Below are 118,246 nucleotides of genomic sequence, written 5' to 3' on the forward strand. Positions count from 1 at the left end.
AAAACAATCAGAAACCTTGCCAAAGTCTGCATGCAAATACGTTTGTACTTGAGTCGATCCTAGAACTGCTCTGCTCCTGGCCTCATGGATCATTTCCTTCATCCCGGCTGCTGTGCACGAGAAGCAAGGCGGTGCTTTCAGTATTACTGTCACAGCCAGACCTGAAATGTAGATAAAGTCTCATCTGGCCTTGAAAGGCTCTCTGTCGTTCAGGTTGTGTGGAGTTTAGCTGGAACAATAAACCAGGCACTTAATGAAGGGCTAGACAGCCACGGATGGCAAATAATTTGCTGTTAAATTTACAAATAATGATGAAAACTATTATAATTTTGAAGTTAACATTTCAGAAGTTTGGTTTGGAATGTTTAGAAAAGAATTAAAGGCAGACAAAAGACTCAAACTTGAAATATTGCATATATTTGTACTAGTTGGACAGTCTAAGGATGTGCCATACTGATATCATTATCCTATCAGCCTTACATGTTAATTGAATGTTAAATTTGTCTATTTTTATTGTGCTTTTTTAAATGAAAAGTTCAGTTTGGGAAAGTAATGGATTAAAAAGGAGATCTTCATTGTTTAAATGCTACATATCAAGCTAACGCTATCACTAGCTGTTTTATGGAGATGCAGACAAAACCAGCAAACTACCAAATCCCCTGAAATATTTGACAAATAATAATGAAACGACTTAAGTCTTCCAGGCTAAATGCTGGCAACAGCAATAAAAATAAATAAATTTCCAGTCACATAATGTAAAACCTTTTTATGGACCTTTGCTCATTTTCAGCTGTACTCCGCCTAGCTAGCTAGCACAAGGTATTAGCTTCATGTGTAGCTTGTCGATGTTGATCTTCAGATTAAAACCCCAGCAACATGTTGAAACATTTCTCTCCTAATTGCAAAATATATTTTTAAAGCAGTAACGGGTTGAGAGAACGTAACTAAACCGTGTTAAACACGAGCTGCGCTAATCGCTACGCTCACGTGTTATCTGCTGTTTAGAAATTTTGGATGCCTTTTAATAAATTGTGAAATGAGATGAACTGCAAATGAGAATGAAATTTTTGTAATTGTGCCTTTTGGGATTATTCTCTTGGTGCCTTGTCTTCGGGTCGGCCCAGTTGCACCTCCCACCGTTCTGCCGCTACGTGTCGTGAACACCTCCAGCCAAAGTGGACAACGCTTATAGATCCTTTGTGGATCTCAGTACGTGAACACATAGATATTTCAAATGAAATAGTGTATTATGTGCATGTTTTTGGACTACAAACATGATCTTTTTTGGACATTTGTAAATGCTCTGTAAATAATCTTTATTTTATGGTACACTGACAGTCGCCGCCTAGGGGGGATTGTACTTCACTTGTACTTGAGTAGTCTTCTACAATCAAGTGTTTCTTTTAGTATGTATATTATATATAATTGTGTATGTGTATTAGACTGTTTTGCTGTTTGACCGTAGTTTTATTTGATGCTTGTATATTTGTAGAAATTTTGTTCCTTATTCCTATTTTCATGTTTAAACTTTGACTTCATAACAGGATGCATTTATCCGAGAGCCTTCCCCTGAGAGGGGCTGTCCAACCCTGGTCCTGAAGGGACACCATCCAGCATGTTTTAGTTGTTTTCCTGCTCCAGCACACCTGATTGAATGGTTATATCACCTGTTCGAGCTCTACAACGGCTGATTAAAATCAGGTGTGTTGAAGCAGAATAAACCTCTAACACCTGCCGGATGGTGGCCCTTGAGAACCATGGTTAAACACCCCCGCTCTAAGGCAATATATTTCTGCAACTTGCTGGCTTCTGCTTACCAACACTGGGTTTAAAATAAGCTACAAGTAAGCTGTATTACAGAAGCAAGCTGAGAACATTTAAAGTTTTCACCTCAGGATAACAAATTGCACAAAGATCTTTCTGGATAATCGGCACATCTGCCTGAGACTTTGATTCGTATCGCTGCCGTCACACACTCGGTTGGTGAAGTTCTTATGTTCATGCCTTTGCCTAAAGGTACTGATACTGTTCAATAATGGATTGTTATCTGGTAATAAATCCGCTCAGTTAAGAAAATGTTTTGCTGAAACTTTATAAACTCCCCACTAATTCAATAGCCTCATCTCCTCTTCAATTGGGTCAGCTTACAGAAAGATAACACCTATATGGTGACCCACTGGGTTACTCAGGTTCAGGGCCTGGATTCACACTTCATAAAACTCAGTGTCAGCCATGCTGTTGAATCATTGTGCGGGCGCAGATGAGGAGCCTGTTTTTGTGGATCTGTAAAGTCGACACCAGCTAATGCTACTTTAGGGGAGGGTGTCCCTCAGGCATGCCTCAGTGTTTCTGCTGTTCACAGCATCCGTGCTTCCTGTGGATCAGGCCCAGCATTTACATTTGTAATCTACACAAACAAAAAGGATGTTTGTTTTTTGTATTGGTGATGCTGTTTTCTTACAATGAACAATAAAAATGTGGCAGAAATAATATTGCTTTGGTGCATTTTGTACAACAAACACACACACACACACAGGTTTCTACATTAAATTAGAAATGTAGAAACTAAGTCCCCTTGAGTTGGAAAGGGTGGAGTGCCTTCACCGGGTCAGGGATGAGGTCCTGCCCCAAGTGGAGGAGTTTTAAGTATCTTGGGGTCTTGTTCACGAGTGAAGGAAAGATATAGCGTGAGATCGATGGATTGGTGCTGCGTCTGCAGGTCGTGGTGAGGAGAGAGCTGAGCCGGAAGGCAAAACTCTCGATTTACCAACCAGTCTACGTTCCTACCCCCAACTATGGTCACGAGCTTTGGGTAGTGACCGAAAGAACGAGATTGCGGATACAAGTGGCCGAAAAGAGTTTTCTCCGCAGGGTGTCTGGGCTCTCACTTAGAGATAGGGTGAGAAGTTTGGTTATCAGGGAGGGGCTAGGGGTAGATCTGCTGCTCCTCCACATCGAGAGGAGTCAGTTGAGGTGACTTGGGCATCTGGTCAGGATGCCTTCTGGATGCCTCCCTGGTGAGGTTCTCTGGGCACGTCCATCCAGGAGGAGACCCATAGGAAGACCCAGGACACGCTGGAATGATATGTCTCTCGGCTGGTTAGGGAACACCTTGGGGTTTCCCCAGATTAGCTGGCATGATGACTGGGGAGAGGGAAGTCTGGGCCTCTCAACTTAGGCTGCTGCCCCCGTGACCCAACTGGATGAATGGAGGAAAGACTTACTGTTTTTTTGAGTAAAAGTCTGTCATGAGCTGGGGTGAGTACTCCTCTCAACAACCTATCTTGAGTGTGTTGCAGGAGAGGGAGTCTTCCAGCTGCACCTGGTCAGCAACTAGCGGGTCTCCTACATAAAGCGGATGGAGAACACAGCTCGACACCAGATGACTGCTACAGCTTGGTGTCATGAGCCGGGGTGAGTACTCTTCTCACTTTTCACCATCTCTGAGTGTTTGGTTGCAGGAGAGGGAGCGACAGCTGTTCCTCGTCAGCTAATCAGCAGGTCTGCTTCATAAGGAGGATGGTGAACGTGACTCGACGCCGGAAGATTACTACTGACTGGTAGTCTCTAGCCTTCGAAAACTCGTCTCTAGATTTTGTACCCTTGTATGTGTATTTGTAACCTCGACTAACCACTGATGTTTATTTGGATGGTTCACCTCAGGTTGGCTTCACCTCAGGATTTCCATCCAACTATGTAAGGATCTCACACCGGCTCGCTTCCTGGTTCACCATCCACCCGCTTGGACCGACCCGCTCTCCCCCGCGCCCCGCTCCCTCTCTAACCCCACACCGGCCTCTCGGAAACATCCCCCCTCACCATGTCGGACCGCTCACAATTCATCTCCTGGACTATTACCCCGGCTCATCCCCTCCCTAGCTCTTCTGATCTTCCCAAACCGTAAGTCCCTCCTTCAGTTTCCCTCAATTGTACTACAAATCCCAGTACTCACCTCTGTTGCTCTTCCCTCTAGACGCTGCTTCCCGTTTTCCTCACCCGCTGGACTTCCATTGCACCCTTAATTCCTCGTTTGATAAAATATTTATTTTTTCCCTTCAATTTGTGTCTGTCTCCTGATTCTGCATGTCAGGTTAGACATTTGCCGCAGAACATGACACTTGGTAGTTTCTCGCCCTCTAAGTGTTTCTAGGTTTTAAGACTCTAGTGTTTTTGAACTCTTGTGATTTTGGATTTTTGTGATTACCTACCTTCAAGTTTTTTCCCGACGTCGCAGGATATTGCAACGCCCCAGGATTATTCACTCGTGCTCCATAGGATTCCCGGACTCCGCTCTGACACGCTCTCCATTCACCCTGACCGACCCGCTCTCCAGCTCACCTCATGCTCCCTCTCCTGGAGCCCCCACTTGGATACACCCCGGCTCTCAATCTGCCCCCCTCACACCAGTTCTTCCCCCCAATTCCCAGTAAGTCTTTTCTCTGCACCTTCCTAATTAGGACTTACCTCCCAGGACTCACCTGTGTTTGCTCTCCCCTCTCCAGATGCTGCACTCCCGTTCCAAATCCCACTGGATTTTCCAGTGCGCCTTCAGTTCCCCTTTTACAATAAATATAAATTATTTTCTCCATCCTTCTGTGTTCGAGTTGTGATTCTGCCTGTCTTGGGTTAGACACATTCCCCCAACCATGACAAAGTCCTGAAACCAAACCCTTTCTCCTAGTGTTGCAATTACACATCTAGCTTATGAAATTAGCACTTTTGTCCTCTTGTGTAACATCTGCTGCAGATATCCCACTAAAAATGGAAAAGTTGGCAGAAACTGGGTCACAAAAGCAGGAATCAAAACACCTTTGCTGAACTTGTTTAATTCTTCAATCATGAACAATGTTCAGAAAAATTTAGAACTAGTTTATATTAAATTTGGGTAATTTATTCAAACATCAGGCAGAGAACTCGATAAACATCATGTTTTCACTCTAAACAACATATTTATTTTCAATTTTGCTGAATTTATTGTAATGGTGACAAGGAAATTAAGAGTTTGTGAGCGACGGTGGCACAGGAGCTAAGTGCTCGCCCCGTAACCGGAAGGTTGCAGGTTTGAGCCCCGCTCAGTTTGTCACTGTCGTTGTGTCCTTGGACAAGACACTTAACCCCCCTTGCCTGCTGGAAGGACCGGTGGCACCTGTGTACAACAGCCTCGCCTCTGTCAGTACACCCCAGGGCAGCTGTGGCTATGATGTAGCTCATCACCACCAGCGTGTGAATGGGTGAATGACTGTTTGTGTTGTAAAGCACCTTGAGGGGTTCCAGGACTCTAGAAGGCGCTATATCAAATACAGGCCATTTACCATTTTACCCATCAGGACATAAAAAATGATTTAATTTTTACAGTATTTCTAAATGATTCAAATCTAACACACAGAGAACAATACATGGTACACATCCCGTCCTGTGTTCAGATTTATTAAACCAAAACAAAAACCTGAAAGATGAGTGCATTCGTGCTGCTTCTGCAGGATCTGACAGCTTCATCATCTGTAATGACCTCAGAGAAGCAACTGTTGCTGCTCATCAGTAAAGGGTTAAAGGTCATTTTAAAACAGTTCAGAGTTCATCAGTCTACACAGAGAGTTTATTCACCAGCAGCAAATGCTGATGATGGACATCTCTGCAAGTTCACATCAAGGTCAGAGGTCGGTACTCAGAGAAATGTCAAAAAAATCCTACAGGCCTCATTTAGGTCAGAGGTTAAAGTTCAGGAGAGGACAGTCTTGCTTGGCTGGAAGGGCTCCCACTGAAGACAACATGGCAGCATGACCTAGGTTTGTAAAATTCTATTTAAGTGACACAAGAACGCTGCTCCTCATCAAAGTAAGAGATTAAACAAACAGAATATTAACTGATCACAATTAGCTCCTTACAGTATTAAATATGAGATAAAAAACATTTTACGAGCCACTCTTTTCACCACCTTCACTTAAGAAATTTCAATCTCATGTCTAAATTTGTTTTAAAGGTGTGGGTTACTTGTTTAATCAACCCATTTGCAGTGGTCTCTAGTCAGAATAAATGCCTCATACACAAGTTGCTCACTCTGCATTGACCCTGGGCTTTTCTACAATCTACTTTGGAGAGTGAGACCCATCCAATATGGCGGCGATGCTGTTACACTATCCAGCGCCTGATGGGGCATTTACATATTCATGTCTACAGGGTCTACTTCTATGTGATACTGGTGCTGTAACATGCAGTCAGTACTTCCGCTGGCGGACCGTATAGACCTTTAAACAGACATGGGACCCCATAACACTGTCACAACTTTGAAAACGAACATAATGGATGATAGTATGCCACCAGAACTTTTCCAAAATAAATTTTTAAGGTGTAAAAGTTGCAGAATGGGGCTTTAAAACAAAAAAAGCCTTCCATGTCTTGAGTCAAGATCGGTGAGTTCATGAATGCTAATTCACAGTGTGATGTAGATAAATGAGGATTTTCAAATCCTAGAGTTTCATCATCTATTTTCTATCAGAAGATAGGTGTAGGAGACTATTTTCATGTTCAGCCTGCATGAAAAACTCAGAGTGACAGATTTTTATCAGAAAAAAACATTAAAAATGTGAAAAAATATATATTTTATATTTTTTAATGAGTTTAAAGTAAATATATAGTCAAACTATTTTTTTTCTGATTCCCTTATTTTCTACCATAATTTACCCCATAGTAATCAGCTCCCTTTCTTTCCCTTGGCCTCTCTGACTGTCATGGTAACACCCCTCACACTCCACTAACCCTCCCTTTATGGGGATTAGATATAGCGTTCGTTATAGTGGGGTGAATTCCAGGAACAAGTCACCGTTAATAACCTACTGTCTGCGTGGGAAAAATTGCCAGCAGCACTAATTCTCCCAAGAACGGCTAGGATATTAGATGCATGGGGTACCCAGAGTATGCATGGCAATCAGAAACATGAAACATGCAATCAGCCGTTCTGAGTATCTTTGATGTTTGATCATTTTTTAATTAACTCTGAGTCAGTAAAATCCTAAAGGAAACTGCAGTCAGTCAAAATTAAAAACTGAACTTTGTGTTTTTATAGAGAAATGTATGAAATCTTATGTTACGACTTAAAGGTGTGATTTACTGAAATAAGCAGTTTTCAAATATTCTGATTATAATCAGTCACTTATTGGCTTCGTCATGCAGGTTGAACATGAAAACAGTCTCCTACATCTATCTCCTGCATTAACTTCTGATAATAGATGGTGAAACTCTAGGATTAGAAAGTCTGACAGATCTGCGTCACATTGTCACTTCACGTTCATGGACTCATCCATCTTGACTCGCAACAGGGAAGGCTGTTGTTGGATTAGTGTCCAGGAAATAGCAGAGAGCATCTCAGCTAGAAGCTAACCATTAGCATTAGCAACTCCACAACACAGCAGAACTCCTCCAGGTTGTGCTATTTGTGGCAATAGAACATCCATGTTGTAGAGCAAATGGAGTCAGTGGTAGAGTTGCGTTTCTGTGAGCCAATCTGAGGTGAGATGCCAAAATATCAGGAAATAAGACTCCAAATCCTGTCGTCTGAAGCTCTCGTTACAGTGGGGTGAATTCCAGGAACAGATCTGATCTGACGATTTTCTAGATCCTGAAACAGGCACACCTGCTTTTTGTACCCAGAGTATGACTTACAAGGCATTCATTCCTACTAGTGACCACTGCAAATGTATTGATTAAATGAATGAACCACACCTTTAAAAAGAAGATGTTTCTGGATTTAAATCTAAAACTACATTTGAACTGGACTGCTCTACGGATCCATTTGCATTTGTTCACATCCGTGAATCAATACAAATTCAACTCAAATGCAAACAAGTCAAGTCCCTGTCTGTGTTGTGTGTAGGAGGAAGTGTATACCTTCTGTTTGTCAATGATGGCACCAATGGTTTTTCATGGAATTTGCTGTAGTTTGATGCTCGTGTCTGATTCAAATGACCTTTTGTGGCAAATAGTCTCAATGTGTCCAACATCAAGACATGCATCTTTACATTTACATGTAAAAAATACCTGTCCAGCTGTATTAATCTGCCAGTGTCTGCCTATGACAAATGATACTTGGTCTGCACTGAGTGTGGGAGGGAGGCAGTTCACCTACTTTTGGATGTTCCGCATCTTCAAACACTTCAAAGTGTCAGAGATCAGAGTTGGTCCTTTGCTGTCCTCCGTCTAGCTGGAAGGCACTGGCTGAAACACTCAGAGGTAAAGATGATGACACGGTGAGAGAAACAACATACAGGTGTAACCGTGCAGCCAGCCACTACGAGCCGAGGACGTGCAGTCCGACACCAACACCAAGAGCCTAGTCCTCCTACGTTGCAAAGCCGTATGTCACTGACCTCAACAGACGTTGAGAATCTGCTGATTTTTGATCAACACTTTATGGTTTGTTTCCAATAATTATTTATTCAATAGTGATGGAAGCTGAAGGCCCTTTTGTTTTGGTTTTAAGTAAAATCTTTGACATTTTCTTTGTGCACAGACACAAAACTTCACCTCAACATCTTCACCATGTCCCAATCAAACTGTATTCTTACAACGTTCGCGCCTGAGCTGCCAGAAGGGTAACAAGTTACCCAAGTGTTTTAGGATCTTTTTTACTGAAGTTTTTATGGTTACATCCATTACAACCACAAGCTTTTCATTGCAAAAGTGTTTATTGACAGTTACAAAATGTTCATCCAAAATTTCTCTTTTCAGCACTTCTGCAAGTCTGTATTCTGGCTGGTTTAATAAACCTCTGGATTAAATGCTCATTCTTTATAACTCAATTCAATTCAATTTTATTTATATAGCGCGAAATCATGACGAGTCATTTCAAGGCACTTCACATAATAAACATTCCAATCCAGGTCAGTTCATTAAGCCAATCAGAAATAAATGTTTCCTATATAAGGAACCCAGCAAACACACACACACACACACACACACACACACACACACACACACACACACACACACACACACACACACACCAAGCAATGTGTCTATGGTTACACTGTGATTTCTTAGTAAATATTCTATTTAGTGAGAGATCAACTTTATTGTATTTATCCTAGTGAATCTATAATTAAACAGGTAAACTAGTAGCACATCCAACGTCAAGGAAAGCAAAAAGTTATTATGAGGAGAGAGAGAATGTTTAAGTGGTTAGCATCAGTGTGCTAGACGATGGCCCCCTCCATGAGGCCACCACAGCTCAGCAGAACATCATTGTAGCTTCTTCTGGGGGGAAAAAATTTAGAGAAAAAATAAAGTTAACAGCAGAAATTGCAGAACATTATACAGTTAAAGAGTAGATTGTAGAAGAAAGCAGTAGAGTGTGAAAAGAGGTCAGTGTATCCTCCAGCAGTCTAAGCCTATAGCAGCGTAACTACAGAGATAACTCTGGATAACCTAGCCTTTTTAGATGGAGGCATGTTGGAGGCAGGGCAAGGGAGAGCCATCTTTACTGACTGTACACTCCACCTCCCTCTACTCCCCCACTTGTCCAGATCTGGGTTAACATCAGATTTTAACCATAGGCCCTATTGAATAAAAATGTTTTAAGCCTAGTCTTAAAAGTAGACAAGGTGTCTGCCTCACGGACTAAAGCTGGGAGCTGGTTCCAAAGAAGAGGAGCCTGAAAACTAAAAGATCTGCCTCCCATCTTATTTTTAGATATTCTGGGAACCACCAGTAACCCTGCAGTCTGAGAGCAAAGTGCTCGGTTAGGAACGTATGTGTCATGTTCTGTGTCCCTCTCCTCCTGTTCTCACTCTAGGTTCTCCTCTTGTGTCCCATTATTATCCCCCAGCCCTCTCTAGACTTCCCTCAGGTGTCCTCCGAATCACTCCCTATTCCTAGTCAATCTTATTTTAGTCCTCCTCGTCCATCTAGTTATTAGTTGTTTATTTTTGGCCCTCAGTCTTTAGGTTTAGTTTTATCCTTGTTTTATAGGTTAAGGTTTAGCTGCCATCCTGCTTGTTTCTTTCCCCCATTTAGATTATTGTATGCACCTGCCTTCCCTCCAGCTCTCACTACTCCCACCTGTCACCTGTTTCCCTGATTGTTTCCCTCTGTGTGTATAACCCCGGCTTTCCACAGCAGCCGTCAGCAGCACGTTACTGCAGCAGCACGTCATAGCTGCTGATAGGAACCGCTGTGGTCAACAGAACCTTTTCCACTGGAGCCGTCAGCAGCGCGAGTCGGCCGCGTCTCAGGAGCAGCATGTCGCGGCCTTATGGGCTCGACACACGGGAGGCGACATCGCCTCTCCTCCATTCATTTTCAATGAGACATGCGCGACAAAGCGATAATCGCGGGTTTCTCTCCTACTAAGCGAAACGCGAAAAACGTGCGTGTGAAAGTTTGCACTCGTGCACGTGTCGTGCACGGACGACCCAGCGACGCGATCCCAGAAAGTTGAAACATGTTCAACTTTTCATCGCTGTCGCTCGGACGATGACCAATCAACGGAGGTTTCATTCACTGACCAATGAGCGGACATAATGCTCCGCACATCTCCGAGCAAACATGGAGAAGTTTATTATTATGTTTTATAAAGTAAAATCAGAAGTAAGATTTCACATAACTCTAGCAGCACCTTGTGAAACATCATATCTACCACTTTATTAACTCTGAACCGCTTAAATAACCTTAATTCCCTCCAACCTGACACAGCCAAACAAAACAACAGAAGTTTCGATTTCGCCATGGAACAGAACGCGTAGACGGCTTTGCCGCTGGCCGCTGCCACGGATCGCCTCCCGTGTGACAGGTAATAAAAGCGACAGCGACAAATTTCGCTGATCGCGGTCGTTTGTCGCCTCCCGTGTGTCGAGCCCATTACGCGCCGGTTCTATTTTCTACGCGCGACGCCTCTGAAACAGGTCAAGTTCGAGATTGTTGGGGAAGGAAAGACAGGAAATCAGACGCGGAAATGGAGAGAAGCTACCGAGATTTTCAGAATAAAGAACGTACTGCCTTCCGGTTGCTTTACTTTTAAAAAAGGTTACTAACTGTGCGGCTCCGTGAGAAGTTATCACCTAGCTAGCGGTATCCTTTGTTTTTCAGGTCCGTAATGGCGATTATAAAACGGACAGAACATAAAACACAAACCATGTTATAGTTTTCTCCTGCTTGTTGTTGTGTTTACTGACGAAGTCACTCGTGTGACTTCGTGCCCCATCGGTGACAGCTGCTCCCCTGCTGCTTCGCGTCTCGTGGGAAGGGCCAAGCAGCAGCTTACGCGAGCATGACGTGCTGCTGCAATAACGTGCTGCTGACGGCTCCCGTGGAAACCCGGGGTAACCCTGTCTGTGTCTTTCAGTGCCGTTGGTTCATTGAAATTGTCAGCGTGTTCTGTCCTCCTCTAGTTACCCTAGTTCGTGCTCATGAGTGAGCTTCTGTTTGTTTGTTTGTTCGTTCGTTCTGTGAGTTTGATATTAAGTCGGGTTTGTTTTGTGCCTCTGGACTTTGGCGCATCCAATTTTAAAATAAAGGAAGTATTCTCTCAAACAAAGGATCTTTCATGGCGGTTAAAACGAAGAGTCGGAGTACCCGGCCCGGAGGGTTACCGGGGTCCCACCCTGGAGCCAGGCCTGGGGTTGGGGACCGTGAGCGAGCGCCTGGTGGCCGGGCTTTCGCCCATGGGGCCCGGCCGGGCCCAGCCCGAACCGGATACATGGGCTCGTCCAACTGTGGACCCACCACCCGCAGGAGGAACATGAAGGGTCCGGTGCAATGCGAATCGGGTGGCAGACCAAGGCGGGAGCCTTGGCGGTCCAATCCCCGGACAAGAAAACTAGTTTTTGGGACAAGGAACGTCACCTCGCTGGCGGGGAAGGAGCCGGAGCTTGTGGCAGAGGTTGAGCGGTACCGGCTAGATATAGTCGGACTCACCTCGACACATTGCATTGGCTCTGGAACCCGAGACCTGGAGAGGGGTTGGACACTCTACTTTGCTGGAGTTGCTCCGGGTGAGAGGCGGAGGGCTGGGGTTGGCTTTTTGTTAGCCCCGAGACTCTCTGCCTGTGTGTTGGGGTTTACCCCGGGGGACAAGAGGGTAGCTTCCTTGCGCCTTCGGGTCGGGGAACGGGTCCTGACTGTTGTTTGTGCTTATGGGCCAAATATCAGTTCAGAGTACCCACCCTTTTTGGAGTCCCTGGGACGAGTGCTAGATAGTGCTCCATCAGGGGACTCCATTGTCCTGCTGGGGGACTTCAATGCTCACGTGGGCAATGACAGCTTGACCTGGAGGGGTGTGATTGGGAGGAACGGCCCACCTAATCTGAACTCGAGCAGTGTTTTGTTATTGGACTTCTGTGCAAGCTGCAGTTTGGCCATAACGAACACCATGTTCGAACATAAGGATGCCCATCGGTACACTTGGTACCAGGGCAGCCTAGGTCACAGGTCGATGATAGATTTTGTAGTCGTATCATCTGACCTGCGGCTGTATGTTTTGGACACCCGAGTGAAGAGAGGGGCGGAGCTGTCAACTGATCACCACCTGGTGGTGAGTTGGATCAGATGGCAAGGGAACATGCCGCGTAGACCTGGCAGACCCAAACACATAGTGAGGGTCTGCTGGGAACGCCTGGCAGAAGAACCTGTCAAGACGGTCTTCAACTCCCACCTCCGGCAGAGCTTTGACCACGTCCCGAGAGCAGTGGGGGACATTGAGTCCGAGTGGGCCTTGTTCCACTCTGCGATTGTCGAGGCGGCTGTTGCTAGCTGTGGTCGTAAGGTGGCCGGTGCCAGTCGTGGTGGCAACCCCCGTACCCGCTGGTGGACACCAGAGGTTCGGGGAGCAGTCAGGCTGAAGAAGGAGGCCTACAGGGCGTGGCTGGTCTGTGGGTCTCCGGAGGCAGCAGACAGGTACCGGATAGCCAAGCGGGGTGCAGCAGTGGCAGTTGCCGAGGCAAAATCTCGGGCGTGGGAGGAGTTTGGTGAGGCCATGGAGAAAGACTATTGATCGGCTCCAAAGAGGTTCTGGCAAACTGTCCGGCGCCTCAGGAGAGGAAGGCAGCAACTCGCTCACACTGTTTACAGTGGGGATGGGGAGCTGCTGACATCAACTGAGGCTATAGTCGGACGGTGGAAGGAATACTTTGAGGAGCTCCTCAATCCCACCAATGCGCATTCCGAGGAGGAACCAGAGCTGGGAGGCCTGGGGATGGACTGTCCGATCTCGGGGGCAGAAGTTGCTGAGGAAGTCAAACAACTACACAGAGGCGGAGCCCCGGGGGCGGATGAGGTTCGTCCTGGGTATCTCAAGGCTATGGATGTTGTAGGGCTGTCATGGTTGACACGTCTCTACAACATTGCGTGGTCATCGGGGGCAGTTCCTAGGGAGTGGCAGACCGGGGTGGTGGTCCCCATCTTTAAGAAGGGTGACCTGAGGGTGTGTTCCAACTATAGGGGGATCACACTCCTCAGCCTCCCTGGAAAGGTCTACGCCAAGGTACTGGAGAGGAGGGTCCGATCGATAGTTGAATCTCAGATAGAGGAGGAGCAATGTGGTTTTCGTCCTGGCCGTGGAACTGTGGACCAGCTCTATACCCTTGCAAGGGTGATGGAGGGGGCATGGGAGTTTGCCCAAGCAATCCACATGTGCTTTGTGGATTTGGAGAAGGCTTATGACCGTGTCCCCAGGGGCTTCCTGTGGGGGACGCTCCAGGAGTATGGGGTGGGTGGCTTTCTGTTAAGGGCCATTCAGTCCCTTTACCAGAGGAGCGTGAGTTTGGTCCGCATAGCCGGTAGTAAGTCGGACCTGTTCCCAGTGAGGGTTGGACTCCGCCAGGGCTGCCCTTTGTCACCGGTTCTGTTCATCACTTTTATGGACAGAATTTCTAGACGCAGCCGTGGTGTGGAGTGTGTCGAGTTTGGTGGCAGGAGAATCTTGTCTCTGCTTTTTGCGGATGATGTGGTCCTCCTAGCTTCATCCAGCTCTGACCTTCAGCTCTTGCTGGGTAGGTTCGCGGCCGAATGTGAAGCGGCTGGGATGAGGATCAGCACCTCCAAATCTGAGACCATGGTTCTCGACCGGAAAAGGGTGGCTTGCCACCTCCGGGTCGGGGGAGAGGTCCTACCTCAAGTGGAGGAGTTTAAGTATCTCGGGGTCTTGTTCACGAGTGAGGGTAGGAGGGATCGGGAGATCGACAGGCGGATTGGTTCGGCGTCTGCAGTGATGCGGACGCTGAGCCGATCTGTCGTGGGGAAGAGGGAGCTGAGCCAGAAAGCCAGGCTCTCGATTTACCGGTCGATCTACGTCCCAATCCTCACCTATGGTCATGAGCTTTGGGTAATGACCGAAAGAACGAGATCGCAGATACAAGCGGCCGAAATGAGTTTCCTCCGTAGGGTGGCCGGGCTCAGCCTTAGAGATAGGGTGAGGAGCTCGGACATTCGGGAGGGACTCGGAGTAGAACCGCTGCTCCTCCGGATCGAAAGGAGCCACTTGAGGTGGTTTGGGCATCTGGTCAGGATGCCTCCTGGACACCTCCCCGGGGAGGTGTTTCGGGCATGTCCTGCCGGCAGAAGGCCCCCGGGTCGACCCAGGACACGTTGGAGAGGTTACATCTCCAATCTGGTCCGGGAACGCCTTGGGGTCCTGCCGGAGGAGCTGGTGGACAAGGCCGGGGAGAGGACGGCCTGGAGGTCCCTAATTGGGATGCTGCCCCCGCGACCCGGACCCGGATAAGCGGAGGAAGACGAAGACGAAGACGAAGATTCTCTCAAACATCTCCTGCCTTGAGTCGTTCTGGGGATTCTGCATCTTGGGTCCTAACCTCCTGCTCTCACCGTGACAGTATGGAACAATCAGATAACTGATGTATGGTGGAAATTGATTATTAAGAGTTTTATATGTGAGAAGAAGGATCTTAATTAAGTAATGAATTACATTAATCCAGTCTTGATGTAATAAATGCATGAACTAGTTTTTCAGCATCACTCCTGGAAAAGATGCTTCTAATCTTAGCAATATTCCGAAGGTGGAAAAAGGACATCCTACAAACCTGTTTAACCTGGGATTTGAATGACATGTCCTGGTCGAAGATAACACCAAGGTTCCTTACTTTGTTCTCGGAGATTAATGTAATGCCATTCAGGTCAGGTGATTGACGCAAAGCAATTTCCTTTTCTGGATTTCTGTTCCAAAGATGAGAACTTCCGTCTTGTCTTGATTTAAAAGCAAAAAGTTTAGAGTCATCCAATTTTTTATGTCCTCAAGACAAGCCTGTAATCTACCCAACCGACTGGGTTCATCAGGGTTAATGGATAATTATAGCAGTATCGTCAGCATAACAGTGGAATTTTATCCCATGCTGTCTAATGATTTTACCAATTGGGAGCATATATATATAGTAAAAAGAATTGGTCCAAGCACTGAACCCTGTGGTACTCCACAAGTAACCTTGGAGTCTGAAGAAGATTTGTCATGTACATATACAAAATGAAATCTGTCAGACAGGTAGGATTTAAACCAGCCTAACGCTGTTCCTTTGATCCCTACAACATGTTCAAGTCTTTCTAAATGAACATTGTGATCAACTGTGTCAAAGGCAGCACTGAGATCTAACAAGACTAGAACAGACACAAGATTCTTATCTGAGGCCATGAGAATATCATTTGTAACTCTCACTAATGCAGTTTCAGTGCTGTGATACTCTCTAAAACCAGACTGAAATTCCTCAAACAGAGCATTAGTGTTTAAATGCTCACATACTTGGATGGCCACTATTTTCTCCAGGACTTTGGGTAAAAATGGAAGGTTAGATATTGGTCTATAATTCATTGGGTCATCTGGATCCAGAGAAGGCTTCTTAAGTGAAGGTTTGATTACAGCAACCTTAAAATCCTGTGGTACATATCCATTTACTAAGGATAGATTGAGTATATCTAGAATGGGGGCAGTAACCAAAGGAAATGCTTCTTTAAATAATTTGGTTGGGATTTGATCCAAAATGCAAGTTGAAGGTTTAGATGAAGCTAATATTTGTCATGTTAGGATCGAGTCTTTTGACCCACGACATGCAGAATCACGAAGAGACAAGGTGAGTAAACAATATATTATTTATTGAGTTTGACAAGGCTGGGGAGACGTCGGAGGAGGGCGGTTCTGGCAGCGTTCTGAGACAGAGAACAAGAATGAGTAAAGTAAAGCAGACGGGGAAGGTGTGATTAGAATGGAGGCTTATGGTTTCCAGTAAGGTAGTGGAGCGCTGAGAGGAGGGCATGTCAGGTCTGAGTGGTAGCTGTTGGAGGAGGCTGGGAGCTGAGCACCGGTTCCAGGAGCGGGCAGGTGAGCGTAGGAGAGCAGACGGCCAAAGGGAGAAACGCTGTGGCGGGTGGACAGGAGATCCGGAGGCGCCTTGTTGTAACAGGTGAGAGTGCAGGTTGACAAGCTGGTAACAGGCAGATGATGAGAGTACCTGGGCGGGAGAATGGAGGAACGGGACAGGTGATGACGAGGCTTTAACAGGCAGAGCAGGATGCAAACAACTAGAAACAGGTCTGGAGCTGGTGTATACTACCCAATGTGAGTAATCATCCGGCACTGGTGAGTTGTCACACCGCTCCTTAAATCCCCTGCAAGGTGATGAGAGAATTTGCAGCAGCTGCTCTCCGGGCGCGCCCACCTGCAAACAGGAAAACTCATGGAGAGGTTAGCTACACCCATTGTGACAATATTTTTGATAACTCTGAAAGCTCAACTGGATCAAAACGGTTCAAACACAGATGAGGTTCTACAGTTACCTCTGATGCTAGATGCTTAGAGTTTGTCAGAACGTGTTTGTCCACCTGTCTTTTAAGGATGAACTACAAGTTTTCAGTGTGATCAGGATCTAGAGATTTTCCCAGTTATGGAGCCAAAATGTAGACGTTTTCTTACATTGACCACTTCGTTCTGATTTCATCATTATGACAATGTGTTGTAATGCTGTAAAAGTCATTAGCTACGTTTACATGCACCAAATTTCCCCTACAAAAATATATAAGAGCACTGGTGTTAATTTGGTTTCTGGTCAAAATTTGCTATAAGGAAGTTGTGCAGCTGGTTTGGTACAAACAAATGTCTCTGAAATAATCCTGACGTCATATCTTCAGTGTTTATATTCTACCAGCTGTATCCTTTATGGCTTTTTATAACGCTCACTGGCGATTACTAAATGTTTGTTGTTGGATATAGTATTTGTTTTGTTTCCTCAGGACAATAAAAAAAACTTGACATTGACATTCCACATCATCATTGAAACAATGGTCATGTCCTGGAAATGATTCACATATCAGCACATAGTTCAGTTCAAAAGTCCAAACACAAAACAACACAGTAGTCAGCAGCAAAGTCTGTGGTCTTTGTTTATTCAACAGCCTGTCGCTGATTAATTCACATGTAAGAAATTCATCGGAGTCCTGTTGGATTTTGTCAGGGTGTGTTTTTAACATGAAAGGACATTAAATTTGGAGTCGGTGAAAGTAAACAGCTTTTACAGTTGTGGTTCACTTGTTTGATCAACACATTTGTAGAAGTCTCATGTAGGAATGAATGCCTTGTAAGTCTAACTCTGGAAAACAGAGATCTGACCCACCGTTTTCAAGAACTCGAACGATGAACGACCTGTACTTGTACAGTATCATTCAGAGTCAGAGGACTCCAAAGCGCTTTACAGTGTGTCATTCATTAATTCACACACACATTCACACACTGATGCGATGAGCTACAGTGTAGCCACAGCACGCTGACAGAGGCAAGGCAGCTGAGCCCAGGAGACCCCGGTCCCTCTGACCACAACCAGCAGGCAGATAGGGTGAAGTGTCTTGCCCAAGGACACAACAGCAGCATCCTCTGCTGGGAGCCGGGATCGATCCTGCAACCTTTTGATTACTGGACAACCCGCTCAACCTCCTGAGCTACTGCTGTCCCAAGAAGTGAGCCACATCAGGGTTAAACTTCAGGATTTAGAGCCTTATTTCCTGATATTTGGACATCTCACCTCTGATTGGATAACAGCTACATGACTCTACCACTGACTCAGTTTGTTTTATCTCCACAAATAACACAGACCTAAAGGAGTTCTGCTGTGTGGTGAAGTTGCTAATGCTAACAGTTAGTTTCTGTTAACCAAGATGTTCTCTTCTGTTTTCTGAACACTAAACCAACAACAGCCTTCCCTGTCATGACTCAAGATGGGTGAGTCCATGAACATTAGGTGAAAGTGTGATGTAGATCTGTCAGGCTTTTCAAATCCTAGATCTTCACTATCTATTTTCTATCAGAAGCTAATCCAGGACAATGTTATAGGAGACTATTTTCATGTTCAGCCTGCATAAAAAACTCAGAGTGACTGATCATACTCAGAAATAATATTTTAAAAATGGTTCATGGGTTTGGGTTAGGGTTGGAGTTAAGGTCTACCTGGAGGTAGCTTTTATGTGGTTCTGCCATGACTTGGTTAAATTCAGTAGTTTCCTTCCTGATCTTCTTGAAATTTGTCTTGAGTTTCTCTTTAGTGCATTTTTCTGTTTGACTTTCTCACTTAGGGAATCCCCCACACTAAAGTCTCTTGATCACAGTGTGGGCTTTGTGGTACCACACATCGTTTCTGATGAATGCAGAACTCACACCTTTCGGCTGTTGTTGTTTTTTGCAGCTTGTATGAGGCGTTCAGAATACGCACAGCAACAATCAGGGAAAAGTCTACAAAACGGAGCCCAGTTGGCCACTTATTTATGTGAATAACAAAAGTAGCCAACATAAATGAAACCAAGGTAAGGAGATTCCCTGTGTGATGTCTAAGAGTTGTTTTGATGGTAAGAATGTGTTAATCTGTTTAACTACAGTAGGTCTGAAGACAGGAACATGGCAAACAGCAACAAGTCTTTCCTCGCTCTCAGATGTTATAAAGGGTATCTCTGCATCTTAGCTTTATTTTAGTTGGTTACTTCAATTATGTTGTGGACTAAATGTGAATGTTAGCTACACATTCATATTTAGATATCTGCATTTACATGCAACTCAGAGGTTTGTCTTTGTTCAGTGGAAAAGTAAATTTGTAAAATGGCAAAAAGCCAAGAAAAAGTAACCAACCAAAGCAGGAAGCGTGTGCTTAGGTATTAATTTGGATACATAAAAAAATGTTGAATAAAGTGACTCCTTTGGTACAGTAACGAATCAAAAGATCATTTACTCCAGAAGACCATAGAAAAGTGTCACATATATCAACTGGCCAATCAGCTGCTTCCTCTGATGAATAAATCTCCTTCAGAAAACTACTTTAATTTGCTTTTGGCTGCTTACAGGAAAACATTGCTCCACCTCAAATATATTGGATCAATGTTATATTTGCTGTCTGTCCTTCACATGCTGCTGTTTCAAGGTCTGACTGACTGATGTGGCCTTGGTGTTTATTGATGTTTGTCCTATTCTGTATCTGAGAAACTCCATGATTGCACATGAAAAAGCAGCAAAATTACAATAAACAACCAGCTGCTGTGATTAGACATGGTTTTATTCATCCTCAAGATGAGTTTCTGAGTAATGAGTCATTCTTTCGATCGTCTGTGATCATCATAGACGCGCCATGAATTCATCTTCTATTTTGTTTCTGTTCACGGAGCGCTGGACCAGAGCCAACCGTGCGATCCAAGCTAAGCACCTCTAGCAAAGTTTTTCTGATCCTGGTGAAAACTCGGAGGAAAAGGGGGAAACGAGCAGGAATCCAGGTGAGAATAAGGCTTTCCTTAAGGCGAGGTTTAGCTTATAAACATCGGTGTGATCTCTTAGCTAAGTCCCCTAAGTTTGTAGGCATGAGCTTCACTTCAACTTTCCGCTGCGTCGTTTCTCAGTCCATGTTTCCTCAGGTCTGTTTACCATCATTCTCCATGAGTAGACTACAAACACGATGGATCTAAGCCTTCCTATAGCCAAACTCCAACTGTTTCTGTAGTTTCTGATTCCTCCAGCTCCATTAACAGTAAGTCCTTCCTGTTTAGCGATCAAATTCTCACTAAAAACTGAAGTTGACTCATTGACTGAAGTTTGGCAGCAAACATCTGATTATTCTGGTCTGACTTAACTCTGCCCAAGTGGTTATTCCTTCCTTAGCCAGCCCCGGGATTCTGGTCGAGGTGGAGGGCTGGATATAGGAGACCAGCTCATTGACCTCGTGGTATGAGTGTCTACCCTGAGACTGGGAGATCGTGGGTTCAAATCCACGATAGGGTCATATCAATGACTTTAAAAATGGGACCCAATGCCTCCCCGCTTGGCGCTCAGCATTAAGGGGTTTGATAGGCGGTGAAACCACCAAAAGGTTCCCAAGTGCAGCTGTGTCTGCAGCTCACCGCTCCCCCAGGTGATGGGTCAAATGCGGAAAACAAATTTCACACACTAGTGTGACAACTAATGGGACTTTAAGCTTTTGACTGTCTTATAGCTCTACAACCTCTGGTTGCTTTTCTTACTTTTGTGGCAAGGTGGAAAAATGAGGGCCCGGGCGGGATTTGACCCCAGACTCCCAGGTGAGAGTCACACACACTAACCATTCAGCCAAAGGGACATTCCCTTGGCCAAGTAGCCAGGGTGCATGATCAATCGGGATACAGTGACAGAAAGCTCACACTGTCACACCTTGAACTGCAGCTTATTAAAGTTGGGCATAAGGACATATTTTACTGTGTTGTGGTTTATCATCCACCTGGTCCAAACAGTTCTTTACTTCAGAAATAACTTTAGATCATCCACTGTGAAGCTCCAGACTGGTGATTGTTGGGGATTTTAACATCCACATTGATCATGACTCAAATCACTTTGCCATGAGCTTTTTCAGACTCTTTGACTTTTACTCAGCATGTTTCTGGCCCCACACACACCAGGAAGTTTATATTTCAGATCACCATTGCATTTTCTTTAACTTGTTAGTAACCTCCTAATCGCCATTTGGTTAGTTTTCCTTTTTTTAATGAGCAAATTTTCTGCTGCTTTAAATCCACCCTGATCTTCTGATACTGACCCAGATTCCTTGACTACTGTTTAACGAGCATTGCAGAAAATAGTGAAATTTATCACAATATGCAAATTTTTTGAGAAGGACCTGTATGTGTCAGGTATTTATTTTATTTATTCTTTATTTAACCAGGAAGGTTCCACTGAGATTAAAACCTCATTTTTAGGGCAGTCCTGGCCAAGAGGCCGCAAAAGTTACAGTTACAATATTTTTCATTTACACAGACATGTTATGCACAAAGTTACAGAAAGCAGTAACAACACAGGGAATCCGCCTCAAGGGTTCTAATTCTGGTTTTAAATGTGTTCAAGGAGATAAACTCGGTTAATTTCCAGTTTTCCTGCAGCCTTTTCCATGCAGAAGGAGCAGAGTGAACAAAAGCCCTTTTGCACAGTTCGATGGGAGCAAATGGAACACAAAGTAATAACTGATCATTTGCGCACGCAGACTGTGAGAAGTTACACTTCTCCATGAGATTAAGTTGCAGATGTAGGTGGGTAATAATCCAAGCATGGCCTTATAAATGAAGGTGTTCCAATGTCCCAACCTCCTGGTGGACAAAGAAGGCCATCCCACTCAAGAATACAATTCACTATGAAGGGTCAGTGGTCTACAGGTAGTAATGAGCCTCAGCAAGGCACGATAAACCACATCAATCTTACCAAGACACTGTGCTGAGGCATTCATATACAAAAGGTCTCAATAATCCAAAATAGGCAGAAATGTAGCAGTAACTAGTCTTTTTTTTTTTTTTGTCTCAAAAGGAAAACAGTCCATTTTGACAAAAGAAACCCAGTCTGAGTTTGAGTTTCTTCACAAGATTATCTTTATGGGGCTTAAAGGAGAGGGAGTCATCGAGCCAGACACCAAGGTATTTGTATGTGTGGACCACCTCTATGATATTTCCCTCAAGAGTGGTCACTGAGGGCATACTTAGAGCTCTTCTTTAGAGTTTGAAAACAACATTAGCTTAGTCTTGTCAGCACTGAGCACCAATTTTAACTGCAGAAGTGTTTGTTGGACCTCATTAAAAGCTTTCTGTAAGAATTCAACATCTTTAGTGGGGGATGTACCAAAACAGTAAATGATTGTGTCATCAGTGTAAAAGTGCATATTAGCATCTGACCCATTTTGTCCTATGTCCTTGATATACATAATGAACAACAGGTGTCCCAAAACTGAACCCTGTGGTAGTCCCTTGTGATTACTCAAAAATTCAGAGGACAACCCATCACATTTAACACATTGAGTTCTGTCCTTCAATAGTCTGTGAACTACGAGATTGCATGTCCAGACAATCCCAAACAAATAAGCTTTTGTTTTAAAACAGCATGATCTACAGTGTCAAAGGCTTTTGGCAGATCAATAAAAAGTGAAGCGCAGTACTGCTTTTATCAAGACCAGCATGTCATGGATAGCATGTGTAGCTGCAGTGATGGTGCTGTTTTTTTCTGAAACCTGATTGCAGACTTGAGAAGGTCATTTAAATATAAAAAGTCTTTCAATTGTTCACTTACTAGGGTCTCTAGAAGTTTGCCAGGACAAACAAATTAGATAATGGTTTGTAATTTGTTAAAACAGCTGGGTCACCACCTAACACATTTTTTATTATAATGCCAGCTCTGACAAAGAGGAAACATTAAATGTTTACAGTTATACTCATGATGGACCAAAACCATAAAGTTATGGGTTTGCTGCACGCCCCAGAGGGCAGAGACAAACCAGAGGGAGAAACGATCGGCCAAAGCAGAGAGATTAAAGGTTGGTTTATGCTTGACGCGTCCGCGAGGTCTGCACGGCTCCGCGCGGAAAAGTTGCGTCATTTTGCATCATTTTAACAACCACACCCCTCCACCGCGCCTCCGCACGGCCCAGAATTTCCGCAACGTGCACCTCGGAAATTTTCTAACCACACGGACGGACGGACGTGGAAAAACATGGCAGACCGGCAAGAACTAGTATGGCAGAGGTTTGTAAATACAGACATTTGTATGATTCAGCTCTCAAAGATCACCGTGATCAACATGTTGTAAATAATTCTTGGAGAGAAATAGCTCGCACTGTCGGAAAAGACGAGAACGCTGTTAAAAATGCTGAAATGCCATGTTGTAAACAACAGTCATTTTTACTTCTACTATGGTGTAGTGTTGGATGCATGCTGTAGAGCTCCATGCTGCCCCGTTCAGTTTGGGAGAATATTGGCTCACCGCAGAGACGAGCTGCACGAACCATAAATGCTGCAAGTTGTGAAGCGCGTTCCAGCCGCGAGCCGCATCACCAAGCAAGTGAATGCGTCAAACATAAACCAAGCTTTAGGAGGAGCAGCAGCGGGGGAGCAGCAGGTGTCTGGTGAGTTAACCATGTTAGCTTAAACTGTGTGCTAACATCACAATATCGTACTGATTACTATCGTGTACCAGACAATTAAAATAGTATTGGTCAGTTAATATAATATTAATACTTATGAGCGTCTGTCAGCGGTCTCATACTCATTAATATCCCTTCACGTATCGTAGTTTAGCGCTTAGAGAGAGGGAGAGAGAAGCCTGTCATCCGGTTCTGGAGCTCATGCGGGCTTCTGTGTGCTTCACCATGTTTAGATCTGAATATTAGCCGCATGATGGGACTCATGCTAATTAAGGGGGGAGGGTGTAACCCATACACTGTGTTTGGTTACTAATAGACTAATAGTGTAAGAGCTGCGGTTCTTGACCCTCGGCAGTGCCTGTAGGGGGGCGGGCTCAACTCTCCGGTTAAGTGTGCGCGCTCGTTGATTAAGCGCAAGGAATAAAAGAAAAAGGAGAGCTGATCCATGTGAGCAGTAAGAGACGGAGAACGGTTATAATTTAAAAATAAAAATAAAAAATCTGAAACCCGAGAAGATAAAGTGTGTGAGAACTGCTGTTTGGTGTGATAACGCCGATTGAACCACGGCCATTGGATAGCTGTTTATTTACTGTGGAAACGCCGACTGCTTTTTATCTCCTGGTGAGAACCTTCTGAGACCTTCGATTCAGTGGATAAAGTTAAACGAAGTAAAACATAAGCCTTCAGTTAGAACAAAAGAAAGCACAGCCTCCTGCATTCTCTGAACTGTTGTTATGGCTAAGAACAGAGGGGGACAAACAGGCTGCAAAATCTAGCCGCATGAAGCAGCATCTGGAAATTAAAGGTGCAGTCTCAGTGTGTACTCCGATACTGACATGACAGATAAAACTGATGACACAACAGACACCGTGACTACAAGAAAACTACAGAAGCAGATAGCTCAACTTCAGAATCAGCTCACCTCCCTTAAAGCTTCCATAGGTAAGCCTATGCCTGAAAAGTATCAGACAAAACAATCACAACCAAAGAAAGGTAAACTAAAGGAAACATCAGCAGCTAGCTACACACCAGTGGGTAAAAAACCAGGTAAAAGTGATGGAAGGCCACGCCCATGGTACTGCTTTACCTGGGGCGAAGATGGCCATATTGCCACTGCATGCCCCAACGAACCTAATCCTGATCTAGCTGAGTCCAAAAAGAAAGAACTGAAATCAAAGCAAATGGCCTGGGATGAGCAAAATAAAGTTGACTTAAACTAATGACTGTTCCAGTTGAGGGACAGACTGGATACTACTACTACTAATACTATTGGAAGTCCACACCTAAAGCATTTCTGAGAACTTCATCATAAAACCCCGACTCACAGCTAGCCAAACTCCCAAGGGGGTTAATTGGTGAAAAATGCACAGCTAATGTTATGATAGAGGGAGTTAAATGCAACTCTTTGTTAGATACAGGGTCACAAGTGACCACAATATCAGTCTCCTTTTACAAGGAAAACTAGGCAGCCCAACCTATACAGCCAATCAGTGATCTTGATGTTGAGGGTGCGAATGGACAAGCAGTCCCATATCTGGGTTATGTGGAGGTCAGTATTGAGTTCCCCAAAGAGTTTGTTGACCCACGTCTTCAGATCTCCACACTGGCATTGGTCGTTCCTGATTTGCGCTCCAACACTCACTTACTGTTATTGATAGGCACCAATGTACTTGATGTCCTGTACAGTGAACATTGCAAGGAGAGAGCTACATCTGACATATCCTCTGTCTATAGTTTTGGACAGATATTGAGAAACCTAAAACTTAGACATGATGCAACCGCCACAGGAAAGCTTGGCTTTGTGACATTAAAAGACAACAAACAACGTGTAATTCCAGCACGTGATAGGGTTTGCCTTGAAAGTTCCCTCAAAACTAGAAATCCTACCTGTGAGAAGTGGGCAATAATGGAGCAGCCAGGTTCATCTACTTTACCTGGGGGAATCTTTGTCAACTGCTGCTTATTAACATTGCCCAATCATGGTTCTTATTCTTTTCCTATATGGGTGAGAAATGAAACGATGCATGATATAACTCTTCCAACCAATTGTGTTCTTGCTGACATGCACATAGCTGACCAAGTTCTTAACCCTCAAAGCTCCTCTGGGACAGACTCTGTCACTGCTACATGTGGCAGTGCATCTGTCCAACCTTCTGGTCAGCCATACGAGGCTGAGTTAACATTTGACTTTGGCGATTCTTCGCTGCCTGAGGAATGGAAAGAGAGTGGTGCACAAACTTCACACTTACTCTGATGTGTTTTCATGCCATGACCTTGAATTTGGTCATGCCACAAGGGTCAAGCACAAAATAAAACTCAAGGATGAGGTCCCCTTCAAACAGCGATCAAGACCCATTCATCCTAATGACTATGAGGCAGTGAAGAAGCATCTTCAGATGCTCCTGGAAGCTGGGTTGATACGAGAATCAGAATCCCCCTATTCTTCACCCATAGTTGTTGTCAAGAAGAAAAACAGCGATGTTCACCTGTGTATTGACTATTGTAAACTCAATGCACTAACCATTAGGGATGCTTATGCACTCCCAAACCTTGAAGAGACTTTTTCAGCCCTTTGCGGGTCAAAATGGTTTTCTGTGATGGACTTAAAGTCTGGTTATTATCAGATTGAGATGGAGGAGGAGGACAAAGCCAAGACTGCATTTGTCTGTCCTCTCGGCTTTTATGAGTTTTCAGGCTCCTCCTTGATGACATGGGACACATGGGGTGGGAGCGTACTCATGACCTAATAAGATTCAGGTTTTATTGGCCAAGAATGGCTGCAGACATTGAAACCCAGATCAAGGCCTGTGGGCGTTGTGTGAGGAGAAAAGCTCAACCTGAAAAAGCAGCCTGCTTAGTCACTATCAGAACATCACGACCAATGGAATTGGTCTGCATGTATTTCTTATCTCTAAAGCCCGATAGCAAGAATACAAAGGACATTTTGGTCATCACTGACCATTTTACAAAATATGCTGTTGCTTTACCTACAAGAGACCAGAAAGCCACAACAGTTGCAAAATGCCTTTGGGATAACTTCTTGGTACACTATGGCTATCCTGAGCGCCTTCATAGTGACCAGGGCAGAGACTTTGAATCTCGTGTTATCAAAGAGCTCTGTGCAATAGCAGGAATCAGGAAGGTGAGAACTAGCCCATATCACCCAAGGGGCAACCCAGTGGGGCGGTTTAACCGCACCCTCCTCAATATGCTTGGCACATTAAAAGAGGAGCAGAAGGTCCATTGGTGCGACTTTGTTAAACCACTTGCTCACGCATACAATTGTACCAAAAACGAAGTCACTGGGTTCAGCCCTTATGAATTAATGTTTGGACGACAACCACGACTACCAGCTGACTTAGCCTTTGGGCTTCCAGTGAAGGATAATGAGCCAGTGCCTCATTCCCAGTATGTCAGACAACTCAAAGCTTGCTTGGAGGAGAGCTACTGTCTTGCTCAGGAGAACTCTGGAAAGCTGGCTGAGCACAACAAAAAGCATTTTGATAAGCGAATTAGAGAAGCTACTCTCCAAGTTGGTGTCAGGATTTTAGTCCCAAATTTGCGACTGCGACAAAAACATAAACTGGCTGACAATTGGGAGTCCACTGTGTACCGTGTTTTGAAACAAATGGGGAACTTGCCTGTATACACTGTTAGTCCAGAGATGGAGATGGCCCTTCGTGTACTCTTCATCATGATCTCTTGCTTCCATTTGGTCATTTGTCTGAAACTGACAGTGAAAGTGAGCCAGAAAGCGCAAAACCTCCCCGACGACCCAGAACTAGGCAGAGCTCACCACAGTTAGAGCAACCTGAATGTTCTGACTCTGAGGATGAGTGTGTTGATGTTCATGAAGACCCACCGGTTCATACAGAAACTTTCATTAAGATATATGACAAAAATGGACTCTTTGAAACCCTCACGGTACCTAGTGGGCAAGTTGTGCCAGACACCTCCAACACCCTGTTACCTATAACTGCGGATGACCCTCAGGTGATTCCAGATGAAGTTTTGGGAGCTGAAAGTGACTCTGATGATGCAGTAGATCCATCTAATGTGGAGGTTACGGGTAGTCTTGATGCAGATGTTCTGCCTATTCTAGGTGTGAGTGACATAAATGATGACCAGTCCAGGATGGAGCCGCCTGACCAACAGTCTGTAAAAGACGCGGATGGTGAGAAGCTAGACATTAGGAAATCAGACAGGATAAGACGTGTACCAGGTCGGTTTCATTGCCCACAGTTAGGAAAACCTCTGATCCTTTGCTCAGGGATTTTTGGACAGTTTTAATCAGGCACTTGAGTTTTTCAGTGACTGTCCTGATCAGCAAATTCACCATGTTTAGATCTGAATATTAGCCACATGATGGGACTCATGCTAATTAAGGGGGGAGGGTGTAACCCATACATTGTGTTTGGTTACTAATAGATTAATAGTGTAAGAGCTGCGGTTCTTGACCCTCGGCAGTGCCTGTAGGGGGGCGGACTCAACTCTCCGGTTGTGTGCGCGCTCGTTGATTAAGCGCGAGGAAAAAAGGAAAAAGGAGAGCTGATCCATGTGAGCAGTGAGAGACGTAGAACGGTTATAATTATAAAAAAAAAAATTTTTTTAAAAACCTGAAACCCGAGAAGATAAAGTGTGTGAGAACTGCTGTTTGGTGTGATAACGCCGATTGAACCACGGAGATATTGGATAGCTGTTTATTTACTGTGGAAACTCCGACTGCTTTTTATCTCCTGGTGAGAACCTTCTGAGACCTTCGATTCAGTGGATGAAGTTAAACGACGTGATGGCGAGCCAGAACCATGGACGAGACTTCAAAGATTCCTGTTAGTAAACTGGCCAGCTGCTACAGGAATCTACTGTGAACTCATCTTGGAATTTGGAACTCTCAGGATTTCCAGCTAAGGAGACACACACACACACTTGACATTGATGTCAAGTTGTGTTATTGTTGTTGTTAGCCTCAAGGGTAACATGTCGATTATCACTTGTAAGTCGCTTTGGACAAAAGCGTCTGCTAAATACATAAACACATAAACACAAACACTCAACCCTACCCAAGTAGTGTACATTAACAGCGTGAGCTGTAGAATCATACCCAGAAAAGGAGAGATCTGAACAAGAACTGAATAAGTCAACAAGGATTGAAAGCAAATCCAATTCCTTTGTAATTCTATTTGGTTTTTTGTTTTTGAAAAAGCTCTATTTTATTTGGGGGTTTGTTATGTTTGTTTGTCACTGAAAAAGAAATTTCAAATGTAAATATGTTATGCATTACTGACATAAACCTGTCAGTTTATAACTAAAGATCTTCTTTATTGCTCCACAGAACCTAGAATTTATTAGCATTTATCCACCACAATATTTGGTACTAGTGCTACATAGGATTGTAGCACCCAGTAACAGTTAGAGAAAGTGATTTGGCAATTTCCACATTTAAAGCCAAAGACTCTGTTTGTTTACAGATAGACTCAGACAAGACTATCGATGCATTCAATCTTGATCTGATATAAATAGCTACACCCACACCTTTGTTTGGCCGGTCTGTGCGATAAACATTGTATCTGGCTGTTAATATTCTCATTGGTTTTAGATTTAGTCAGCCAAGTTTCAGACATGATTACAATGTCTGCAGCTGATGATTTAATCCAGATTCTGACCACGTATATCTTTGGTAATAAGCTGCGCGTTCAGATGAATAATTTTTCGACCAGACAATTGTTGGAAATGAAATGAAAGGCAGCAGCTAATAATCATCAAACAGCACCACAACCATGGAAAATTACCCAAAACAGAGACAACTATAATAAGAATATTTAAGATTTACAATTTTACAGGCTCAAGGCATAAATTGTATGGAAGAATGAGTCAAAAACATTAATTGTTAATTATATTTTAAATCATGTGGATGGAAGTTACTTTTTCATGCACCAGTCCAATAAAAATGACATTTCCAAATGCTTGCTTGTGTTATTTTTATGAAAGAGCCAAACTCAGCCAGTGGGAGGTGTGTAAGTTATTGCACAGGAAGATTCAGCAGACTCAGACAGGGTCAGGGAGGATTCATAATGTAAGTCCACAGAGAGACAGAGCATCTAAATCTACTTTATTAAAATAAACAAGCTTAAAGAAGCACCAAACAAAGTCCTCTGGCATCGCAACAAGACAAATGAGTTCTGTACTCGATGATACCCTGTTCTGGAGTCCTATTTGTTCAGCTGAGCTAGCTGTTTAGATGATCCTGATCAAATGCTGGATTTTCTTCCTTTAGGTAATCTAATCCCTGTATAACCTGGCATGACTCGACACTTTTGAGAGTGAGCAAAGGTAACCGAGTGTAAAACCTGGAGAACAATTGACACAAACGTATATTCAAACGTTCCAGCTCTGTTTCTTTTAAACATTGACTTTTAAAAAGGGTAAAGGCATTTGCCTACGTCAAATAATTTCAAAACCATCTAAGAACTGGTCAAAATCACTAGATGTTTCATAAATGTAGAACTAAGAAGAGCTTTTATTTGACATTTCAGAATACCAGTACATTCTTTCTTACAGACTGATTCATTCAGGAATTTATTGTGAAGTACCAGTTGAGTCACATGACCCTTATACTTCCTTTGTACTTGGTTCAAGTTTCTTATGAGTGTGTGGTTTTCATGTAAAAGCATGTGAGCTTCTTTAGCAGATAAATGTTATGCAGTATTTACAAAATAAATGTTTTATAGCGTCTGAGTAAGAACTTCACTCATGCTCAGAGTGTTCAGGTCAAGGCACAACCAGAGACAAACTCAGGATTCTGATCTGAAAATGTGAAGAACATTTACCCCCAACCCCAAAGGAGGCCTTTCATCTCCAGTTCAGATGAGAGGCAAAGGTGTAGTTTTGTTTTTAGCTATTTTTGTCAGATGTTTCTATGGTTACTGGAGTAGAATTACAAGTAGGCCTGTTTCACGTTCCTTCTTTAATTGACAATGAATTACATGAAGTTTATACTGTCGGTGTTGGTCCTTCTTTTCTAGTCTTCTGCAGTTAACTGGCATGTTGTCAATCCATTTCTTGTCTAAATCCTGACTGATGGAGCTCATGCTTCTTCATCAATGCCTGGAGTTTATCAAAATTTGCAGATTTGTGTTTGTCCACTTGGTTCATAAAGAAGTTCCTCAAGTTCTCAATGGGTAAAAGATCTGGGGAGTTTCCTAGACATGGACATGAGTTTCCTAGACATGGACATGCTCCATCATGCTGGAAAAGTCATTCTTTATCACCAAACTGTGAGTTCACTCTCCTGGCTGAGAAACACCCCCACTCATGAATGGTTTGCTCATATTTTCTTTTGTGGGCAATTATTGTTGAGGTTGCCAAAACCGATCAGAAAAAGGAATAACCACAACAACCGCTAGGTCAACTTTTTGAGACAGTCAAGTGCTTGACTCTCAAGGCCTTTTTCACAAACACATTTTAAAAGTATTAGGTTCATTAAAATGGCATCAAGAAAGTTTGTAATTAGTTGTAATTTATATGGTCACAAGGGATGCACCGATACCAGTATCTGTATTGGTAAACGTTAACCGATACCAATGCAGTTGCTTGAAAGTGGCTTCTCTGTGTCTTGTCATCTCTGTTCACCTAATATTTTAGTTTTGTGATAATTTCCAATAATGTATTTTATTTTTATCTATCTTGCAGTCTTTTCCTGTTGAAAGAAGAGAAGAAAATAAAACCTGTATTACAATTCATTGTTTTTTTGTGTGATAGAAGTATCGGTATCGGTAATCAATATCAGCGAGTACTCAGATCCAAGTATCGGTATTGTATCAGTTTGGATAAAAGTGGTATCGTTGCATTCCTAATGGTCACCATTCAGAACATTTTTCATAAACATCAAAAAGACTGAGGCGGCAAACTGAAAATCTAATTTAAAGGTAAAGTCCCATTAGTCACCACTCACTGATTAAATTAATCTTCACATTTGACCCATCCTCGTGGGGAGCGGTGAGCTGCAGCCGTGGCTGCGCTCTGGAACTATTTGGTGTTTTAACCCCCAATCCCCCTTAAAGTTGAGTGTCAAGCAGGGAGGCATTGATGCCCATTTTTAGTCTTTGGTATGACCCGACCGGTATTTGAACCTGATCTCCCAGTCCCAGAGTGGACACCCTACCACTAGGCCACTGAGTGGCAATTAGGCAAATTAGGGGGTTATTAGGGTTATTCTCAAAATGTTCAGCCACAGTTGTAAAAATATGTTCCTTATTTTGAAGAAATTGTGTTTTCTGAAGATCCAATTATTGTTTTATTAAAAGAGAGCTTAAGTAGATATTTTCCCTTTAAATGTGGTTTAGAATAAATTCCTAAACCTCTGTGATTATTTCTACCTGCAGGCTTATCTGAATACAGATGAAGACTTTCACATGCACAGCTACAATTCCCATGAAATAAAAATAAATATCAGCCATGAATGAGCTGACAGATCCCCAAACTCCAAAGAATTTCTTTATTTTTACTTTAGGGCTTTCTAACAGTTTTAGACATTACATCAAACTTTACATCTGATGATAAAAACCCAATATGTTGAATTAGCTGTCAAGGATGTTTAAATCCATCAGAGGCATATAAAGCTAAGTTTAGATGTGCTAACACACCTGTGCTGTTACATAACTGGGTCCAGTAAGTGCTGTGATATTTAACACCTGCTCATTTCTCATGAAATCAGGTTTTCAGTTATTTTACTATTTGTCTTACTTATAAACAAACTTTAGAAATATATTTTCACTAGCAGAGCCCATCAGAAACATAGAACAGATGATTTGTGTTTGTAACAGACGCAAAAGGCTGCCTCTCAGCATGCACGTCCTGTGAGATCTGCAGCAGGTGCCTTTGTGAGACAGCACCACTGCTGAAACATTTGGCAACAGTTACATTTGAATGAGAACAGGTTGAATTTCACCAGGATGCCAAAAGTACACAAATGACATCATTAACAAAGAGTAACTGAACCCTGCTTCTGGATTCAGAGTGTTTTTTAGTAAAATTACAAAATAAAAGAGAAGACGGGGCTCCTGGTGGTCACCAAGAGGAGAGTTCAGATCTTTGCTGATGTTCAAAGTTTTGATTAACCTTAGTTGGAGATACAAAAATAAGATAACAGCTTATCAATTTAAAGACATTTTTGACTAATTAAAAGTCTCTAAACTCTTTATTTTCGTTGCAGTTTTTGCAAATGCTGCACTGAAAAAACTGATTTCTAAAACAGTAGAGTTTATTGTATTGTTATTTGTATAGCACATTTTAAACAAAGTCTAAAAAGAAAAGAAAATACTATCTAGAAAAATAGCATGACTTAAACTACGATATGGTATCCTTAGATATGATGCAAATTTTCTTGTTTTGAGTAAAAATACACAGCTAATGAAGTAATCAAATGTTGCTTGGCTAAAAATCTTAAAATCAGCCAATAAACCTAAAATTAAAATAAGTTACTCAAAACAAGAATATTTGGGTCATATTTAAGAATATTGACATTATTTTAAGTCAGGCTATTTTTTGTGAGATTTTTTTTCGACTAAAAATAAGATTCGATTCAATTCAGTTGATTTATATAGCGCCAAATCACAGCAAGAGTCGTCTCAAGGTACTTCACATAGTAAACATTCCAATACAGGTCAGTTCATTAAGCCAATCAGTAAAAAGTTCCCTACATAAGGAACCCAGCAAATTACATCAAGTCACTGACTGGTGTCAGAGTCTTTACAGCAATCCTCATTCTAAGCAAGCATGTAGTGACAGTGGAGAGGAAAACTCCCTTTTAACAGGAAGAAACCTCCAGAGGATCCTGCCTCAGTATAAGCAGCCATCCACCACGACTCACTGGGGATCGAGAAGACAGAGCAGACACACGAACACACACACACGCACACACACACACACACACACACACACACACACACAGATAAAATGTCTAAAATTTGGGATTTTTTTTTTACTTTCTTAGAAACCATTTTAGAAACCTATCACTGGTTATTGAAAACACACACAAACTGCAAGAAGAGGAGAGACAATGAGCTCCTTGTTCCCAAGCCAATGTCTTATTTAAATTGTTAGTCAAATTTGGTACAATGAGCAGAGTAAAAGTGAAACCACTCTGAGATTTTAAACATTTCCTCTGCATGTTTGAAAGTAGCTCCATGTCACACAGAATGGCAGACATAAATCCGTAGAAAGTAGGCAACAACTGAGATCAATGTCACTATATTGATCAGTGAAAAACTTCAAATCAGATCATGACATTCCTACTAAAAACTACCTGCATGTTTGCCATAAAGAATTTCTCCCAGTTTAAACAAAATACCTCCAGTGTTTGGTTGTTTAACATGAACTGGAAAGGGTAAGAGTGTGTTTATGACTTTTATGTTTTGACTTTATCACCCATCAAACCCAAATAACACTGATCTGAATCTTTTTTCTCCTTTTGTTTCTTATTGCTAAGCTATTTCAAGCATTCCGTTTCCTGACTTTACCTCATTTGCCATGTAGGGAGTAAATGGTTACCTATTTTATGTTTGCATGGGGAAAAAAACATTTTGTTGCATAACATTATTCCAGAGTCTGGTTAAACTGTCTCGTCTCTGCTCTATAAACACAACTGGCCTAGAGATAAAAAAGCTCAGGTTGGCGAACACACAAGAAATCAATCAGTCACATGTTCTCGTCTCACTTCTTTGCCAAATACCTGCAGTCATAGTAGCAAGCAGGCGAGATAAACGGAGGCGAGCCAGTGAGAAAGTCATTTCCAAGAATAGGCCTGGGACACTAAAATAATAACACCTTTTTGATCATGGGTTATTTACAGAAGCATGAGACTTTCTCACCAGCTCGGGTCTCTGGCTGGCTTCTTGAACAGCTTTTCATCATTACAGAGAAACTTCTTTATGAGTGGAGCAGGACTTTGGGCTAAATCCTATTTGTAGTCATGTGATGAGAACCTCTACTTTTCTGTACCTACTCTGTGTTAGGAACTGATTAGCAATCCTTTCCACAAAAAACTGTAAATCTTATTAAAAACAAAACACGTCGTCCTTTAGATATTGCAGAGCAACATTGTTGGACCAGCAGTACGACCTGCTGGTCAGATCATTTCCAGGCAACAACCACGCATCGGCCATCAGGAAGTCTATTGAATTTCTTGTGTTTAACTGGTATTACCATACTGACACAAACAAAACAAAACAGGAAGTTACTGCGCTCTAAGTAGTACTACATGAAAAACCAACGTCCACATTTAGTTAGGTACACCTTGGACCCACTTTTGTCTTCAGCTGTGCCGTCATTCTTCATGTCATGGATTTAACAAGGCGTTGAAAATATTACACAGTGGCATCACACAGCTGCTTCACAGGTCCTGGATAGGACTGAGATCTGGTGATTGTATAAGCCACGGGTATTCAATTCCAGTCCTGGAGGGCTGGTATCCAGCATATTTTAGTGGTTTCTCTGCTCCAACACACTTGATTCAGTGGTTGAATCACCCGTGCAGTAGCTCATCGGGTTTTGCAGAAGCCTGTTAATTTCCTGCCGATTGAAATCAAGTGTGTTGAAACAGAGTTAAAACTAAATCATGCTGGATACCGGCCCTCCGGGACCAGAATTGAATACCCCCGGTATAGGCTGCTGAAGTCCAGTGAACTCATCCTCAAGTTCCAGGAATCTATCTGAACAGCAAGTCTCCAACACGTCTAGACACATAAATGCTAGAGTGTGTATTGGCAAGAATCTGGTGATACGATATACATCACAATACAGGGGAGATGATACAATATTTTGTGATACTAAAAGCTAGATGATATTTGCAGTTATTAAGACAGAATGTAATAGGAAAACTCAAGCCAGACACTTCTAAGACACATCCAGCAGGGCTATCGCTAGATCTTGTTCCATCAGAATCATGGAGCAAACTTCGCCTGCCGAAAGTTAAACCAACACGGAAGTGTCACCGCTAGGTGCTGGCCCGAAAACAGAGAAAATTCCCATTGACTGTGGTGTTAAAAAAGCCTACTTCACAACAGGAATACACATGTTTACAGCTTGGTACAAAAAACAAGTTTAGGCTTAATATGCCAGGTTTACACTCATGATAACTCTGAAGGGGTGAGTGAATCTTTTGTAACTCGTCCATTTAGGTGTCATTAAGGTGACGGTGTGTATTTTCCCTGGTGATAGGTGGCAGTAGATACCTAAATCAATGCAAGCAAGTGCTATTTTTGTGTTCGAGTAAGACCTTACCAACGGATGGCCATTAGGGTCAAAAATCCCTGGGAGCACAACCTCCAGCAAAATATCAAACATATACGACTCCCTTTCATCACTGGCAATGAGTGAAGAGGTAAATGTGTACAACAGCAAAGCGGTGTGCTCTCACTCAGCAACTTCATGAGTCGATGCACGCTTCAAAGAAAGAAAGAAAGAAAGAAAGAAAGAAAGAAAGAAAGAAAGAAAGAAAGAAAGAAAGAAAGAAAGGAAGGAAGGAAGGAAGGAAGGAAGGAAGGAAGGAAGGAAGGAAGGAAAGAAAGAAAGAAAGAAAGAAAGAAAGAAAGAAAGAAAGAAAGAAAGAAAGAAAGAAAGAAAGAAAGAAAGAAAGAAAGAAAGAAAGAAAGAAAGGAAGGAAGGAAGGAAGGAAGGAAGGAAAGAAAGAAAGAAAGAAAGAAAGAAAGAAAGAAAGAAAGAAAGAAAGAAAGAAAGAAAGAAAGAAAGAAAGAAAGAAAGAAAGATGTGACAGGGTGAGTGTCAATGTATTCCGATTGATTGTGCGCCCTGGCTGCTTGGCCAAGGGGAAGTCCCTTTGGCTGATTGGTTAGCACGAGTGACTCTCAATTGGGAGTCTGAGGATTGAATCCCACCTGGGTCCTTGTTTTTCCACCTTGCCACAGAAAGTAGTGAAGTATAAAAAGATTTAACAAAATGAATAAAAATATGTTTCAAATGAAAAATATTGTGATTAAAAATATAATTATAATGTGAGGAAAGGAAAGAGAGAGAGAAAATGAATAGGAAATAGGGAAATCAGTGGCTCGGCGATGGATTTGAAAGGCGGAATAAGTAGAAAGAGCAGAATAAGGAAAGGGTGGTGACAAAGGTCACACAAAGGTCAGCTTGAACAGGTGAGCTTCTTGTGACTTGCAAAGCAGTGACTTCATCACACATCTGTTTAAAAGCTAGAGTACCTAGTAAAGCAAAAGGTCACTTTATCGCTCCCATGAATAATGTTTATATTAAGGGGAGATAAAATCATAAATCTTTAGCTAAGTTAAGCTTCTTCTGTATCATCATCAGGAGATACTTATGACCTTGTATAATTTAGTTATCATGTTTTACGTTGTTGCTCCACCTCGAACATTAGCACCAGAAGATGTTGACAGTGAATACCACCGGTGCCGATTAGCTGTGCAAATTCACTTTGGTCCGGTGTAATAAAGTTCACCAACATGGAAATCAGGGCCCGTCCGGGATTTTTAACTACATCAGATCACGAAGGAATGTACAATCCCTTGGTGGTGGTATTTTAATGGTGTTTTATTTGTTTTAAGCAACAGATGGCTGTGTGGATGACTGACGGGTGCTTCTGGAGGCCTCGCCCCCGCCGGAGGATCCACTGCTGGATGGGCTCTCAGAGCTGATCCAGCCCCACATGAGGAGAGGAGATGATGGATCCAGAGATGACTCCCGAGGGCAGGGTCAGAGGCTCTCCCTCTTTAGGGAAAGACCCGTTTGTTTTTACCTAGTGTTGCGGTGGGGATGGTAGTGCTGGTGTCCCTTTGGGCACCATCTCGAGAGCACCCCAGGGAGTCTGGGGGATGTGCTAGTCAGAGGCCTACTTCCAGGCTCTGCTGATTTTGTGCTTAATACGCCCCCCTCCAATATTCTGCATGAAGACTAGGGATTCAGATAGCGTGTTTTATTTTTATATTGGGGGCTCTCTTTGCTTTTAATATGGGATCCTTGCTTTTAATGGAATGTTTCAAAAGTTGATATTGTGTGTTTTAACTCACTTTTATCCTTTTTCTTTTATGTGTGGGGGTGTTATGGCCACCAGCCTGGTCACTTTGGATGCAGGAGCCAGGATAACTCAGCCCTGGTGATCAGCCCGACACCGCCCCTCCTCCTCCTCTTTCCCAGGCTGCTGAGGAGCACAGCTGAGCTAAATCCTTTGATGACCTACACCTGGGATAAAAAGGCTGTGCCTTCAGCAGCCTGGGAGGCAGCAGTGCAGGGGTTCTGGTGTCCTCCAGGCCTCGGTTTGGTTTTAAACCCAATTGTTTTTGATGAGTTTTAACTTTTAAAGTTTTAACTCTGAGTGATCCAAAGAGATCTTTGGGTGATGTCAACTGTTTTAAGGTTAACTCTGTGTTGGTGTTTAGACTTTTATCAACTTTGTTGTGTTTTAAAGCACCTTCAGTTCAGTGAAAATTTTAACCAGGTGTTTTAATTGTTAAGTTGTCTTTTAACCATTAACCTTTTTGAGAAGTGTTTGTTTTGCAATATTTTTATAATGCTCTCTGTTTGCTCGCTGGTTTTAAAACCTTTCATGGCAATTAAACCCATTTTTAAGCCACTGTCATGTTTCATATGTTACCCCCTCCTTCACATTTTAACAGCACTTGTCAGGTTTGTGACATGAACATCGGTTAATGTTACAACCCCGACAAGTGCTGTTAAAATGTGAAGGAGGGTGTAACATATGAAACATGACAGTGGATTAAAAATGGGTTTAACTGCCACAAAAGATTTTAAAAACAAGCGAGCAAACAGATGGAGAGCTTTATTAAAATTATTCAAAACTAAAAATTATCTAAGGTCAACAGTTAAGACAACTCATCAACTGTATAAAACACTTGGCTAAAACTTTATTAAAAGTTTCACTGAACTGAAGGTGTTTAAAAACACAACGCAGTGGACAAGTCTAGAAGCCAACACAGAGTTAACATTAAAACGGTCAACTAAGGTGACATGAACATAAGATCCTGGGATCTCAGAGTTAAACTCATCAAAAGCAAAGGGGTTGAAAACAAAATGAGGTCTGGAGGACAGCAGAACCCCTGCACTGCTGAAGGCACAGCCTTTTTATCCCAGGTGTGGGTCGTCAGAGGGAATTTGTCTCAGCTGTGCTCCTCAGCAGCCTGGAGGAGAGGAGGAGGAGGGGAGGTGTCGGGCTGATCACCAGGGCTGGTTGATCCTGGCTCCTGCCTCCAAATGGCCAGGCTGGTGCCCATAACATCGATATTGTGACTGCGTTCCCTGATAGCATGTTTTGTGAAAACAGATCAATATTATTTGTGTACTTTTTGCAGAGAGAGGGCATTAAAGGTAACATAGGACACACAGCAGAGCCGCAGCAGGTTTGGCTCTAAGCTAACATCCCACCTTATCCTTCTGTATACGTCATTAACCAGTTGAGAAGGTTCCTCTACAGCTTTAACTTCTCATTGCAACCGTGCCCTTTGTTTTTGTATTCTGTAATAGCATCCCAGAGGGAAAGCTCGGCTGAGATCTGCACAAGAAACCTTCAGCAAAGTAAAAACCAGAACTCAGTAAAAATAAATCATTCTTTGAAGGATTGCACAGCACTGGTGTTTTACACTTACATCATCTTTTGCTGAGAAATGATGGCGAACTAGTTGTTTTGGTTAAATATTGGCTAAAACAATTTTGCATGAATAATCTTGTCATGTTGTTGGGTGACTTTCAGTCACTATCAAGTGTATCTAAATATCTGTCAAACTGAGTAATAGCTTTTTTTTGTTTGTTTCCTAATATGGACTAGTTGTGGCAGACTTCCTGAACGTGGTCAACTTTAAATAACTTTTCTTAGCTTCACAGTAAAACAAAACAAATATATGGTGAAAATGAGGAAGTTGTCAAGAGGAACAAGGTTCCCTCTTTGTTCTACAAACATAACAATGGTTTTACTGACAGTTTCCTCTGAAAGCACCGAGACGCTGATCAGACAACTAAAATAATCTTGTCAAGTCTTAACACAAATGTGATTATATGTGCAAATTAAAAGCAACACGCCGACAACACAAACAGTTTCAGCTCTCCAACGGTACTTTTATCCTTGAGTGACTGTTGTGTGGAGCTGTCATAACGACTACAGTAAAAAGCTGACATCAGGACTTATCTTGCTGTTTTCCTTTATTTTCTTTACATCTAGAGACCCCCAACCTTATGCTGGGTGTCCCAAAGCTGGTACTTGTCTCCAACTTTAGGAAGCACTGTTAAACCTTCAGGTTCCTAACTGGAATTGTGTATCTGATGAGGTCTCTTCACTGGTTTGTTTTTATACATTTTCTTTAAAACATCCTGGTTGTGTTCTTTAGTACAGCTGAGAGACTTACACTTCAGCTCAGGCACATCCAACCACTGATCGATGATAGTTCCTAACACAGCTGCACCTCAGCTGTAGAGTTAACTTCACTATTTAGTCCAACAGCAGTAGAGCCCAACAGTCTCATTAAAATCCTTCTAGTGGATCTGTATATAGTGCTATATAGAGTGAAGTTTGTGTGCATTGTGTAGCACTCAGCATATGTGTTGGGGATGACTCGTGTCCCTTTTCCACTTGTGCCTGGTGAATATTCAGCACGACTCGACTCTCCGTTAGTGGAAACGAGCCTAATGTTGAACATTCTGCTTAGTTTGTGGCATTTTTGTCAGACTCCAAAAAGAAGAGACCAGAAGAAATCTGCATGCATCAATAACCATAAACTTGAGCGTGGTTTTGATGATTGCTGGGGAACGGTTTTTAGCATGGTCTGAATAAAACTATCTACCAAAAACTGATGGTGGGGACAAATCTCTCAATTATAAGTATTGGTCGGGACGTGTCCCCAGCATCCCCGGTTAAAACTACCCCTACAGTCTGTTGTCCACTTGGGTCAAATCCTGCTAGCATGCAGCCAGCTAAATGCTCCCACTGTAAATAGGAAGAGCTGAAAGTAAATGAAGGCAGGAGAAGTCTTTGGTTCTTTGAGTATTCAAGCATCTGTACAAATAGAGTTGAGTAGTGTGTCTAGATTTCAGTCCTCCTAGTCACTCCCTTTCTCTAGTTCTTGTGCTCTCTGAGTACCTTAATGTGAACCGAATCAACTCTGCATCCCCCTTTTCTTCTCTGTTCTCTCCCCGCTGGTCCTGTGAAATGTTAAGACTAGATTTATGTTTTAAGAACTCCACTATCATGGATGAATACACAAACATTCACGTACAGTAACACAAAGCCAAGCAGCAGGTAGTGCTGTGAGTATAGTGAAACTGAGAGGACTGATTACGTATTTTACACCTTCTGTCAGTACAAAAGCACATCTCACTGGGTTACATGCTAAAATAAACATGCCTATTCTGGATAAATACTGGCATTTTTATTGTAAAAGAACAAAAAAGGCTTTATACCATGTACTGGGTGGCTGGGGAGCTGGGGCCCATGTCCAGCAATAATCTCAGGAGAGGTGGGGGACACCCTGAGCAGTTCTCAAGTCCATCGCAGGGACATGTAGAAGCAACCAGTCACACACTCGCTCACACCTAGAGACAATTTAGAGTCGCCAATCAACCCGACATAAATCTTGGAGAAAACCCACACATGCAAATTCTACACACAAAAAAACCACAGTCTGGTTTTGAACCTGCAACCTTCTTTCTTCAATGCAACAGTGCAAACACCCTGAAATTAGTTATAAATTATAACTATGAATTATGAGAACCACTTACATGAAATAAATGGACGTAAATGGATGTAAATGGACGTTTTATTTTGGGAAGCTTGAGGAGACAACATATAGTTGCAGCTCGACCTTTGACACATTTCTTTTTCACCTGTCTGTCTTCTGGCATTGTTAGAAAATAAAATACACCTATATCCAACAGCGGGCTGGCAGAGGCGCTCAGGGAGTCAGTGGGTTCACCAAGGTCCATCCTGGATGGAAAGTTTTTGGAGAGTTAGACGAGCGGCCTCCCCTCTGGGCCCCCTAAGACTAATGTGATCCCCCATTTGTGAGCCTGTCATAAAGTACGAGCCCGCTAAACCACTTTCCCACCAGTAAGAGGATTACCAAGGTAATGCTTCTGATTCGAGAGATGCTTCAACACATCTAGACATCATAAAGTTTAATTTAATAACAGATATAATATTGAGAATTTGATCAGTGGATCAAACTGGTATCCTCTCTGATATGTTAGCTAAGCAGAAAGATATTTAGGATAAACATCTGAAGTGGTGGACGGGACTGGATTGGGAACCTGGACGAACTTTTTAATTCAGTCATTTTTTAAAAACCAAGACCTTTCTTCTTCAACGGTTTTTTAACTCTGTGGGATTTCCCACTGTTTCAGGGACTCATGTTTAGCTAGGGAGTGTTTACGTAGTGACCTCGATCCTGTCGCAGTCCTCATGTCCGATCAGGATCAACCATGCCTCTGTGTGTGTGTGTGTGTGTGTGTGTGTGTGTGTGTGTGTGTGTGTGTGTGTGTGTGTGTGTGTGTGTGTGTGTGTGTGTGTGTGTGTGTGAACGACATGACAAGGTTCCCAAAACATAACTCACTTCCTCTTCAGCGAACTGTTTGCTTTTCAGTCTGATGGCCACCAGCCTCCTTTGTGTTGGCAGCGTCCAACGGCGGTGGTACTGACGCACCCAATGGTCAGTGAAACAGACACACACACATACATTAAGGCACACAAAAGCAAATGGATAATATGGAATGTAAGATAAAAGGAAAGGTTTATTTTAGCAAATTGCTCTCAGTAAAGGGACCATAAAAAACAGCCATGACATGGTGCCATGGGTAAAGATGTAAACATTCTTTGCATGTGGACTCCTTGATCACCTGCCTGGCTCATTCCAGCTAATTCCCATCTAATGGAAATAGCCTGGCTACATCTCGTGCCTTGGACTTCTTCCAGTAATATTCTTTTTTCTCACACCAAAAGCAGGAGGACAGAAACCCACTGACCTCTATTTTCTTAATAAAGTTTACGGATCACTTTATCTCTTTCTTGGAAGAATAACAAAAGAGTTATCTGTCTGTATTGTAATAAAGATCCTCCTCAGTAAGCATTAGTTCCAAGAACACACAGTGGGAATAAGGTACGTACGGCTGAGGAGCAAGAAAACCCCTGATCTAATGTGAGCTAATATGAAAAGGTAATAAATAAACTTGTGAGCGGGCAGGGAGGCTGTTAGTGATCCAATCTGGAGCCGGGAGGGGGGCTTGGTGGGAGACTGGAAAGGTTAAATGTAATCAGCTCTTTCATTTGGTCAGTAGGTGACAAATTTACATAAGACCTTTGAAGGCCGCCGGGGAGGTGATTAACCCCAGGTTAATCTGGTGCAGTCTCTGTGGGGGAAGGTCACCTCTAATTAAACTCAATGTCCCAGACGACTGTGTGAAAAGTTCAATGGCACCCGTTAAGTTTTTGTAGCAAACTTTATTTGATTTGACAGAAATATTCGTATTCTGACATGTGAAGTGGTGAAGAAAGTCAAGTTAAAGTCCCGTTAATCCTCATCACACACTGGTGAAATTACATCTCCGCATTTGACCCATCCCTGTGGGGAGCAGTTGGCTGCAGCTTTGGCTGCGCTCGGGAACTATTTGGTGGTTTAACCCCCTCAATCCAACCCATTAAAGCCAAGTGTCAAGCAGGGAGGCATTGGGTCCCATTTTTAGTCTTTGGTATGACCCGACCAGAAGATTTGAACTGCTGATCTACCCGTCCCAGGGTGGACACTACCAAAAGGCCACTGAGAAGGTAACTAGGCCACTTAGAAGGAAAAACCAACCATGACAAGATCTGTGTCAGAATTTGGACCTTACACTAGTTAATGACAATGTTCTACAGCCTGTCTTTCCTTTGTCATTATCAAATATTAATCTAGAAAAGTCATTAGTTAAACATTAGTGATGGGAATTCCGGCTCTTTTTAGAGAGCCGGTTCTTTTGGCTCAGCTCACCAAAAAGAGCCGGCTCTTTCGGCTCCCAAATGGCTCCTCAGATTTTCTGTTGTGTAGTGCACATTAATAACCAAAATAATGCAAAACTATATGTAAAATGATTTACTAATGTAAAAAAAATGCTATATATAAAATATTTATCATTTCTATGGATTTAATAACTGAACACTTTCAGAAATCTCCACTTTCCGACTGCTGGCGCTCATTTTCTCACCGTCTTCGTCGCACTCTCCTCTCTCTCGCTCGCCTTTTTCCTCCTCCTCATTCCCTCTCGTCTCCCTCCGCCCGCATGTGCTCTGCTGTGTGTCTGAGTCTTATCCTCCCTCTTCCCCACCCCTACTGCTCTGTGTGTGGACAGTCTGGACACGCAGTTACACATGTTGACCAATCGCCTGTGGCTTTCACCAAAGCAAAAGGGGAGGGGGGGAGACGGCTCCCAATGACGAGCCGGCTCCGGTCGTTCACTTCAAAGAGCCGGCTCTTAGAGCCGGCTCGTTCACGACCGACACATCACTATTAAACATGGCCTGGAGTGTTTGAAACACTTCAGTTTGTCACATTTACGTCAGAATCATCCCTCTCTGTTCTTTTAACCCTTTATTTTTTTGTTGTTTTTGATAAAAACGAATTAGTAAAGTCTTAATTGGATTCAACTTCCGTTATTCCATGTTTTAGTGAGAAGGTTGTGCAATTTTTTGCCTTAGAGGCTTTATTTAAATGCTATTAAGAGTATGAATGAAGGATTTTTACTGCATTGTGGCTGGTGTGTCTAAAACCATACCTTAGATGCCCCATCCATATACTAGCCAGGCCCATTCCTGATTAGCTTCCATGTTATCAGGAATGGCCCTGCAATGGACTGGCTCTGTCCAGGGTGTATCCCGCCTGATTGCCCATTGACCGCTGGAGATAGGCACCAGCCCCCCGCGACCCTACGTGGACAAAGCTGGTTCAGACAATGGATGGATGGATGGTTATCAGGAATGTTCAGGGTGGTGTGGCCAGATCCGTCATATGCAGACATTCTCAGTGAGAGAAGAGTTTGGTGTAAAATATGTGCACTGTAAAGGTCGTATCATTAAAAGAGTAAAACCGATACAGATGATTTTTCTATATTATAACCTATTTTAATACCAATAATGGTAGGCTGATAATATCGGATACGTTGAAACATTTCTTTGAACAGAAAAATACCAACATTTTCAAACCACTTTAAAAAAATTTAATATGTTTTGTTCAATTCAAATCAGTTTTTGATATAGCGCCAAATCACGACAGGAGTCATCTCAAGGCACTTCACATAGTTAACATTCCAATAAAAGTCAGTTCATGTCAGTCATTAAAAGGTTTCCTCTATAAGGAACCCAGCAGACTGCCTTTAGTTCAAATAGATCTTATAAAAACAAATAAAGCTCAACCAGTCCATACGCAATAATTATAAAACATGTTTATTTTGACTCTTTATTACCAAATTAAAGTTTAAAAAAAGATAAAATGTAACAGGCTAACTAAATGTGAAATCCTGATGCTCTACATTATTTTTGTGGGGTTTTTACTTTTTTACTTTTGTCATTTCTGCTAATCATTTTCAAATAGTTATAATGTTTAAAAAAAACAAAGAAGCTTCCTCTCTAACGTAATGACAAAGTACAGCTGACGTACAGCAGGTGCCTGCATTCCTTCTGAGGGAGGAGGAAACATACTTCTCCATTGTTTCGGGTCTTTATCAGGGACTAATTGATTGTTTGGTCAGATTCTTTCACCTGTGTGTTTGTTATCCATCTTACATGGTAACAAGTCTGTCAAAAGAAAGTCTGCTCGGTGGGTCATTTCCGTTGAGTCTATGGTCTTTTACAGGAACCACTGCCTAGATCGTTTTCTCCTTTTACTTGCACAACTTTTCCTGGTGTGTAAGTGACCTTTTGGTGACTGTAAGGGAATTTTAAGAACACATACTGGTTGCTTAACTGGTGGATGAGTCAGTAATCATTGTATTTTAAAAGGAACTTGTAGTTTCTTCTCCAGCTCATCAGTAACAAAGACTAATTCTTGCATCATTTCCTCTCACAGAGGCAACATCTCCACTCAAACGCCTACACCCGCAGAGAAGAAGACTGCAATAATTCTGTTTTGTTTCATTATCTACAAAGGTGTGCACACATTCCTCGAGGATTTGTTCTTAGCCCAGAAACAAGCGCACACCCAATCAAGTAGGCTGAGAAGAATGGCTAAGAGCTTTAGGCAAATAATTGTTCCACTGTATGCTCCCAGTCGCCCAAATCTACACCAAGTTACAGTGAAAGCCTTGTTTCTTAAACTCCTCACAGTGGCTCTGGATGTTCTTGTGACAAAGTGGGCATTATTATAAGCAGCTGCCACAGTTTGTGACAGCTGAGTTTGTTGATGTGTTTTTAAGAGGAAGTTTTAAAATGACTAATCATAGTGGCGCTTGCAGGAGACGCTTTGATACTAACCAGTTTTTCCTCAACCTCCCTTCATTCTTCTCATAAAACTTACTGATCACGCCCTTTTTTCTGTACAGACCACAGAAAAGTTGCTCTACCAGGATTTTGACAAATGCTTTTACTTTTTTGCTTTCGTGCATTCATTTTCTTCAGCCCATCCTGGTAGTTTCCTAGAAGCTTTTGTTTTAATTTATGTTTTATTGAACATTTCAGAGCACCTTTGCCACTGCTACTGAACCTCTTTCACCCTACTCTAGTTTTGATCCAGTTAAGATGTGATAAGAGCTCAGAAAAAAGGTCTGCACAAAGTCTGACTGCAGAAATGCAAATGTGTGAAGCTGACCGACAGAGACGGAAATGTGAGAAGACAGAGAGCGAAACCATAAACATTACTCTTTTGCTTTGAACTTCTCTGATTTTATCAGAACACTTGCCACATGCACTCTGAAGGAGCATATGTACAAGTTAATGCTGAATAAATTAACCTTTCAATCCAGAGTTTTAAACTAATATCTTATGTTGAGAAATGATAAAATTATAATTGTTTTGGTCAAGTTTTTATGTCACCTTGGAAGATGGAGGGCCTTTTCTTACCTGTAAGGCTGATCTTGTGACCTTGGGTAAGGACGGAACATAAACGGACCAGTAAATTAAGAGTTTTGCCTCTTGGTTCATCTCTTTCTTGACTGTTACAAACTGGAGCAGATCCCGGTCAGTGAAGACAAAACCCTGATCCATATATCCATTTCTTGCTCCATTCGTCGCCCATGAACAAAACATCAAAACATCTGAGCTAGTTGAGGCAACTCCAGAGAATAGTTATACTTAGAGGTAGATGGTACAAAAATAGGTCATATTATAATGAACTTAAACAGATTTACAGACCAGAAGTACAGGGAAACACTCAGCGGACCAGAGAGTGAGAAACAGGAGGATGAAACTGAGAAACAAAGGACTTTTTACCTGTTAGGAATGGGTTTGTTGATTGAAGCAACTGGCCCATGTGAGTAAACATCACAAGAAGAGCTGAGGAAATAAGGAACAAAACAAACATAGCTAAAGAATGAAATGATAAAAGGGGTGAACATGAAAATTCAATTCAAGTTTATTTATATAGCGCCAAATCACAACGAGTCGTCTCAAGGCACTTCACATAATAAACATTCCAATTCAGGTCAGTTCATTAAGCCAGTCAGTAAAAAGTTTCCTATATAAGGAACCCAGCAAATTGCATCAAGTCACTGACTAGTGTCAGTGACTTTACAGCAATCCTCATACCAAGCAAGCATGCAGTGACAGTGGAGAGGAAAATTCCCTTTTAACAGGAGGAAACCTCCAGAGAATCACACACACATACACACACACACACACACACACACACACACACACTCACACAACATATATACCCAGTGTTTCTATGGTTACATTGTGATTTCTTATTAAATATTCTATTTGGTGAGAGATAAACTTTATTGTATTTATCCTAGTGAATCTATAATTAAACAGGAAAACTAGTAGTAGCACATTCAATGTCAAAGAAAGTAAAATGTTATTATCAGGAGAGGAAGAATGTTTAAGTGGGTAGCTGCAGTGAAAACCATACTTAAAAGAGTAGACCTTTCCACTAGACGCGTCAGCGTTGTGTAACGTACATGAAGCACAGTATGCAGCAGTTAGCCGCTGTTATAGTAGATGGGTGCGTTTCCACCGACCGCAAAGCAAAGTGTCCTGTTTTGTACGCGATGTGCTCCCAGAATGTGTGAAGCTCAGCAGTTCAGATCAGGTGCAGGAAATCAATCACATAAGCAGTGTAAAACATCTGGAAACTTTCAAATTAAAAGTCCCATGCAGATTTCCATTTGCTCATCTAGTAAAATAAAAGTGATTCATTTCTTGTGAAACCTTTCATAGCCGAGGTAAACAGATCAGAAGTTAAACCACAGATAATTTTGGATACACGTCATCGTCGTTTTCCTTGCTTGCTTGATGTGTCAAAATTCTGTATCATCCTGCAATCTTCAGGTCGTGTCGTGTGTGACCTGCATGGAACGCTGTCGCTGCCGTTTCACGTCTGAAACATTTCAGGTGGGAATGCAGGTAAAACGCATCAACTACTTTACGCTCTGCTGCTTACACATGCAGTGGAAAACCGTGATTGTAGTCATTTTTGTGTTGGCTAACATGCTAACATAGCTGTGGCAGCCTTATTCAGCTGCAATGATTCCAAAGGTCGATCAGTTGTAACGACTGCTTTCTGAGTTTTCATTCAGATCCATCCAGCGGTTCATGAGATATATGGCAAAAACATTATGGCCTGCTTGCTTCCCTTTTTGCAGAGGGCAGTTATAAAAGCATTTCCTGTGTTACCACAGAAACCCATAACACTGCACATGCCCCTCTTAAGTGACTCGGTTAAACTGGTTTTAAAAGTGTATTGTGTACATTATGACGAGTCATCGGTCAGCTTCTCGCCTGGCTCTGTTCTTTTCTGAGCTCACCACATGATCAGAAAGCCAAAGTGATTGTGAGGCTGTGAACATTTTGTAAAGTGGTTAAGGATTTACCGGCATAACACCATTTTGTAACATTTTGACTAAGAAAGATTTATTTATTTTCAGCCACATTTATTTTTACAACTCCTGCTGTCACATGATCTTGTCCAACGCCTTTCTGCTACACCTGTAACTGATGAAGCATGCTTCCTTGACTCGGCTGAGTCAAACTCACAAGGATGAATAATTTACAACCATTAATCTTTAATTTGGGATTACTGCAGTTAGAAAGTATTGTTTGAAAATCAAATAGGTTTAAACAACACAAACATTCATTTTTTGCAAATTTATTAACATATGATGCGATTAAGGCTGATTTTGAGGTGTTTTACTCACACATGAATGACTGGTCTCTTTGTAACGCTGGTATTAATAATACATCTGGAAACAGAGCACTTGAGGATTTGCCTTACACACAAACACATGCAAGGCAACGGGAAGACCTAGCAGCGTGAATGAGGATCAAGATGAGCCTTGTCACATGGTGTGTGTGTAATCCCACTCAAACTGCTTTTAACCTCCCTGATCTGCGCAGATACTCCATGTAAACAAGCTAGTAAGTAAAGATCGATGTAAAATGAATGTTTAAATCAAGTGGTTCAGAAACAGTAGGTAAAAAAGAATAAGGTTGAAAAGAAATACCAAGCTAAGGTACAGACAAACCACCATTTGTGAGAAGTCATTGAGCCATAACAAACACCATACCAACCCGGTAAAGCCACAGTGGTGGGGCTCAGCACAGTTGTAGCAGTAAAGGACGTGTTGCATTATCAGTCATCTTCCGAGGCAAATGATGGCACAAGGCCAAAATTCTCTCAAATGCACTCATGAACCACCATCAAATGTGCAATATGGGCACTTATTTACTTTTAACTTAATAGTAATATATTAGGGTTACAGCTACGTTCAGTGGAAGCAGTTGACAAAGTTCAACATTTTATTGCTTTTATATATATATATATATATATATATATATATATATATAATTGGCCAAAGATAAAAAAGAAAACTACTGAGTTGTATTTTCTGGGTTTGGGTTTATTAATTTGTTTGTTTATTATTGTGGTTGGGTTCTTTGTTGGGTACTCTATTAAAGTATTTAAAGTGTTTAAAGACATATTCAGACAGCGTTTTTCATGGGGTTAGGCTTAGCGTTTTTCATTTTGTGCCATGATTATACAACTTCTTAAGAGAGGTTTTCTTGGAGACCACTTTTAATAGGCTCCCGGTGGAATCCTGTGGTTTTCCAGGAGACTCCAGGCTCTGTTTGTATACAATGGACGTCACACACGCCGTGTGCGCGTATCCCGTCTCCTTCTCCTCCCCCCACTGGAGGACTCCTCCCCCTCATCTCCAACTCCCTCGATCTGATGCAATACATATAAAGGGTGAGTCTTGTCTCCTCCTTCAGCAGAACATCCTCTCCTTTCTGGTCGCTTCGCATCTGCGGAAATTAATCAGTAAATAATCCAATAATATCTCCTCAGTGACTCCTTAGAGATCCACTATTTGTGTTTTATATTTCTGTAGTGAAGTCTGATTCAGATCTTCTGATTTGTTTCTTTCATTCACTCGTTTAATATTTAAGATAACCCTTCTCAAGGATTTTTTAAAAACATTTTTGTGAAGAAATTGTCGGGATCTTTTTCTTTTCTCTCCTCATCTAAAGGGATTTTGGATTCCTCTTCTTGCTTCATAAGGTAAGAATGCCGGTATCAATGAGCGGCTGCTGGAAAATTACCAGATGGGAGGGACAGTGATTCAAATTACAGGAAGGTCTCTGAAATTTGAATTTAGTTCATATTTTCTCTGGTTTCATCTCACTGTCAGTTTAACCTTTTATTTCTGAATTATGTCGGTCATAAACAGAGAATGGTGTGGGATAAGTTAATAGAAAAAATTAGATTTCTCATGTTAAGTTAGATTTTTTAAAAACTTGTTATGAACTAAAAGAAAACTATGCCAGGTCATAATTGTTTATATGAATAAATATGTGTAAGGTGATGGTGCTTTTGTCTTTTATATTTTAAAACGCTGCCTGTTTAGATGTAACGTTGGATGAGTGAGTCAGGGAGCCAGGTCCGCGAGGGAGGAAAAAGGATTAGACATAGAAACAACACGTGTCTTTGTTTCTGTTGGAGCCGGATGTGGAAAAAATCCCATAAAATGGAACTGGTGTGGTGTGCTTTTATGTGTCAAAGAAATATATGTTTTTGTCTTTATTTAAAGTTTTTTTTTTTTTTGTATTTTAATGTAGGGCGTTTTACTGAGTCACAAACTTCATCTTATATAAGCGAAAAAGCCTCACACAAGGATAGCAAACTGCTTACTAAATATTTAGTTTATTATTATGATGGTAAATATTTAAAAAGCAGCAGCGCGCGCACTGCGGTATTTTTATTCTTTTTTTGGGGGGGGGGGGGGGTCGCTCAGTCTCCTTTACTGATGATGAGGATGCAACTCCGGTATTTTTCCACTTACCGGTGCGTCATCGCATCCTCGCAAGCCACGCCCTTCTTCTCGGAGACAAGCCACGTGATATTCTTTACGTTATGCTAATGAGCGCGCAGGTTTCTGTTGCTCAGAAACGTGACGCAGCAGGAAATACATGTAAATACAGCCAATTAATGAGCACTTTTCTGGGTTTTTCCAGCTGTAAGATGCCCGGTGAGACACGCGCCGCTTCCAAAACTGAGATGAAGTGTCTAAATGCTGCTGAAGATGATGACAGCCTCAGCTCCAATGACATCCCTTACCCAGAATTTAAAAAAGTCAATCTGAATGGGTGAGGCTCAGTTCATATATATGTGTGTGTGTGTATGTATATAATATATATATGTGTTTGTGTATGTATATAATATATATGTGTGTGTATATATATATATATATATATATATATATATATATATATATATATATATATATATATATATATATATATTCACAACAAATCATCTAAATACATTTTTTTTTCTTTTAAAGCCAATATCTGGATACAGACCCAGAGAGTCAAAACTTCCTCCATGAGAGTGCAGGAAAGAAGAAGTATGAGACAGAATATGTAAGAGCTGCTTTCATGTTTGTCAACAGTTGGTGTTTGTTTTGTTTCCATCGTCTCTGACATGCTGCGTTTCCTCCTCAGCATCAGGGCAATGCCTCCTTCGGTATGTCGGTGTTTAACCTTGGCAACGCCATCATGGGCAGTGGCATCCTGGGCCTGTCGTTCGCCATGGCCAACACTGGCATTGCCCTGTTCATGTAAGCATCACACAGAACATGAGTTCCCTGAGACCTGCGTCAGAATCAGAGCAGCCAGCTGTGGCTTTATCTTCTGCTGCTTCAAGGTCTCAGCTCTGCAGGGTTGTGTTCAGCAGCTGCTGCTCGACCTTGACAAAGGCAGGTGTTGGGTCAGAAGTTCTTAGTTTTAGCGTTTTTGATGATGTGTTATCATGTTTGCAGTATATTAAAGTATGAGGAGGGTTATTTTTTCTTGCCCCCTGTTGGCTTGCCAGTGCATAACATCTGTAGTTAAAGACAGATAATCAGTCCTAGATTATCTTATCTGCTGGTGTTGTTTTATTTTCTTTACTGCAAGGCAAAACAAAACTAAAGATTAGATAAAGCACAAGTTTAAATTGGACGTCTGACTTCAATATGTTTAATCAATTTCCCTCTGGGATTAATAAAGTATTTTTGAATCGAATTGAATCCAAACTGAGATAGAATATGTATTCTGTCAGCAGAAGTTTCCAAAGTTGGGATCCAACTCTGGATTTAAAACTCCTGATTGTTTCCAGAAGAAAGAAAAAGCATAATATAATAGTTTCAAATGAATTGGTGTAAAATTCACTGGAGCTGTTTGTCTTGTCATTAATCTACAGTTTGATTTTGAGGGTTGAGAGCCTTTTCCAGTGTTCAGTTGGACGTTGTGGGTTGTTTTACAAACACACGGTGGCAGGAGAAGCTGCTTAGCCCGGCTAATCCTGATGCACCAGCATTACGTAAACACAGAGGCACGCCAATGTAGGAGATCATGAATGGAGCCGAGGGGCTGACCAATCAGAAACCAGTGTCTACAGGAAGCTGGGATTATACAGCCCTTAATAGCTCCTTTGAGTGTGACACATTTGTCTTTTAACTAACAGGCTGCCATAAAATACCATCTGAAGTGTGAGGATCGGTGTGTTCAAAGTGATAAGGGTGAGGAATTTCTTAGAAAAACTCAGATAAAAGTGAGGCCGCTTTATCAGCTTGGGCTGAGAGAAAATCCTACACCTCGGCACGTTGAGGCTCAAATGGCACAGGAGGATTAATTTTCACCTGAACTATAAATACCACAGGACAGACTGTGCTGCCTCTGCAGCGTCCTAGACAGGTTAAGAGGATCCCATACAGGGAAACCTTTCGTCCTTTACAAACCAGCTGATGCAACTGGAGGTGCCAATTACCCTTGGTCGGCCCGATTCAGCGGTTTTCTGCTCCTGCAATTAAAAACTGCGTTCGACGTTTTTTAAAAAAACCTTCAAACAGCTCAAAATGTTTGTCGACCATCAGAAAAGCACATTAGTTCATCACTTTAGCATCGATTGTTTTATCGTTTTTTTTCTCCGACACTCACACTTTGGTGATGACTCAACAGCTAAATATCCTACTGGTGTGTTTACAGACTTCTCCTGGTGTCCGTGGCCATCTTCTCTCTGTATTCTGTCCACTTGCTGCTGAAGACGGCCAACGAAGGAGGTGAGCCTTTCCCCAGCTGCTGTGTACCTTGTTGTTTAAGCATCACAAGGTACACATGCTTCTGTTTTTCTCCGAAGGTGCTCGTGTTTATGAGGAGTTGGGCCAAAAAGCCTTTGGGATGCCAGGAAAACTAGCAGCCTCCTGCGCCATCACCATGCAGAACATTGGAGGTGAGGGACTGAAACCAAACCTCTACCGAGGAGAATACGTGTTTTTGTTTTATTATTCAGTAAATTGTACAAGCCGCTCTTAATTTTGTCTTGGCAGCCATGTCGAGCTACCTCTACATCATCAAATATGAGCTGCCCATCGTCATCGAAGCTTTTACGGGAGCAAAGGAGTGAGTATTTACCCCCTAAAAACCTTAAATAGATGTCATTTAAAACTAAAACGGCTGACTGAACTGTTCTTTTAGGCAGTGTGCCATTTTAGGGCACAGGCAGTTTTGTTTTCAAACTGGGACAGTAAACACTGCTCACAAGCACCGTCTAGTGGTGAGAGAGCAGAAATGCGTGACCTGCAGCAGTTCAGTTTACCTGGTTTGTTATTTTAGACGGCTAAACAATACATTTAAGTAAATCAAATAAAGGATATATTTTATTTGCAGCTGGTGTTTGTTGTTATTGAGGGGGGGGGGGGGCTTTGGGTGTTTACTGAAACAGCGCCAGCACTTCATAACATCGTCAAAGAGCCCCTTCAGTAGATGAGGTCGGTTCTGCGTGGAGATGGCGCAGAGTGAGCTCACTGCGACCTCACCCCAACTTTAAATATTGATGTGGAGCCCGGCTCCTCAGAGCAGCTTTGTTGTGTCTATTTCTGAGCGTGATGTCGTCATCCTGCGCAGGCTGGACTGGGTCAGCTGTTGGCTTAGATCTCCTCCCCGCCCGCAGCTGCAGATTTAGGTGTCGTTTTAGAAGCGTTCAGGTTTTGAAATAGTTCTTTGCTGGTTAACGAGTTTGTTTGAGACGGAAGTGACTGATCAGAACCTAAAATAAACCTTGATGTGTTGTTTACCTTCCAGTGAATGGTACACAAACGGAGACTATCTGGTGCTGCTGGTGTCACTCTGCATCATCCTGCCTCTCTCACTGCTCCGAAATTTAGGTAAGGTGTGTGTGTGTGTGAGTGTGTGTGTGCGTGCGTGTGTGTGTGCACGTGTGTGTACGTGCCATTTTGTTTAAGTGATTAGTTGATTGGAACAACCCACTTAGACTTGTGTTTATCCTCTCAGGTTACCTTGGTTACACCAGTGGTTTGTCCCTCCTCTGCATGGTGTTCTTCCTGATTGTGGTGAGTGTGAGCCCACTTTGGCTCCTCCCACTTAGATTTACATGTTGTTGCATAAGAGAGTTCCAGATAAATCCTACTAATAATGTAGGATAGGGAAAAATGACGCAATGCTGCCAGAGACGAGAGTCTGAAATCCTAATTTGGTTCCACTTATCTGCTAGATGACTCGTTTAATATAAATAGTGATGTCACTAGAAGCTGCTCATGTCCAGTTTTTTTTTATTAAAGCTGAAATCATAAACATGTTTATCTTTTTCCTTTAGGTGATCATAAAGAAGTTCCAGATCCCGTGCCCTCTGCCTTTCCTCGATGCTGTGAATGAAACCGCGCTAATGGCTAACAGCACCCCCAGCACCATCAACTCCACCGAGGATGTCTGCACACCAAAATACGTGGTCATCAACTCACAGGTAAACTCTTAGATTCGTGAATCTGAAAATCTGGAGTGAAATGGTGGGAATCTAATGTGATGTTTGGCTCCTTCCAGACGGTCTACGCTCTGCCCATCCTGATCTTTGCCTTTGTGTGCCACCCTACCATCCTGCCCATGTACGAGGAGCTCAAAGAGTAAGTGCAAAAGCCTCCATGTTCCCAGGAACGATAACAGTCGGGCCTTTTGTCTAACAAGACATCCTCTCTGTGCTTTCCTCAACAGCCGCTCTCGTAAGAAGATGCAGAACGTGGCCAACGTGTCCTTCACGGCCATGTTCATCATGTACCTGCTGGCTGCCCTCTTCGGATACCTCACCTTCAACAGTGAGTCTCACAGAGGAACAAAGCTCGTGTTAATCAATGTTGGGTTCATATTTAGTCGTGGTATTTGGGGCCACTTATGCAACGCTGTGAAAAAGCCACCCGATGCATGTATCTGAAATGTATCAGGAACGTCTCCCTGGTTATAAAAGAGCATATATCAGGAAAACAATACGTTTAGGTTTCTCCAGCTGTGATTAAGGTTCTCTCTGTTGTCCTTCACAGTCAACGTTGAGGCCGAGCTGCTGCACACGTACTCTAAGATCTACAAAGACGATGTTCTGCTGCTGATCGTCCGTCTGGCCGTGCTGGCTGCCGTCACACTCACTGTCCCCGTGGTTCTCTTCCCCGTAAGTTTTAGGACTCTTGAGTCACTTCTACGATCTGTCAGTAGAAGTAACACCTCCTCTGAGGTGACCCTTCTGTTCTTCTCCACAGATTCGTACCTCAATCATCCACCTCCTGGGCTCCCATAAGGACTTCAGCTGGGTTCGTCACTTCATCATCACCCTGGTTCTGCTGGGTGGCACCAACGCTCTGGTCATCTTTGTCCCCACCATCAAGGATATGTTTGGCTTCTTCGGTTAGTATCCTCATGAGTTACTGGGCAGAGGTGTCTCAACCATTCACAGCCTAAAACAGGAAATATCAGAAAATGTATTAGATAACAATAATAAAATATAGTTTTTAAAAGAATGGGTACTTTTTACCTGTAGTTAGCAGATTTCCCACTAGAGGGCAGAAGACCTGTTGGTTAAAACAAAAAATGTATTGTTAATATTGAAACAATATTAAGTTCTTGTAACTCTTACATTCCCCAGCAGAGGGCAGAAGATCTATATAGATTTTGAGGAAGTCTTTAAAATTTAGTAGTAAAATTCTCAAATGTAATTTGATTTTGTTACTAGGTTAATGTAACCTTTGTGATTTTCTTTTTGTCAGGCGCCTCTGCTGCTTCCATGCTGGTCTTCATCCTACCCTCGGCTTTCTACATCAAACTGGTCAAGAAGGAGTCGATGAAGTCTGTGCAAAAGATTGGGGTAAGAATTCATCAAAGGAGTTGTTTTTGAAGTCTGTTTAGTTTCTGATCAAATAAATCAGGAACCTTTCTAAAGCACGTTACCTGGTTTGTTAGAAAAAGTAACCCTGCTAATCGTGCTCTTTATTTCCTCCTCAGGCTCTCCTCTTCCTGGTCAGTGGAATCCTAGTGATGTTTGGCAGCATGACTCTCATCATCTATGACTGGGTCGCCAACAGCGTAGACAAAACAAAGCACTAGAGGTCGTCCTGCTGTGGGAGTGGAAGCTCTGAGAGCTGGACTCAAATGCACAACCAAGATCAAAACCGGTAATAAAGAAGCGAAACCCCACAGAAATGGACTTGATGCTCCGCTTTAACCCACTGAGCAACAGGTCTGGTCATTCCAAGAGAATGCATTTGAACTTTGTACAATAGGTTGTTGTAGACCACAGAGATGGTGATTTTACTTGCTTTTTTTCTCTTTTGTTGTATATTTTTTAATCGTTCTCATTCCTTTTCATATATATATATATATATATATATATATATATATATATATATATATAAAGTTACAGCAGAAAAACAAGTACGTGCCTCGTAGCTGTAGCTGGTTTTCTTTTTTTTACCTCTGAATTCAGCAAGAATCACCCTGAAGACTGACAGGAGGCCACGTGTAGACTTGAAAATCTTTCTCGCAGTTTTTGTTAAGTTTCTGTTTTTAACCTTGCCAAAAATGTGTGTGTGCTTGTGTGTTTGAGGCATCTTTGTATATTTAAAAGCACTTAAGAGTTCAGCACATTTTCACCAACTCTTCAGTATTTTTACTAAGACTCTGGATCTTGTTTAAATGTTGGAGGCTCACGTATACCGGTGAACACAACCAGACTGTGACGACTGCAGAGTATTATATATATATACATCTATTGGAACTCTTGTAAACGGTATTTACACTAAAGCTTCCTGAAGATCTTGGAACAACACGCGCAGCAACAACACTACTGCTTTCAGGCCGCTGAGCCTTCCGGTTCCACCTCTCCGCTCCGCAGCGGGGAGAAGGGAAACGTAGAATTTTTTTTCTGTATAGGAGAATACTTCATATTTGACCACATTCAGTGGTTGTAGTATTGTTACATTTGCAAACACCGCAGCAGAGTCGGGTACGATCTTTCACGGCCGTGATCTTGAGGTTTGAGTGTTATTGAGTGTGGTTGCACGTTTTGTGCTGTCTGAACGTTTCACCATGAAGAACACGAAATGTCACAAAACGGCCCACTGTTCATCCAACACGCATCATAAAAACTGTTCTGTCAACTATTTATGGGGGAGACCGTTAAATCAGTGTAATTTGATGTATTTTATTGTATTTATATACCGTGTGTGTGTGTATATATGTGTGTACATATAATCTATTGATCAAGTGTAAATATTTTAATTTTCACTTTTTAATAAGAGTGGTTTAGAGCTGCAAACGAGACGAAAGGTGAATTTGTGATGCGGTTTTTTTAAGCCCCTGAATACAAAGATGATGGATCAGCAAAACGTTCTTGTCGCCCAGCGCGGTTCAAGAGAACACCAGTTCCATCGCTTCTAAACTCTTGTTTCAATGAAACATTGTATATTTTGTAATAAATGTCCAAATAAAATCAACTACACTCTAGAACCTGAGCTCTTGTGCCGGCCTGTTTGTGTCTATAGAAGCATCAACAAATAAAATAAATACATTTCAATTTCAGGCAAAGAAAATACCTCCGTAAATATAAAGTGCCTTTTGAAATGATTTAATCCATTAAAGGGACAATGATAAAGTGAGCCCATAAACCTAATAACTACCCTTGGAGGCAATGAATGTATAATAAAAGGGTGCAATGCAATCGAGAGTGTCACACTCACACTATGTGCAAATGTGTTGGGTGGGTACCAGGAAGGAATAACGATAATCAGGTGTTTGTAATAACTGATGACAAGTCTGACAAAAGGATGTTACCGTAAATCCTCTAATACAGGCCGGTATTCAATTAAAGGCCGGGTCTCCAATTTTGGCCGGTGTCAGAGTCAGCGGAGGTAAATAATGGCCGGTCTCTTATTGTGGCCGGATGGCACGTGGTAACAAGCAAGTACGAGCGTCCCAGCGGCAGGGTTATAGTTCCCAAATCAACCAGCAGGAGGCAGTAGAGGTTCACGCAGACCTTTATTAGGCCTTTTCTTCAACGCTTTGTAACGCTACAGACACGATCCTCTATCACGCTCCTACCACACAGAGTCACGGTGTCAGTTAACCATGCTAATTCAACCCACTCCACAGAACACACATCACCTTCCCTGTGGCTTACATAACACTCACACAACACGCAAATCAGCACATAGGAACTAGCAGAACGATAGGAAACACATATAACACAATACCCAGAATGCACCTGGCTTACAACCCCAGCCAGGTCATTACACTATCAAGTTCAAAGAGAACGTGCTGATTATGCTGCAGAACACTCTGGAGAGCAGCAGTAGGGTGTGTATGAACTACAGTAATCCCTCGTTTATCGCGGTAGATGCGTTCCAGACCTGGCCGCGATAGGTGAAAATCCGCGAAGTAGGGACTCCCAGCATGCCCCTCGCGGGGATTCCCTTCACGTCGCACCTACGTCACAAACCGCGGCTATAAACGGAAGTTGCCTTTCCAGCTCACCACTCAGTCATCGTTTCTTCAGATTCACGATCAGAGTTTCCAACCTACCGATCAATCCAACGAACTATCAGCTCATAGTAAGTTATCTTACTTACTTCTGGAAAGCCCGGCATTTCCGTGTCACTTCGTTGACGCTCGAACGCTCGGGGGTTTCCTAGATCAGCCGGCGTTTCACCGACGCTATCACTTCCGCGTCTGTGAAACCACGCTCCCTATTGAATTATCGTATGATCACATTCTCTTTTTGGGGGTAAAACTCAAGTGCCAGACCGTAGGTACTGACACGCGATCGTTCATGTCGGTTAATTTTTAATGTTTTCTGTCTTTTATTTGCGCCTGATGTGTATCGCTGCTGTGGAGCGGGGCGCATCAACTTGTCCTCCGACGCACAGATCACAGCAGGGAGCGCTCAGCTGTTTTCGCGGTCGGTAGATCTGCCTCCTGAGCACGGCCACAGTAACAATCAGGTGTCGCCACCTCAAAAACTAATTTAACACGCGATCGTTCATGTCAGTTCATTTCCTTTAATTTTTTCTGTCTTTTATTTGCGCCTGATGTGTTTCGCTGCATGCTGTGGAGCGGGACGCTGCGCGCATCACCTTGTCCTCCGACGCACTGATCACTGATACAACCGCCAAACAGCAAGCGCTCCGCTGTTTTTGCGGTCGGTAGATCTTTTAGAACTGCAGTTCAAAGGTAACTCATGAGGTGAATATATATGAACCCAGGTAGCAGTTTTTCTTTAGGATTGAGAGGAGATGCAGGAAGAACAGACAGGACAGAAAAATAGTCAAATAAAAACAAGTTAGTTTTTGTACCTGCTGGTTGCAACAAACAGACACCATTGAAGGTCATCAGAAGTGAGGAACAGAAAATGAAATAATTATTTTAATGTTTAGAGCAGCAGGAACTCCGAGAGGCTGCAGGCGCATCAGTGAGTTTGCAGCCGCTGCGCAGGGGGAGGGGGGAGAGGGCTGAAGCAGGGGGAGGGGGGAGAGGGCTGAAGCAGGAACTACCGTTGTTAAAAGAAATGTGTTTAACTTTGAAAATGTGGGCGCACTTTTAATTGTCAAAAACTCCAGCGAACCATAGTTCATTTTGCTCAAATAGAAATAGAGGCCTGCCTCTAATACTGGCCCTCCTTCCAATAAAGGCCTGGAGCTTGATGAGCTTGAGTCAAATACAGGCCCGGGCCTGTATTAGAGGATTTACGGTATTTTGATTTAAAAAGTGAAAAGGAAGAAGTTTTAAATGCGTTCATTAGATCTAACTTACATAAAGTTACACCTAACCTACAGAATGAAGTAGAAATCGTGAATGGTCCTAAACTACCCTTTGAAAGGAAAAGAAAGAAAATGATCTGGTGACTCAAGAAAATATCACGAGGCGCTTCACATGAACAAAAGTAAAAAAAATTAAAAGGATAAAAAACTTAAATGATTAAAGATATATCGTAAAAATGAGAAAGAAAAAAAACTTGTGAATAAAAATGTAAGGAAAAGGAAAGAGGGAAATCAGTGGATCCTGGGAAAGGTAGAAAGAGCAGAATAAGGAGAGGGTGGTGTTGAAGGTCACACAAAAGCCAGCTTGAACATGTGAGTTTCAGTTGCTTTTTAAAGGAGACCACTGAGTCCACTGATCTCAGGCCAGAGAGTTCCAGAGTCTGGGGGCCACAGCAGCACATGATCTGTCACCTTTGGTCTTTAGCCTGGTGCGCTGCACAACCAGTAGGCTTTGGTCACTGGACCTCAGGGACCTGCTGGGGGTGTAGGGACTGTGAAAGTCACCAATGTATGAAGGTGTGGATAACTGTCTTAAGTTCAGAGCAGGACAGAATGGAGCTCAGCTTAGCAACGTTCCTGAGATGGAAGAAGGAAGAGTGAACAAGATAACTGACATGAGAATCCAGGGTGAGAGCTGGGTCAAAGGTCACGCCAAGATTCCTGATGGAAGGTTTGGTGTGAGAGGCAAGCTGACCAAGAGAGTCTCTGACTTTGGGAACCAGCTTGTCTGGGGCACAGACGAGGATCTCTGTCTTATCTTCATTCAGCTGAAGAAAGCTCCCAGCCATCCAGGTTTTGATAGAGTCTAAGCAGATGTGTAACAGCTGCAACTTAGACATCTCATGGGGCTTAACGGAGATGTACAGTTGGATGTCATTTGCATAAAGATGGTAGGAGATTCCTTTAAAGGAGCTCAGGATGTGCTGCAGAGGAAGCAAAGTAGAGGCCCCAGCACAGATCCTTGTGGGACACCATGGGTGAGGGGGGTGGAGGAGGACCGAAACTTTGAGACGGCTACAGAGAAGGAATGCTCAGACAGATAGGAGAACCACTCCAGAGCAGATCCTGATTGGCCTTCCTTGTCTCTCAGCCTCTCCAGTAGCAGGTGATGGGCAACAGTGTCAAAGGCTGCAGTCAGGTCCAGCAGGACCAGAACAGAACAGTCCCCTGCATCACTGTGAGTCAGAAGGTCATTAGAGACCCTAAGAAGAGCTGTTTCAGTAGAATGAGCTCTACAAAAACCTGACTGGAAGCTATCATAGATGTTATGTTCATCAAGAGCAGCTGTGAGTTGTACAGTAAATTGTATCAGATCTAAGTATCTCAGTATGTTATATCAGACTAAATTACAGTATGTTCATGCCCTCACATTAGCCTGAAGTAATTTCTAATTCAGCTATAATGGAACGGCCTGTTTAGGTCAAAGGTCAGATATTCTCCTTCAGGTCTTGTGAGAGATCAGAATCCATGGTTCAGTCTTTAACATCAAGTGGTCCTGGAGCAGCACCAGACCATCACACTACCACTACCATGTATGACCATGACTCGGTTTAGTGCACGTGCTCCAAAAGTGGGGGGCTCGCCCCTTAGGGGAGAGATGTCGCAAAAGTTGTGAATACATATGTCACTTCTACAGAACAAACCTGTGAGACAAGTCTTTGTGTTGTTTTGTTTTTGGTCAGTAGATGTTTTGACCTTGGAACCCAGTTCTAATCTGGAATGGGACACTCACATGACAATGCTGCTGAAAAATCTGTAGCAACATTGTGATGCTTTCATGTTAAAATCAATCAGAACATCTGTAGCAAGAAGAAATGAGATAGATCTAAAGGCAAAAGGACGTCCAACCTAATACTGATGATATCACCTAATATTTAAACTACCAATGCATTTTATCTGAAAAAACATGAATTATTTTCACAAGCTGATTCATTTCATTAGCTCTTAAAGAGCAAGTCACCCCTTACAAGAAGCGTACTTCACTCCCACTTCATGTTTGAAAAATGCAACAAATGCTGTTGCCTAGCAGACGGAGAGGGTGGAGCCACTACAAATACACACACTCACGACATTGTGACATCATAATCTACCAGTTTACATCATAGCATACCTCTTAGCCAATGGCGATGTCAGATTTAAATTCAAATGCAGTGAAGAGTTTTTACCTGACAACGGTACAACACTGACAGTTTCCGGCAGAAATTTTAAATTTTAACTAAGATGCACTAAAGTGCAAAACTATTGGCTACACGTGTCTGCAGCACGATTAGACACGCATTTATATAGTTTATCAGAAAAAAATAGTTTATTTGGGGGTGACTTGCTCTTTAAGGATTTGTGGAGTTACATCTTCTGGGATGGTTGATGAAGATGATTGCCCTCAAACCAGACAGACAAACATTGATTTAATTGTAAGAAATCTCCCTGGTAACAGAATTACAAACAATTTCAGTGTAGAAGTCTTGCTGTCCTCTAGTGGTCCGCAGAGGAACGCCCAACACGAGGAAGGTCAACTCCTGCTGCCATTGTGTCATGGCTCGGATGTACAGAAGAGAAGTTAACGCTGCACCGTAACGACCAAATACCAGGCGCAGAGATTCCTCCCTGTTGGATTAGCTGAGAGGATGTGGCCGTTGGCAGCATTCGTGAAGGAATTTCCAAACCAGTCTGCGGTGTTTCGTGCTACATGACCGTAGGGTGACCAGATGTCCCGCTTTGTGCGGGATACTCCCGCATTTTCAGTACTTTTCACGTGTCCCGCAAATTGTGACTCACTTTCCCGCATTATTGACAGTTTTCCGTGTTGATGTCAATCAAACGGAGGCGGGACTTTAACGCAGATCCGCAGCGTGTGTGGAAAGTTCTCGAACCACCAAAACAAGCGTGAGGGAGCACGGAGGAGGAAATGCTGTAAACTCACGAATTAAACGTTCGATAAACACAATGAAGGTTCTAACAGACAAGGTGCTGCGGTTTCAGTTACCTACATGCTGAGCCCCTTAAAGCACAGTGAAGAAATAATAATAAATTTAAGCTTTGATCACTTATTCAGAAATTTGAGGCAAAAAGTAAGTCTAAGAAACTATTATTAGATTAGATCTGACTTTTTCAGAGATTAGAATTCGATGTTTATTCTCTCACCTAAAATTAGAAGTTTTGTTGTCACGTTTAAAAAACGTTTCATTAATGAATTATAAAAAATAGCAACAAAATATGGTTATTATTTCAATGAGATGCTGATTTTACAACACCAACCTGTGTAACCTTGTGTGGCTGTATTAACAGCCAAAATGGCAGATTAGCTTCAACGTGTCCTGGGGTCTCATTTACCAAATATTGCATAGAATCCTTACTAAAACCGTACTTAAGCTCAGCAAAAAAAAAAAAAAGTACTTACGCCAAGTAGGTTTGTGACCTATAAAACATGGAGTCCGCACAGCTTCACGCAATCTCCGCTTCATAAATCACAAACTATCTAGAAAGGTTTTGTTGAAGAGACTCTTTATATCTGCACCCAAGTTTCAGTGTCTTCTGCCGCTCACAGCTCTAGGCATTTGTCTAAATAACTTCTGGTTTTCGCCCAGCAAGTTGATATGCCCGCAATGCCCCATTGGCAGCAGCATTAACATTTCTATTGCTGTCAGTTCTCTTTAAATTTCAAGCATCAAACTATAACATTTAATTTTGTTTATGAGTTAATTCAGTTTGCTCTAATAGGTGATTGATTAATTATTTCCGCATTCAACTATCACAACACCAGACTGAAGCAAACAAATGAAATAAAACTGTGGTTTTTATTTAGATCTTTTGTGTTCAGGAAAACAGACGTATTGTTTCTAGACAGTGGGACAAAAGCCACATTACTCTGAGGGGCTCACTGGGTGGTGCACAGTCAAACTTCCTTTCAAAGAGCGCAAATATCATACGGTTTTCTACAAAAATTATCAAAAAGTAAATATGAGATACTGAGCATTAAAATTAAAACTAAGCATTTACACAGAAACAGGAGCTGTAGCGCCACCTGGTGGCTTAGAGCTGTAGATGCACCCTTCACCTGCAGTCAGAGCCTTCTCTGATGAACAGCACACAATAAAGCAGCTGATTTTTTCCCCCACTGCTCTCAGGATACTTGGGACAGTTCGTGTTCACAAATAAGTACTTATTACACATTCAAAAGGGGGCGGGGTCATGTTCAACCCCCTCGTCTCCAGACAAAACCTGAAACACCCACTGCTAATTGGGGTTGTCACCTTGGATCCAATCAGGGACCAGATTACAATCAGTCAGCAGATTCCAGCCCTTCATTGGGCCACAAAGCTTCATTATAAAGACAAAGCACTTTTTGACCAGGAGTTTGTTTGAATTAATATACTTTTCTTAAAAAGATTTTAATATTCAAATATCGATTAACGCAATCAGGATGCTACAGAAGACTCCAGACCACCCTTATCTTGAGTATCCATCATCCAAGCTCTCCAAGCTGTGTTGCTTCATCCAGTAGTCCCCAAGTCTGGTCAGTTATGCAAAATAAAGGGCTCTTGCATTACAATTTGTGATGAATTCATTCTTTTCTAACAAAATATGTAAATCTATTTAAAAAAAAAAGAAATCTTCATTGAATAAAAGTTAAGATATCAAAAGAAAAGACCACACTGGCTCTCCGTCGTCGTTCACCTCGGAGGCCAAACTCCAGCAGGAGGAAATTGCACTTGAGCAGCAGATTGGGTCTATGAGGGCGTCGTGCTCCAGCAGAAGGTCATTTCTTGCGGGCGTGTTTGTATTTGTCCACGTAAGCTTTTACCAGGTTGGCCACTTTACTGGAGTTCACCTCTCCACTCTTACTGTGACAAACCTGAGAGAACCAGATCAAGTTTTACTTGTGGCATTTATCACCTGATTCATTGTGTGTGTGTGTGTGAGTGTGTGTGTGGTTACCTTCTCTACTGCTTTCCTGACAATCTCCTTGTACTCCTCCTTTGTGATTTCCTTCTTTTGGTAAAACGGTTTGATGGCGGTCTTAACTTCACTTACAGCTTTCTCTTGGATCTGTTGTTTCTGAGACAAACACAAAACAGGAGTGGTGGGTAAAAACTCGACTTATGTGGAAAGAGTCAGGGTTTCGGGTAGGTACCTTTTCCTTTTTGGAGCTGTCAGCTTGAGCCTTGCTATGCTGGCTGGACTGAGTGGTAGAGGATGGTTGCACCTGGCCTTGGGTCACCGCGGCAACACTTACTTTGGTTGGAGTAGGAAGGAGCGTGGGTTTGATGAAACCAACAACTGTGCTCACCATCTACAGCAACACAGAGACTATTAGACACTTTCAAATCCAAATCCATTCAATTAGTTTTGTTAGTTTAGTTTTATTAATATTACAAATAAAACTGAATAAAAATCATGATACTGAGAAGAAATGTTTCAAGAATGTGTTAAAATACACTCAGAAATACTAAAACAGGTACAAACTTTACAGCTAATTAATTACTAAATATGTAATAATACAAGGCTGCCAACTTTTGAACTGTTCAATGCGAGAGAGCCGGGGAGACGGGACCGGCTCGACTCTGTAAGCTTGCCATGAGAGCGCGGGGTTGATGCTGCAGCGTGACATACTGGAGGTGTGGCGTGAAAGCATGTGAAGAGGGTCAAATGCGTGAGAGTTGGCAGCCCTGGTAATAGACTGATTTTAAACTGCAGGGCAAAAACATGACCTACTTAGGATTCACGTCTGTTGTGAGTTTTACAATTTTACAGTCGGAGAAGAGGCTGCACGTTAAGGTCAGGCAACATATGAATTAGAGGTAGACCGATTTATCGGTTGGCCACATCCTACATGTGTAAATTTATAGTTTTGCCACGAGCCTTTGAAACAATCTGGTGGGGTGGAATTTACGGTTGTCCTTCAAACTGTCTCTGCACGCAACTGGACAGTGCTAGAACCAGTCAGAGCAACAAACAACGTAACATACTCATCACTACAGAAATAAGTCAACAGGGAAGCCTGCTAAACACGATCGAAGAAGCAAATACATGTTTTTTTCTAAATAAAGTACTTAAGTACCTCAATCTGCTCATGTCTCAAAGAAGAGTCCAAGTCTAAAGAGTTCAAACGTGGATGTTAAAGCCGTTTCAAAATGAGCGTCGTTCCTAAACTGACGCCATCTTTGTAGTATTTCTCAGATATTGTGCAAAGCCAGCCCAACAAACAGAGCACTGTGATTGGCGACACAAAAACTGATCAAGCCAATGGTAGAACTGCTGAGGCTGCAGTTGAGTGTGGCTAGTTCGACCTGCAGATTAAAATCTTTTTACTACAGCTGGTGAAGATTTCTAGACTACCTGACTGCCATACATCACTGGAATCACAAGATTCCTAGCTTTTTGTTGATGTAAATAAATGTACGTGTTGCAAAACAGACTTGGAAGTAAGCAATGTTCCATCCGGAAGACAAATTCATTGGCATAAAAAGTATTGCTGCTAAACGATCAGTGAAGGACTCTGCCGACTGCTCAGAATACACGAGGCCATAAAAAAAGAACGTTGGGCAACTGAACATGTTAAGACATCTATAAAGTTAGTGAGAAAAAAGTATTTAAATGCTTTAATTTTATAAGCAATAACAATAATAAATATGCAAATGATTTATGACTCATCAAGGTCGCTATTCGTTGTTACACTGATAAGATGATTTTCAGAACAACCTCCCACTAATGAGCGAAAGCCATATTAGTGAGTTAAAGTAGAGAAACATCTAAAACTGGAGTTTAGTTTCAGTTGAGTTCAAATAACGGTCTACTGCATCCTTTACCTGAGTTGTGTGACCATCAGGCTGAGCTGTTGTGAGTGAAGTCTGGTTGCCAGCCTGCATGGGGGGAGGCGGCGGCGGAGGGGGTGGAAGGCTCTGAGCGCCAACAGCAGGCAACTGAAGCAGTGGTACGGCAGGGTGGACGTGCACTGGGACCTGGGGTGGCATGGCGTAGGGTGCTGCAGGTTGCAGGGTCACTGGCAGGGTCTGGATCGGGTACTGATGGTGAAGAACACCCATCTGAGACGGATGAGGAGGAAGCACACTCATCACAGCCACCGGAGCGTTCCCCGGGATGACCTGGGGAGATGGATCGATCTTTGGGGGATCTGGGAATTTAAAAACAAAAACACAATTGGTTACTTACACATAATTTAGTCAGTACAGGAGCAACTGTTCTGTTGTTGATGTTCAGCGGCTTTTCTACCAAGCGGGTTTCATCAGGAGCGGCAGATGGACTTAAGCAGACCATATTGTCATCTTCATGTTTGAAATCTCTTGCGAATTTTATTCAGATTACTTTAAGACTAAAAACTGAATATTTGTAACAGTAGAATAAAATGAAGTCATCACCTCATCTTCCAGTGGGTGGGGTGACTTCAATACCCGGTCAAGTAGTTAAAGCAGGTTAAAGAAGTCAAACATTGTAAGAAGTGTGGTTTATAAACATTGTTGACTTAAAATAACACTAGCTGGTGTTTCTGATTCCTCCTTTGTGTAATGCTTCTTCATAGCAGGGATTACACATAAAGATCAGTCAAGAGCTTTTTACAAACAACTGAACAGTTCTGTTGATCAAGGCTATGAGGAGACTCGAGACAAACCTGCTACCAGCAGCGACTGCGTCTCTTCCTCTTGTCGGTTCCAGCTGCTGGGTCCGCCTCTCTCCCTCTTGGAGTAATAATCCTGCACATCGGCGGGGAGCGTCTTCCTCACAGCCCAGCTGGATGCTGAGGACCAGCCTGACCGATCAAGCATAGAGTCTCCTGCATCTGATTCCTTCTTACGACCGCCTCCCCGGTTTTCGTTAAAGCGGCTGTAGGAGTCGTTCCCTGAATTGTTGCCTGTTCCTGAGAAGTTGTTTCTGGGCTGCCAGCGGCTGTCACCAGATTCTTCCTGTTGGTTATACAAGCTACAGTTGCCACCCTGCCCCGCACCCCCGCCACGTTCAAACCCTGTGCGACCAGTCCGACCGCGTGGCTCCACCCCGTTTCCTCCGCTCCTGTGCTGATCTCCCCAGCGTGAGCCCACGCTGTCCCAGCTCCTGACTTCAGCGTTCCCCCGGGTCTTTTCTGTGACCCAGTCAGGATTTTCTGACCAGCCTTGGCGATCAAGAGAATTTTCAGGAGGGACACCATTTTCAAAGCGGCCAGCGCCTCCTTGTCTGCGTCCGTCTTGACCAGAACCACCTCCAGGACCAGACCTCCAGCCACTCCTACGTTCCTTCCTCTGGGGAGACTGTTCCCTGGACAGTCCTCTCTCAGGGCTGGGCCCTCTTCGGTATGATCTGGTTCTTGATCGAGATCTGGATCTAGATCGAGACCTAGATCTCGATCTAGAACGGCTCCTGGATCGTCGCCTTCTCCTCTCACGACTTCGGTCCCTCCTGGAGTAGTCTCGCTCTCCGTCCCTATCTCTGTCTCTGCTGCGAGCTCGTGAGGGCTGACTTGAGGGCAAACTACCATCACGTTCTCTTGACCGAGAACGTCTAGATGGTTCCTTCTTTGCCTCCCTTTGAGGCGACCAGGTGGATGTTGGAGAGTGGAAGCGAGAGCGCCGCTGTTTTCCATTCTTCCTCTCTTGGCTCCTCTCTCTCTCCTGATGTCTTTTTGTAAAATCGTCCTTGGCGACTTGAATTTCTGGAGCAGGCAGCTTTGCAGCAGCAGCAGCAGCAGCAACAGTAGTCTTGTCATTTGAAGGTTCAAAAATTAAATCATTCCCATGCTCGCTCATGGGTGAACCGCAATCCATGGGCACCACATTTGTGTCATCTTTGGACATGCAATCATCCATGAGGGTTGTGACTTCGTGGTGAGCAGTGTCCTCCTTGGACACTGTTAGATCTTCCTGGGGCACGTTGTCCTCCTTGGGTGTTGTGGTGTCTTCCTTGGGCATGGCATTCTCCTTAGGTTCGTCGCTTTTATCTTCTAAACATTCTGCTGATTCAGGAATCTCAAAGTTAGTTTCTTTAGAAGTTCCTGCTTCTTGATTGGCTATATTTTCCTCAGGCTCTTCAGTTTTTGGGAAACCAGATTGAGTCAAGTCTTTGCATATGCTATCCTTTAAATCTTCTGAAGAGTCTTCATGGTGGGCTTCTTGAGACGGTACACTAATCTCCATGTCGTTATCCTGCTCCGTGTGCTCCCCGCTCTGAGGAGACATCGGGGGTTCTAGTAGAGTGTTGTGAGAGTCGGTAGGGGAATGTGAAGCTTCTTCCTCATCCTCTTTTTCTTGGATAGTAACTGAACTAGCTGGCTCTTCTTCTCTCTTGTCCTCAGACCCAGAGATGGGGCTGTCACAAGCTAAGGGGGAGGAACAGGAGTGCTTGCTGTTGTCTTCACCAGCCTCTTCCTCTTGTTGCTGTTCACCAGATTGTTCCTGAGTCTCATCGTGAGTTTCCTCAATCTTCAAAGATTCAGCACCTCCTTCTGCATCATCAGAGTAGAGTCCACTCTGTTCTTCGTTGAGGACGCCTTCAGCATCATTATGCGGCTGTTCTGAGTTGTTCACCTCCTGCTCTTTAAGAGGATCTTCCATCATCTCATTGCTGTCACCTCCGTCACCCTCTTCCTCCTCCTCCTCCTCCTCACTTGCTGCTGTGCTGCAAGAATTTTTCCTCGTGGCTTTTCGTTTTCCACTGGCCTTTCGGTTTGTTACCCGTTTACCTTTCCTCTTGATCGGCACCTGAGATGGTTTGGTCGGCTTGGTAGACTGACCAGCAGATGAGTCGGAGTCCGACACACTCAACTTTCTTGGTGATTTTGAATCTGATGCAGGACTTTCCTCCTGGGTTCTACTGTTGCGTCCAGATCTTCTAGAGGGTAGAGACTCTGGCTGTTTGGTGGGTGCTTTGGACGATGAAGACCTGCCGCCTCGCTTCTCTCCTCCTTTGGGACATGTGATGGCGCAGACAACACTCTGAAATACTACAAGAGAGAAGGAACCATCTTATAAAGAAACTTTAAAGGGATTTTATCTGTAAGAAGATGATTCTCCAAAACTAAGGGTGTGTTCAAAAGGAGGTGAGGGATACCATGTATGTTTGATGCCTTATCATGTAGACATTCTGTATTTGTTTAAAAATTTAAAAACTAATTTTATTAACATTTCTTAACGATGCATGAAAACAAAAGTGAAACTCTGAAGTGCAAAGTGTAGCGCCCGGACCGTTTATGAGGAGCACATAAAATGGTTTCTAACTGCAATAAAAATGGAGTCTGAGTCATGACTGAAGAATAGTGTAAACCTAAGGAGCACAGACAGTTGAGAGAGACCGGTGTTTGTCAAAAAGGGTTTTTCCTTCGCTGAAGCAAGCAGCTTGAGTAACGCGCACACGCTCTCCTCTCTGCTGCTCCAGTTCATTAGTCTGTCCAAGATTGTAGCAACAGTTGGAACCCGTGCAACTTTAAAGTTGTTTCCAAGGGCTCACACGTTTTTCATCGAGTCAAAGGTTTTATTAGTTTGGACTAGGGATGTGTATTAGATCACGATACGGGCAGACAGTACAATATATCAGTACAATATCAGTCAGACGATATTAGCAATTTTTTTAGACTTAATTTATTTTAGGAATATTCAATAAACGAGCTGCCAGGGGACCTCAGGGCCGCAGAACGTTCATGTTTTTAGAAACAGGCTCAAGACCCATCTTTTTAGCTTAGCTTTTAACTGATTACTATCGCTTTTGAAATAAATAAATTAATTAATTAGGTTATTTGTTTATCTATTTATTTATTTCATGTATTCTTCCTTTATATGTGCTATTTTTTAAACAGTTTTTTTACTATAGATTTATGATCATCATTATTTTAATATCTATATAACTTTTTATATTACAATTCTCATATTAGCTCTTATTATTTTATGTTTTAACCTTAATTTAACCTTTTTCCAGTGTTTCCTCTGTGGGAGCCCTCTGCCCTGGGGGCTGTGATCAGCTGTGGTGGCCTGGGTGCTTTCCAGGTGTGCCTGGGTGGAGGTGGGGGACTCCGCCCTCCCTGCCCTGGGCGCCCTGTGTCGGTGCCTTGGCTGCAGCTGTGGATCTGCTGCTGTTGGGGCAGATGGCTCCCCTGATGGCGTTTCCTTATCTTAGCTGGTCTGGCTCATCTGAACTCAGTCCATTGTGTTTTGTCCATGGGGGGGTGGCGGCATGTGTGTGTGTGCGTGTGCATGTATGTGTGTGTGTGCGTGTGCATGTATGTGTGTGTGTGCATGTATGCGTGTGTGTGCGTGAGTCTGTGCCGGAGGATGAGTGTTGTGAAGGGGTTTTTATTGTCAGACTGTTTTTAAAATTCTGGGGATGGGAGGGAATGTGAGTATGCGGGGCCTTTTTAATTTGTTAAGCACTTTGAGTTGCATGCATTGTATGATTAAGTGCTATATAAAAAATGTTTGATTTGATTTGATAAACAGTCCAAACTGAGGAATCTGAACCATAATAGATGGATTTACATTTCAATGGTGAAAAAAAAAACCTGATGCACACTGCTACCAATAAGCGGTCGGCATTTGAATTGCACCAAATAAAGAAAAAAAAATAAAATAAAGAAAAAAAAACACACACAAATCTTTGCATGTAAACTCTTCCGAAAATTAGATACACGGCTTTTGAATATCGATATAATATCGCTGCAAAAAATATCACAATATATTGCCATACCAATAGTTTCTTACATCCCTAGTTTGGACTTTTTTCATAAACAGTTTAATATCCTGCATGAGATCACAACAACCTAAACATGTTTTTCTGTCTGTGGAAACTAACTTTGCCTAAATTAGGAAACAAACTGTAACTTAACTGGACCATGAGGCCTGTAATACTTAAAAGTGTTCTTTAAATCAAATGAAAACAAGTGAATATTGCTCATTGTTAGGGACTTAATACAAACTTCTGCCTTTAAATTACTTCATTTGCTGGAGATTCATTAATGGAGTGATGCATGGTGGCTTTTTCCATTTTCGCCACCTATCCAGGATCAAGCCGCTGGTGTCGTGGGCTCACTTGGAGACTGTAGTCCATGCTTTTATTACTTCTCGTTTAGACTACTGCAACTCCCTCTACTCAGGAGTTAGCAAGGCTGCACTTGTCCCGCTCCAGCTTGCACAGCTAGATTCCTGACTGGCACCAGGAAGCGGGAAAAAATCACGCTCGTCTATGCTCATCTGCTTTGGCTCCCGGATTCTTTCTGAGTCAGAATCAAGATACTGTTTTTGTTTTTAAGTCTCTTAATGTATATTTTGTGGGCTTTTGCTTGGGTCAGTGATGTTTTAAACTCTTTTATGCATGTACAGCGCTTTGGTTCGCCTCCTAGCCGATGAAAAACTCTTGATGAATAAAGTTGACGATCATAATTTCCTTTAACTCAGAACTTTCTACTATATCTTCATTAAGTTTGTTTTTTTTCTATCAGAGTTCACCATTCACTTGCATCACTTCATTTAAAATAAGATTAAGTCAAAAAACATGTATGTATGAAATCTGATTTCAGTACAGCAAAGAAAAATGTAGCTTGATTCTAGATTCTTAGATTATTGGAAGTAATTTAATTTGGGTAATTAAAATATTTTGCTTTAAAAGTACCAAAAAGTTACATGATAACCTTTTAATTATCAAATGGTAACCCTCTGAGCTGAAAATAAATCTAATCATAAGGAGCCTAAACCTCGACTATTCAAAGTGTCGGACACGACTCACCAAAAGGCCTTGGTCTAAACGGTGAACTGGAGGTAAAGGGCAACGAGGTGGGTCCAAATGGAAACCTGTTGTTGTTCCAACCACGTCCATGAGAAAGCTGCCTGCAAAATCAAACTAAACACTGAAACTTCTCTTATTTTCACGTTTCTCCTATTTACAAATGATTAAGTTCTCTTTACGATGGAAACAGATTAGCCACAAGAATGATTAGATATTAACACATGAAGCCACAAAGTTGGCCGCAGGCAGGTGTAATAACTGAGATGGAGGATGGTAAAGAAATTTATAGAAAAAGCAGAGGAGCGTATTGAAAAAAGAAGTGGTTTCTCTGCTCCAACACACTTGATTCATTGGTTGAATCACCTGTTCAGCAGCTCATCAGGAACTGCAGAAGCCTGTTAATCACCTGCTGATTGAAATCAGGTGTGTTGAAGCAGGGAAACAACCAAAACATGCTGGATACCGGGCCTCCAGGGCTTCCTGGTCTAATAGAGAAGCTGAGGAAGCTTGAAGCATCAAACACAGGATTCAGTCACCTTAAAGAATCCAACACAGGAAGTTGTCAGGTATAGTGTTACCTTAAAGTGCCGCCAGCAGGAATGGGAGCAGCAGACGACAGCCAAGGGCAATGTTGTGCCTGCGGTTTGCAGAGTTTTAATTCAGTGTCAAATGGTCCGTCCTCCATCAGCCAGACAGGATCTTCTCTGTAGGACCACAATCAAATAACTCATACCAGGTAAACCAGAACCACCCTATTGGTTAAAGTGTACCATAAGTAACTTTAACTCCAACATCTAGTTAGGTAAATTCTAACTTATATGCAAGTGTTGTGTAACTTACACTTCCTGCATTGGTGTTATTGAGGGAATCGGTGACCGGGTGCAGCACTCGATTGCCCTCACCTGGATAACAAACACAGGTGATGGGATAATAAGAGACAAGGCTAAAACTGTGCAACAGTGTAAAATGAGAGAATAAGGGACAACTGTGTGCAGTAATGGTGGGACAAAAACCCACACAATATTCTGAGATATTACTAATGTACATTACTTAGGAACTAAGACAAAACATATTTAGGATATTTTACTAATGTGGCAAAGATTTTTACTGGTTTTATTATTATTATTTTTTAAACCAACCTTTTTTCTGCCCAAAGAAGACAGGTCATTGTTGTTACCTGGAGAAAACATCCACATGAGGTCAGCCGGTGCAGACATGAACATGAGGGGGTTAAAAATATCTGGAGGGTTTTAACTTACATTTCCTCACAAGTCCTCTTGTTTTAGAGTTCGCCATCCTTTCAGTTTTCTGTCGTCTCGATCTTCTAGCAGGTTTACAGATAAGAAACAAACCAAAATATTCACAGAGGAACTGGCATTGATGTTTACATTATAGATCTTAGACATAATAGAAGTGGGACAAATAAGTTCAAGTGTTGGGTTGATGCAAAAATACCTAAATATAACACAAATGGTCATTTTTGGTAACCATTTCAACAATTGTACAGTTAAAGAATCTGGTAAACGATGAAGCAGGACGAGTGTCGGAACACAAATTCCTTAGCAGTAATTATGGAGAAAAAACTGCTGTAAATCAATGTTGCATCAAAAATGTCTACATCTAAATCTAGGGTTGCAATGATTATAAATGTTGGTGCTACGATTATAGTCTGAGAAATAACACGATAACCACAATTATTTTACATGAATTAATTTCTTGTCTGAATTAACGTATATAAATCACACACGCGCACACACACATGCACGCACGCACACACACACACGCGCAAAAAAATACAGTGCACCATTTTCAGAACTTAGAAGTGAGCCACATTACTGCTGAGTTTCAGGCGGCAGGTTTTAAGACTTATTTCCTGATATTTTAGACATCTGGCCTCGGACTGGATAACAGCAACACAACTAGGGCTGCAGCTATTCAATATTTTCATATTCACTTCGAATCCTTCATCCGTTAATCAACTATTTTATTTGACGATGTTTCATGCGAAACAAAACTGTGGTCTGCTGCCAAAATATGAAAATAAAAAACAAAATTATAAAAGAATCAACAATACATATTAAATCGGTGTTGTCTAGTTCCCTCTTTTCCATTTAATATTCATAGTTGATTAATATTTTATGGAACAAAATTTGATTTTCATTTCATTAACATTCTAGGTTTGTATTAATATCACTCATCCCAGTCAAAATAACAGATTTAAATACATCCACATATGAACAGTAGAATTTAATTTCATTAACATGTTCAGTAGGAAGTTACTCAAAATGCTAATAACACTTAATTTCTACTGGTAACAATGTAATGGCGGCATATCTATTTTACCATGTATGGGTTGGCAATATAATCCAGTCTACATTGTATTAAAATATAGAAACATTTGTGAATTACATGCTACATCGGCTTGCCAGAGCCCTGCTGTGGCATGTGGAGCAGACTGAAGGCAAAACCCACACTCCAGGTATCTGCTGGGGTTCTGCTCCATACCGCTGCAGACGTAAACAAATAAATGGGATGGTGGGATATTTTCTTCTACTTGTAGTTTAGTCATTCACGACCAGTATTTTTGTCTGAACTCTACTTGATTGTGAGTGTGCTACGCATTAGCAAATCTGATCATAGCTTCACTCTTGATCACAACCTTTAGACCGTTTCTGCCTTTTACAATGGTTTGTGTCTTTGCTGGTTTCTCCATTTTCCTCCACAGAACCTATTGTGCCAAAATGTGTCCATGGAGTAATAATAATAATAAAAAAAAATTAAAAAAAATAATAATAAAGGAGATTAATGTTGAAACCTCCCCTGTTGCATAACAATAGGACCCTGCTTGCTGAAGCAGAAGCTGGTCCCTTAATAACTAGATAAATTGCATTTCTTGCAGAATGCTGACTGCTATAACTGAAGTAAAAATAAAGATGAGCTAAAATCATGACAGGGTGACATTGGCATGATTGCCCCAACCGAAATCAAGAATACCAAAACAATATATACCTTTAATAAACATATCAAAAATGAAATGCTTAGCTTATATGATGCTATGAGATAGACATATTTATGAAGTAGAGAATGAAAGGGAAAACACACATTGTATGTTCTACTTTTGTTTCTTTTTAGCTATTATTTTTTGTGTGTTTTATTTTGCATTATTTGTTTTCTCCTTTCATCAATATGAAAAGAAAAAAAATGTGTGCATATTTGTTTTCTCTCCATTTTTTGCCAAAGTTAAAACAGTAAACCGGGTCAGACATTTTTTTTAACTATAATAACTTTGTTGTCATTTGTATTTATTTTGGTTAAGGGGAACAGATAACATAAGTTTTGCTTCTTTCTGTTCCTTTTTCATTTTTTGTTTTTGCAAACCTGTTTTGTGTTTTGTTTTTATTTGTGAATAAATGAAAATAAACTTAAAAATTAGAAATTATTTTCACTTAAACAGTGATGTGAAAGAGTAAAAAAAATATGGTTAAACAAAGAAGATATTTAAAAAAAGGAAAATACAAAAAATAGAAAATAAATGACACACACACACATTGTCATTACTGTAACTACCAGGAATTAAAATATTGGCCCTGCCCACTTGGTTACTATGACTACAACGACTCAAAAATAAGCCACCATCTCCTTGGTTACAATGATTACAACTGTTGCTATTATGCCCCGCCCCCTCATTTGCATATCCTTTGTGACATCACTTAGCCTGCTGCTATAAAAGGACCTTGTGCTCCTCCTCATTTCATTAGTGACGAACCACTGGTGAGACACACATCGACTTCTGAGAGACTCGAGAACTATGTCTGCTAGACGAACATACCGCTCTAAAACGTTTTACAATCGGCAACGAAATACTCATTCTGGGTTTGTCCAGCATCAATCAGCTGGAGTTGCACCAAAAAATAATTTTCTTTCAACAAAGCTGAAAGACGTTCAGTCACAGCTGGCAATGACAGACGAATCGTATTGTACTGAAAACGAAAAACGATGTAAGGCTGAGAACGACTGTGAGAAGCTCAAAGATTTCATTAATCAACTGGAACAGGAACTGGATTATTACCAGAATACTACAGAGACCTGTCAGAAAAACGTGGAAACTCTAAAAGAACACCTGCAGGAAAGCGAACGTTTTTGTGAAGATCTCCAAAGACAGTTAGACCACGAATCGCGGCTGAGATTCAAGCTAGAGCAGGAGAAGAAAAACAAGCCAAACGGCTCACTTTGTCACAAATTAAGGATAGAAATTCATGAATTAGAACAGGGCTTGGATTATTACCAAAATAAGGTAGTAAATTTTGAAAAACAAGTGCAGGATTTACAAAATCAGCTTCTGGAAAAGGAAACTGTGTGTGAAAATCTGCAGCTGACATTAGAACAGGAGTCCCAGCTGAGAGTCCAGTTGGAGCAGGAACAGAAGACCCGTCTGGACAAAGATTTAGTTAATGAGAGCTTAAACACAGAGATTAGTGTTCTTAAAAAACTGAACCTAGACCTTATGGATGAGTTAGATATGTTCAAGTCTAGAAAAACAGAGGCAGAGGAGAAGCTTTCTAAAGAGCTGGAGATCTTAAAACTCCAGCTCCAAGAAAAAACCTCTCTCTGTGAAAAGCTTGAAGTCAGTTTTTCTGAAGAAAATCGGCTGAGACTGAATCAGCAAGCTGAACTGGATAAAAGCAGAGATGTCATCAGTCAGAACTCTGGTTTCAAACAGGAGATCCTGGATTTGAAACAGAGCAACTCTGAACTCAGAGAGGCGATTGACAAAAGCAACTCTGAGAAGGTTGAGTCAGACCTGAAGTTGGATCAGGAGCTGCAGACAGTTAAAAAGCAGCTTGAAAAGGAAAGAAAGATCAGACTAAGTTTGGAATCTGAGCTGGTCAACAGCACAGAGACTGCCAGACTTAATGAGCAGCTGATGACCAGACTTAGATCTATGGAGAAAACGGAGATGGAACTCCGCAGAGTAATCGTAGATCTTCAGCTCGACCAAATGAAAACTAACGAGAAGAACAAGGAACAGTTAGAGACCCTCAAACAGCAGCTCAAAGAAAGAATCAGTCCTGAGGTTCAACCTGGTTCTGAAATTAGATCTCAGGAACCAGAGACTTCTGTGGGGGGTCTGGAGACAGATCCTGATGAGGACAGTCAGACGGGAACAGAAGTTAGTTCACCGACTGAATTATTGGAACAGTCAGATTCAGAGGAAGTGAGCCAACGTCTCCACGGAAGTGACTCTTTACCCGTCGAGGACTGTAGCCCAAAAGAAGAGCTTCCACAAACAGCCGAAAGAAATCGGGAAACCATTTCTAGGTGGAGGCGCTTGAAAAAGTTCCTTACACCTGCGTGTTTACGGAAACACAAAGGCAGGTCTTAAATTCATCACACACACACACACACACACCCCAACACACACCAACATGATTAGGTTACTTAGAGACTAGACTGTCCCTGGATGTGAGTTACTGAATAACTCCCCCCTCCCTCTTAGAGCACACACCCAGAAAAAAAAGGGGCTGCATGGAGAAGATGTTGACACTTTTGTCTTGCAGTGAGGTTGCTGGTTTAAATCCTCAAACCTTTCTTTATGACGTCAGCATTTTCTCCATGTATGCGTGGGTTTACTCCGGGCGCTCCGGTTCCCCCCACACACGCGTGTTTAGGGTTAATTAGTGACCCTAAAACGTTTCTAGCTAGCATACTGCCACCAACCACTAAACCTTATCCATGTTCTGCTGTAAACTTTTAACTTATTTACTTTGAACATAGAAAGTACTCCTTTGTGAGAAGCAGAATTTGACAGCCAGACTGAACCAAATAATTTTAGGTAGAATAATCAGAACTCCTGTGTCATAGAGACAAGGGGAGGGGCCAAAGTTAAAGGTATTAAATGAACAAACTAAACTAAACACACTTTGATTGGCCAGTAGAATATTTCAGCTCAGCCGACAGCTCACGTACTGCACACACGATGACTTTTTAATGTCCATGCCACCGCGGTGACACGTGTCCCAGCGCGTCCTCTCCCGACACGCTGGGACTCCCTAATCGTCATATTTTGACGCTTGGTCACACGCGTCATTATATGAGGCTTTGGGTGTGAGAATGTGTTTGTTTAATTAGTAGGTTCAACTGGAATGTTTGCTTTGTAAAGTGCTGTGAGAAGATTTGAGTTGTGAATTAGTGCTAAACAAAAAAAACTAAATTGAATTCAAGGGAAATCACCAAATTTTTAAATAAAAGAAAGATGTAAGAAATCACAAAACCTAAGTCCTCTTGAATCAGGCCTAAATTGATTAATAAAGGTTTGTTTTTCCTGCATCTTGAGGTCATTTCTGGATTTCTTGATGCAGGTTTTGCTTTTCCTAGTCAAAACAAAAAGTAAAAGGCACTGGTAATGGTACTCTCAATGAGACGGGGTTCGATTCCCTGTGGTGCCCTGCTGATTGTTCTGACATTAACAAAAGCATTTGATTGTTCACCTACATTTTGACACGTTTAATGCTCAAATCATTCTTTCCATTATTAATGAGTGAGCAGTATTTTGTTAATAGCTTTGTTAAGATCAATTAATTGTCTTTAAAGAGCAAGTCACCTTCTACCAGAGTTTTACTCCACTCCCACTTAATGTTTGAAAAATGCAACAAATGCTGTTGCCTGGCAGACTGAGAGGGTGGAGTAACAAACACACACGCAGGCTCACAACAGCTTTGTGACATCCAGCTAAAGTCATAGGGTACCTCTTACTAAGTAGTGATGGCAGATTAATTCAAATGTAGTGAAGAGTTTTTATCTGAAGAGGGCACCACACTGACAGTTTTAGACAGAATATATAAATTTTAACCAAGATGCACAAAAGTGCCAAATTATTGACTACACGCGTCTACAGCATGATTAGACCCTCATTTAGTTCATCAGCAAAAAACATTGACTTGGGGGTGACTTGCTCTTTAACAATCGAAATAATCTAAATTAATTAAAATAAAAAGCAAGTTATGTCCAAGATAAACAGAAGTCCGCTGCAGTGCTGGGACTGCACCCATACCCCCTTTATGCAGCCATCACCCAATATTTTATAAAAAGGACACGGTTGCGCATGTCTTCTCATTTGAGCAACCTTAGATTTTCCCACATGCAACCGGACGTCTTTTCAGCCATCTTTCCTGAGTTGGTCTGCCAGGAGTCAAACTGGTCCAACGCGCCTACTGCTGACTGGCTCAAATTCACACCGGACAGAATCAGACCAGGGGGGTGGCGTTTCCTGTATGTGCAATTCATTAGTATTCTGGATGCTGCTGAATTAACAAGCCTCTGACTAAAGCCATTTTTCGGTTTCTCACTGCTGTGAGGAGCGCGCGCGCGCGTACGCGCACACACACACGGTGCTGCCAGACAAAGCAAAGCAGGATGCAATATCAGAATCAGAGTCTCCAAAAGCAAGACTGCTCAGGCCGCTTTTGTTTAATAATGGAGACATCGCAAACTTCTCTGCGGTCTTTGCCCCGCCCATGTGCTCAGATGCATTCATGACATCACTGATATCTATTTTTCACACCCATTTTGGAGATCATCCATGTGCTCAATCATGTCCGCATTCCTAAGGCAGTGTGAAACGAACACAGCCAGGCTGGGGCGGGCAGTGCGGAGTGGAGCTAATGCTAGTGTTTAAGTGGCATAGGGTGTGTCTGTGGCCCATCATTCTACAAGGAGCAGGGCCACATCTTGGGCCCCGTTTTGTGGTGTCTGTCCAGGATATTTGTGCAGCAGCTAGCTGGGTCACACCACTCTCTTTTGTGGGTTACCTATTACCAACTTAAATTTAAGTAGCTGTCATTTTGCACGGATAATGTTTAAAGCTTAAGCATTTACGCCCTACCACCCACCCACCCCCCGTATATTGGCGTTGGTTTATATCAGTATCAAAAATTAAGGGTTAAACAATATTGGATAACGGTTAAAAAACAACTATATCAAGCATCCCTATAATATTGTCATAATTATTAGATTTTTTCTGGTTTGAACCAGATTAAACCTCAAACATTTTGCTTGGACTCACTTCAGACAGACTTTTTTTTCGGGGTTTCTACAGCAGCAGCTCTCAGCTTCTGTTTGAACTGCTCGCCTCTGGACAGGAACCTCCAAACAAAACAGAAGAAAGTTTGGTTTTAGAGAAGAGAACATTTCTGACAGACAAAACATGGACAGAAACCAGACTAACCTGCACCAGGCCACGGCTGCTGTCCCATCTGTAAATATTAATGAAGGGTTTTCTGTCTACAGGGCAGGAGGGAGACATCTGCAACTTTATAGTGAAAGAAATAAAATAATTGCTGTTAATAAACTAAAGTAATACAACCCTGGTTTTTCCAAGTAACTGAGAATCACCTCTGCCCACGTGAGGAGGCACTGGAGACAGAAAACATGGCAGCAGCTGTCAGGCATGGAGAGCTCGCGTCCAGCCAGGACGGCCAGGCAGACCGGACATTTCTCTGCCTCCTCTGAGTCTAAGCCATCAGGAGGACCCTGCCCGCCTAAACACACACAGAAGAACATTTATATGATTATTATCAATCAAGCTGAGCAACACAATCATGTGCTTCATTCATTCAGAAAAGTAAGATTTTTCTGCTGTGAGGGAAAACTCACCACTTCCAGCTCCTGTCATGTTTGACCCCAGACGGTCCTGATCACAACTACAACAAACAAATGGATTAGTGGAAACAACCCTGCAAGAAACCTGTTAGCTTAAGATAAATGACCTTATCTTCTATTGACCCTTTGCACGTGACGTCACGCCACTCATGTGACCGCCTCCTTCAACATGATGGACGGCAAAAAGCCCATTTACACCCGATGAAACTCCAGCGAAGCTAGTCAAAACAAGCCAGTTTGTAGCCTTTAATCGCTTTTATTTAGTTGTGATGTGAGCTATCTGCGGTTCCACTCCTGACCTGCAGGGGGCACGGCAGGGGGGTGTTGCAGAATGAGAGAGACTGATAGCATGTTGTAAAGCGGAGCTCGGTTCGGAGTGCATTAATAAAAAGGTTCCGAAGCTACTTCCATGAGTCAGTGGATTCATGACATGGTCTCAGAAGTGGCGACTTTACCTGCGTGAGAACAAGCGACAGAATGGCCAAGTTCCATGCGCCAGAGCCATTTGACTTCGCCCAGCCGACAGCGTGGCCGGCCTGGAAGCTGCGGTTTTCCCGCTACCGGATAGCCACGAAGCTAAACCTGGAAGACGGTGATGTACAAGTAAACACGCTATTGTACGCTATGGGGAAGGATGCGGAGCCAATTTTTAGCACTTTCACGTGTACGGGCGATGAGGATGACTATTTTGAGGAAGTTGTGCAGCGGTTCGACGAGCACTTTGTGCCAAGAAGGAACACTATTCATGAGCGTGCATGTTTCCATAGACGCTCCCAGCAGCAGGGGGAGAGCGTGGAGTCTTTCGTCAGACGCCTGTATGAACTAGCGGAGCATTGTGACTTCGGGGCCTCAAAAGATGAACACATCCGGGACCGCATAGTTATAGGATTAATAGACAATGACGTTTCCCAAAAACTGCAACTGGAAGCGGGCCTGACGCTGGAGAAAGCAATTAGTATTGCCCGCCAGTCTGAGCTAGTAAAAATGCAAAATGCTGATGCCAGGACGACTGTGTGCGAGGTGAATGCTGTGAGCCAGAAGCTAAAGCACTGCCAGCCCTTTGATAAAACAAAACGGCATAACCCGGGGAGCACCCAACGTTTTGGTGGCGTGTCCAAGCCTGCTGGAGACACGTGTTCGAGGTGTGGGAGGACACATGAGCCCGGTCTATGCCCTGCAAGGGGAAAACGTTGCCGTAAGTGCAATAAAACTGGACATTTTGAGATTGCCTGTAAAACAAAATTCGTCAGAGCAGTTACAAGTGAACATAAGAAAATGGACGAGGGTGACGTGTGGTTCCTTGGGACTATAACAGGACACAATACGTCCATGGATGATCCGTGGCTCACCAATTTGGATGTGAATGGAACTAACATACCATTCAGGATTGATACTGGAGCAGATATAACTGTTATATCTGAGAACACATATTGTGGTCTGCCCGACCGTCCAGATCTGAGAGAGACGGAAGCTGTTTTCATGAGTCCAGGAGGCCAGCTTACATGCAAAGGCAAGTTCCTGGCTGAATGTGAGAAAAATGGAGTTACATGCTCACTGTGGATTTATGTGATGAAGGGTTCATTCTCGACTAACCTTCTCGGGCGAGACACAGCAGTTAAAATGGGGCTCGTTCGGAGAGTGAATGGGCTCGAATCATTTCATGATGTTTTTGGGGACATTGGACTGTTAAACTGTCCTCCAGTGAAAATAGAGCTTCGACCAGATGCGACACCCTACAGTATTTCCACTCCTCGGCGCATTCCCTTCCCACTTCTGCCCCAGGTGGAAGAGGAGCTAAAACGGATGCAGCTGTTAGGCATCATTGAGGAAGTGCAGGAGGCGACGGACTGGTGTGCCCCTATGGTGCCGGTCCTAAAGAAGGACAAAAGGGTGAGAATATGTGTCGATTTGACCAAGCTCAACAAAGCAGTGAAGCGCGAAAGGTTTATGCTGCCGACACTGGAAGACATTGCACCCAAGCTCTCTGGAGCCACAGTGTTTTCCACAATGGATGCTTCAAGTGGATTTTGGCAAATACCACTAGAGGGCGCCAGCAGAAAGCTGACCACATTCATAACACCAGTGGGCCGATTCTGTTTCAAGAGGCTGCCATTCGGCATCACTTCAGCCCCTGAAATATTTCAAGAAAAGATGAGCTCATTGTTAAAGGATTTGGATGGAACGGTAGTAGTGATGGATGACATCCTAGTCTTTGGAAGAGACCAGGAGGAACATGACCGAAACCTTGAAGCCGTCATGCAGACCATCAGAGTTTCAGGCTTGAAGCTCAATAGAGCAAAGTGTCAGTTTGGAAAATCAGAGATCAAGTATTTTGGACACATTATAGGGAAAGAAGGCATCAAGCCTAACCCTGAAAAGGTCAGAGCCATCACAGAGATGCTGCCGCCTTCGAACATCGCCGAACTGCGTCAAGCAGTTGGCATGATCAACTACCTAGGAAAGTTTCTGCCAGATCTCTCATCTGTCATGTATCCGATCAACAGCTTGCTGAAAAGAGACACTGCATGGACCTGGGGAGTTCCACAAGAAGTGGCGTTCAAAGAAGTAAAGGTGATGTTAACATCAACTCCTGTGCTAGCATATTACGATGCTAACAAACCGACTGTTGTTAGCGCTGACGCCAGCAGTTTTGGTCTGGGAGCCGCACTGTATCAGGAGTATGAGGAAGGACTCAGACCAGTGGCTTATTGCTCCAGGACGCTGACTGAAACTGAGCGACGGTATTCGCAAATAGAAAAGGAATGCCTTGCCAGCGTGTGGGCCTGTGAGAGGTTCTCCAGATACCTCCAAGGAATGGAGAAGTTTCGTCTTCAGACAGATCACAAGCCACTTGTTCCATTAATAAATTCATATGACCTGGACAAAGCTCCAGTCAGGTGCCAAAGACTCTTAATGAGACTGATGAGATTTAACGCTGAAGCGTGCCACGTCCCAGGGAAACAACTCATTGTTGCTGACACGTTGTCACGGAAACCTCTGCCGGATGGTGGTGGATCCAGCACGGAGGAAGTTGTCACAGCATATGTCCAAGCTGTGGTGGAATCAAGACCAATAACTCGAGACCGACTCGATGCCCTCCGACAAGCTACAATGCAGGATGGAGATTTACGGACGATCACAAAGTATGTTGTTGATGGTTGGCCGGAGGAATCGTCACACCTGTCGCACACTTTGCAGAGCTTTCATGCAGCCAGAGCTCACCTGTCAGCGGCGGATGGACTTCTACTGTATGATGACAGGATTGTTGTTCCTGAGCTGTTAAGGAAACAAGTACTGTCCCAGATACACGAGGGTCATCAGGGTCTCACAAAATGCAGACTCAGGGCCAACTTGTCCGTGTGGTGGCCTGGGATCGGACGACACATCACAGAGGTGGTCAAGTCATGTAGATTCTGTCAAGAAAACAAGTCATCGCAAAGGAAGGAGCCTTTGATGCCAACTCCTCTGCCAGATGGACCAGGACAGAAGCTTGCTGCGGACATTTGTGATCACGACGGGAAACACTACTTAGTGGTAGTTGATTACTTTTCACGTGATATTGAGATTGTTCATTTACGCACTATGACCAGTTTACATGTTATTGCACACCTGAAAACGATCTTTGCCAGATGGGGGATTCCTTTTGAGCTGATTACTGATAATGGGACTCAGTTTACATCTGCGGATTTCAAGCAGTTTAGTGTTGCTTATAATTTCAAGCACACGACATCTAGTCCACATTTCCCACAGTCTAATGGTGCGGCTGAGAGGAGCGTTGCTATTGCCAAGCGCATCCTGTGCCAGCCAGATCCACATTTAGCACTTTTAAGCTACAGAGCTACTCCACACACGGCGACTGGGTCGAGCCCGGCTCAGCTTATGATGGGGAGACAAGTTAGAACAACAGTTCCAGTCTTATCCAAACATCTGGTTCCAAGTCAGAAAGATTACACTGCTGTTAGAAATGCAGATAGGAAAGCTAAAGCTTCCTATTCCTACTTCTATAACAGACGCCATTCTGCTCGCCAGCTGTCACCTTTGCAGTCAGGTCAGAAGGTGAGGGTTAAGCTAGATGGGGTAAAAGGATGGAAAACGTCGGGGAAGGTTGTTGTTCATGCTCCTGAGCCTCGATCATACTACGTCAAAACAGAAGACGGGTTCATCGCTCGCAGAAACAGGAGACACATTCAGCAGGTTCCTGAACAGACATTGACTGCCCCATCAGAAGTGCCTGTGATAGCTACCCCTGATGCTGCAGGTGATCCAGATGCTATCCCGGTGCAGAGCAGCACACAGCCGGTGGCTACAGACTCGCCACCGGGGTGTCCAGGGTTTATGACTCAGTGGACCTTGGCTGGGAGAGTTGTTAAGCCTCCTATCAGGTTCAAAGACTATGTTACAATTTAGTTCTTTGGTTGGTATATGAAAAGTTTCCCCTGTGTGAGTAAAAAAAAAAAAAAAAAAAAAAAGACAGATGGAAAAATGGTAACAATGATGTGACAGGGATGTAAAATAATGTTTATGTTAATGATATGTTAATGGCACAATGAGGAAGAATTGTTTAATGTTTCTTTGCCTTATGGTTGTTGAAGTTTGATTAACATGTTATTTGTTGAGAAGTAAAATATGTGAGTACAGTTGGGAAAGAGCTAAAAGGGGGGAGATGTGATGAGATGTGATGTGAGCTATCTGCGGTTCCACTCCTGACCTGCAGGGGGCACGGCAGGGGGGTGTTGCAGAATGAGAGAGACTGATAGCATGTTGTAAAGCGGAGCTCGGTTCGGAGTGCATTAATAAAAAGGTTCCGAAGCTACTTCCATGAGTCAGTGGATTCATGACAATTTGATAGTAAAATGGTTTTAGCTTGCTGCATTGATGGCTGCACTAACAGACAAGGATGTAAACTCAACTAGTTTTGTTTTTTAATAACTTTGATGGAGACTGAGGACGGAGATGAACTGCCGCGTCAAGTGGACTAGCAGCCCTCAGATTTGCAGCAAACATGTTTTTACTTGGTAAGATTAACTCATTCACTGCCATTGACGACTAAAGTCATCATTTTAGATCCAACCGTTCACTGCCATTGACGACTAAAGTCGTCATTTGCATTTTTTTTTTTACTGTTTGAGCATCAGAACGAGCCCCCGTGCTGAGAGAACAAACATCTCAACCCTGAAGCCGATCTTCATCCGCATTCGTCCCATGATCAGGAAGCAGAACATCCATGTGTTAGGAGATCGTTTTGGGCTGTTCGTGTAAAAAAGGTGAGGCGCGAACCGGAAAAGCGTCTGCCGAACACAATTCGACAATGGATTACGAAAGAATGGATAACGCTCGAAACATGCGGATTCTTCCTGATGTAAGAGGTGACCCCTCCTTTCCACCGGAGCCGTCAGCAGCACGTTACTGCAGCAGCATGTCTTGCTCGCGTAAGCTGCTACTTGGCCCTTCCCACGAGACGCAAAGCAGCAGGGGAGCAGCTGTCACCGACAGAGCACGAAGTCACGCGACATTAGCAAAATCACGCATGACTTCGTCAGTAAACACAACAACAAGCAGGAGAAAACTACAAAAGAAATCACGTTAATAATTAGCATAAACTCACTATCTTGCCCCAAAACCGCAGATACGTCACTCCATGCGTTATCCTTCTTGACGTTGTCTTTATAAAAACTGTGACTGGGATCAAACAGGATTGGGTACTTCTCCACTTCAGTAATCAACCTTTCGTCGTCCATTATGGAAAAACAATGGAGACCGCTAGCTAGGTGATAACTTTTTTTAAAGTAAAGCAGGACAGCACGTTTCTTTATTCTGAAAACTTTAGGCAGCTTCGCTCTGTTTCCGCGTCCAATTTCCTGTCTTTCCTTCCCCAAAAATGTTGAACTTGACCCGTTTCAGAGGCATAGGGCGTAGAAAATAGAACCGGCGCGTAAGGGCCGTGACATGCTGCTCCTGAGACGCGGCCGACTCGCGCTGCTGACAGCTCCAGTGGAAAAGGTTCTGTTGACCACAGCGATTCCCATCAGCAGCTATGACATGCTGCTGCAGTAACGTGCTGCTGACGGCTCCGTCATGGAGTCTCCTCTTTGTTTTGGTTGTTTTGGCGTCGACATCATCCTAGCGCGCAACGTTCTGTGACTCTTAAAAAAACTGTAAAAACTGTGAGAAACGCTGGCAGCGAAGGCCGTTAGTGATCAGGAATCGGCTGGCAGCGAATGAGTTAACGTTCATTTATTTCACAAGGAAGACAGGGACAGGGATAAATGTGATGTGTTTGTACAGGTTATTGATAATCCTGATGGATGGGTATTTCACCACAGATGATGCGCGCCGTCCACTGTAGTGTAAAGCGAGATCATTATTAACAATATTAAAGCTCCGATGTATGATTATATGCGTTAAAATTGCGTTATTTATTTATTTATATGAGCGTCGCCGTTCAGAGATCTTCTCATTCCGGTGTGAGAGCAGCAGCTGAACCCGGTAACACCACCATCAACAAGGGATCTGGACTTTTTAACAATCAGCTTTGGTGTGCATAATGTTATAAATCCAGAGGGGTGAATTTAGGCAAAGTCAGCAACATGTTTACATCGGTGAACAGCTGCAGAGAGAACATAAGCTAACGTTAGTATGCTAGTTAACATACCGCTCTGTATGAGCCCCGGCTAGATGCGCTACTTCTTCTGATAACTGAACTGGACATGAACTAGTTGAAGGAATGCTGGAGGAGTTCTGTTTTTGTTTTGATTGCAAAAACAATTTCAGGCTCTACTTTCCTCTTTGTTTAGTACTCACGTCTCTTACTGTTTACATGCTTTTGCAGTCCAGCATGGTGGACCCACGTGATTAGGTGACGTCGGTGCAAAGGGTCAATAGCACCTCTCTGAGTCAGAGGACTCCAAAGCCCTTTACACCACCATGAGTCATTCACCCATTCACACACTCAGTGCATTTATATGTGCATCAAAAACCAAAGTAGTGCCCTAAAAAACACACAGCGTTTTGTTTCAAGTGGTGCTCGCTGCAGAACCACAAAGGCGGAGCTGCACCAGAAGGTGGAGCTGCACCAGAGTCAGCCCCGCCCATTCCAGAATCAGCCCTGCCCATTCCATCAGAGTCAGTCCAGTTCCTTCCAGTTGTCAGACTTGATAGCATTCTGGAACCAAAGAGGGTGTTATAGCTAAAAAATGCAAGATTGAGGACGGAGTTGAGAAGTTAATTGAACAGTTTTTGTAAAGGTTCCATATAATTGAAAATCTAACTTTTGGAACTTTTAATCATGTTATATTGTCATTTCCTCATAAGAAGCATGCCAAAGCAATTTTTAGCCTCATTCATGCATTTTCTTCCCATCTCAGCTTCAATTTGGTCTCCTCCTCCGAAGCGGGTCTGGTCTTGGTTCTCAAATCTGGATATTCTGTGAATTTTCTGACAAATTATTTCTGAAATGACTTCTACTGAGACACCGCCAAAAAACCATACAACCCATCTCAGAGACACACTAGGCAGCACAATTAGATGTAACGCCGCATGAGTTATAACAGATGTGGTGGTGTAGTGGTTATGGAGTCAGGTTGACATGCAGTTTTGCGCAGGTTCGCCTCCCATTACTGTAAGTTTTAGGTAGTGTACAACCTCTTTTCTTCATTTCTAGCTACACTTGCCAGTACTATGTTTACAACAATTTACTGGTATACCATTTAACATATAATGACTAATGTGTTTTTTTATTTATTTATTCGTTTATTTAGCCAGTGTGAGTCCATTTGTGAGCAGAGTTTCAACTAAAATGCTTTTTAGGAATGACCAAATTCAAAGAACTTTGAGAGACATAAATATTTTGCTGAAAATAAACATTACAACTAAAATATAAACAAATTAAATGTTTCAGCTGGCTAAATAGATTGCTGACGACCCCACCGAGAATCGAACCAGCATCAGCTGAGGGGAAAGCAAAACTTTACTCAGACGATCTCACCACTAGACTACCAAAGCCCATTCGAAAGTCTGACATGCTGTTATACACCAGTTCTGTTAGACCGGCTGTGGGCAGATATTCGCTGAAAGAAACCTTTTCATTTCGAGATATATTCAGTCTTTGTCATGTAGCAAGTTATATTTATCTTGTTTAATTGGAGCATAGAACATAGCATTAACGACTGTAAACTAGTAACAGCCGTAATTCATGTGGGTCAGGTCAGTTTGCGATAAAGTTGAAAACAAAAACGGAAGTCAGTGGGCTAGGCTGAGTTTGCGTGAATGGGCGGGGCTGACTCTGGTGCAGCTCCGCCTTTGTGGTTCTGCAGCGAGCACCCTCTCTTTTGTTTTAAGTGCATGTAAGCGTCAGGGCTATACGCTAACATTTTTAGCTTGTAGCACTGGTGCTACAAAGGTTGTAGGTTTATGTAACACAGAACAAACACTTTTAGCACCAGCATATCTGTAAAGTGTTACCAAACATTCTGTTACAATCTCTAAAAACCAAAAGTAGTTCTTATAATTACCTAAACACACTGACAAGGACATAAAATGAAAACACAATAACAAGAACTATCTTCAGACATGTTTGTCAGTGTAATTTCAGAAAGAACATTTTCATTCATTCAAATAACTGTAGATTTGGTCATTACAGAGATCCGTCCTCAACAGCATAGACATTGAAGAGATGTCTCACCGACCAATACTGCCTATGGCAGGTCTACTTTTTATAAAGTCTATGGTTAACTGGATGCTTTTAGCCAAGGCTTTGCTCAGTGAAGATCTAGAGCTCTCAAACGGAGAGAGCACTGTTCATAAACCCGTTCACAGACACCAGAATGAGCACGCTCACTTTAACGTTCATCTGGCAAACTACGAGTGAGTTCAATTTCACAAAAATAAACGAGTTCACGAACAATCGTTCAATGAACTTGTTCAGTTGCAACACTGCCGCGTTGGCACTTCTAAACTTTTCTTTTCTCAGACGTACCTTAGTTTGGTACAGGTGCTTTTGTTTCTTTGTGTTTCTGCTTAGGGTGACCAGATCCCATCTAGCAGAATGTGAGACATTGACTACTCATTGAGGGACAACATGAAATACCAATGCAACGAGAAAGTAAAAAAGTAGCAGAAAAGATGTTGGACGAGTGATACATCTAAAAATAGTCAGGGGTGGACCTTTAAAGCGCCCGAGCACCAATGGCCCTAAATTTTCTCGTCGGGCGGTAAATCATTGACGACTTACCGTCCGGGTGGCGCCCAAACTTTGTTTGTCAACACAAAGCCAACACATTCTCACACCCAAGGAGTCAAAATATGACGCCTGTGACCAAGCCAAACATCGGCTTTCACCTCCCCCTGTGGCCGCGCATAGTAGTGTTGGGATACATCATGGCCGCGCCCTGTAGGAAGCAGCCGTTTTCGATTCCACTGCGCACGGCACTGCGCAGGTTCACGTGACTAAAGGCGAGTTCACTATAAAAGACGGAGTGGAACCACGCTAGAAACAAATAAACACGCAGGAAGATAGCGCCACCACAGGGATGGGATTTCTTGATGAAACCTCCGGCAAAACGGTTTAAAAACTGGTGAGGAGAAGCGAGACAGTATGAAGCAGAGAAGTGTGTGCATAGGTGGAATGATTCTTGGCGGTTTAAAGAAGACGGGAGGCGCCGAGAATGGCGCGAGTAAAGCAAAGCCAACACATTCTCACACCCAAGGAGTCAAAATATGACGCGTGTGACCAAGCCTCAATATATGACAATTCGAGACGCCCCAGCGCGTCAGGAGACGATGATCATGGACACGCTGGATCACGTGGCTCCGCTGGCGTCACTGTTTGACGCGTGCAGTCACACGGACATTATTCGACTATTTAATAGAGGTGCTGAAAAAAATTGATTCAAGTCTGAATCGGGATTCTTATTTATAAAGATTCAGAATCGATTCACAAAGGCTCAGAATCGATTCCAAGAACTCAAATATTTGGCATGTTACAGGTTTGAGATGCACTTTTTTGATCTTTGTTATGAGAGTCAGTACTCCGTTTACTTTTGTGGTCCCATAAATTGAGATGATTTATGTTTGAATATTTTTTCCATACTCAGAAATTTGAGATATTCTCATATTTATTTTCTAAGTTCTAAATGCAAAAATGATCAAAGAGTTGAAAGATCTGGAAGTGTTGCAGGGTAAAAGATGATTTATTGTGTAGCACTGACTAAATAATGGATAGTGGAAACAGTTTAACAATGGATATGGAAGTACAAATGAATTCATAAAGAATAAATGGATTCCCATGAGAAAATATATGAACTTGACAGTAAAATAGACGAAAGTTTATTTGAGTTAAATATAAATAGTAATTATTATGCAGAAGATCAGCTAAATAGTGGGTTAACTAACAATGATTCATTATCAATCATACACATAAACAGTAGAAGTTTAGTTTCCAAGATGTCAACAATAAAGGACTATTTAGGTAAATTTAAAAGTAAATTCAAAGTCATTGCCATTACTGAGACTTGGCTTTATGATGAAAGGATGACTGAAGTACAAATAGAAGGGTATGAACTTCATTTTGTAAATAGAATAAATAAAAGGGGTGGTGGTGTTGCCCTGTACATTAACAATGATTTAAAATGTAAATTAGATAAGAAAATGACTATGATGGAAGATAATGTTATGGAAATGGTAACAGTGGAAATTATCAATGACACATCAAAAAATATAATAATCAGTTGTGTATATAGAGCACCCGGTTCTTGCATCAGGTCATTTACAAATAAAATAAATGAGTTTGTGGATCATATTAAAAACAAAACATTGTTTATGTGTGGGGACTTTAACATTAACTTAGAACATCCTGTGGCTCTTAGAACATCAAGTGATTTTTTTGATATGATATATAGTTTAGGTTTGGTTCCTTTGATAAACAAACCTACCAGGATCACAACCGAAAGTGCAACAATAATTGATAATATATTCACTAATAGAAAGGAGGACGTTGTTAAAACTGGGATATTGATGACAGATATTAGTGATCATTTACCTATTTTCGTAGTGTCTAAATATCACAATAACAATAAAAATATCATAAAACATAATTGTATTAATTATAAAAGAAATAAATCAGTTAAAGCCCTGGAGGACCTAAATAAAGATCTTAAAATGCAGAACTGGACGGAAGTCTATGTCAGTGATGTGAACAATGCATATGCATCCTTCATGAAAATACTGCTGAAATCGTTTAACAGTAGTTGTAAATTAATTAAAATAACAGGTAAAAGGGACAACCAACCATGGATGACTAATGGAATTAAAAATGCATGTGCCAAAAAAAATAGTCTGTATATGAGATTCTTAAAGTTACAAACAAAGGAAGCCGAAGACAGATATAAAAAATATAAAAATAAATTAGTAACAATAATTAGAAAACAGAAGAAAGAATACTATGGTGAGCTATTGAATAAGAACAAAGAAAACATCAAGACTACATGGGGAATAATAAATAATGTGATTAACAGAGATAATACAAATGCGAGACTCCCAAACTACTTTGTAAAGGACAATAAAGACATTTATGAAGTTAAAGAAATTTCTAATGAATTCAATGATTTTTTTATAAATGTAGGAAGGAGTCTGGTGGAAAGCAAACCAATAATTCACGATACAATGAATACAATACCTAGAAATGTCAATAGTATTCTCCTTGACAAAGTAGATCAACAAGAAATAAGAAACATTGTAAAAAACTGGGGAAGCAAAAGATCAACTGATTGTGATGATCTGGACATGGTGACTGTAAAAGCTATAATTGAATCTGTTATTGAACCATTCACTTACATCTGTAATCTGTCACTATCTACAGGAGTCTTCCCTGATTTAATGAAAATTGCCAAGGTGGTTCCATTATTTAAGAGCGGTGATAAACAGAGTTTCACTAATTACAGGCCAGTGTCACTGCTTCCACAGTTTTCCAAAATATTAGAAAAAGTGTTTGCATTAAGGTTGGACAAATTCATTGACGAAAATTCAATTTTAAATCATGAACAGTATGGCTTTAGGACCAAACATTCAACAGCAATGGCAGTTATGGATTTAGTAGATAAAATTTCATCAGCAATTGACAATAAAAACCATTTCATTAGTGTTTTTATTGACTTAAAAAAGGCATTTGATGTCATTGATCATTCAAGGTTACTTCTTAAATTACACCGGTATGGAATAAGAGGGGTGGCGCATCAATGGGTTAATAGTTATTTACGCAATAGAAAACAGTTTGTTCAAATAAATAATGCTAAATCTGAATTAAAAGATATTTATTATGGTGTACCACAAGGGTCAGTCCTCGGACCTAAACTGTTCATATTGTTTATTAATGACCTGGTAAATGTGTCGAATTTACTTGGCACAGTTTTATTTGCGGATGATACTACATTGTTTTATTCAGGATTAAATATACATGAAGTAACTCAAGTGATAAACAGTGAATTGATTAAAGTTAAAAAATGGTTTGATATAAATAGACTGTCACTGAACCTGAACAAAACAAACTATATACTGTTTAATAAAAAAAGAAGCTGTGATGTATCTTTAATGATAGATGGAATGGAAATTCAAAGGGTAAAAGAAACCAAATTTCTTGGAGTCATGTTCGATGAGAGTCTCACGTGGAAATCACATGTAGGTTATATAAAGGGGAAAATTGCCAAAGCCATAGGGGTATTATATAGAGTCAAGTTTCTACTAAATTTGTCGGGGTTGTTAACATTGTATCACTCACTGATTGAACCATATTTATTTTATTGTTTAGAAATTTGGGGAGCCACTTGCAAAACTTTTACACAACCATTGATCATTTTGCAAAAAAGAGCATTGAGAATCATTAATAACAGTAACTATAGAGATCACAGTAATCAATTATTCATTAGATACAAAATACTGAAATTTCCTGACTTGGTAGAGTGGAAAATATTGCAAATAATGTACAGAGCGAATACAAGTAATCTACCAACTAATATTCAGAAAATGTTTCATAAGAGAGTAAGTGGGTACATGTTAAAAGGAACTGATGTCTTTGAGAAACCTAGATTCAGAACCAAAGTGAGGGAATGTAACATTTCTGTAAATGGTGTAAGATTGTGGAATGCCATTAACAAGGAATTTAAAGAATCAACTACACTTGCAATATTTAAAAAATGTTTAAAATCTAATGTATTAAGTAATTATGAAAAGAAGAATTATAATGTCAAAGATTAGACATGAAAATATTATAAAGTGACCGAGGTTATATTGTGTTTGTTTGGCGGATAATTTTATTTCGTAAAAAGGGGCAGAAATCATAAGATTTTTTCTTCTGTCTGCTCCTTTTCATTCAAATGTTTTTTTTTCAATATGTTAATGTATCCTGTATTTGTTTGTGTTTATTTTATACATTGTGAATGAAATAAAAGATAAAAAAAAAAAAAAAAAAAAAGTTGATAAATGAGTACTCAGGATTACTCATGTAACTTGTTTCTACACATACTTGAAAAGTATTTGACCGTATTACTTTCAAAGCTACTCTTAGGTAACTACATTTATTATATTTTACAAGGTAAGCAAAAATAAATGTTGCCTTTTGGTCAAAAGATTGCTTCTGTTTACAGTTTTAGAATTTTCAATTTCAATTTCAATTTATTTTGGTCATTTAAAAGGGGGGGAAAAAATACAATAAAACAGAATCTCAATTATAGTAACCAAAAAGGTGTAGGCTGAAGCCTAGCTTTTTATGCCTACCCTATTTACTCAGTCACATTACTTATCATGAAAAATAACAAAGAAAGTTAAAAGTAATATAGTAATAAAAATAAGATAAAAGTAATAAAAATGCTAATCATCATTGAAATATAGTGAACAACAACAAACATAATTCAGCAAGAGGAAAAATACACAGAACTAAAGACAGAACTATACAAAACTACCAGTAATTGTAATAAATCGATGTATTACATAGATCAAAACAGAATCACAATATTTTACATTGAAAATTTGCATTTTTGGAGCATGACCAGTTTAAAGTCAAATAAAAATGTTCCATAACTTTAACTAACTTGTACACCAAAGTAGTTAATCCTGGAGCTGGCACTCTTTGTTAATACTGATTGTGAATCGATTTAAATTGAGAATCGAGAATCGATTCTGAATTGAATCGGCACCCCAAGAATCGGAATCGAATCAAATCGTGAGTTGCTCTAAGATTCATATCCCTACTATTTAACCTTCCCCTCACCCAAATCCTAACCTTAAGGTCCATAAACTGTGACCTTAAGGTTAGGATTGGGGTGAGGGGAAGGTTAGGTAGTTCACAAGTAGTTCTAATGTCCGTCTCACCACCGGCGTCAGATACTGACGCTCTGGGACGCTGCGTCAGCTGTTTGTCCCTGATCATCGTCTCCTGACGCGCTGGGGCGTTCCGAATCGTCATATATTGAGGCTTGGTCACACGCAGGGTCCGAAATTAACACTCGCCACATGCGAGTAAATTGCTCCATTTGGCGAGTAAATTTTTGAGCTCTACCTGCCACCTGGCGAGTAAATGTTTGCACCAAATTAGTTATGTTTATCAGTTATCTTCCATGGATTTCTGATACTCCTCCCGCCTGCATGCAACTTACACAAACTTACGCAAAACGTGGGGGGCGCTATGGAGCCGTGGACCAAGATGGCAGCATAAAGTGGCTGCTCCGTGTAACCTGCACTAAAGACTTAGAACAACCCAAAACTAGAAACTTAACTGTTATTGGAAAATGTCAAAAACGACTAATCTCAAGGACTGTGATATTTTCACCCGAAAACGTGGCTCCCAAAAACCAGTTAAAACCGATACTTTGGCAACGCCTGACGACGACGAGGGAGCTGCTAGCGTTAGTAGCATGAGTGAGCTTAGCACGGTGTTAGCTGAACTTCGCTCATTGCGCTCCGAGTTCAGTGTTTTCGGAACTAAACTGGACAGCATAGATAACCGTATGGGCGAAATGACGAAGTCAGTTGCTGCTTTGGAGAAAAACATGACGGAGGTAAAGCAAAATGTTGCTGCAAACGCTACACGACTGGAGGAAGCTGAAAACAGAATAATGTCGGCGGAGGAGCTCATGGGAAAGAGCGTGGCTGATCTCAGCAAGGCCATGAAACGGATATCCTACCTGGAGGCAAAGACCGACGACCTGGAGAACCGGGGCCGAAGGAAGAACCTGCGGCTATTTGGCCTCCGGGAGGGCGCCGAGGGTCAGCTACCACTGTTGGAGTTTATAAGGAAGATGTTACCGCGCTGGCTTGAGACCGACAGATCGTTCATTATTGAGAGGGCTCACCGTACTCTAGCACCTCCAAAGCCAAACCAACACAGAGCTGTCCTCATCCGATTTCTGAACTTCCAAGATCGGGAGTTTGTTTTCCGCTTTACAAAACACAGTAACATCAAACACGATGTAAACGCACTCTTCTTTGCCGAGGATTTCTCAGCTGAGACCATCCGGCAGCGAACCGAGTTCAACGCGATCAGAAAGTTGTTCGCCGATAAAGGAATGTTCCGCGGGTTTCAATATAATCCATGCAAGATGAGGATCCTCCACGATGGGAAGATCCACCTGTTTTCATCTCCAAAGGAGGCCAGGGATTTTCACTATAGACACACTGGACAGGACTAACTGTAGCGGTGAGTGTTTCACTCCTTGAACTGCAAAACCAACTGCTCGTAGCTGATAGACGGGCTGTAAGAAATCTGTACTTTCGCTCAGTTAAATTCATCTTGACTGCAACAATGTTATCTACTTTGGTCTAATTTTTATTTTTTCAAGAGGGATTCTGTAAGTTACTAAAAGGACACGGCCGTGGATCTGATATGTTAACACATGTGGGCTTGTTATGTTTATGTCTTTGCATATGGTGTGTGCATGGTTGACGGACACTACTGTTGCTTGCGCTGGGTTGGGTGCTCATAGTTCAGCTATTCCCCCTTAGTAGTGGAATAGCACAGCCCCTAGTTTACTATTCTGAATAAGGGAGGGGGGGGGGGGGGGGACTTGTGTTATGGGTCAATCCCAGTTTTTTTTTTTTTTTTTTTTTTTTTTTTTTTTTATTTTCTCTTCTCTATTTTATTTTGTTCAAAGTTCACTTGTTATTTTCGTTTACTCGACACCAGCATCACGTGTTATCTTAATATTACAGAACAAAACTTCCAAGTATGGACCAACCATATACCTGTAATCTCTCTGATATAAAAATTACTAGTTGGAATGTCAGGGGTCTCAGGAAATTAATCAAACTGAAGCAGACTCTAAGCAGGATCAAGCAATTGAAATCAAAAATAGTTTTTCTTCAAGAAACACATTTGACAGACTGTGAATTAAAGTCTGTGAGGAACAGATGGCCTGGTCAGGTGATCCATGCATCATATAATAATTATGCGAGAGGTGTAATTATTTTGATTCATAGAAGCATACCATTCCAACTGATGAAAATAATAAAAGACCCTGCTGGTAGATATATAATCACTCAGGGTACCATCCTTTCTATTACTTTAAACTTGGTGAGTCTCTATGGCCCAAATGAAAATAAGCCCAAATTCTTTGAAGATCTGTTTCTTACTATATCTGCTTTGCAAGGACTGTATATAATTGGTGGAGACTTTAACTGTACTCTTAATCCGAGTATAGATCGCTCAACAGGCTCAGATGCATATAAAGCGCAAACCAGACGACTAATAAATCAATTTATATTAGATATCAATTTGGTAGAAGTGTGGAGGGAATTAAATCCTGATAAAATAGAATTCTCCTGTCATTCAAGTATACATAAATCCCGCTCGCGTATAGATTACTTTCTTGTCTCAAGGGAACTTTTATCAAGGATCAAACAGTGTCAGTATGATAGCATAGTGATCAGTGATCATGCGGCTGTCTCATTGAGTATCCATCTAGGAAAGTTTATTCATAACCCCCCCCACTGGCGTCTTCAGACAAAATGGCTGCAAAATCCGGAATTTGTTAAATTTATAGAGGTGAATATAGAAAACTACTTTGAGTTAAACACAGATCAAACCTCTGCCTCGGTGAGATGGGAAGGATTCAAAGCATATATTAGAGGTGAAATTCTTAGCTTTACGAGTACAAAGAATAAACAGCAAAGAAAGCGAATGGAAACCCTGGATAAACGGATTAAATCTTTGGAATTAGAATTAAACGTTAGCGATGACTCAACAAAACAAAGTGAGTTGCTAAGTTTGAGAACTGAATATAATAAATTATCATCTGATGCAGCAGCAAAAAGTCTAATGTGGCTGAAGCAATCTTACTATGACCAAGGAGAGAAAGCAGGTAGACTTTTGGCATGGAGAATTAAGAAAATGCAGAGTGAAAGAGCAATTAATAGTATAAAGACCTCCTCAGGGAATGTAACGGTAGATCCATTGGAAATTAATGACAGCTTTAGAGAATTTTATGAAAAATTGTATAAATCAGAATGCGCTCAAACCTCAGAAGAACAGGACATATTCTTAGATCAACTTCAGTTTCAGACGCTAACAGAAAACACAAAGCAGGAATTAGACAGACGTCTAACTATTGAGGAAATATCTCAAGCTATCAAAAGCATTAACAGTGGTAAAACGCCTGGGCCAGATGGCTTCCCGATTGAATTTTATAAAACTTTCCAAGACAAATTATTAATTCCACTTTTTAACATGTATGAAGAAGCGTATCAAAATGGGACTCTCCCACCCACTCTGAGGCAGGCAATGATTACTTTGATACTGAAACCTGGTAAACCCCCTGCAGAGCGTTCATCATATAGACCAATAAGTTTGATGAGTGTTGATACTAAAATACTTTGTAAAGTTTTAGCAAGAAGATTAGACCCCTATATATCATATTTGGTTCATAACGATCAAAATGGCTTTGTGCCAAAACGTCAAGGGTTTCACAATATAAGAAGGGTTCTAAATATAATTCACGAGAAATTTGATGCTAAAGATACAGCATTATTATCACTTGACGCTCGTCAAGCTTTTGATAGAATAGAGTGGTCATATTTATTTACTGTTCTCCCAAGATATGGATTAGGAAACAATTTTCTCAAATGGGTTAAACTTTTGTATACAAATCCTAAAGCTAATGTTTTAACAAATAACACAGTTTCTAACCCCATCACACTGGAGCGTTCCACTCGCCAGGGGTGCCCATTATCTCCAATGCTATTTATCTTAGCTATAGAACCCCTGGCGATGACCATTAGAATGAGAACTGATATATTTGGTGTCCAGTTAGGAGATCAGGAGCATAGATTGGCTCTGTATGCTGATGACTTGATAGTGTTTATGACTAGGCTGTCCATTAGTATACCCAAATTAATTCAACAAATGGAGGTATTCGGACAATTCTCTGGCTATAACATAAATGATTCAAAATCCTCAATTCTATTTCTGAATAAGGACGAAAGGCTAAATCCTATTATGCAGACCCCGTTTATTAATGCAAAAGAAGGATTTGTGTATCTTGGAGTTAAAATCACCCCAAACATTGATGCCATTGTAGCAACAAACTATGATCCACTGATAAGTGAAGTAGAGGAATCTTTAAATAAATGGATGACAATGCCCATATCAGTGATTGGCCGTATTAACATGATTAAAATGAATATATTGCCAAAATTTTTATATCTCTTCCAGTCACTTCCTCTGCCTCTTCCAAAAGAATTCTTTGATAAGCTAAATGGTATCTTTAATAGATTTATTTGGAATAACAAAAAACCTAGACTAAGACTTCGCTTGTTGTACCTGCCGTATGACAGAGGGGGATTACAACTCCCTAATCTTAGACTGTATTACTGGGCTGCACAACTGCGGTCAGCCATGTTTTACTTTTCCACTGAGACACCCCCGGCCTGGTTACAAATTGAGCAAACATCAGTAACAAATCTTCAGTTGAATTTGTATTTATATTCTGCAAGCTTAAACAATTTAAAAAAAATGACAAATAACCCCTTTTTAAAAAACACAATAGATATTTGGTATAAGGCCCATCAATATATGGGAGATAAGTCTTCTATCTCTCGTTTCACACCTATTTGGGGTAACATATGTTTTAAAGCAGGAAGAGCGGATGGGGGTTTCAAAATCTGGGCAGATAAAGGTGTACAGAAGGTGGCAGATCTTTATAAGGATGGCAGTTTTCTTACATTTGATCAGCTATGCCGAATATACGGCATCCCCAAAAAACATTTTTTTAAATATTTACAAGTTAAACATTTCATTATGTCAAAATATAAACAGATTGTTTCTGAGCCACCATTATCACACTTGGAGAATGTTATACTTCAAATGCCAGCGGGTAGAGGTCATATCTCCTCAGTTTATACAGCTCTATTAACACATGATAAGGAATCTGCCATTGACAAGTTGGACGCATGGAGAGCTGACATCCAAGAGGAGATACAGGAGGTGGACTGGGAAACTGCATGTTTAAAAGCCCAAAGACAATCAATTAATACGAGGATGAAACTTCTACAATATAAGTGGTTGATGAGAACTTACATAACCCCAGTCAAACTGAATCGCTGGTCACCTGTCATTCCAGATAGCTGCAGTAAATGTTTAGATGGGAAGGGCACTCTGCTTCACTGTGTATGGAGCTGTCCAAAATTACAACAGTACTGGGTATCAATCACGCAAACTTTATCGAAGATTGTTGGAGCAAGTATACCTGTTGAAGCAAAATTGTGTGTGTTGGGTATATATCCAAAGGGCTGTGACTTTAGCATCAGACAGATAAAGTTAATTGATTTTGGACTCCTGCAAGCGAGGCGCTTAATATCTTTGTATTGGAAGAAAATGGATGTACCCTCAAGCCATATGTGGGTCAAGGAGATGGCATCATGTATTACATTGGAACGACTTACTTATATTGTCAGGGGAAAGGGGGCATATTTTGAAGAAATATGGTTACCTCTAATCGAGTTTCTGAGACATTATGAAGTGAATTAATCTGGAAAGTGATACTTGGTGCTGATTTTATATATATATATATATATATTTCTTTTCCCCTTTTCTTTTTTTTGTTGTTTATTACTGTTGGTTTTTTTTTTTTTGTTTTTTTTTTTTTTTTTTTTTTTTTTTTTTGAGGACTATGTTCTTTACTATAAATCCCATGTTAAGTGTACTATTATTCTTGAGTGTTCTGTATTATAAACTTCAATAAACATAATGTTAAAAAAAAAAAAAACTTACGCAAAACGTGAATGCCGCATCCAACGTCATTTCCACCTATCCCATTCAATCAGTTTATCAAGTTAGCGGTTAGCTTCGTGTTAAAACTAGCGGTGAAATGTGGTGGTTTTTAACTGGAGTCAGCCAGCCTTCCAAAAGAAAACTCGTCGAACTGGAAGAAAAACCATCAGGACCAGTGGCAACCAGAAGATTTTGTGAAAAGTGGCGAACTGGAGACGGCGGAGTCGTGAGACAGGCTACATTATGATGGCCACGTAGCGTTGCTGCCTTTCACAGACAACTGGCCCTCGGCATTCTTCAAATATCCAAAAAATGCCCATACTTCCGACTTTGTCTCCTTTGAGGGATAATAAATGTCCCAAGTGCTGCCGTCTCCTCCTCTGGCCATTATTTCAGCTTTAGCTTAAAGAAAGTTTTGGTCGTAAACAACAAAGCGCGCATGTGCCGCCGGCAACTTCCAGCAGATGATACGGTGGCTGGTAAGGGTCATCGCGCCTATACCGCAGCCACGGTAATCCACCGAGATAATATATTTATATTTTTTTAAACAAGACGGTTATTATTTATTGTCAACTTTTTTACCGGGGTTTACTGCTACACCGGTTACCGTGACAACCCTAGCCCTGACACACTTTCAGATATTCTCATGCTGCAGCTGTGTTTTCCAGAGATCAAGGACTAGGACCCAAATGAGGCTGTAATGCTTTGGCACAAAGACGGTGTCAGAAGCAGGAGGCCAGACTTCATGGACAGAGAAAACAAGGAGTCTGACTAGATTTCAATGAAAGAGTTCATAAAAACATCTCTAAAAATAAATAAATAAATAGTAAAAATGACAAAAGAGTTGTTTTCCTTATTAATTGAAGTTTGAATTATTTTGTCACTCTGTTTGGAATCAACATAATATAGAATTACATGCTTTAGGTGGATCTAAATCATTTAGAATTTTGGCCGGTAAAAAATATGCTTGGCCGGTAGATTTTCATCATCTACCGGCCAAGTTGGCCGGTGAGTAAAAAATTTAATTTCGGACCCTGGTCACACGCGTTATATTTTGACGCCTTGGGTGTGAGAATGTGTTGGCAAAGCGGAGGTGGTGATGTACTGTGTTGTATGCCGGAAGTATGCAACGACAAAATCGAGTTTTGTTGAAGGAACAAACAAATTCAAACTAGAATATGTTAAAGACCACAAAAAAACAGCGAGCCACATGAAGGCATAAAAGACTGCTCTTGCAAATACAGCAACAGTAGGAGAGTCGCCGGCTGAAAAGGCCCTCGTGGCGATGACGAAAGCACAGCAAGACAAACTGGAAAAGTTGTTTCGTGCGGCTCACGCCATTGCAAAGAAAGGAAGGCCATACACAGACTTCACATGGATGTGCGAGTAAGTATTATTTGCTTAACAAATTATCAAAATACTGGGTTTGATCTGTTCAACGATGTGTTTTAGTCCATTTCATTGTTTGATGGAGAAAAAAAGAACCAGAAAAGATGCACTGTAAGTCATCTTTGATTTGAAAAAGTTTTTCTGTTTAACTGCCATCTTCTGCTTCTTCTTTTTTTAAGATTTCCTTTTAAAAAAAACGTTCCTTTTTTAATTAGTTTCACATTTTCTTCATTATTCCATTTTTTTATTTTTCCCCACCTTTTCTTATTCCATTTTTATTTTTTCATTTTAATTTTTTTACTGCCATCTTTCCAATGTGAGAGATATGTGCATTAGCACAGTTAAAGACTGTCTGTCAAAATTGACAATGTATGAAATGTAATTTGCCTTTTCTTTTTTGTTCAGTTTAGATGAGCAGAAGAGCACGGAGACAGGCGAAACGTACCGAACCAGAAAGCAGAACAAAAGCATGGGTATACATCCCAGGCAGAGGAGAGTGCAAGAAGAATTTGCAGCTGGAAAGTTTCTTTCTCTGATGTCAGATGGCTGTGCTGACAGCTGTCATTGAAGAAGAGATCATCTATGGCCGACAAGCAGTTAAAGGACAAATCAGTGTCAAGTTCCTGGGTTTCGAGGCAGTCACAAAAGCTAATGCTGAAAACATCACGTCTGCCATAACAGCCGGCAACAGTCTGGCATTATTTTAAAAATGATTTCTCAACAATGATTGCACTGAAAACTAAATGTTAGTTTGAATGCACTTATTGATAAAGTAGATCAAATCTCAAAAAAGAAATGAGCAGCAAGCAAAAACTGTATTTTATTAAATGTGCACATTAAAGCTTGCAATCTGTTCTATTTATGCAAATATAAAATAAATAATGCCTTCATGTTGCTGTCAGTGTTGCCAACTGTTTTTGACTGAAAGTAGCTGAAGTTCCCCCCCAAAAGTCGCTAGATATCGCCAGATGACGTCACGTGCTAATTTGCATACGACGCAATGACGTCATCTGGTTTGCGTGATGACGTTGCCACGTTTGCGTCATGATGTCACCAGTCTTGTAGAGTAAATCAAATCAAACCCAGGTGATTTTATTAAAAAAATTATTTAATTTATTTTTTAATATTTTATTAAAATAAAAACCCCATAGAAAAATAGGAAAGATGGCACAAAAAATGAAAGGAATATTTCTATTTTTTCTGAAGAGAATGGAACTCGTAAACACAAAAATATTAAATTGATAGGAATGTATGTATGTATGATTGAATTAAAATGAATTCTCTCTTGTAGTTTTCAAGTGCCTTGAGATGTATTCTTCTGTTGATTCAGTGCTCTGTATTGACCTAAAAGATTATATATATATATATATATATATATATATATATATATATATATATATATATATATATATGTTTGGTTTTGTTGTTTTTAGTACTTTTGTGTAAAAAGAAGCAGGCCGTATTTAGTATTCAGAAACGTTACATGCAAACTGCCAGTGAACTGAGTTGTTTGTTTTACAGTATTATTCTGTTTTTTTTTTATAAAAGTTTTAAATGTGCTACGTTATTGAACTCATCATAGAGTTCCAGTGTTCCTTGAATGCACCACAAGTGGTGCGAGAAGCCATGTGTGAGTGCGATGCTGCCTGCTAGTGCCAGCCGAGCTCAGCTGCCGAAATGCGGCAGGATGGCGGAAGGAGCAGTCGCCCTTTATGTAGCTCCAGTGGCTCTCTCAAATAATGGACTTGTGAAAACCCACAAATGGTTTGATTGGTCAATGGGGTAGAGTGATCATGCTGCACACACATGCGCAGATCATTTTCTTTCTGATCCTCTGGAAAGGACGGTCCTGTCGCTTCAGATGCATCTCTAATCTGCAGGTAAAGTCTGCTACAAAGTTGTAGTCAAAGTAGCTGAGGGGGGTCAGAAATGTCGCCAGATTTGTCGCTAGGCGCTTTTTTTTTTTCTTGAAAAAAAAAATGTCATTAAGGGGGTCTGAAAAGTCGTTAGAAATGGTGACAAAGTCGCCAAGTTGGCAACACTGGTTGCTGTTTTTCAGATGCAGTCCCCAGATTCCACCGGCGTACGAAGTGACCAGCAGGCCAAGGCCCGGAACTACTATCGTGCTGCAACATCCCTGGACGTGATAAAGTATGCATGGTCTTGTTTGATGTCCTGGCTCATCTTTCCAACCGGTCACGCAAGATGCAGAAGACCAACGTGACGATGGCTGCATTGCATGAAGCCCTACGGTCAACCAAGACTGTGCTGCTGACTTACAAGAGAAAGTAAGCCTTCATTTTAAAATAAAACATCTTTGGCCTCACAGTTTGGCATCTGTTAACTGTTTATTATTAACTTTGTGAACATTTATATAATCATTTTGTAACAAATATAAATCTCAGCAGTTTGTGCTTTGAACTTCTACTGCACTGGTTGAGTCTCCATCAACAGTATCTAAAATAGACAATGTTAAAAAGTAGTATTCTAAACATATTAATAGTTAAAATTTATAGCAGTCTATATTGTGTTAAACTAACCAATACTTTTTACTTTCTCTTTGTAGGCCTGGTCCCATGCTAGTCGTTCGGGAACAAGACAGCCTCTGAGGGAAGGGAACTCCCGGGCGACGGTCGATCATTCCAGTCATCACACCCGAATATTATTGATGACCTGGTGGCCAACATGGAGAACCAATTTGGGCATGTGAAAGGAGGGGTACTTCATGCCACAAACATCGCAGATTTTGGGTTCTGGCCCAACAAAGTAAACATCACAGGTTGGTTTTTTGTTTCAATTTATGAACTGCCTTGTTTTACCTTGATAAGGTGATTTCATCACAGCACTTTTTTTTTAAATGAAGAGGTAATGCTAGGACACCTCTTGGTTTTAAAAGAGTAAGGTTTTTTGATGATTAAATTTTTGTTGTTGTTTTTTTCAGACTTTGGAGATGCAGCTGTTGACATCCTGGTAGGGCACTTCAAGCCTATTCTGGAAGATGCGGGTGTGCAGGTGGGCAAAGTTGTCGACAAGTGGACAATACTCCGATCCAAGGTGTATCAGCAGCCCGACTGGTTGGAGTTCATCAAGAAGGTGACATGGTGCGAACTGAACAGAAGGTACTTTGACGAGTGCCCCAACGTTCTTCAGTTTGTGGAGCTGCTGCTGACCCTGCCTGCATCTACAGCTGAATGTAAAAGAGGTTTCAACCACATGAAAATGATAAGAGTGACTGGTGGTCCAGCTTATCAGGGAAGAGTGTGGGCGAGCTCATGTTGGTGCTGTTACTGTCGGCAGACATTAAAAACTTCGACCCGAAGCCAGCCATAAACATATGGTTTTATGATGTCCAACGGCGAAGGTGTCTTGATTTCATGGATGGAAAGACTTCCAGTGCTGCTGAGATGGATGACGCAGAGGCAGAGGAAGATTTCATGTGCGTGGGTCAGGGCCGCTTGCACTCCATGATGAGCAAGAAATATGAGGACGAGCTTGACAAGAACTTTGAGGTGGAGTAACATACTAGTTCACCAATAGCCAAATATTCAGCCTGCATCACAATGGTGCCAGAGACTGACACAGTGCTGGTTGTAAATATGTAAATATATACAGAAAAGTTTATTATGTTTGTGAATGTGTACAAAATAAAGGTTTATTACATTTAAAACGGTTCAGTTGTTATTTTGACTCGTTTTGGCAGCTGACCTGCGGGGCCGGTAAATTTTCAGAGTTACCGGCCCGGCTGGCTGGTTGATTTTGATGTTAATGTCCACCCCTGATAGTGTATCGCACAGTTTCACTTCATTGCACGTATGAAAAATATATCGTCCTGTACAGCCCTGCGCACTGAAGTTGATCCAGGTTGATCTTATGGAAATAAGCTGTGGTATTTATCCTAGTTTACACGTGTATTGGAAAACCAACCTCTCAAATAAAGCTTGTTCCACTCCAATACAGTAGGTGGTAACATGAGTCTTTTGATGTCGACATTCTTCTGGTTAGCTTATAGCAACACACATGCTAAACAAACATTGGTGGGGGTGAAGCACAATGGCTGAAGGAATGGACAACAATACCGTTGCAGCACAGCTTATTTGGTACATACCAGGGGTACTCTAATGTAATGGTCCGAGGGCCACTTAACAAAACGACTTTGAACTTCGAGGTCCGGAAGGGGGTGGTGGTGCTGGCAGATTAATACGCAACCTGCGCCATTCCTACCCCTCCAGCTTGACGGTCGGACCAATGAATAATGAATGAATAATACAATGAAGGCTGGGCCCCTTCTGCGTGGCCCCCGAACCGCGTGCCTATTGAGTATCACTGGTATATATTAGGGCTGCCACGATTAGTCGACGCCTCACGACGACGTCAAAAAAAAAAAAAAAAAGCTGACGATTTATTTAATAGTCAATGCATCGTTTATTGTATAAGCATTTTTAAAATCTCGCCTGCTGCGGCACGATCAGCATTTGCTTCCTGCCTCTCTGCTCAATGCACATGCACACTGGCCACCATCCGTGTCAGCCGCTGCTTACATAAGATGAGGCACATGCGCAGTAGTGCCACTCCAGCTCAGCATTTGGATCAGAATCACCGGAGAAATAACACATCATGGCAAGTCCGCAATGGAGCTCAAAGGTTTGGGAGCATTTTATTAAAATAACTGAGAAGCAAGTAGAGTTCAAACTCTGTAAGGTGAAACTCTCGTTTCAGGGGGGCACATCGGCGATGCACGAGCATCTTAAAAAGAAGCAAGTGACGGCGGAGAACGAAGAGTCGTCTCTGTAAGTTTACCTCTTGTTAGCTGCTAGCATCATAGGTGTAGCAACAACAGTAGTGATGGCAATTACATGTTTAGAACATGTATGTATGTCACGTATTTACTCTAATGTTACAAACGCTAATGAATAATTTTATCCCGCTACATTACAGTGCTAAAAGAGAGCGCTATTGTTCTAAAATGGACGAGTTTCTTACAAGGCCAAACACGTGCACATCGCAACAAGCCAATGTCCTGACCGAAGTCATTTTGAACATGCTGGTAACGGACACAAGTCCATGGTCAACGATCAAGATATTAAAGAAATTATCAAGAAGTTCAACCCAGAATACAATGAAAACTATTTACCGGGCTAGTCACATTTCACCACCATGATGGAAAGGAAATACGAGACGACCTTCGAAAAGGTGATTATCCGTGTGTGTGCGTGATTGAACGCACGACACACGATTAGTCGACTAATTGTCAACAAAACTGGCGATAAGTCGACTACTAAAATAGTCGTTTGTGGCAGCCCTAGTATATACTGTAGTACTTAGGGATGGACAAAATATTGGCATCAATATCGGTATGGGCCGATGTTAGTCATTTTTTAACATATCGGTATCGTTTCGATAAATAAAAACGGGCCGATATTAACCCTTTGATGCATAATGGTCACTACAGTGGACAGGTACTCAAAATTTATTTATTTTGCTATTAAGCACAGCTGTTGAATTCTTCATGCATTTCAGCCCCTCCATTTGGACTTCAGTAAGTCAAGCCAACATATTTCATGTTCAGAATGCACGCTGTCCACTGAGGTGGACATATAATATTTTTTTTGTAAATTAGGGCTGCACAATACATCGAAAAATTATCGTCATCGCGATAACAGGACGTGCGATAGGCCCATCGCAAAGCACGTCAAAAACGGCGATAAATGTTTGGTTCAAACATTTCCATCCGTGTCATACATCAACTTTTTGTAAACCAGCTCTGTTTTTTACGCGGAAGTATTTGACCAATCAAATGTAGCCCTTCTGATATGCGGCCAATCAGATGGGTCCGTTCACGTAATACGCCCGCCCCCTACGTAGACCCTTACCCCAAAATTCCACTATCTCCGCTCTGCCCCCGCTTTCCGCTGCTGCTCACTTCCCTTGTTCGTCATGCTGGCTCAGATTAACGAACGCACTTTGTGCTGAGGTTTCTGGAATCAGCGCTGCTTTCAAACGTGAACGTGAGTCCGCTTGGTGTCGTTAAGCAGCTGATAATAACCGGGCTGACTCCCGACACGTGCTGGTAAACCAACCCACCGTTAGTCCCAGGCTCCGGTTAGCTTCCAGCTAAAAGGCTACAGCACTCTCCTCCCAGTCCCACCCTGCGAAAGAGGGCCTGGAAAAGTTCCCCCACACATCAAAGTGATTTTTCATTTATGAGCTTTTATAACCTTGTTAATCAGGATACAGTGGGGCAAAAAAGTATTTAGTCAGCCACCGACTGTGCAAGTTCTCCCACTTAAAATGATGACAGAGGTCAGTAATTTTCATCATAGGTACACTTCAACTGTGGAAGACAGAATGTGAAAAAAAATCCATGAATTCACATGGCAGGATTTTTTAAGAATTTATTTGTAAATCAGGGTGGAAAATAAGTATTTGGTCAATAACAAAAATTCAACTCAATACTTTGTAGCATAACCTTTATTGGCAATAACAGAGGTCAAACGATTACTATAGGTCTTTACCGGGTTTGCACACACAGTAGCTGGTATTTTGGCCCATTCCTCCATGCAGATCTTCTCGAGAGCAGTGATGTTTTGGGGCTGTCGCCGAGCAACAGGGACTTTCAACTCCCTCCACAGATTTTCTATGGGGTTGAGGTCTGGAGACTGGCTAGGCCACTCCAGGACTTTCAAATGCTTCTTACGGAGCCACTCCTTTGTTGCCCAGGCGGTGTGTTTGGGATCATTGTCGAGTTGGAAGACCCAGCCACGTTTCATCTTCAAAGCTCTCCCTGATGGAAGGAGGTTTTGGCTCAGAATCTCACGATACATGGCCCCATTCATTCTGTCCTTAACACGGATCAGTCGTCCTGTCCCCTTAGCAGAAAAACAGCCCCAAAGCATGATGTTCCCACCCCCATGCTTCACAGTAGGTATGGTGTTCTTGGGATGCAACTCGGTATTCTTCTTCCTCCAAACACGACAAGTTGAGTTTATACCAAAAAGTTCTACTTTGGTTTCATCTGACCACATGACATTCTCCCAATCCTCTGCTGTATCATCCATGTGCTCTCTGGCAAACTTCAGATGGGCCTGGACATGCACTGGCTTCAGCAGCGGAACACGTCTGGCACTGCAGGATTTGATTCCCTGCCGTTGTAGTGTGTTACTGATGGTGATCTTTGTTACTGTGGTCCCAGCTCTCTGCAGGTCATTCACCAGGTCCCCCCGTGTGGTTCTGGGATTCTTGCTCACCGTTCTCATGATCATTTTGACCCCACGGGATGAGATCTTGCGTGGAGCCCCAGATCGAGGGAGATTATCAGTGGTCTTGCATGTCTTCCATTTTCTGATAATTGCTCCCACAGTTGGTTTTTTCACACCAAGCTGCTTGCCTATTGTAGATTCACTCTTCCCAGTCTGGTGCAGGTCTACAATTCTTTTCCTGGTGTCCTTCAAAAGCTCTTTGGTCTTGGCCATAGTGGAGTTTGGAGTCTGACTGTTTGAGGCTGTGGACAGGTGTCTTTTATACAGATAATGAGTTCAAACAGGTGCCATTAATACAGGTAACGAGTGGAGGACAGAAAAGCTTCTTAAAGAAGACGTTACAGGTCTGTGAGAGCCAGAGATTTTCCTTGTTTGAAGTGACCAAATACTTATTTTCCACCCTGATTTACAAATAAATTCTTTAAAAATCCTGCCATGTGAATTCATGGATTTTTTTTCCACATTCTGTCTCTCACAGTTGAAGTGCACCTATGGTGTAAATTACTGACCTCTGTCATCATTTTAAGTGGGAGAACTTGCACAATCGGTGGCTGACTAAATACTTTTTTGCCCCACTGTAGTTGATTTGCTGCTGCACATAAACTGTCAGTCAGAAGCTCTGCTAGCCGCTTATCTTAAGACGAGCTAGTTCAATTTGTTAGCTTGTTATCAGAATCATAGTTGCAGTTTCATCATCTGAGATGCTTTTTAAGATCTAGGTAAACTTGTTCAATTTGGGGTTAAAAACAAACGTTTTCACATATTTTCCATGTAGTTTTTTGCCAGTTCCTCTTCTGAAAGGTAGACAATTGTTTTTCTCTTTCCTTCAGAAAATCTTAATATTCTCCTAGTTTGGCACAGCACAGTTCACTTCCCAATTACAGCAACAGCCTTATATCATAACCACATAAGTGGAGAAAATGTTCAGTAGCAATGAGAGAATTTGCTGTTGCATTTAAGTGACGTTAACTATTAACATTTAAACTTACTTTCTGATATTTTTATTTATTCTAAAAACCCTGGTAAGGGATGTTTTTCTGTATTTGGAGCATCAGAAAAAGTTTTATGGTGGAGGTGATGTTTTAAAGTCACTGAGAAACTGCATGCATGCAGTTTGTTGTTTTGCTGCTAATACAGTAGCAGGTGCAGCTGCATATTTTTGCAATAAAAATGTTATGTTGTAATGGAATTCATGCATTAGTTTTTGTTTGCTTTGAACCCAGAGCAGACATCACACGCCAGACGACATCAACACTGCATACTTTAGTATTTGTTCATTTATCGTGAGTAATATCGATATCTCAATATTAAGCACTGTTATTGAATATCGCAGGTTTTCCTAATATTGTGCAGCCCTATTGTAAATTAATGAATGTTACAAAAAATATTCGTTGAAATTTGTTTCATTTGCACCTAAAGATGAATGAAAACATTTGTTAAAAAATCATGGTTGAAGATTTCATAATTCATGCATTAAAGGATTAACAACCGATATTTTTTCCATCTCGTCTACATTTGTTTGCCTGTTTCAGAGGGTGAGGGGAGTGATGTGTAATTGTTTAGTCATGTGAACAGTGAATGAAATGATCTCAGAACTGTAAATGTGTGTGTTGTGTGTACATAATAACGTAAACAAACTTTAATAATTTTCATTCTACACAAAATCTACTGATTTTAGAAGCTTTAATGTCAGTATATGGGTATTGGCAAATATTGGTTATCGGCCATAACAGTGGTCTTAATATTGAATATTGGTATCGGCCCAAAAATTTCATATTGGTGCATCACTAGTAGTACTTGATGGTGTTACGCATGAGTCGATATTATCAGAAAACTCGTCACTTCCAAAACGCGAGCGTCGAACCGGTTCAGTTTACTTGACCTTGCAGAATGTATTTGGATTGCTACCACATTATCAGGGTGCTTCAGCTCGATTAGAACCAGTTCGTCTTCGGGCTAATGCATATTTTTTTCCCCTCCACCTGAACCAATCCTCATGTAACCCTCTTATCTATATTAAGGTTGCACAACTCAGGTTACGAATGACCACAGTCACCAATTCTTGTCATGTGTCTTGCGCATGTATGTCTGATCTCTGAATTGTCTGTACTGAAACTCTTATTTCCCTCTGGGATTAATAATGTATTGATTGATTGATTGATTGATTGATTGATTGCAGCCAAAACGACTTTAGGGTTTTGTTCATGAGGGAATAACAATATCCCATGGTTAAAAAGCTCCAAAAGGTAGATTTTCCATGATATGGCCCTTTTATAAATTTTACTTTCACCTGTTTAGGAAGTACACCAATTAAAAAATGTGTCTATAATATCAGCATATTTAAAAATAGCAGTATTGCCCTCACTAGAAGTAGTTTTCTCCCTCAATATGCAGCAATATCATGTTCCCACGACAGAGCAGGCACGCGGTGTCTCGCAGGCAGGCTAACTTTTCCCTGCATAACACCTGTAGCTACTGCGGGCAGCTCCGGTGATGCAGGAAACAACCTGACATTTTGTACTTTGATGGCAATTTCTTTTTGTTTATTAGCATATTTTTCTGTCGGCTGGCTCTGCGTTGTCTGTGTTCGCTGTGAACTAAGACCGTTATCGGAAAACTGAAGACCAGTGATGTGCTTCATTGACACTCAAAAGGGAAAAGCTGAATGTGAAACTATTCTGTCCTGAAGGCAGCTGTGCCCTTCCCAGCACGCTGAATGCCCAGTATGCTCACATTGTGAGTGGCTGTTGCTCTGCCTTTTCTGTCTGTTTAAAATAGCACCAAGATGAAGACATTTTAGCTTTCCTGGGTAGAGGTGTTAGCTCTGCATTTGCCTGCTAGCTAAAAGCTGCAACTGGTTTCTGAATCCCTGCCTGCTGTAAATTAATTGTGACGTTAATGTGTTGTTTGAGAAAAAAATTATAATTAAAACTATGCAACTGTTATTCCATTTGACAATCTCTACCTAAGGATGTATTTAAAATGTCATGTTTGTTGTTTTAAAAGGTTATTCAGATTTTTTTCTCCTGATCCGTTTAAAAGCATGTGATCGGGTCTGATTTCCGATCATGTGATCAGATTGGAGCCTCTCTAGTTTTTCAGTTGGCAAATGCAGTTTGTCTAGCATTAGCACCCAGCAGCACTTGCGCTGTGTAGTCAACTGTAAAGTAGACTATTAAAAGTGATTACTAGAGCAGAGCAGTACCAATTCTGTTAGGGGATTTAATCCAGAGGCATTGGTTTAGTACGTCTTTGTACCAACAAAACTTGATCCATTTATTAATTACAGTTAAGAAATGTAAACAAATTTCATTTTTTAAAACTGGCTCTTGAAAATGAATTTTTTCCTCTGCTGCCGTTTCACAGTACTGTGTTCTCATGAGTAACACCTGCAGCAGCACCAGAACAGAAAACAAAATAAAGCTCTGCTAGGGTTCTCCACTTAAGTTCACGCCTGTTTTTCTAAAATATAGAAATGTAATTTTGATGGCCATAGCATTGTTATTGAACAGGCGTGAACATCTACAGACTGGCAGGTTTTCATTTAGCTTTTCTGGTATGTTGAAACCTCTATCCCGTTTCTCTGCACATGTATCTTTAACAGATCTACCCAGACATACCCAGATACATAAGTTATCAGCCACAGAACAAAGATTCACAATTTTACTATGTGTATGATGTAACTATAAAACTATTCTATTTTAGCAGCTAACTGTTTTACTGGTAGCGGCTCCAGAACCAGCTTGAGTATTTAAATAAACCTTATTATAAAAGACTCAAAGCTTTGAAAAAACAGAGGATTTACAAACTAAACTGTCAACGAAGGCCACTGGTGAGCTTTTGTTTTCCAAACTGTCAACTTTCTAACTCAGTGGCCATTTTCGCAAGCAGCTAGCTGTTGTGTGTTCAACCCTCTATCAATTTGAATTTGAACATAATCACTCCTATTAAACGTAAAACTAGACAAAGACACAAGGTGGTGGATCTAGCAGACGTGCAATCGTTGAAGCTTATCGCTGTTTTTAGCAGCACGGCCTGCTGGAGACTCTAAATTAGCAACTTGAACCAACAGTGCCAACACGACGGTAACAACAAGATAGTTACTGGTTAGCCAGGCAACTGCAGCTAGTTAGAGCCACTGCTACCTGAAGGCAGTCCGTCTGTTAGTGAGACGGCAGAACCAACAGCTAAATTATGTTTATTAGCCATGACGGAAGCAATGAAGGTCATAAGTTAGCTATCGGCACTGAACAACAGCACCTGCTTATACAGGCTTTAGCTTCCTAGCAGCTAGCTCCGGTTAGCTGGTGTAAAGTATCGTTACTCACCTTCCGCTGCTGCTGCGGCTGACTCCCACTTACTAGAGTGTTTTAGCGTTCAATTTCTTGTGGTGTAATTCTGTTTAATAACGATATATGCGGATTGTTTTTAACTAAAAACGAAGCATTGATTTCAAAAAGTCTCCGCCACATGTCTTATCATCTGGCTGCTAGTTTGGCGCCTCTGGCACCCCCTACCGGAACCACCCAGCATTACGGCCCAGAGTGGATTTATCCACTTGGTTTCATTTACGCAAAAAAAGAAAGAAAATATGAAAAGATGATTATTAACACAACAGCTGTTATGTTTTAACACATTTAACTTAAAGCAAACATTTAGAATTATATCTGATATATCTTCATCCATCCATTTTCAGCCCCTTATTTGGGGTCGGGTCGTGGGGGCAGTAGTCCAAGCCAAGAGGCCTAGACTTCCCTCTCCCCAGCCACTCGGGTAGCTCTTACGGGAAGATCCCAAGGCATTCCCTGGCCAGCCGAGAGACATAGTCCCTCCAGCGTGTCCTGGATTTTCCTTTAGGTCTCCTCCCAGTTGGACATGCCTGGAAATTCTCACCAGGGAGGCGTCCAGGCAGCATCCTAATCAGATGCCCAAGCCACCTCAACTTGTTCCTCTCAATGTGGAGGAGCAGCAGATCTACTCCGAGCCCCTCTCGGAGCTTCTCACCCTATCTCTAAGAGAGAGCCCAGGTACATTGAGAAGAAAACTCCTTTCAACCGCTTGTATCCGTGATCTCGTTCTTTCGGTCACTAACCCAAAGCTCATGGCCATAGGTGAGGGTAGGAACGTAGATCAACTGGTAAATTGAGAGCTTCGCCTTCCAGCTTAGCTCTCTTTTCACCACGGCAGACTGGCACAACACCCGTCGATAACATGCTCCATCTTCTCCTCACTTGTGAACAAGACCCCGAGATGCTTAAACTCCTCCACTTGGGGCAGGACCTCTTCCCTGACCAGGAGAAGGCATACCCGATTCTACCCTTTTCCGGAGATCAAGTTCTGATGAAGCCAACATGATCTCCTGCAAAAAGCAGAGATTCAATCCTCAGGCCACTCAGGCCACCAAAAGTCAACCAAACGCTTTACTATGACTTGAAATTCTGTCCATAAGTTCTGAACAGAATCTGTGACAAAGGGCAGCCTTGTGGGCCATTCCCATCTGTACCGGGTCGGCTCGGGCCGGGTAGCCCCATTTGGCCCCAGCCTGGCCCGGTTGATTCCACACATCCTTGCCTTAAGCCCATGTGGGCTGATTCTACCCACCAATCCGAGGCTTGCTCTAATGGAAAGTGTGAATTTGCTGTCAGCAGTGGGTGTGTTGGCCCTGGTCGGCCTGAAGCAGACCCCCTCGAGAAGAGGGATGAGAATGAGCCTTGGTTGGCCCGGAAAAATACAAGGCCACCCAGATATGTAAACAACCTACGCTACCCGGCCCGGGCCGACCCAGTACAGATGGGAATGGCCCATTGGTGAAGTCCAACTCTCACCGGAAACGAGCCCGGCAAAGCGGACCAAGCTCCGACACCGATCATACAGGGACCTAACAGCCTGTATCGGGTAACCCATACTCCCAAAGTACCCCCCAAAGTGTCCCAGAGCTGACACTCTACCACTAGGCCACTAAGCTGGTTCATGTTTACAATCAAACAATCTATATGTACTACCAACTATGAAAATATGAAATAAAAACGATGCATGATGTAGTCTGGGCTACATCATGGCTTAAAAAATCATAAAAACAATGTTATGGAAATTTTTTAAGGAAGAAAATGTTAGAAAATATATGGTGACAAAAATGTGTGGTTCTGGGAAAGTGTAGAAGAAAAAAAAACATTTGTATAAACAAAAAAAAGCCAAACAGATTCACTGATTATACACCAACAGTGGCATCAGCTGAAACACAAACTCACTGGTATTAAATCACATTTTCTTTTCTCCATCATACAGCAAATAACTGTCTTTCATTATCTGGAACCACTTATTAGAGTCCCACCAGTGGTGGTTGGTCCTTCGGTTCACTTAGGGGAAGTGACAAACAGCTAAGCTAAACAAACAGGGACATAAGGACACCACTAAATTATACTGATCAATTTTTTTTTCACCAGTTTTAGTGAAAATTCTTATCTATAATTTACTTTTCAGTTTGTAAAATTTCTGGGGGTCATTTTAATTCAATACAAGTCAAGTTTATTTATATAGCCCCAAATCACGACAAGAGTCGTCTCAAGGCACTTCACATAATAAACATTCCAATACAGGTCAGGTCATTAAACCAATCAGTAAAAAGTTTCCTATATAAGGAATCCAGCAAATTGCATCAAGTCACTGACTAGTGTCAGTGTCTTTACAGCAATCCTCATACTAAGCAAGCATGCAGCGACAGTGGAGAGGAAAACTCCCTTTTAACAGGAAGAAACCTCCAGAGGATCCTGGCCCAGTATAAGCAGCCATCCACCACGACTCACTGAATTTCAAGCCCCTAAACATGGTGTTTGACTACCAATGAGGTCCTGACCACAGCTTTAACCGTACAGGGAATGCAGAATTATTAGGCAAATGAGTATTTTGTCCACATCATCCTCTTCATGCATGTTGTCTTACTCCAAGCTGTATAGGCTTGAAAGCCTACTACCAATTAAGCATATTAGGTGACGTGCATCTCTGTAATGAGAAGGGGTGTGGTCTAATGACATCAACACCCTATATCAGGTGTGCATAATTATTAGGCAACTTCCTCCTTGCTCTGACTCACACTCCTGCACAGTAGGTGGCGGTAATGCACCTTAAGTTGGTTGCCACCTGCCATTTAACCGGAAAGGAAGAAGAAGAAGAATTAGGCAACTTCCTTTCCTTTGGCAAAATGAGTCAAAAGAAGGACATGACAGGCTCAGAAAAGTCAAAAATAGTGAGATATCTTGCAGAGGGATGCAGCAGTCTTAAAATTGCAAAGCTTCTGAAACATGATCATCGAACAATCAAGCGTTTCATTCAAAATAGTCAACAGGGTCGCAAGAAGCGTGTGGACAAACCAAGGCTCAAAATAACTGCCCATGAACTGAGAAAAGTCAAGCGTGCAGCTGCCAAGATGGCACTTGCCATCAGTTTGGCCATATTTCAGAGCTGCAACATCACTGGAGTGTCCAAAAGCACAAGGTGTGTAATACTCAGAGACATGGCCAAGGTAAGAAAGGCTGAAAGACGACCATCACTGAACAAGACACACAAGCTGAAACGTCAAGACTGGGCCAAGAAATATCTCAAGACTGATTTTTCTAAGGTTTTATGGACTGATGAAATGAGAGTGAGTCTTGATGGGCCAGATGGATGGGCCCGTGGCTGGATTGGTAAAGGGCAGAGAGCTCCAGACCGACTCAGATGCCAGCAAGGTGGAGGTGGAGTACTGGTTTGGGCTGGTATCATCAAAGATGAGCTTGTGGAGCCTTTTCGGGTTGAGGATGGAGTCAAGCTCAACT

At 41.9% G+C, this 118,246-nt stretch overlaps 2 protein-coding genes and 2 long non-coding RNA genes across 5 annotated transcripts; 2 read left to right on the plus strand and 2 right to left on the minus strand.

Annotated features, from left to right (window-relative positions):
- Window positions 1-3,762: 3,762 nt before the first annotated feature.
- On the plus strand, window positions 3,763-4,321 carry LOC139068874 (uncharacterized). The gene is made up of 3 exons (XR_011520132.1): window positions 3,763-3,900; window positions 3,974-4,090; window positions 4,235-4,321. It is a non-coding gene; the product is annotated as an uncharacterized lncRNA (long non-coding RNA).
- Window positions 4,322-49,810: 45,489 nt separating this feature from the next.
- On the plus strand, window positions 49,811-56,652 carry slc38a2 (solute carrier family 38 member 2). Its single transcript, XM_054739509.2, has 16 exons — window positions 49,811-50,098; window positions 51,052-51,183; window positions 51,381-51,459; window positions 51,541-51,656; window positions 53,065-53,138; window positions 53,216-53,308; window positions 53,406-53,478; window positions 54,160-54,242; window positions 54,370-54,428; window positions 54,692-54,838; window positions 54,916-54,995; window positions 55,084-55,184; window positions 55,407-55,531; window positions 55,620-55,764; window positions 56,124-56,221; window positions 56,359-56,652. The coding sequence occupies exons 2-16, from the start codon at window positions 51,059-51,061 to the stop codon at window positions 56,458-56,460; spliced, it is 1,500 nt and encodes a 499-aa protein (XP_054595484.1). The 5' UTR covers window positions 49,811-50,098; window positions 51,052-51,058; the 3' UTR covers window positions 56,461-56,652.
- On the minus strand, window positions 55,725-56,207 carry LOC129162963 (uncharacterized). The gene is made up of 3 exons (XR_008562973.2): window positions 56,101-56,207; window positions 55,892-55,928; window positions 55,725-55,814 (listed from the first exon to the last, which is right to left on the minus strand). It is a non-coding gene; the product is annotated as an uncharacterized lncRNA (long non-coding RNA).
- A 7,770-nt stretch (window positions 56,653-64,422) lies between the features above and the next one.
- Window positions 64,423-114,928, minus strand: scaf11 (SR-related CTD-associated factor 11). 2 transcript variants are annotated; one of them, XM_015955269.3, is made up of 15 exons: window positions 114,764-114,928; window positions 81,537-81,583; window positions 81,276-81,421; window positions 81,109-81,192; window positions 80,947-81,026; window positions 74,144-74,208; window positions 74,024-74,061; window positions 73,725-73,786; window positions 73,463-73,588; window positions 72,885-72,985; window positions 67,795-70,116; window positions 66,974-67,299; window positions 65,299-65,457; window positions 65,103-65,222; window positions 64,423-65,019 (listed from the first exon to the last, which is right to left on the minus strand). In XM_015955269.3, exons 2-15 carry the CDS (start codon window positions 81,553-81,555, stop codon window positions 64,924-64,926), a joined length of 3,744 nt encoding a protein of 1,247 aa, XP_015810755.3. In that variant the 5' UTR covers window positions 81,556-81,583; window positions 114,764-114,928; the 3' UTR covers window positions 64,423-64,923. The 2 variants fall into 2 exon arrangements, with proteins under 2 accessions (XP_015810755.3, XP_015810761.3); XM_015955275.3 differs by lacking the exons at window positions 80,947-81,026; window positions 81,109-81,192; window positions 81,276-81,421; window positions 81,537-81,583 and having other exon boundaries at window positions 114,764-114,895.
- Window positions 114,929-118,246: the final 3,318 nt, after the last annotated feature.

Source organism: Nothobranchius furzeri, chromosome 1 (genome assembly GCF_043380555.1).
Source record: "Nothobranchius furzeri strain GRZ-AD chromosome 1, NfurGRZ-RIMD1, whole genome shotgun sequence".
In the NCBI taxonomy this organism is placed as follows: domain Eukaryota; kingdom Metazoa; phylum Chordata; class Actinopteri; order Cyprinodontiformes; family Nothobranchiidae; genus Nothobranchius; species Nothobranchius furzeri.

Bases quoted from the DNA above. Each gene is read 5' to 3' on its own strand.
- slc38a2 (XM_054739509.2), top strand. From the start codon at position 51,059: ATGCCCGGTGAGACACGCGCCGCTTCCAAAACTGAGATGAAGTGTCTA. The intron at 51,184-51,380 runs GTGAGGCTCAGT...TTTCTTTTAAAG, and splicing joins AAAAAAGTCAATCTGAATGG to CCAATATCTGGATACAGACC. The intron at 54,429-54,691 runs GTGAGTGTGAGC...TTTTTCCTTTAG, and splicing joins TGGTGTTCTTCCTGATTGTG to GTGATCATAAAGAAGTTCCA.
- scaf11 (XM_015955269.3), bottom strand. The intron at 74,209-80,946 runs GTGAGTCCAAGC...TAAACCTGCTAG, and splicing joins GAAAAAAAAGTCTGTCTGAA to AAGATCGAGACGACAGAAAA. The intron at 65,020-65,102 runs GTAACCACACAC...TGGTTCTCTCAG, and splicing joins TCAGGAAAGCAGTAGAGAAG to GTTTGTCACAGTAAGAGTGG.